Here is a 144179-nt window from a genome sequence, read left to right as displayed (position 1 = left end):
AGCAACTGCTCCATAAAATCATTCTTGTCTTCACAAATACCACTAGCCCTCACATCTCTCTGCTTAACCAATTTGGATTCCCTTGCCCATTCTTTATGGCCCTGGGGCAACATAAAACCTCATTGTTGTTGTATGTCAGAAACCAAAACAACACTACAAAAATATTTAAATTTTTAAAAAAAGTAAAAAAAAGAGAAAAGGATAAAGTTTTACAAAAGGAAAATAAATGAAAAACACTTTAAAAACTCATTGTTTCTTCAATAGCTGTAGTATAGCTTCAGATAAATGATTGAACCTCTGCTGGCCTCAGTATCCACTTTTATTCAGCTCATTAGCATCATTTTGGCTCTGTTTTTAGACTATCTAGGATTGGAAGGACTGTTTCACGGAAAAAAAAAACCAAACACATTGATCTAGCATAAGCAAAAAATAAATTAAAAAAAAAAGAACAAAGAAACAAAATAGAGCAACAGTCAGTGCTCCGTATCCACTGATTCCCCATCCACAGAGTCAACCATCTGAGAATCAAAAATACAAAAAAAAAAAAAATCCAAAAAGCGAAATTGAATTTGTTGCATGCTGCCAACTAGGGAGACCCATGTTTGATCCCTGGGTTGGGAATATCCCCTGGAGAAGGGAAGGGATACCCACTCCAGTATTCTTGCCTGGAGATTTCCATGGACAGAGGAACCTAGCAGGTTACATGGGGTTGCAAAGAGTCAGTTATGACTGAGAGATTAACACTTTCACTTTGCATTGTATTTACAACTATTTACGTAACATTTACGTATTAGGAGTTCTTAGTAATCTAGAGATGATTTAAAGTACAAGGAAGGATATGCAGCTTTACTGAGATATAACTAACACACCATAAGATGCCCATGAAAGTGTAGCATTCAGTGACTTAGTACATCCAGAGTCCTGCAGTCATCACCTCTGCTAATTCCAGAATATCTTTATCACTTCGAAAGGAAACCCCTATCCATGAGCAGTCGCTTTCCTTTGCCCCATTCCTTCCAGCCAGGGGTAACCACTAATCTACTTTGGTCTTTGGATTTGCCTATTCTGGAGATTTCATACAAATGGAATTATTTATACAAGATATGGGGCTTTCCAGGTGGCGCTAGTGGTAAAGAATCGGCCAGTCAATGCAGAAGACACAAGAGATTCAGATTCAATCACTGGGTCAGGAAGATCTCCTGGAGTAGGAAATGGCAACCCACTCCAGTATTCTTGCCTAGAAAATCCCTTGGACAGAGGAACCTGGAGAGTTGCAGTCCATGAGGTCGCAAAGAGTTGGACATGACTGAGCGCGTGTGTGCACGTGCGTACACACACACACACATACACACACATATTCAAGATAGTCTTTTGTGACAAGCTCACCTAGATGAATGCTTTTAAGTTTCACCTATGTTATAGCATGTGTTAGTACTGAATTCCTTTTTATGACCAAATAATATTCCATTGTATGCTTATATGATGCTATGCTTGATTTATCCATTTATCGATAGATGGACGTTTGAGTCATGCCCACTTTTTGTTTTTTATGCATGATAAATGTCATACACCATTTAAAATACTCTCATCATGTGTGAAAGTTCACATCCTCGCCAAGGCTTGTTATTTTCTTTTTGACTATAGCCATCTTAGTGGGTGTGAAGTGGTTCTCTTTGTGGTTTTGATTGCATTTCCCTTCAGGCTAAGGATGTTGAGCCTCTTCTCATGTGCTATTGACCATTTGTATATCTTCTTTGGAGAGCCATTTAATCAAATCCTTTGCTCACTTCTTAACTGGGTTGTCTTTTTATTCAGTGTTTTTAAAATCAAACCCCATTGACCAAAAGCCTTTAGGGGAACGGATCCATTGGGACAACACCAGTCTCAGATCCAGGCACATCTGGATTGTGAAAAGGATGATGCTTGGGGACACTGTAGTCTTGCCTGGAGATGGGAGAATAGACTGTAGGTAAGATCATTACTGTCTTTTCAGTCCAAGGGGACAAAAATATTTATTTGCCTTTGGAGACAAGAAAGTGTTTATCGTGGCTCAGACAGTAAATAATCTTTCTGCAATGCAGGAGACCCAGGTTCGGTCCCTGGGTGGGGAAGATCCCCTGGAGAAGGGAATGGCTACCCACTTCATTATTCTTGCCTGAAGAATTCCACAGACAGAGGAGACTGGCGGTTTACAAGTCCATGGGGCCACAAAGAATCGTACATGACTGAGTGATTAATACACATGTTGAAAGCATTAGAACACCTGAGAACACTGGATGCTGGGACACTGAGGTGGGAGTGGGCATGGCTTATAATAGGCTCTAAGGTACTATAACCCTACAGCAGTTCCCCAGACAGCCATGGGATCATAAGACATTCATCCTCAATCACTAAGTCCCATCCGACTCTTTGTGACCCATACCCTGCCAGGCTCCTCTGTCCATGGGATTTTCCAGGCAAGAATACTGGAATGGGTTGCCATTTCCTCCTCCAGGGGATCTTCCCGACCCAGGGATTGAACCCACACCTCCTGTGTCTTCTGCATTGGCAGGTGGTTTCATTACCACTGGGCCACAAGGGGACCAGCAGTCCATTAGCAGAAGAAGGAATGAGACCTTGTAGCCACAGGTGCCAATACACTTCCCGGGCCACCCTCTCACAGGGCCACCCAGCTCTTGTTTACTCATTCATTCATTCCTTTAACAAATATTTAGGAAACACTAACATACTGCCAGGCATTGGAGGGTTTTTCTTACTAACTTCACTCTCTCCTAGGATTAAATATCAATTCTTTCCTCTTCTTAGGGTCAGAATATGGAGAGTGTGCTAGGAAAATACAACAAAAGCAGAGTGGAACGGGCCCTTTGTGCATGCCTTAAGGAGTTCACCTGTCACTTGTCCTCAGCTTTCAATTTGGAGAATGTTTGGGGAGCAAATGCTGTACCAGTTTCTAGCTTTGGTTTCACCACCGATAACCTTTACTGGAATCCAGCATGCCATTTTATGAAAGGCAGACTTCACTGTCAACTTCACGGTGTCCAATGATAAGGGTGCTGAGGCATTTGAAAATGAGGAATAAAGTGCAACCAGCAATAAATGGATCAACACGTGGATTCTATGAGAGGATAGGGTCCTTTCCTTAGGTAGGAAGACATGCAGAGAGTGCATCTATTAATTAAAACATGGTGAAGGGGCTGCAAAAACATGAGGAAGGAATTGAGAAGAAGGAAATTACTGTGGTCAGAGGTGATTAGAAAAATATTCATAAAACCTGGGCTTGAGGGTGAGCAGGATTTTTCCAAAGTGAGTGGAGAAGATGAAAGTATGGGAATAACATGTGTGGATGAGAAAGCCCACGACAAGCGCAAAGGACTAGAGAAGGAATACAGACTCACAGAACAAGAGAGGGTTGGAGAAGAGCACTTGGGCCAGAGTTCCAATATTAGATGTTTGAGTATTAGCATTTGACCCAGGAAAATGCTACATATCATATCTGAGGCTTCTTTTAGGCAAAGATGGGCCACCGCCTTCTGCTCTTTCATTGTCAACCCCATCAGGCTCCACTCAAGGGCTTTTCTTCCAGCATCTCCTGTGCTAACAAAAGCAACAGTAACCCTTGTAATTATAGGTTAGTGTTGTTGTTAGATCACTACATCATGTCGAACTCTTTGGAACCCCATGGACCGTAGCCCACCAGGCTCCTCTGTCCTTGGGATTTCCCAGACAAGAATACTGGAGTGGGTTGTCATTTCCTTTTCCAGGGGATTTTCCCAACCCAAGGATGGAACCCGCATGTCTTGCATTGGCAGGTGGATTCTTTACCACTGAGACACCAGGAAAGCCTTTGTAATTGTTTGTTTTGTTTTAGTTACTGAGTTGTGTCTGACTCTTTGTGACCCCATGGACTATAGCCTGCCAGAATCCTCTGTCCATGGAACTCTCCAGGCAAGAATACTGGAGAGTGTTGCCAAGTCCTTCACCAGGGGATCTTTCGACCCAGGAATCGAACCATGATCTCTTGCACTGGCATGTGGACTATTTGCTACTGGGTCATGAGGGAAGCCCTTGTAATTGTATAGACCTCGGCAAAGTGCTATAGTTGAAAATTCACGAAGGTAGGGGCCTTTGCTGTCTCCATTCATCTCCTCGAACCTGACAGTGCTCACCACATAGGAGACACTCAGTAAACTTTAGCCAATTGATGAAAAAAGAAGAGAAGCAACTATACTATCTAATTTGAGCCTCTTAATAACCTTCTGGGGCAGGGAAACCCAATATTCTCACCCTGATTTCACAGGTGAGAGAAGTGAAGCCCAGAGTACTATATGGTTTGCCCCAGTTCCCTTAAATGCTATGTTACAGACTTTGTATCCAACATTGCAGTAAGCTGATAAGACCAGGAGCCAATGAACTAGAAGCCTGGCTTTGTCATTTAATTTCTCTGGATCCTAGCTTTTCTTGCCTGTTAAATAGGTGTGGAACTAAATTTCAGTGATTCCGATAGCACATGGAACTCTGCTCAATGTTCTGTGGCAGCCTGGATGGGAGGGGAGTTTGGGGGAGAATGGATACATGTATATGCATGGCTGAGTCCCTTTGCTGGTCACCTGAAACTATCGCAACATTGTCAATTGGCTATACCCCAAAACAAAATGTTTTTGGTGCTAAAAAATAAAAGTTAAATTAAAAATCACAAATTTCAATGATTCTGGGACAGTGGTCCCCAACCCTTTTGGCACCAGGGACCAGTTTTGTGGAAGACAATTTTTTATTGGGCTGGAGGGTGTAGGGGGATGGTTCTGGAATGATTCAAGGGCATCACATTTATTGTGCACTTTATTCTTATTTTTATTACATCAGCTCCACCTCAGATCATCAGGTATTAGATCCCAGAGGTTGGGGACTCCTGTTCTAAGATATACATGTACCCGCATAAACACACACGTATTTATTTAATCACATTTTAATGTCTTTGAGGTTGGAATATATCTTATCAACCATAATGTGCCATAGCATTTTTCTTCCTTGGTTTCTAGGAAATTTGGTAACCTCTTACCTGTCCTCCTGCTGAAATGTGAATATAAAAAAGCTTGCAAACTGGGAGCATGTACAAAAGAAGCAGCCACCAGTAAAATAGAGTTTGCCGCTGGCCTCCCTCAGTCCCTGGTCCCGGGGCATCTGAACTGCTCTGGAGAAGCCAGACCCCTGGTGGGTTCTACTTGGGTGGGGGTGGGGTGGAGTGGAGTGGTGGTTCTACTTGGGGTCCCCAAGCAGGCTCTGCAAGACAGGGGATTAAGTGGCATTAACCCAACAAGTGAATGCCGGCATCTCTGAGACACCTGGTTCAAATCTTCACTATTGGTTAAAGGAATTAGTAGTCTGAGAGTCTATGAATAGACAAAAGGAAAGGAAATGCAATCGTTTTCCACAAGCCCAAACACAGACCAGGCATTCATTGATTTCTTTTTTTCCCTGTTTGTGCATACCTGTGGTTCCATAGTGCTGAATTCCCAGAAAGAGCCCCTTTGACGCAGGGACTCTGCTCCAACAGAACCCCCTCCCAGCATAACCTCCTCCCCCTGTCACTCCACACCCTCCTTTGTTTGCAGCAGCCACTAGCCGGGCAGGTGGGCAGGCAGTGCACGAGGGATGGTTAGAGGGTGGGCGATGTTTCCTCGGAACCCGCAGCAGGTATTGAGAGCCACTGAACAGCTTCAGTCATTTACATTTGGCCACCATCACCCACATTCGTGAAAAACAAAGAAAAATTTTAAATGTTGGCATTTGAGGAGGGGGTGGGGGAGAATGAACTCTGGTTCAATCCCTAGGTTGGGAAGATCCCCTGAAGGAGGGTACGGCAACCTACTCCAGTATGCTTGTCTGGAGAATCCCATGGACAGAGGAGCCTGATGTGCTACGGTCCATGGACTGCAAAGAATCGGACATGTCTGAGTGACGTAGAACACCTGCACGCACCGGGGAGGAGGAAATGAGCAACAGAGTTGAGACTAGGGTGAGTTAAGTGAGATGCTTTGGGAGAAAAATCTCAGGAGGAATTCACTCTCACTGTTGAGCTTGTGAGTAGCCATCTATAAAGGCATTTTATTATTATTATTATTTATAACTTGTCTTCTCTTACTTGATTTAAAAGACAATTGCAAAAACAATAATTATTAACCTGTGTTGATGGATACCCACTGCATAAAGATGTCATGCCATCATGTCAACATATAAGGAGAGGATGGACAAAAGAAGCAAAGTATTTGTGTAATATTAAAATTAGGTTGGGATGTCCCTCATGGTCCAGTGTTTAGGAATCTGCCTTCCAAAGCAGGGGTACAAGTTTGATCCCTGGTTGGGAAATTAAGAGCCCACACACCTCAGACCATCCAACTGAGGTGCCTCTTGAGCTCAGGAGTTGTGAAAATAAGCCTTCATGCCAAAACTACTTGGGGAACCACACCTAGAGAAGCCCATGCCTCAGCTAAGACCCAGGGCAGCCAAAAATAATTTTTAATTAAAAAGAAATAAAATATATTAGTCTTCTTCAAAAGGAAAAAATTGTCCTTTAAAGGACACTATCAAAAAATGAAAAGATAACCACAGACTGAGAGAAAATATTTTCAAATCATATGTATCCTCGTGACAGACAGATAGATATATAGGTCTTGCGAATCAATAATAAAAGGACAAATAACCTACGTTTTAAACTGACAAAGGGTTTGAATATTTCTACACAAAAGAAATACAAATGACCAAAAAGAACATGCAAAAATCAACATCTTTAACCACTACAGAAATGCAAATAACAAGCACAATGAGATAGCATTTCACACTCTCTAGAATGGCTATAACAAAATGATGTACAATAGCAAGTGTTGATGAGGATGTAAAACTGGAAACCTCATACGTTTTTGGCACAATGGTAATATGGTACAGCCAGCTTTAAAAATTGTTTGTCAGTTCCTCAAAAATATAAACACAAATTTATCATATGATCCAAAATTCCACTCCTGGAGAAATGAAAACATATGCCCACACAAGAACTTGTATACAAATGTTCATAGCAGTATTACTCATAATCGACAAAAAGTGGAAATGGAGACACTCAAATGTCAATCAATCAAAGAATGGATAAACAAAATGTAATATATCCATACAGTGGAATATTTTTCAGCTAGGAACAGGAATGCAGTACTGATATACGATACATAGAGGAACTTTGAAAGTATGATTCTGAGTGAAAGAGCTAGATGCACCACATATTGTATGATTCCATTTGTCCACAGTGTCTAGAATAGACAGCTTTATAGAGACAGAAAGTAGATAATTGATCACCAGGGTCTGGGAGGAGAGGCGAGTGAGGAGTAACTGATAGTGAGCACAGGATTTTGCTTTGGGTTGATGAAAACAGACTAGAATCAGATAGTGGTGATGGTTGCACAACTGTGTACACTAAAAACCCCTTCATTGTACAAATTCACTCTTCAAATATCCTATGTATTTAAAATACCTTCTTTCTTTTTTGAAAGAATGTTGTATCAATGAAGTAAGACTCTTGATTACAAGTAACAGAAAACCCATTAACTTACTTAACCAATAAAAGATCCATAATTTGTCAACTCATAGAACAAAGTGCTAGGGCTTCAGGAGTGACTTATCTCAAGTGACTCTGGCAGGCCTTCTGCTCCTGTTGTGTTGGTTTCATTCTTAAGCCTTGATAGCAACAGCCTTGGGTTCAGGTATCTAGGGAAAATTTCCCTGCCTCTCTCAAAAATCCTAGAAAAGGAACTCCCTTGGCTGTCCAGTGGTCAAGAATTTGCTTTCCAATGCAGAGGACCGATCCCTGGTGGATAACCAAGATCCCACATGCCTCAGGGAAACTACGCCTGCATGTCACATTGAAAGATCCCTCAGGTCACAACTAAAAACTGACGCAGATAAAAATAAATAAATAAGATTTTTTAAAAATCTTAGCAAAAATCTCGTATGACTGATTGAGTCACATGTTCATCTCTAATCCAGCCACTTTGGCCAATGAAACATGTGATTGGCCAGCCTGTGTCATGCATGTCACCTGGGTACCAAGGAGGGGGCCCCACTAGGAGTTTCCCAACTAAGGGAGGAAATTCCCAATACCGTTAGCAAATGGAAGAAAAGAGATGAAATGGATACCGAGGAGCCACACAATAAGGATCTACTATGAACAGTTAGAAAAAAAAGTGCCAAAATAGGAAATCAGTCTGAGGGGAGCTCATAATCTCAGTGGGAAAGATCCCTTGGAGGGGGAAATGGGAACCCACTCCAGTATTCTTGCCTGGGAAAGCTCATGGATAGAGGAGTCTGGCGGGCTATAGTCTAATTTTCATAGAGCAAGTACTCCAAAACACATAGCCTCTCTCAGTTTTAGCTCTTTATCCTTAGACTCCAAATCCTGTTTCAGTTACCATCTACATTCAATACTTGTATTCACTATTCAAAACATGAAGATTAATCTTTTACCATAACATTCTATTAGCTCACCCTCGGTGCCGTGGATATTAAATTAAATGAAAACAATAGTCCTGTAAATTCTTATTTAAAAATTTTTAAGGTAGAGCACCTGAGTTAAATTTCCTTTGGGTGATTTTAATTTCTGATAATCCCATTCTCAAACATGTATATAGTAGATCATAAAAGCATAGGATTTTAGCTTTGGAATAAGAATCCTGTGTGTTAAGGCTTCAAGTATTTTCTCTTTTAAAAAAAAAAGCTCTCCTTTTTGAAAAAAAAAAAATCTGTGAGTATTTCCAAGTGACAATGAGATTCAGGATGAGGTCTGGACGTGCAAGGATGAGGCAGAGTGAACCCAGCGGGTCACGGTTTCTCAGCTCACGTGGTATTTTTAGAAGTCACTGAAGGGCCGAAGAAGCATGTAGCTGCTGCAGAGCAAGATTCCTGGGGTCCCAGATCAGGGGCTCCGGGGTCCCGCAGGGAGAAGGGCAGGCCAAAGATGAGGGTTCTTCCAGGAGAGGTGTGGGAGACCGTGTCCCAGGACTCTCATCTGGGACTCACCTACAGTGCCTCCCTGCTCAGCGGTCAAACTGTGGATTCCATCAGAGGAAATCCTCCCATCTGACCACAAGGCAACAGAAGCATTTTATCTCAACCCATCCCTGTTGAAGGAAAAACATGTTCATTTCCTGAACACTCTCCCCAGAACCATTTCAAGGACTTCTGTGTCCCATTCCAGCAACTGATAGAGCCAGGATTTCAACTCAGATCTCTTTGACTCAGAGATGACTTCCAAGCAGCTGAAAAGATGGGTAACAAGGAAGCATACAACAAGATAGCTTAGGATCCTTCTGGGGATAGGTTCAAGAGCTGGGAGGAGGCTTGTAAGACAGGACAAACACTGCTTCCAGGAAAATCTCAGAGTTGAAGACTTGTACAGACAGGCTGAGTGGCCAAGTAATCACCACTTTCTGAGAACTTTCCTTAGGAAACCCAGTGGGGGAAGGGGCCAAAATTTCCAAGGTTACAAAATGAATTTGTTAACAAGTCCAAGCTTGCTCTGCTCGCCACTCATCGAGTGACAGGCCAGTGAATCTGATAGACCAGGTGTTGAGGCAAGCAATACAACTTTATTCAGAAAGTTGAATAAATAACCATTTTGTTGGGGTCTGGATGCCAGGAGCTGTTTTGGATCAGAGATGGGGGTGGGGAGGTGAGGAAACAAAGTAAAAAGACTATTTACTCTTGCAAGTATCTCCTAGAATGGCGAGCCTCAAGCAGCCGGATGTGTTAATTTCATCCTTCCTGCCATCCTAGAGTGGACAGGGTTCTGAACAAAGGCACTTTAGCAGTCAGGCAGAGGGGCAGGATTCTCTGAGTCAGGCCATCAAGTGTGATTCCCTGATGGCTCAACAGTGAAGAAGCCACCGGCAAAGCTGGAGATGCAGGAGATGCAAGTTCAATCCCTGGCTCAGGAAGATCCCTTAGAGTAGGAAATGGCAACCTATTCCAGTATACTTGCCTGGGAAATGCCATGGACAGAGGAGCCTGGCTGGCTATAATCCATGGGGCTGCAAAGAGTCGGACATGACTTAGCACAAGCAGGCAATAATAACAAAAGCAAAGTCAAAGAAACACTTCTAGCATGGAGTCAGAATTGACTTCTCCATGCAACAATTTCAGTGAAAGGAACAGAAAACTCCTCCTAAAGTAACTGTAGTCGGTCAGTCCTGTCTGACAGGAAGGTAACTGGCTAAACGTGGTAAGTTTTACCTGTGATCAAGAAAATCGAGAAGACCCAGAACCTAGATGGCTCTATCCCACCCAATAGTTGCTCCCAGAGCCCCTCTCTCCCTCATCTGTACACAAAAGCACCTGCAAGAGATTGTCTATAGGGCCAGGAGTCCACGGAGACCCAGGCAGAGTTCTTGCCAATGACTTGCAAACCTGTTCTCTGAAGCAGGATCATTTTCAGGAGCCAGAATAAATCCTTCCCATGACAATGAGTAATTTTTATGGTCTTTCTACAGCCATCTAACTAATTGCATATCTCACATTTCATCATTTTGCCTCCCCCATTGGTACAAGAGTAGTAGTTAGCGATGACCTTGGCCTCTTCTTCCTCAGAACCTATTCAAAATTGTTAGAAGGGGAGAAAATGTAGCTGAAGGCTAGAGAGTGCTTTCTCCTGCTGTTTCCCCCTCCTGTGTGGTTTAATCAGCCATTATGGGTTAAGACTATGTGCATTCTCTGAGATGGAGACGGGAATGGCTACCCACTTCAGTATTCTTGCTTGGAGAATCCCCACGGACCAAAGAGCCTGGCGGGCTACAGTCCATAAGGTCACAAAGAGGTGGACATAACTGAGATGACTGGGCTCTATTGGAGGCACAGTTAGCCTTTCCCCACCCTCAACTCTGAGGTTGCCCTTTTCAAAATTCATTTCAGCAAGTTTTCATAAGCAGACCAGATTTTTTTAAGTTTTTATTTTATAATGTAGTATAACTGATTAACAATGCTGTGATGGTTTCAGGTGGACAATGATGGGACTCAGTCATACATATACAAGTACCCATCCTCCCCCAAACTCTACTGCCCTCCACATGGCCACATCAAAGTGAGCAGAGTTCCCTGGGCTATACAGTAGGTCCTTGTTGGTTAGCCACTTAAATATAGGAGTGTATAAATGTCCATCCCAAGCTCCCTATCTATCCCTTCCACCCTGGTGACCATAAGTTCCTTCTCTAAGTCTGTGAGTCTATTTCTGTTTTGTAAATAAGTTATTTTGTATTCTTTCTTTTTAGATTCTGCATATAAGGGATGTCACACTAAGTGGGCCAGGTTTGAAGGATGTAGAAATTCACAGACTTGGGAGTGAGATGGGAAGACACACTCATAAATAAATGCCTATTGGTGAGATGAATATAACTCAGAGACCATGGAGGTCAGTGGGGACCAAAAAGAGAAGGGCGTCTCTACTCTCCAAGTGGTCAAGGGAGATGATTTTGAGTTGAGTAGTGAAACTGAGTAGAAATTCTACAGGGAGAAAAAGCCATGGAACAGAGTATGCAAAGGTTTTCAATGGTTCTGTGAGATTAGGGGACAGCACTGAAAATGGTACTGCTAGTTGACAGGGAGCGGGAATGGGCAGTTAGCAGAGCACAGTTGCTGAAGACCTTATAGTCCATTCAGGGTAGTTAGGAGTTTAACCTGAAGTCAATGGGAGAATTTCAAGGTTTGTTTACTGTTGTTTTTTTTTTTTTTGTAATGAGGAAGCAACATGGTATTTTGGAAGACAACTGCCTGCAATGTGGAGGAGGGGCAAACCAGAAGGAGGTTGTTTCACGGATAAAGGTTGAAAAGATAGAGAAGAGGAACAAATCTCAGAGAAATGCAAGTGTGAGAGTCAACCAAATATAGTGGTTAATTCATTTGCGTGAAGGAGAGAAGAGGACGTGCCATGAGTGCCCGGGTGAAGAGTGGGAAAAGGAGATCTGAAGAAGGAGATATTAAAAATAAGTTCAGAAACGTGAAGTGGGAAGTGTTGATAAGACAACCTGCTTATTAAAAAAGTAATTAATTAAATGAGTTCACCTTTGTTCATTGCTGGTAGGAATGGAAAATGGTAGAACTGCTTGGAAGTTTGGCAGTTTCTTACAAAGCTTTACATACTCTTAAGAATGTGCTTCAGCTCATTTGGTGTTTACCCAAATGAGATGAGAACTTAGGTCCACGCTGAAAACCACTACTGCTACTGAAACCATCTGCAACTTCCCATGTCCTCATCTTTCAAAGTAAAACGCTGATCTAAGAGGTAATGATTGGGAAAGGTGAAGAGGTAGAAACGAAGAATAGCTGTTGGGCTGTGAAACTGGTAACAATTTAGCCTGTAATTCTGCCACAAAGCAGAATCACTGATTGCCCAGTTCCCTGAAAGATGTAGATAAAAGCCTGATACACCCCTCCAGATGAAAACTGCTGATTACAAGAGGGTAGACCCTAGGCTGGCTGAAACCAGATGGCTGATGATGCTAGAACTTCACCGTGATGTCAACCAATCTGAGAACTGTCCATGAGCAGATTACACCCTGTTCCTTGCAAGCTATGAAACTCCTCACTGCCCACTCCAGGGTGGGTCACAAAGTCTTGAGGACATTAGCCCACTGTGGCCCATTTACCTGGCAGTGTAATGAAAGCCACTCTTCCACTTCACCCAAAACCCTATCTCCACATTTCTATTCATCACTGGTGAACAAAGGCCGAGTTTTGGCAACACTACTAATCAGGGCTTGGTTTATCATATTATTGACTATCTAGACTTAACAAAGTGATGGAGAAAATGTTATTAATGAAAGCTAAATTAGGAGTGTATGGTGTGTATAACCATTATCTTGTGACTCACACACACAGAGATACAAACCCTGAGCATTTGAAAACTGTTTTCCAACTCAGCAAAGAAGTTTCTCATGTCATGGATGAACACGTGAGACTGTGGTGTGTCTTTGTTATTTCACTTTCATTTCATTCATTTAAAGATCGACTAGCATTCGTATCAGAACAATATGTTCGTCAGCTGCAATCATAGGTTGTCTACAGATACAAGAGTCTGGCAAACAACAATGAAAGCATTTCATGATCATCAGCTATGTAGAACTTACAGTAAAGAGTATTATATATTTTATTATGATATGTAAATTGTGTACTACCCATTCTTATATCAGTAAAAAGTATAATAAGCTCATGTATATGGTGAGCGTCCTTAGTTCTCACCCTCAGAGCACTTGTTCCTAAATGTCTACCGTCCTATCACTGGATTCAGAGGAGGGAGACTTTAGAAGAAGTGGAATGGGGACTTCCCTGGAGGTCCAGTGGTTAAGAATCTGCCTTGCAGGACAGGGAATGCATGTTCGATCCCTGGTCAGGGAACTAAGACCTCACATGCCGTGGGGCAGCTAAGCCCACACACCATGTACCACAACTAGAGAGTCCGTGCACCCCAATGAAAGATCCCACGTGTGGCAACTAAGACCCGACGCAGCCAACTAAACAAATAGTTTTATATGAAGAAAGAAAGGACCAGAGTGGTCAGGAAGGGCACACTTATGGAGGAGGTGGGACTTTGATGGGAGGGGAAATAGCATCATATTCCTGTTGTCAGTTAAGGCTCTACCCCTGGGCTACACCTCATCCCCCCACAATATAACAGCAGGAACAAAGGCACAGAAGTAGGGAAGGCTGGGTCTGAGCAGGAAGCAGTGAGGAGGCTGGGCTGCCGGCAGGAGCTAGATGATGCTGGAGCGGCTGGGAAGGACTCAGTTCTGAGAGTCGATGCAAGTGCGGCAGAGAAGCCGGCTTTGATTTAGCAGGCAATAGGGAATCCCCTCTGACTCCTTAGAAGGGGAGTGATGAGAAGGGAGCCGTGATTTAGGAGGACGGATGGAAGAGGGAAAACCTGGCCCTGTCCCCCTGGAAAGCAGAACAGAGACTGTAAAGGAATTCAGGACCTCAGGGATGAGGTAATGTAGCCCTCAGTCTCCTTCTCCACCTACTTTCTCTCCTCCTTCTCCCTGCCTAGCTCAGCCACGTCTCCCTCCCCTGGGCTTCCCCTGCAGACTCCTGTTTTCTCTGGGGCCTATGATTAATTCTCTCTTAAAAGTATCTGGGGGCATTACATAAATTCTGCTTCATTATGTGAAGCCTAGTTTAAAAACTTCCTTTTGTCTGGATCAATTATGAAATCATAAAGTCTGACCTGAACCTAAGCCTGCATCTTTTCTTTCTCAGAGAAAAGGGGTCAGCAATGATCAGAAAATCCAAAGGAGAAAATTCGCTCCTGTAGTTACGAGAGCCCAAGAAGTTAAGTAGCTAGATCAGCATTGTTGAACGTTCTTCAAGATCAATTGTATGGATTTCTTCTCTATTCCATGATTGTATGTTCCACGCTCACACACGTACACAAGATGACACATGCACACACACTCCTGGTATTTTACCAACATGTCAATTGGCTGTCTAGAGCATTACCATTCCTATAAGCTTGGACTACTGAGAAGAAGAATGCTCTAAAGTGGTGATAAAACAAAAAAATCAAACATCTACCATTTGTAATCTTCTGCAGGATGCTATTGTTATTGTTCATTCAGTAAGTCATGTCTGACTCTTTGTGAACCATGAACTGCAGCCCACCAGGCTCCCCTGTCCTTCACTCTCTCCTGGAATTTGCTCAAATTCACATCCACTGAGTTGGTGATATTGTCTAACCATCTTATCCTCAGCCACCCCTTCTCCTTTCGCCGTCAGTCTTTCCCAATATCAGGGTCTTTTCCAGTGAGTCAGCTCTTCACATCAGGTGGCCAAAGTATTGGACCTTCAGCTTCAACATCAGTCTTTCCTATGAAAGATGCTAGTTGCTTTTAAGAACATGGTGTGATGTCTACAGCGTAATCTTGTTCAGAAATCTCATTTGCTCTGCTTGCTTAGATGGTCCAATACCATCCGTCGTGCCATCTGAGGTGAGAGAAACATTTGGCTAGTAATTCCATGGTGCCATATTGGGCCAAACTTTAACTGAATGGTCTTTGGATCTTGAGGTTGGAGTGCTGGTGGTGTCAGTGAAGTACCCAAATCTACTTGGCGGCCTCCTCTCTGAATGCCTGTTGCCTAAGGACGTGGTTAGGCAGGTGCAGAAAAGAAGCTCTGACCACTGAAAAAGAAAAACTGTCCAAAGTGAGTAGAATATCTTTTTCCTTTAAAAATATGACTTATTGCAAAAAAAATTATATGCTCCAAGATTTTATTTTCCTTACACATTTTCTTGTCTGGGAGTCACCAGCATAGGCCCTTAAACACATTTTTTTTTCTGATGCCTACATGTACACACAATATTTCTATCCTGTCTTCAAAATACCAACCCTACAAAGATGTCTGCCCAAATTCCTCCAACACTTCTGCTTTCATGTCCCATTCCTCCTAGCTCCTGTTGACAACCCAATGGGCTTGCTTCCATAGTATTTCTCCTTACCAAGAACAAAAATAAAAAGTCATAAATGCCAGAAATTTCTAGGGGATAAGTCAACTCCTTCTCTTAAGTGATATTTATGCTGAGTCCTGCCTGCATCTAATAATTGCATGGTACCACATCTAGTGAGTGAAAAATCTGTGAACCCATGGGAGTTGGTAAGCCCTTCTCTTTTGCACTGAGCTAGGCACTTGAGAGATTCAAAAGTATGAGGTGTGTTTCTTGCTTTCAAAAGGAAAGGAACTAATGTGCAAAGGCATTCGAGAATCATCCAGTGCTACACTGGGTGGCCCTGACTGGAGGAGACACTGCAGTACTGTCAACAAGTGCTAAATTCAGGGTCAGGAATCGGGCTCTTTCCACCATCTCCCTTGTCCCTTCAACACACAGAACCCCAGACACTCTTTCAGAACTCCAGTGCAGCTCACTCCTTGGACCACACTAGAATTTTCTGAATTGGGAATTCAGTAAGATTCAATATTTGGGTGGGAACAAAGGAACGAGGGGCTGATGGGTGGATGGTGGGCATCCTGTTCCCATCCTGAGTTCAGTCGGGGCTCACCATCAGGTCAGCTGAAATGTGATGGCTTAATGGATGCCACACCCTTTGTTTACTGACATGGCAGCAGCATTCCTCACTCACAGAGCTCATGTGAGAATGGTCATTCCTAGAATCTTAGTATTTTGGTTTATCCTGTCTATAGATTCACATTGCACTTACTGAGTGCTAGGTGTCACTTCATGACCAGGGGACATAGTCCCTACCCCTAGGGAGCCACAGGTCAATTTCTCCAAAACTACACATTACAAAGGAGGAAACTAAAGGCCAGAGGGGATGAGTATTATAACATAACCAAGGCCATGATACTAATTGCTGGCAGAGTTAGAACCAGAGTGACTGTCAACATCTATACTCTGGGGCCCTGAATAGACCATGAACTTGGGTTCATTAGATCTGGGTCCCCCTCCTGGGTGCCCACACACCTCCACCTTCTCAGATCTTGTGCTTTGCGTCTGCCTCCAGGAGTGAGCCAGGTGAGCCCGCTGCCCCTGTGGACATCTGCTTCGTGAGCGCGAGAGTATTTCACGGAGATGTTTCCCCTGACAGGTTTATGGTGGGTGTTGGCTCAGTGCCTTGAAAACACTCATCATGTGATGAAACAAGAATGTCATCCTGCCGACTATCGATAAACCCCGCCACGCTTCCCCTCCCCCTACCCCACTCCCCCTGCCACGTCCCCTCACATCCCCAGATCACCTTGTTAGGAAGTGACACCCAGCGGGATTCATTGCTCCTGATCAGAAACGTGGCCAGAGCTTGTCTTACTGACGCTGAGGCTTTGTGGTAAAAGCTGGAATTTGCAAATGGTAGGATACATGTCTAAAGGGAAATCTGGGAGCATGTTTGAGTTCAGTCTAGAACACCCACAGAACGGCCACCAGAGAATTGTAACAGGCCCTAGAACAACAGATCTTCTGTCTTGCCTGAAAATGCACATCATCAACTTGAAAGAGGCCTGGTCTCTGTATTCCAACCCAGGTGACTCATCCTGGGACTTCCCTCTGTGGAGGCAGAGTAGGTTTCCCTGAAGAAACTGCATGTGGGCTTGAGTTCCTGGGATGCAGAGTGAAGTGGCTGCCCCTGAGCTGAATTCTCACCATAATCCCAAGAGATACTGGACAGGAGCTAAAGATTCCACAGAGGCATCCAGGAATACTGTTCCAGCCCCTCTATAAATATGACGTCCACCCCTTTCCACCCACTCACCTATTCCCCTTGTCCAGGACACTGGCCCTTCTAGAGAAGGAGAGAAGTGTAATTCTTGAGGAAGCAGGAAAAGGATAAAGAAGGAAAGTATTAAAATACAGGAAGGATAAAGTACAACATGGGAGAAGGGAGTTGAAACAAATTTCCAGTTTAATTTAAGTAAGTGATAGGGATGTATGCACAGCAAGGCGACTGTATTAATAATACTGTATTATATATTTGTACCTTGTTAAGAGAATAGACTCTAAAAGTCCCCAACACAGGAAAAAAAAATTGAGGGAACTACATATGGTGATGGATGTTAACTAGACCTATTGTGGTGATCACTTTGTACATAAAAGCAGTTATTGAATCATTATTGTACATCTGAAACTAATACAATGTTATGTTATATGTCAGTGAAAGTGTTCTTTGCTCAGTCGTGTCCGACTCTTTGTCACCCCATAGACTATAGCCCACCAGGCTCCTCTGTCCATTGGATTCTCCAGGCAAGACTACTGGAGTGGGTAGCCATTACCTCCACCAGGGAATCTTCCCAATCCAGGGATCGAATCCCCATCTCCAGCACTGCAGGCAGATTCTTTACCATCTGAGCCACCAGCGAAGCCCCATTATGTCAATCATATCTCAATAGGGACTTCCCCGGTGGTCCAGTGGTTAAGACTGTGCTCCCAATGCAGGGGACGCAGGTTCCATCCCTGGTCAGGGAACTAGATCCCACATGCCATGACTAAGAGTTCCCATGCCATGACTAAGACCTGGCAAAACAAATACATAAATCAAAATATTTAAAAAATCATACCTCAATACAAAATGAGACAAAAATTTTAAAAATTAAAAAAATATAAACATGGAGACCTCTCGGAAAATCATTGTATACAAATATTGCTGTTAAACCACATGCTGTTGCATGTGATAATCACTGTGCTTTTATTTTCTCATTATTGGGTAGTTGTAATAAGAAAGGATACTACTGTATACCTACATTTGTCTCTTACCTGTCTGCATTAGAGTTACTAAGTAATCAAATGTATTCTCACCTTCACCTTTTTATCAGCAGAGATGCTCTATGATATAAAAGCAAAAAATTATATTTCTTACAAATAAGAGGATATATAGCACAGGAACCATATTTTATACCTTGTAATAACCTATAATGGAAAAGAATCTTAATATATATAATATATGACATATATTATATAAACAATATACTATATTATTATATTGGGGCTTCCACAATGACTCAGTGAGTAAAGAATCCACCTTCAATGCAGAAAATACAGGAGATACAAGTTTGACCCCTAGGTTGGGAAGATCCCCTGGAGAAGGAAATGACAACCCACCCCAGTATTCTTGCCTGGGAAATCCCATGGATAGAGAAGCTTGGTGAGCTATAGTCCGAAAGGTCACAAAGAGTTGGACATGACTAAGCAACTAAGCACATTATTATATTAATAATGTACTATTTATCATTACAAATAACTATATTATTTGTAATATAAATATATAACATGTCATAAACTATATAAATATAATAAGATCATATTAATATACACAATATATACTATATATAATATATATAACTGAACCACTTTGCTGCACATCTGAAACATTATAAATCAATTCTACTTCAATAAAATAAACAGACAATAAAGCAATTCACACCCAGGAAAGAAAAAAAACAACAGTATCTGTCAGGAAGGGAGCAGTGAATGTCTTCGAGTGTGTGACAGAGGCTGAAGAAACAGTAAAGCCAGGAGACACCAAGATCATGAAATTGCCAATACTGTTCTGAGCTAGGACTCAAGCCACACTCCCTCCTCATGGAGCGAACGAGCATCCCATTCCAAAAAGTCTGACCTAACAGCCACAACAGCAATGGCAGAGTGGTATGAAAAAGACTATGAGCTGGAAAATAAAGGAGGAGGTCTGGACGCCCAGCTCCCCACTCTGTTTCCTTGGGCAACTTGCTTCACTTCTCAAGGTGTTAATCTAACACTTGGGGATAACAGTACAACTCCCATGATGAGTATGAAGCAAATAAAATGATAGACTTGGGAGGAGCATCATTCTCTGTAGAACACAGTCCAAGTTGCCATCACTGGTTATTTTCTGCCCTTTTCCATCTATTTGATGCCGTTGCTATAACTGTGGTTATGATCCATCTTCTGTTTAGATTCCACACTCTTTGGGGGGGGGCTTGCATTTCCCTTTCTCTACTGGGTGCTCACTGAAAGTTTCTGAATGAAGGAGTAGCGAATGAGCCATGGGCAGTCACTGATTCCTGTCCCCTGCCTGCCATCGCCAGGACCCAGGAGCCTGTGTCAGCTCAGATCTGGCTGACCGATCGGATGGGGTCATGCTGGGCTACAGTCCAGCAGAATGTCTTTGCTCTGACTGTCCATCTGTTCTGTCACCGGAGCCAGCACTAAACTTAGCCGAAGTGACTCATGAACACAGAGCCGTCCCAGGCCCCACAAGTATCTCAACAAGCCACAGGACTGCAGTCAGTATCTCTCCCCACCCCCTTATCCCTTCAGCAAGCTCGCTGGGCCAGTCCCTGGGATGCACAGCTGAGAGGCAGAGAGCCTGCAGGGGTGGCCCTCGAGGTGGACACTGCCCTCTTGCCATCCATGGGGCCCAAAGCAGAGGCTATTTCAAAACTCACTAAGCAAATGTTCAGTGGCTCCCTTGGAGAGCCATTCCTTAGGCGAATGGCATCCTTAGGGGGATTGTGGTGCTGATTCAGCCACAATGAGATGGAGGAGGCGGGGGAATCGGAGTACAGTGGAAACCGCTTAATACACATCATCCATTTGTCTGTTCAGTGGTTCAGTCCTGTGATTAGCACATCTTCTCAATGCTCCTCAGTGCCTGCAGGGCTTCAGGGCAAAATCTCAAATAAAGCGAGGCTACGACTGCTTAAGTGGGCAACCAGAGACGTCCAGGCACATTCGTTCTGACTTAATTCATTGTGCAGTGAATCAGAGCTTCAGCACTTCGTATGTTTGCATGAAGCATGCAGAAAGGGCTGGAGGTCGTGGTCTGTCCTGGGTGCAGGCAGTAAGGGGACACACTGCAGGCAGAGGATTTAAAATTAATCATAAAATGGATCAAAAGTCAATCTGCTTTTTATTATCGCCATGAACTAAGCAAACAAAAAGGCTCAGTGAGGCACTGTGCTATGTTTAAAATGGGTAACCAGCAAGGACCTACTGCATAGCACAGGGTACTCTGCTCAATATTATGTAACAACCTAAACGGGGAAAGAATTTGAAATAAAATAGATACGAGTATATGCATAACTGAATCACTTTGCTGTATACCTGAAACCACCACATCATTAATCAACTATACTCCAGGATAAAATAAAAACATTAAAAAGAAAAAAGGGGGGTTTCCCTGGCAGTCCACTGGGTAAGACTCCAGGTTTCCTTTGCAGGGGGCACGGGTTCAATTCCTAGTCTGGGAACTAAGGTCCCACATGCTGCGAGCGAGGCCCAGTCAAAAGAACAAAATAAATGGATAAAAGGAGATTAAAAAAAAATTCAGTGATAAGACAATCCTTCTTCCTGGAGTGGGTGTCTTCCTCCACACCCCACCTCTCCTCAAGACATCTCTGAACCACATTCTTCAAGAATTCATCCTTTCGTCAATGCACTCAGCCAGTCAGTGATTAAGGCAAACACTTTAGGAGCATCTACAAGAGAAAGACATTGTGCTTGATGCTGGGGACACAGGAAAGGCTGGGACACAGCGCCGGTTCCTGGTGGGCTCACAGGATGGGCAAGATGGTCAAGGTTATCAATGGCTGTGACAGAAAACATCCACGTCCCTGGACCCACTAGCCTTGGAGGGGAGAGTCAGTCTTCAGTTCAACATTAAAGTATTGTGTTTCATCAATTCTGAGTGACACATTTATTCACACGTTTAAGATGTCTGAAATCAGAATCCACCATACAGTTGAGGTTTCACCACTGTAATCGGCAGCATTTTTCCTTGCTAGCGGTGCATGGAGCTGTGGTCCTCCTGACATCATTCAGCTATTTACAATCAAGGTAGGATGGTAACAGGCTTCCCAGGTGGCACAGAGGTAAACAATCTGCCTGTCAATGCAAGAGATGCAGGTTCAATTAAACAATCCGCCTGTCAATGCAAGAGTTGCAGGTTTGATCCTTGGGTTGGGAAGATTCCCCTGGAGAAGGAAATGGCAATCCACTCCAGTATTCTTGCCTGGAGAATCCCATGGCCAGAGAAGCCTGCAGAGTTACAGTCCATGGGGTCACAGGACTGAGCATGCATGCACTAGGATGATAACACAGCCCAGCCCCAGGTTATGTGTCTGTGGGAATCCAGGCTTTGTCAAGTCCACTTCCTGAGGGTTTCTGGGACGCCCCCAGGGATCAGGAGACCAGCTTACCACCTCTGTCTGGGTTCTCTCTGTTCGTTCCATCCATCAGGGGGCTCAGTGTCGCTTCTCAGACTGCTACTCCTTCCTCCCAGCTTTGCCCTTCTTGCCCCAAGTGAGATCTGACTCAGGGGTTTAACAGACGTATCCAGAGGGCGAAGTAGAAATGGACAGCCTGACATTGGTATCAGTGACCACACCCGCTCAAGTGTATCCACCATCCCCTCCGGTCCTAGGCTGTGACTTCCCACCTTGGTCACCCCTTCTCTGCCCTCACTTCCCAGCCCGGGACCCCAAACTCCCAGAGAAGCAACATTTCAACAGTATGATCATGTCTGGTCCTCTGGACAATCCATGCTAAACAGTTCAGCTCACGGACATCATTTTTCCATTCCTGAATAGGATCTGGCCTATAACCGGAGATGTGTTAAGGAGTTTTTCTTAACACAATCACAGTCTTCCGGGACGTCCCTGGACCACTGTCCCAGGAGTTCCAGGAGTTCTGTTATGGCCTAGAGATTTGTTGCTGCTGTCTAGTCGCTAAGTTGTGTCCAACTCCCAGGTTCCTCTGTCCATGGGGATTCTCCAGGCAAGAATACCGGAGTGGATTTCCATGCCCTCCTCCAGGGGATCTTCCCGACCCTGGGATCAAACCTGTGTCTCCTGCATTGGCAGGTGGGATCTTTACCATTAGCGCCACCCGGGAACCCTCTTATGACTTCATTTAACTTTAATTGCCTCCTAAATGCCATGTCTCCAAATACAGCCCCATTGATGATTAAGACTAGGGATTCCTAAAACTTATTCATGACATAGACCCTTCTGGGAGTTTGATGAACCTCTGAACTCAGAAAAAAAAAACTTTAAAGGCGTACACTACATGGGATTTAACATTTTCAAGTGCATGCAACACATGGGTTTTATTGAGATACAGTTGTCAAAATAATTTTTAAAAACCAAATGTGTGATACAATAATAGATGTGCTTTTTTTTTTAAAATAACACATTAAATAACATGATCTACAGCCAGGTCTAAAAATTACTACAATTTTGAAGTAGTGAAGAATATAAAGCATCTTTCCAGATATCTGCAAAATCTGTAATATACATAAAAATATCTTATGGATGGCAATGTCACAGTTACTGCTAATTCTACCTTGGCTTTTTGCCTATTTCATAATTGAAGGAAACGCTAAATTTCAATTAGAGTTTAGTGAAAGCAAAGAATGTCATTTTTTACCAACTCAAGTTCACTGATCCCCTGAATTCCATCAGGGAAGATTATGAACTTCTACCCTAGAGGAGCAGGCACTAAATACTGGAAGCTGGACTTCCCTGGTGACGCAGTGGATAAGAATCCGCCTGTCAATGCAGGGTACACAGGTTTGATCCCTAGTCCAGGAAGATTTCACATGCAATTAAGCTCATGTGCCACAGCTACTGAGCCCCCGCTCTAGAGCCTGTGCTCCGCAACAAAAGAAGCCCCTGCTCACCACAACTAGAGAAAGCCTGCGCACAGCAATGAAGACCCAGCACAGCCAAAAGTTGATTAATTAATTAAAAAAAAAACTGGCAGCTTGAGGATGCTATTTCTCAATGCAAACTGCTACATGTATACATGCGATGATGGAAGTAAACATGAGCTGCCTGGCGTGCGAAGGAGCCTCTCTGCCCCTCCAGATCCACTCTCTGCCCTTCACTGTAGCATCACCTCTACAGCTTCACAGGTGGCGCTAGTGGTAAAGAATCCGCCTGCCAATGCAGGAGCCATAGCAGATGTGGGTTCCCCCTGGGTCAGGAAGATTCCCCGGAGAAGGAAATGGCAACCCATTCCAGTATCCGTGCCAGGAGAATTCCAAGGACAGAGGAGCTGGGCGGGTGACAGTCCATGGGTTCGCAAAGAGTCATATGACTGAGCGACTAAACCACCACCATCAGTGGGTACAGATGGCAAACTCAGGGGAGGCTGCAGGCCCTTGTGCAGGAGAGGAGCCGAGAGGCCCAGAGAGGGCAGAGCTGTCCCCTCTCCCCTCCTTATCTCTTGAAGCTGCCTGTGTGATTGAGAAACTGAGTCTAGGGATGAACTATGGCCCCTTCTTCTTGCTGATGGCAGCGACCTGCTTCTGTCCAATGCTTTAACTGGCTGTTGGAGAACCAGAGGGAAAGCTAGCAGACTGACCCTACTACCTCTGAGACCCTGTCCTGCAACTGTCCAGGCGAAGGTATGCTGTACTGTGTGGGGGACCAAGGGAAAACTCCACTGGCTAGCCGTCTTACCGTTGACTTGAAATTCCTAGCAGTGCAGGGAGGGGACAGAGAGATAAGGATGGAGAGACATCTCTTGCTACAGGCCCAGGGATCGGTACCAAACGGAAGCAGCCTGGCCTCCTGAAATAACTTCTAGGTGATTCCCTGCATCTCACACTTCCTCTGGGTCATCCATTCGACCAGTTCAGATGAATCTTCCCTAAAAACCCTTCCAACACACCACTGAATGGTTTAGATGCCTCCTCTTTATCAACCGTGAGAGGAGGCTTCTAATCCAACCTCTTTCCTTTTACAGAGGAAACTGAGGTTGAGAGATGGACAACATTGATTCAAGGTCGTGTGGGTGGTTAGGACAGAGGAAGTCCAGACTCTTCGGCCTAAGATACCAAATCTTTGAACTATTTCTGGCTTTCCATCCACCCCTCACTGCGTTCCAGCACACTAGGCTCTTTACTGTCCCGCTCACAACACGACATTGTCATCCTATAGGTCTTCTCTTTTTCGTCCTCTTATAGGCTGGTTAGCTAGATTAAAGTACAACTCCATGGGTAGATATTTCTACACTGGGAACAGAAGAAGCAGTGGAAATAGCCACCCCTGGGAATGGTCTGCACAGGCCCTTGGCAACGTGGGACCATCTCACCACATTTTGAATGTGTATGAACGGTGTCTTGGGGAAGTTCAGGATGGCCTCAGGAAAGAAAATGTCAAAATATAGGGGCAGAAAATGCATTTGACCAAAGACTAAAGGAAGTTGCTTGCTAACAGCCAGCAACAGGTGTAGGAACAAATATTTCCTTTGTAAGTCAAAAAAATTTTTCTGGGGTAACTGGGTTTAATAACAATGGTGTGTTTCAGCCTCCTGATGGGACTGGGGTTTTAGACTTTTTTAATGACCTTCAGTTGTTTTACACACACACACACACACACACACCCCACAGAGGACCAAAACAATAGTTACAATTCAGGGTTAACTCTTGGATGCTGCTAAGTCACTTCAGTTGTGTCCAACTCTGTACGACCCCATAGATGGCAGCCCACCAGGCTCCCCCATCCCTGGGATTCTCCAGGCAAGAACACTGAAGTGGGTTGCCATTTCCTTCTCCAATGCATGAAGTGAAAAATGAAAGTGAAGTCGCTCAGTCGTGTCCAACTCTTAGCGACCTCATGGACTGAAGCCTACCAGGCTCCTCCATCCATGGGATTTTCCAGGCAAGAGTACTAGAGTGGGGTGCCGTTGCCTTCTCCCAAGACTGGAAATCTAGAGTAAGCACGAAATGGAATATATTGAATATTGAGCAAGTATTTAATATTCTGAATACTCAAGACACTGCTATCTGTGCATTCATTGGCTGCAGCAGGACGGTCAGCAATTGAGGATTACTAGGCTTCTGTGAAAACTCAGTTGCTCCAGTCGTGTCTGACTCTTTACTACTGCATGGACTGTAACTCCCAGGCTCCTTTGTCTATGGGATTCTCCAGGCAAGAGTACTGGAATGGGTTGCCATGCCCTCCTCCAGGGGATCTTCCTGATCCAGGGATCAAACCCACGTCTCCTGCATTGGCAGGCAGATTCTTCACGAACTGAGCCACTTTGGAAGCCCTTACAGGGCTTATTGATTGGCAATAGAAGAGAGGAAGATTTTCTGTAATACAGAGATAAATTCATGCCTACCCTTGAAAAACTTCATACCTAGGACAGAAGTCAATTGACAGAGTGAATCCTGGATCCTACCTCTCCAGGAAGAATTGACCTTTGTGCCCCCAAGGAAGCTTGCATCCCTGTCACCCTTGCAGCTCCCGACCGTGTGTGTTTCTCTGCCCTGTCTTCCCCCTTTACAGAGCACGCAGGCACTCCTGGAGAGTGGACACTCTGGGCCTTGACCCCATCCTCTATGCTGTGCTTGATGTAGTAGAAACTTAGAAACTCCTTAAATATATGAATGAATGAGTGGGAAGAAACTTCAGTAACTCTTCTGATAAAATGATTATCTGGAACTGTGGTCTTTCTTACCTCAATTTTCTAACCATCTTTGAGATCATTTGCTTATTTATCTGTCTCTTTGTAACGGGAATAGGAACTGAGAAAAACTGTAACCAGTCTGCTTCTATCTGTTCACAGTTCATTGAAGCTATAGGGAGAGGTAAGTGCCGGTGGTCATATCGTCTTACGGTGATGAAATTACTGGTGAGTTTTAGGTTTATAATATGCCTCTTCCCTTCTTCCACTTATTTATTTATTATTATTATTGGCCATGCTGTATAGCCTGTGGAATCTTAGTTCCTTGACCAGGGACTGTACCCACGCCCCTGCAGGAGAAGCACAGAGTCTTAACCATTAGACCAACAAGGAAGTCCCTTCTTCCTTAATTTAGTAACAAATAATTATGTTTTCTATTGGGAACTGTCTCACACTGTACACATGACCAGATATTCAAGTAGGTTCATTTTGGTCAAAATTCCATCTAAAATTTCAGATACACAGAACGGCCACAGCCAGGTTTTTGCTTAGTCCTGTGAAATAAGAAGCGATATTCAGAAGAATATCTTTAGGGCTATAATAAGGCCTTTTACACTCATCAAATAAACTTTTAACCATTTTGGTATAATTTTAAGTTTTATTATTTGCTCTCATGGTCCATTAAATGATATAATCTAACTAAAGGAACCCAACACTGTGCGTGACATATGATAATTGCTCAAACAATGATTGTTGAAGCAAATAATGTGGGGTAAATGGCAGCATTTAAAGCTATAGATTAATGGATTTCAAATTAAGGAGCATCAGAATCACCTGGAGGGATTATTAAGAAGCCAACTGCTTGTTAATTAATTATGAAGCCCTGATGCTGAAGCTGAAGCTCCAATACTTTGGCCACCTGATGGGAAGAGTCAACTCATTGAAAAAGACCTTGATGATGGGAAAGATTGAAGGCAAAAGGAGAAGAGGGTGGCAGAGGATGAGATGGTTACATAGCATCACCTATTCAATGGACATGAACATGGGCAAACTCTGGGAGACAGTGAAGGATAGTCAAGGGGAGCTGCAGTCCATGGGTCAAAAAGAGCCGGACACAACTGAGTGACTGAACAGCAACAAAACTATCCCCAGGGTTTTTGATTTAGTAGGTTGAAGGCAGAGCCCAAGAGCTTGCATTTCCAACAAATTTACAAGTGATGTTGAAGCTACTGGTTTGGTGACCACACTTTTAAATCCACTGCTGTTGACTCTTCTGGACTATGTGAAAGACTGTCTACATTTGGCTTCTATGGTAGACACTCCTGCTGATTGCTTATCCAATATCCATTTCCTCTTTTACTTACAAACAGACTCAGATTTTATCCCAGGCAGCAATGCAAATGCTATCTTTCCGAGGTTCCCTGCTGCTAAATGCAACCAATAATACGGAAGCAGAAATTGCCTGAATGAACTTGTAGGAGTATATCTAAAAGCACTGCAATGTCTAAAAGCAGTGTCATCTAAAAGATGACACAAGCACTTTTGCCCTTCCCTCTTTTTTTCTTTAATGCAATGTGGACATGACAGATGGAGCTCCAGCAGCCATCTTGGACCATGAGGCAAACTTAACAGGGAAGCCATGTAGTACAAACATTCATGGAACAGATAATATAAACATTATGGAACGGGGCTTCCCTGATAGTTCAGTTGGTAACAAAATCCACCTGCAATGCGGGAGACCTGGATTTGATCCCCAGGTTGGGAAGATCCCCTGGAGAAGGGAAAGGCTACCCACTCCAGTATTTTGGCCTGGAGAATTCCATGGACTCTATAGTCCATGGGGGATGCAAAGGAGTTGGACACAACTGAGCGACTTTTACTTAAAGCACAGAATGAGCCAGAGTCTTAATGAAAAAGAGCAGCCACGTCAGCCGATTATTTGTTTAGCTCAGATTTCTCCTCTATGAAAGAAAAACATCTCTAAAATTTTAAACCATTGTTATTCTGGTTTTCCATTTTATCCAGCAAACCTAATCATATCACGTCTGACTCAACTTCCAATGAACTGTAGTGCTCTTTGTCCTCAAGCTTCTCAAATTACCCCCTTTTGATCCCGCCTCCTCCTCCTTCTCCTCCTTCTTATCTTCTCCAATTTCTCTTCTCTTTAACTTCCTTTTTTTTTTTTTGCCTTTAAACCATAGCTTATCTAAAGATCTGACCTCCCCACTCCTTTCTTTTCGACTCCATTCTTCTCCTCTTCTTTCCCTAGACTTGTTTTTGACAAACTAGCCAGTTTGATTGCTCTAATTAGAATCTCTTCTGAAGACTCTTGGATCTGAAACATCAACCTTGCAATTACAGAAAAAAGAGCTGCTATACATCCCCACTTCCATAGCCCAGTGGACTGACACAGTCACTATTTCCAAGACTGAACATCTGATCTTCCCTCCAAAATCACTGCTCCATTGCAACCCAACTGTCCTTCAGGGAGGCATTTGCCTGCTCTGAAATGATTGATGTCTTTCAAAGACTTCAGGATGCTTATTGAAGAGCACACCCCCTCTCAGTTTCACTGCAACAGGGAAGGGAGAAGTTAAGAGCAATAAATCACAAGCAAGGATGAAGGAACTGTATGGTCCACAGAGTGGGAGGTCACATCCTCTTCTTCGGGTTCATGGACCAGCGGGCTTCCTAGGCGGCGCAGTGGTAGAGAATTCTCCTGCCAATGCAGGAGATGCAACAGACATGGGTACAATCCCTGGGTCAGAAGATCCCCTGGAGTAGGAAATGGCAACCCACTCCAGTATTCTTGCTGGAGAATCCGATGGACAGAGGAGCCTGGTGGGCTACAGCCCATGGAGTCACTAAGAGTCGGCTAGGATTGAGAGGCTGAGTACACATATCCCTTGCTTGGCACCTACTGCCAACCCCCAGAGAACATACAGGTGAATTTCCTCTCTCCCCCCAGGAGCACAGAGACAGTCCTGTATAGGCAGGAACACACATTTACTGTTCTGGATCCAAAATTCTACTTTACCATGTTGCTATTAGTAGATCTTTTGGGTCTCAGTTTCCTTTTCTGAATAAAATCTGCATGGAAGACCCTAGTTTACTTTCTCACAGAGAGTGATGCTACCTAAGGACTATTTTATTTATGTTTCTTCCAGTTGGTTCACAGTCTGAGGCAAATACTTCTCGCCACCCAATAATCCATGAAGAGGGTATGGTTTATACCTGTTAGATGACCAGAGGATGGGGGTGGGGAGGGGAGGGAGTTCTGGACAATGCTTAAGGGTAGAGGGAGAAAAATGAGGGTAAAAGGTGGTTCTCTGCATTCTGATTTTTCCCTAGAAAGGATCTGAAACTAGTGTGCCGTCCCATGATGAGGATTAATGTTATTCGCAAGACTCTTGTCCGGTCTTCGTGAGAAATCTGTTTGTTTCATGTTGCTAGCAAGATACCAATCTTCACCTTCTTTTGAGGAGCCCCTTCCTCAACCTGTGTTTTACTATGAGACTTCAGCATATTCAGTGACAAGGAAGACTGTCTTGCCCAGATCACTTCTCTTGAATGCTCCAGCTTCATCTGTGATCATGGTAGGGGAAGGGGAGACCTCCTCTTCATCCATGCACATATATACACAGCTCTGGGCTTTAGGTGGTGGATTACAAACCTGTGAAGTAGCCTCCTGCATTGTTAATGAGCTTCCAGGTGACATGGAAGCGGCCCACCTCTGGTTGGTGCTCAGAGAGCATGGACAGAATGAGTTCCTCCACCATCTGATGGGGACCAGAGGCTGGAGGTTCTGCCTGGGCCATTCCAAGTTTCAATGAGCATGTATTTTCCCATGGTTACTATTACAGACTAGACTCTGTTCACACCCAGGGTAGTTTACAGAAAGCTGTTAAGCTGATTGAGCTTCCCTGTGGCTCAGATGGTAAAGAATCTGCCTGCAAAGCAGGAGACCCAGGTTCGATCCCTGGGTCAGAACGATCCCCTGGAGAAAGGAATGGCAACCCACTCCAGTATTCTTGCCTGGAGAAGCTCACAGACAGAGGAACCTGGGGCCTGGTGGGCTACAGTTCATGGGTCACAAAAAGTCAGACATGACTGAGTGACTAACACACACACACACACATTAAACTTATCATCATTCAGACAATTTCCAAGCATCTCCTAAGGGCCTGTCATGTGCCAGAATATTTAAAGTGATTTCTCGAGCAGTGTAGGCAGTGAGGGGTGTTCACAATGAGATGGGCAGTGTAGACTAGAGTGTTCAAGGAAGTCTTCCTAACACAGTGGGAATTGAGAGTTTGTCCAGAAGAGAGGCAAACTCCATTTCCCCAAAGTCATCAAGAGCCTGAACACTGAAAGCCCAGGCATATTTATCTTTTGTCACTTTCAGTCCTGAAACACCCTGTTGGATGTTTCTCTGGCTTCAGACTATGAAGGAGAGGCAGCTGGACGATGATGATGACAGTCTGTCCTAGCTGTGGACCCAGCTCTGTCCTGGCCAGCATGTCACTTCAGGACAGGTGCTTACACTCCTCCAACACACGTCAAGAGTCAAGCCCAGGGCTTCCCTGGTAGCTCACTGGTAAAGAATCTACCTGCCACTGCAGGAGACACAGGTTCCATCCCTGATCCGGGAAGAACCCACATGCTGCGGGACAACAGCCTGTGCGCCATGACTACTGAGCCTGTGCTGTAGACCCTGGGAGCTGCAACTCCTGAAGCCCAAGTGCCTAGAGAGAAGCCACTGCAATGAGAAGCCTGCACATAGCAACTAGAGATTAGCCCCTGCTCACCACAGCTAGAGGAAGACTAAGCATAGCAATGACAACCACACAGCCAAAAATGGAATAAGTAAATAATTTTTTTTTTAAAGCCAAACCCAAGGACCTATTGATTCCATCCCAAGATTTTATCCTAAGGCGTTTTTCCAGTCACATCACTTTTGACATTTTGGACCAGAAAGCATTAGCTGTGGAAAGATGCCTCATAAGTAGGAAGTTTAGCAGCATCCCTAGCCTCTAGCTGACAGTAACACACCTCCCAATAACTGATTGTTAAAGTCTTCAGGCCTTGCCGAATGTCTCACCCCCAGTTGAGAATTACTGTTACTGCAGTGAAAAGGAAAAAAAGAGGAATGAGGGATTTTATTTTTCTTTCCTGAGAACAAAGAAGATAACAGTGAGAAAGGCTGATCACTCCTAGCTTTTATGGAAGCCTGGCATGCTGCAGTCCATAGGACTGCAAAGAGTCAGACAAGACTGAACAACTGAACAACAATCAATGAAAGTGTTAGTCGCTCAGTCAGGTCCGACTCTTTGCAACCCCATGGACCATAGCCTGACAGCTCCTCTGTCCTTGGGATTCTCCGGGCAAGAGTACTGGAGTGGGTTGCCATTCCCTTCTCCAGGGGATCTTTCCGACTCAGGGATCCATGGAACCCAGATCTCCTGCACTTCTGGCAGATTCTTTACCATCTGAGCCACCAGGTAAAACACCTTGTAGCCTGTAACTAAGTTTGCTTTTCTGCCCCTAACTCTGCAGGAGCTACATTCTGCACCTATGATCCTTTGACTCTGTGTTAATCACCTCTTGTGTCTGGTGCTCACCTTTAACGCACTCTCTTTGCACACCAGCCCTTGTAGCTTTTTTCTCTTTTTGCATAACAGAAAGAAGGCCACAGTACAATTCATGGAAGACAGCGGACCCAACTATGGGCTACCAGACTGCCAGACCCAGTTTGCCCGGCTACCTGATGCCAGCCTATGACTGCTTTTGAAACAATGTAAGGGGAAGAAGAATACAAGATCCTGACACCTTTGTTTCTCATCACCGACCCCTGATTGAGAGCCTTCATCTTATAGAAGCCCTTAGACTCCTCATGGGAGGGGTCACAGTTCTGGAGGCATTAGCCTACTTTGTTTCTCCCCTCCGTCAACTGAGGATTAAAGCCACCTCTCTATTTCCTCCAAACTGTCTCTGTATTTTTTTATTCGGCTTCAGTGGGCAGAGAAAGCCAAGGTTTTGGCCGCAACACTGTCAAAGGACATCAAGTGAAAAATAGTCGCTTGACTAGGGAGGTCTGCAGTGACATTATTTATAATAGTAAAAAATATTTAAGCCATTTGCATCATCAGTATGAAAATGTTAGGAAATGGTGATACTTTCATTTGATGGCATATTAAGTAGTCATTACAGACAAATAAGTGAAATGGTATGTGTAGCCTATAAAATTACATTAAATATAAAAGCAGAATGTTAAATTATAAGCACATATTGCAGTTGAGTAAAAACCCTCTGAGTTAAAAAATCTGAGGATTAGAAAGAACCCTAAACACAGCCAAAGGACCCGCTTATGTATTTTTACTTTTTTTTGCCCATGCCACGAGGCATGTGGGATATTAGTTCCCAGACCAGGGATCAAACCCTTGCCCCCTGCATTGGAAACCTGGAGTCCTAACCACTGGACTACCAGAGAAGTCCATGACCTCCTTTTCTGGTTCTCAGATCCCTTTGGAGACACCCTTACCAGTGCGGCACAATGCCCTGCTTGAACACCCTGTGTTAGTTTCCGACAGCTGCTGCAAGAAGTCACCACAATCTCAGAAATTTTAAACAGCAGAAATGTATACGCTCACAGCCTGGTGCCGGAAGTCTGAAATCAAGGTGTTGGCCAGCAGATCCTCTCTCCCTCTGAGGGTATGTCCGTGTGAAGATGGAGGCAGAGATCCCAGGGATGCTGCATGAACCATGGAATTTCTAGAGCCACAGGAAGCCAGGAGAGGCAAGGAAGATTCTCCCCTAGAATCTGCAGAGAGAAAGTGTACTTCTAGCCTCCAGAGCCTCAGAAAGAGAATCTACTGAGCCTGTGGTCATACATATGATGGCCCTTAGGTTCCCTGATGGCTCAGATTGTAAAGAATCTGCCTGCAATGTGGGAAACCCGGGTTCTGTCCATGGGTCGGCAAGATCCCCTGGAGAAGAAAATGGAAATCTACTCCAGTATTTTTGCTTGGAGAATTCCATGGACAGAGGAGCCTGGAGGGCTACAGTCCCTGGAGTTGCAAAGAGTCAACACCACTGAGGGACTACCGCTTTCACTTTTACTTTCAAGATGCTCACTTAGAAAATCTGGCATGTTGGAGAATTTAGGTCTCACTAAAACCCATCAACATGTTGTCATAGAAAGGCACAGATTTGGGTTTCAGATAGACCCAGATTCGAATCTCACCCCTCCTGCTTTGCAGCTGAATGTCTTGGGCAGGTATACAGCCTCTGAAGTCACAAGGTCCTTAGCGGCAGAAAGCAGATGGTAAGACTTCCCCTCGGAGGTGTACATGCATGCATGTTCAGTCACGTCTGACTCTTTGCAACCCCACTGGACTGTAGAAAGAAAGTGCTCGTCTGTCCATGGGATTCTCCAGGCATGAATACTGGAATGGGCTGCCAGCCCTCCTCCAAGGAATCTTCCAGGAGCACCAAGTGAGATCAGGCCCCCGGGCTAGTTTTCTTCACCCTCCCCTTCAGCCACTTTTCTTCCCCTGCTCAGAAAGTACTGGTGGTTCTTTCCGGTGATCGGTAGAATTAAGCCCAAACTCCATGGTGTATGTTGAAGATCCTTCCTATTTTGGCTACTTCTCATCCATCTGCCAAATCAACTTCTCCCTAAAGACTCCACTCTTGGCATTAACTTGTCCCTAAAGAAGTCTTCTTGTAACCAGGCAGGATGAAGGCTTCTTGGGACAGAACTTCTCTCACATCCTCTGTTTTAACTCCTCTCTGAAGTGTTTGTTGCAAATTTCCTGAGTTGTTCAGCAGATGTGAAAACCCCCCAGCAAATGGATGATGTTAACTACTTGATGACCTAGAGCACACAGCTCCAGGCCTCCTGGAGCCCAAGGACCGATAATGTTCATCCGTGTGACACCACCCGGCTCCCTCACCATCAGCCCATCGGAGAACTGTGCAGTAGCTGATCACAAACCCTGCAGACCCCACCCCGCTCACCTGGCTTTTAAAAATGCTTTGCCAAAGCCTTTGGGGAACTTTGAGGCTTTTGGGGGCATGAACCACCTGTCTCTCTGCATGTTGTTTTTGTTTGGTCATTTGGTCGTGTCCAAACTCTTTTGCAACCCCATGGACTGTAGCCCACCAGGCTCCTCTGTCCTCGGGATTTCTCAGGCAAGAATACGGGACTCAGTTGACATTTTCTTCTCCAGGGGATCTTCCCGACCCAGAGAGCGAACCCTCAATCTCCTGTATTGCAGGTGGGTTCTTTACCATTGAGTCACTGGGTAATGACAGGGAAGTCTGGTTTGCTGCAGTTCATGGGGTCGCAAAGAGTCAGACATGACTTAGCGACTGAACAACACTGGGTAAACCTCTCTCTGCTCCAAACTCCAAAGTTTTGTTTGTTTGGTCTCGCTGTGTGTCAGGCACACAAACTTTCGTTACCATTTGCATAGCCCCCCAAATCCTCACATGATCTCCACCATGCCCCCCAGCCCCACCCACACTCTGCCTTCCTCAAGCATCCTTCCTGCACCCCTTCCTGTGTTTCTGGGGCAGGACCCTGAACCCCCCAGAATCAGCCACAGAACACTAAGCTAGAAGTGATAGAGAAGACCACAATGATATTTTTCTGGGTCCTCAACCTAATTCACTCCTTCTCAGCCTCCTCTCATCGCCCCTACCTTGCTTTCTCCAGGTATGAATTTCCCCCCTCCCCACCACACCACCTCACAGCTCATTCACACTGAGGTGTCAAACAGTGACCACAGCTTAAATTATTGCCTCCCATGGAGGGACTCAAAATCCTAAACCTAAGTAACGAATTTCATGCATCATCAAACGTGGAGATGCAAGATCCAAGGGGAGAGAGGAAGGCCTTTCTTAAATCACACTGCCTGCCTCCGCCCTGGGCTGGACCTGGTGCTGGGGTGTACGGGCTGCCAGGATGCCCCCCAACTCCACGCCGCCTCCATCTCTGCTGCTCCTTGTATCTGCCTTATTCTGAGATCTGAACATCATCAGGGCTTTCTCTCCACGACTCCCTTTCTCCGTCCCCACCCAGGCTTTTCCTTCCTCTTTCTTCCTGCTACTTCAAGTTCTAATTGCTCCCTGGGTGGAGGCGGGAGTAGGGGGGTGGACCATCCATCTTGTTCACAAGGTATTCAATTAGAGCAGACCTCAGCCGCCCACCTCCCTCCCCCATTCCCCACCCCCTCCCTCCCACCCTGCCCGCCCCCAGTGTCACCCTGCAGGAAGCAATATATAACACGCTCCATCCACTACTGGCTCTCCGCCATCTCAGCCTGCGTCCCCATTAACTCCGCCAAGGCAAATGAATAAATAAATCTCTAAGGGGGAAAGGGAGAGGAGGAAGAGCTTGGTTCAGAGCTAATGAAGGTCATTCCCAGCCAATTCTCCCACTCCCACTTCTGTGAAGGGAGCCCTGGACTGGGGACGGATGGGAGCTGACTGCTCAGACGAGAAGCCGGCGTGTGTGTCTGTCCACGGTGTACGTGCCCTGGCTCTATTCCAGGAGCTCAGGGTACCATCAGAGCTCTGCTGTCCCCGTGCACCTTACTCGTGGTCTTCAGACACCTCAAGAGCTTGGGGACAGAAAGGAGCAGTGCCTCCCGTCCAGCTCAGCCAATGAGTGAAACGACCCATGTGTACTTGACACAAAGTTGGCCTCTACACAATGGGCAGATAGACAGTGTTATCATCGTGTGAGGGATGGGAATCGTCTCGCCCAAGACCGGAGATGACGGGGAAGCCAGATTCACTGGTTCCTATTCTGATTTTTATTCATGGACAGTCATATTTCTCAGAATGGGAGACATATACCTCTGAAACTGCCTGGCTGTGTGCCGGGAGGCCCATGAAACCAACTATAAATGAGACACTTTTTCCTGGATGGTCAATTTCACTTGATTGTGGGTTATTTGAGACATCATTTAATATTAATAATATTAATCTCATTACATATATACATACATGTATATTATACATAAATACAAGTACATATTAATATTATGGAATAAAATTAATGCTCATATTAGCTTTCCTGAGACAACAAAAAGACAAAGTAATTTCAAGACTGTTTTCCCCATCGCATGGTCCCCCTGGGATAACCCTATCAATCTCCCGGGACTTAGGGTCAGTCCTGACCAGCAAAGCTTGAGCAGCTCTGCCCACATCAACTCTGGATTGATCTGGTGAACTGACTTTCATCCCAAAGAGCCCCTCACTGAGGAATTCACAAGGTGCATGTGTAACCTGCATGCAGCATGCTCACTCAGAGTGGGTCTGACCTCATTTTGTTGCCTTGCAGCCACTACCCTTGTTTCAAAATCTTTGCAAAGCCCACTCTGCTAATCACCTTAATTCATCATCTTCAGTTGGTCCTTCTCTCTGTCGCAGCAGCATGTACCATCATCCGCCAAATCCTCCAACCAGAAACCTGGGAGAGCCGTTCCTTCTTAAATCAGGACCCCATCCACCCTGCCATCTGCAATCCAGTCTGTCATTCAACCCCAAATGGGTCCCAGCCCACACCTTCCACCCTCACTCCCCACTCCCTCATCTAAACCACCATCCTTTCCCACCGGAACCACTGCAAACAATTTCTTTAAAATTTGTTTTTGGCTGTACTGAGTCTTGTTGCTGGGTGGACTTTTCTCCAGTTGCTGTGAGTGAAAGGTACTCTTCATTGCTGTGCATGAGCTTCTCATTATAGTGGCTTTTCCTATTGAGGAGGACGGGCTACAGATGCACGGGCTTCAGTAGTTGTGGCTCCTGGGTTCTAGAGCACGGGTTTAGTGGTTTTGCAGCATGTGGGATCTTCCCAGACCAGGAACCAAACCTGTGTCTCCTGCATTGGAAGGTGGATTCTTTACCACTGAGCTACCAGGGAAGGCCCGCAATAACTTTGAAACCTTCTTTCCTTTTTCTCTCTTATCATCCCCTCTCTCTTTTCCAGACATCAGCAATGAGGTCTTAGTAATATATAAGTAGATCATTTCTCTCCTGCTAGTGTTTTGGGTGAGCAAGGCAAAGCTCCAATCTCCTTAATACAGCCTCCAAGGCTCTCTCTGGCCTGACCTGGGCCATCTAGAACATCCTCATCTCCTATGGGTTTTCCCTACTCGTCAAGCTCCAGCTAAGCTGGTCCCCTCCCCAAGCCTTGAACATGCCAAGTTTCCTTCTGCCTCAAGCCTTTGCCAAGCTGATCCCTCTCCCTGGAGACTGCACAATCTCATCATGTTCCTGCTCATGTTTCATAACGCAGCTGAGAAGATACTTCTTCAGAGAAGTCTTCCCAGAGCACTCAGTCTAAAGTAAGTGCCTCTTCCCAATGTTTTGTCTTGTGGTATTTTCTTGGTAGTATATACATGTGTGCATGCCTGTTAAGTCACTCCAGTCACGTCCAACTCTTTGGGATGCCTGCCAGGCTCCTCTGTCCACGGAGTTCTCCAGGCAAGAATATTGGAATGGGTTGCCATGCCCTCCTCCAGAGAATCTTCCCAACCCAGGGATTGAACTTGTGTGTCTTTTGTCTCTTGCATGGGCAGGCAGGTTCTTCACCACTAGTGCCACCTGGGAAGCCTAGCGCTGACAGTACACAGTAGCATCTCTGTGGCTCTAGCATTCAGGATTTCCTTGATTTTCTAAGCTCTCTGTTGACTGCTGAGTCTTGAAGTTACACATTCAAGCAAGTCAATTCCTTTTAGCCACAGGCAACGGCCAATCAACCAACACAATCTGTGTGTGTGTATGTGTGTGTATAGGCATAAGATCGAAGTAGGAAAAACTAGGTCATCTCATTCATTCATCCATACAAGCATTTGCGGAACATCTGCAAGCATCAGATGCTAAGTCAGGCAGTTCCATCTTGAAACAAAAGCTTTGCGAACTTGCTAAAAATGTATATATACTAACAAGTATAAGTTGAAGGCCCTCACAAGACTATGCAAGTGAATGTGTTGTGAGGATACAACCACCTCCCCAGAGGTGGGAAAGACTGAAGGCAAAAAGAGAAAGGGGCAGCAGAGGATGAGATAGATAGCATCATCAACTCTATGGACATGAAGTTGAGCAAACTCCAGGAGATAGTGGAGGACAGAGGAGCCTCGCATGCTGCAGTCCATGGGGTCGCAAAGAGTCGGACTGAATAACGGCGGCAACAAGAGGGTGAAACAGGAACATTAACCCCAGAAGACAGTCTGGAAATGTTGTCATTTGAGGAGGAAGAGAAGGAAAAGGTCAGGCTGGGTATAACTTGGCTCCAGCGTCAATTTTCCCTCAAGTAGAAAAGCAGTTGGCTCAGTAAGCAGCAGAGTCTGCACTCTTCCCCTATAAATGGGCTACGATCTTTCGCCAAAGTGCAATTATGCATCGGACATTCTCTTACTATATTTATATGGGAAAGAAAGAAAGCAGTTCACAGCCTCCTGGGTTCTTTTTCTTGCTGCTCTCCATTTGTCTTTGTTGCTGGCATGTTATTTCACTGAAGAGGAATGTCCTATTTTTAAGAGGTGGAAGGCAGTATGTGGGGTGGAGGTTATACTAATAAATTTTGACATGGAAGAAAGAAAGGAGAGCTTCTCTTGTTATCTTATGATAAAGGGAAAACCAAGCCAAGAATCTGGCCACTCACCGTCATCCCCAAGGGACAGGAAGGTCCTCAGGAGGGAAGTGATGTCTTCAGAGTGTCCCTGAGCACGTGCCTGGCTGGTGATGTGAAGTGATCAGCAGTGCCCTGAATCCCTCTCACGTTCCTTATGGCCCTGTGCTCCTGGGAATGCCCCAGTCTCTCTGCAGTTGAATATGCCATCTCCCCTAGAATGTGGGGCTTCCATCCAAGCCCTGCCGGACAATGCCAATCGCAGATGCTTTCTTCCCTTTAATATACCTTTTCTGATTACCTGCTATGTTCCAAGAAGCTCTAAGTACTCAGAATTTAAAGCATTCCTAGATGAAGAAGAATTTGCTTGTTATAAGTGTATATTTTTACTAGGACTCACACTACAAAATGCCACAAACTGGGGGTTTCAAACAACAGACATTTGTTTTCTCACTGTTCTGGAGACTACAAGTCTAAGATCAGGGTGTCAGCAAAGTTGTTTTATGTTTTTTTGGTTTTTTTTTTTTACTGAGTCAAGTCTCCTCGGCTTGCAGACTGCCGTCTTCTCGTTGTGTCCTCACATGGCCTCTCCTCCACATGCGTGCTCTCCCAGTATCTGTCTGTGTGTCCAAATTTCCTCTTCTTGTAAGGACACTTGCCTCATTTTTAACTTAACTGTCACTTTAAAGGTCCTATCTTTAAATATAGTCACATTCTGAAGTCTTGGGATTCGGGGCTTCAATGTATGAATCTGGCTCATAATAGCAATTGTTGTTGTTTAGTTGCTAACTCATGTTCAACTCTTGGCAATCCCGTGGACTGCAGCACACCAGGCTTTCCTGTCCTACACTATCTCCCAGTTTGTGCAAACTCATGTCCACTGAGTCTGTGATGCCATCCAACCATCTCATCCTCTGCCACCCCCTTCTCCTTTAGTGCCCTTAGTCTTTCCCAGCATCAGGGTCTTTTCCAATGAGTCAGCTCTTCAGATCAAGTGACTGAAGTATTGGAGCTTCAGCTTCAGCATCAGTCTTTTCAGTGAATATTCAGGGTTGACCTCCCTTAGGGTTGACTGGTTGGATCTCCTTGCAGTCCAAGGGACTCTCAAGAGTCTTCTCCAGTACCACAGTTCAAATATATATAATGTATATACATACCTTATCTGAACTGTGACCTAAGGGGACCACAGAAGAAGAGCCACACCCAAATGATGGCCACCCTCAGGCAGAGCATCCCAAGTTGTTCATGGTGTGATGATTTACCAGGATGCTGGGGCCAGATATATGGTTCATTGGCCTATATGGGTACCAGGAATTCTTGCATTAATTAATTAATTATTTGGATTAAGGCCTATTTGCATCTTAGAATGTTTTTACTCTAATGATATCCTAATATTTCAGCTCAATCACTTGAAATAACTGTTCATGCAAATGAGATGGAAAGACCTATGACTGAGAGTCCATTAGTCATTCAGACATTTACCAGCCATCACTTACCTCACATGTGCTAGATTTGGGTACCACAGGGGGATGCAGAAGCACAGAAGGGGGAGAGAGGGGAGCAAGTAGGGGAGTTCACCTCTGTTGACTGCCAGGCCTTACCCTGGTAATTTGGTGTGTACTCCATTATTTATTTTTGAAACAAAGATGTTATTATTATCTCTGTAGGTCAAAGTATGGGTGACATGAGTTGCTCAAGTTGACACAGACTGCAATGGGCATTGTCATTGTCACTGTCATTCCGAAACAGGAGGGAATTAGGCAGGACACAATCTTTAAAAAAAAAAAAAATGACAGCCCAAGGACACAGCATAAACTGGTTAGAACCATCTAGGCCCAAGGTGGTGCAGTGTTTGACTTCCAGTGGGCCTTGAGCCTCATCATATGCTCTCATCAGCATAAGCTCAGGGACACATTCACAAGCACCATCACAATTCCAAATGTGTGTGTGCTCAGTCGTTCGGTTGTGGCCAACTTTTTGTGACTCCGTGTACTGTAGCCCACCAGGCTCCTCTGCCCATGGGGGTTCTCCAGGCAAGAATACTGGAGTAGGTTGCCATTTCCTCCTCCAGGGGATCTTCCCAGCCCACAGATTGAACCCAGGCCTCCCGCATTGAGGCAGGTTCTTTACCATCTGAGCCACAAGGGAAGCCCAAATACAAAGCCAACCATCGTATGCCAAAAAGAAGGCAGTGGCCCAATTCTTGGAAATCTTGGCCTTTACTCCAAAATAGTTGGAATAGTCCTCCCACTGATTAGCCTATGAAATTACCCAGCCCATAAAAATTAACTTCGCCATATTTTGAGGCCACTCTAACCTTCTGAGTTGGCCCCCGCTCTGTCTGTGGAGTGTGTTTCTCTCTGAATAAATCCACTTCTTATCTATCACTTTCTCTCTCACTGAATTCTTTCTGTGATGAGACATCAAGAACCTGAGGTTCATTAAGTCCTGAGACCAGGTGTCATCTCAGTTAAAAGACCATGGATTTCAAGTTCCAATCTGGCTTTTGCTTTTTTTCTTGAGTCCCAACTGCATGGATTCAAGTCTCGATCAGAGGTGCAGTTTCAATTCTAAAGCCCATGTCCAATGCATCACTCCTAGGTATTCTAGCAACAGTGCCAGGGGAAGTATTTCATAAGAAGAGGAAAGACAAGAGGGAAAAACCCTGCCGTGAAATGAAGCAGCAGTCTGGGTATCCGAGTGGGAGTGGACACTCATTGCAAATCTCATCATGGCCAGAGCCCAAAGCACACACAGAAATGTGCCTGAACACTGCTGCCTCTGTGGTCTTCCTAGGTCAGTATTACCGGCTGCTGCACACGCATATATTTTGCACATGTCTGCCACTATTTTTCAGAGGGATGTGCATGTTAAGATTATCAAAAATAAACATCCCTTTGAAAGAATGGTGGAATTTATGTCTTTCTGTCATCATGAATATTCTCAGTTAATGGATCCTAGACGAGCAGGCACTGTTCTGTGTAGGGTACGATGACATCTGTGTTTCTTGGCTTCAAATCAGGGTCCTCATTTTAGAACAGGTTATGTGTCAAAGAACTAGAGAAATTGTACATTTCCCTCTGGTGGAGATCTATCAGGGTCAGAGACCCTCCAAGCTGCCAGGCACTATGATAGGAACTCTGTACATTGTCTTACTTGAGCGTCATGGCAGCTCCGTGCCTATGTGCTCAGCCGTGCAGTCACGCCCGACTCTCTGTGACCCCCTGGACTGGACCCCAGCAGGTTCCTCTGTCCATGGGATTCTCCAGGCAAGAGTATTGGAGTAGGTTGCCATTGCCTGCCTCCAGGGGATCTTTCTGACCCTAGGATTGAAACTGTATCTCCTGTGGCTCCTGCATTGCAGGCAGATTCTTTACCCAGGAGCCATTAAGGAAGCCCAGTATTGTCATCCCTGTTTAACATATGAGAATATCAAAGCTCGGAGATTTCCAGGTCACAAATCTGTTAAGTTCTTATTTAAAGCTTTAACAAAAATTGCCTACTTATTTTTGGCTGCACTGAAATTTGTTGCTGCGTGCAGGTGGGCTCTAGAGTGCAGGCTGAGTTGTGCATGGACTTAGTTGCCCCACAGCATGTAGAAGCTTCTCAAATCACGGATCAAACCTGTGTCCCCTGCACTGGAAGGCAGATTGTCAACCAGTGGAACACCAGGGAAGTCCATAGCTGTTAAGCTCTTGAACTATAGTTTGGCTGTTATCGAACTTGATCAACAGAACCCAGCCCTTAACCACTGGCCTCTCACTCATATTTGATAAGCCAGGATTCTTCCTTCTTTCTTGATGCCATCTCAGATTCCAGACCAGGACTGCCTGCCGGAATTCAGCGTCATCTCCTTAGTGTGAAATAGACCCTCAAGCACATTCCCTGAGTGATAAAGCACTTGGCCTCTAAAAGCTCTTTTGAGCTGCTGCTAGAATGCTTTTAAACGGAACTATTCAATAAATTGGGAAATTTCAGGGGAGTTTATTTGTCATCCTAATGGGCTGGTGCTCTGGACATAATCATGTACAAGATAAACTATCCAGTGGAGAGAAAAGGAAATTCCTTGCACTCAGAGCCAGAAGGCACTGAGACGAAACGCTGCACAGAGACTCACGGGATGCTTTGCTATCAGCTGTGAGGGACTTTGGACCCTGAGCGTGTCTGCCAAGTCCATCTCCTCTCTACCTCCAACTTGTCTGACCAGTTTCCCTGGGACTGTTGTTGTTTAGTCACTAAGTCATGTCCATTCTTTTGCCCCATGAACTGTAACCAGGCTTCTATGTCCATGGGATTTCCCAGGCAAGAATCCTGGAGTGGGTTTTCATTTTCTTCTCTAAGGGATCTGCCTGACCCAGGGATGGAACCTGTGTCTCCTGCATTGCCAGGTAGGTTCTTTATACACTTCGCCACCAGGGAAGCCCCTTCCCTGGGCTTAGCTCCCTTGAAATGGAGCTAAATTCATTTGCTGCAACCCGTGGTTGCACCACCATCTTGGTTCTGTGTTCTTCTGAACTCTTGTCATCTGTGCTCTTGTCATCATGAACCACTCACTCTCAAGCCCATCACTGAACTCATACCTTTGCATCAAAATGCAGGATTTAATACTTTGTCCTTTCCCTTCCTTTTAAATTTGATATTGCTGGTTTTCACTCAGCATTAGAGGTCTCAAATTTTTTTAAAATATTATTTCTGCCATTGAAAACATTAACAAATATTTCCAAGACTGGAGTAACCCACAAATTTGGAAAGCTTGAACACTTATCTTCTTCCCAGTCTTTGATGGAAAGTATGAAACATGGACACAGTCTTCTGTTTATGTCTCATGGGACTTAACTGCAGGTTGATCTCAAGGACTTCCCTAGTGGCTCAGTGGTAAAGAATCTGCCTGCCAATGCAGGAGACATGGGTTTGAACCCTGGGTTGGGAAGATCCCCTGGAGAAGAAAATGGCAACCCACTCCAGTATTCTTGCCTGGGAAACCCCTAGGCAGAGGAGCCTGATGGTTACAGTTCATGGGGTTGCAAAGAGTCAGACATGACTTCGATACTAAACAACAACAGCTCAACCCATGGAGACAGCCTACTTCCTTGACGACCAGCCCAGCTTCCGTGCCACTCTTTCAGTGAAACTTTCTTAGATCCTAGAGACTATCCCCTTCCAGTCTAAGAACTGGGAGCCATCAATTTAATAATCTTTTCTAGAATGTTCAATTGCATCTATAGAGTCCTGAATCCTCTTTCTCATCTATTTTGAAAATAAAGACATTTGTCCATTTCAGTATCTATGAATACTGAACCTCAAATATTATAAACAACTAAGATCATAAATGCTCATTCACTTCAAATGTTAATATGTAGTTTAGCAAAGCCAGATTTGAATTCCAAGTGACTGAGTGTCCTCTTTGTGTCCCTTTGTCTCCTCCCCCATGGAGGCTGCAAAGAGATTTGGAATCTATTTCTCCTGTACACACACATGAACACCTCTCCTATTATCTGTTTATCAAGGAGAACAGAAAACGCTAGTTATTCACCCAAGACCCAAGATGAGAAATGGAAAAGATGTCCCATGAGGTCGGCTGGCCACACCATCAAGTCATGACGTGTTCCAAACACATCCATCATCTCAGAACCTGAATCTGATCAGTAAATTGAAAGGGAAGCTCAGGTCACTCAGTGGTAAAGAACTTGCCTGCCAATGCAGGAGATGAGAGAGATTTGGGTTTAATTCCTGGGTTGGGAAGATCCCCTGGGGAAGGAAATGGAGACCCGCTCCAGTATTCTTGCGTGGAGAATCCCATGCACAGAAGAACCTGGTGGGCTACAGTCCATGAGGTTGCAAAAAGGGTGGTAAAACTTCAGAACCCAGAGGAAATTTGAGGACTGTCTAACACAGTCCCTCATCTTTCGATAAAAGTGACCTTCACAGTGAGTGGTATAAATGAGGGAATAACCTATTGAGTATGTTCCTGGTGAAGATAAGCTTAAAAGTTCTGTCTTCTGACCTCTAATCTGAAGCTTTTTCCATGACATAGGATCACTTGTCTAAACTCTAAGAGGCTTTTCAGAGGAGACAGTTATCAATGGGACAACTGATTTTGGCAAAACAGAAGTGGAACTTTAAGTAAGTTTACGAAAGGACTCTGTGAGTAGGGTACCAGAAACAGTCAGACACGACGCTTGCAGAAATTCCTTAGAATGGTCCTTACACCTCCTCCCATCATCCTTTATAAGCCCCGGCCCCCATCTCCCTTTCATGAAACAGAGGCACAGGAAAAGTTCAAAAATTTTTCTAAACCTGTGGAACAGCTAAGGGATTTGAATATAAACAGAGTGGCTCTAGAATTAGTGTTCTTAACCATTAGGCAAAGCTCTCTCTCCTACTCACTGATGGTTCTTAGAGGTACACCAACCATGCTGTCCCCCTAAGAGGAGTAAATGTTCCTTCCAGGCAGAAAGTTACCTTCCTTACCCGACCCAGCTCATCTGATGCCCTGATAAGTGCCAGTTGCCCAGAGGAGCACAAATGGTCCCTCTCAATTTGTACTTTGTAATGGAGATCTCTTGGAGATGATGTCTTTGCATGAACTTGCCTCAACAAATAGTTTTTGAGTATGGGCCCCAGAAGGGAATCTATGAAAGATTTTCTCAACCTTGCCCTTGCCCTCATCAGCTGGGCATGTGATGGATAATAACACCCCATGCCTGAGATGTACAACACAAGATCACTTCCTCCAGCTTCATCCCTGACTGATGCATTGGATGCTGATCGAGGCAGAACCTCTTAATTCTGCGGTGACTGCATCCTAGGCGCTGAGCCAGGGGCCTCACATACGTTATCCTGCTTAATCGTCATCACAGATGAGGAAACGCTGGCTCGGAGAAGTAATTACATGTTAATGATCCTGCCCAGGTTCTCCAGCTAGAAAGTGGCTAAAAAAGCTGGGATTCAAAACAAGTTTGGTTCTAAAACTCTCGCTTTCCTTTTCCTTTTCTTTCCTCTTTTCTTTTTTCCTCTTCCTTCCTTCCGCCCTCTCTCTTTCCATCCTTTATTCTTTCTTTCCTTCCTCTCTTCCTTCCTTTCTTTCTCCCTTGAATTATCCTATGGTCTCTCACATATATTAGCCCTTTTAGGATGGAGATCATCCAGGATGGACTGATGAAGGGATATCACAGAAGCCGGATGGAGGCACATGTCAAATTCACCAAGCATTATTGAAATTTGAGTGGAATGAAGGCTGGACTAGCAACTGGAGATGTTACACAGTTTAAAACATCCCCTGTTGCTTAATATCTCTGTTCATAAAATTAGGGGAATCAGACAAAGTAATCTCTCAAGTGTGATGTGGCCATGAGGGTAGCAGAAGAGTGAGGGGTTAGAGTCAAGACAGTCTGTCTTTTCGTCCTTGGTCTAATCAGGTACCCAAAAAAAAAAAAGATGAGAAATGCAGACTGTAAGTTGCCATAAGTTCAATATTTCCCAAATGTCTGTCTTCTGCAAGCCACTTAATGATTTTCCCATATATGCATATCACTAAAGCTAACAGAAACTTACTTTTTCTTTAATTAATTAGTGTGTTTTACTTAAAGAGAGGGATTCCCTGATAGTTCAGCTGGTAAAAAGTCTGTCTGCAATGCAGGAAACCCTGGTTTGATTCCTGGGTCAGGAAGATCCGCTGGAGAAGGGATAGGCTACCCACTCCAGTTTTCTTGGGCTTCCCTGGTAGCTCAGCTGGTAAAGAAAGTGAAAGTGAAAGTTGCCCAGTTGTGTCCGACTCTTTGCGGCCCCATGCACTTTACAGTCCATGGAATTCTCCAGACCAGAATGCTGGAGTGGGTAGCCTTTCCCTTCTCCAGGGATCTTCCCAACCCGGGGATCGAACCCAGGTCTCCCAATTTGCAGGCGATTCTTTACCAGCTGAGCCACAAGGGAAGCCCAAGAAAACTGGAGTGGGTAGCCTATCCCTTCTCCAGCAGATCTTCCTGACCCAGGAATCGAACTGGTGTCCCCCGAGTTGCAGGAGGATTCTTTACCAACTGAGCTATTAGAGAAGCCAGCTGGTGAAGGGTAAAGGGTCACAAAGAGTCAGAGAAAACTGAGCAACTTTCACTTCACTTAAAGAGAATTTTTTTTTTCTTCAAAATAGTACTAAACTATGATAGTCATGCAGGAGCACCCCAATGATAAATACACGACTCGATAAATTTTTGAAAAGGGCTTCCCTCATAGTTCAGTCGGTAAAGAATCTGCCTGCAGTGCAGGAGACCCCAGTTTGATTCCTGGGTCGGGAAGATCCCCTGAAGAAGGAAATGGCAACCCACTCCAGTATTCTTGCCTGAGAATCCCATGGACAGAGGAGCCTGGCAAGTTACAGTCCATGGGGTCTCAAGAGTCTGATACAACTTAGTGACTATACCACCTAAACCACCACCAGTCATGTAATTTATCATCCAAAGCAAGAGATGATCAGCAATATTCCAGAAACCATCATTCTGCCTCTTTCTAAGCACTACATTTTTGTTTTTCTTCTTAAAGGCAATCACTAACTGCAAAATCCACAAATTAGTCTGGCTTCTTTCAGAAACTTATTGAAGATGAAATTAGATACTATGCAATCTTATATATATTTTGCTTGTCTGTTCAGCATTTTGGCAGTCAGATTTATCTGTTTGTTGCATGCAGCAGTAATTCATCCAATTTCATTTTCAATAGAGTATTTCCTACATTTGAGGGGCATTTAGATTGCTTCTAAAATATTGCTGCCACATTTTCACGCATGTTTTGGGGGCCATATTGCAACAAGTTTCTGAGGAGTTTATATTTTAGGGTAAAATTGCTGGGCCAAAGATAATCATGTGTTCAACTTCTGTAAATATTTAGATGATAGTTTTCTAAAATGATTATACCTACTTAGGTTGCATAGATTTTTACTAGCATTAGTTTTGGATATAAATGTTTTTATTCTATTGAAATGGTATTTTTTTTAGATTTCATTTTCTAATCATTTGCTGCTAATAAATAAATAAATGGATTTTTTTGTGTGTGTGGCATCCTTGTAACTTCTGATCTTAATAAACCTACTTTTGAATATAAATTATCTAGAGTTTCTTCTGAAATTTATACATGCACAATAATGTTGTCCATGAATAATGACAAGTTTATTTCTTCCTTTTCAACCCTTATATTTTATTTGTTTGTTTGTTTACCATCCTGAGTAGGATTTCCAACTAAGCAGACAATGTTGTCCTGTTTCAAAGTAAAAATCTTTCCATTTTTCACCATTAAATATGTTGTTTGCTGTTGGTTTGTAGGGGTGTGTGTGTATGTATGTATGTATAGATGCCTTTTTATCTTAGTCAAGAGATTTCCTACTATTCTTAGATTTCCAGGCTGTAGTCAGAGAAAATACTCTGGATAATTTTAAACCTCACAAACTTTTTGAGACTTACTTTATGAATCAGCATGTTGTTAATGCTGCGTGTGTGTACACGTGTGCTGTGCTTGGGAAAAATTGCGGGGTGCAGAGTTTTGATTATTTGTTGTCAATAAGTTTGAGTTTGTTGAACATGTTACACAAATCTTTTATAACTTTATTGATTTTTTTTGTCTATTTGATCTACCAACTATGGAGATAGATGTATTAAAATCTCTCACTATGATCATGGTTATGTCTATTTCTCCATTGTGTGTGTGCACGTGTGTATGTGTGTGTGTGTGTTATATTGTATATATAATATATACATGTTACTAAGTGCATGGAAATTTAGATTTTAGTGTATGGAAACTTAATGTTATAAAATGTCCCTCTTGATTTTCAATAGTGAGTCTTGACTTAGTCTTTTTTACCTTATATTAATACAGTTACATCATTTCATTTTGAAAATATTTTCATGGTCTTGCTTTCCCTGTGGCTCAGACAGTAAAGAATCTGCCTGCAATGCCGGAGACCCGAGTTCAACACCTGCCTGTGTCAGGAAGATTCCCCTGCAAACAGGAATTGGCTACCCACTTCAATATTTTTGTCTGGAGAATTCCATGGATAGAGGAGTCTAGTGGGCTCCAATCCATGGGGTCACAAACAGTCGGACACAACTGAACAACTAACACTTTCATGTAATTGCCATGTGATTTTTTTTTTAATATAAAAATTCAATTATTCTCCTTTAATAGAGGTAGTTGCTTTATTACAATATATTCATCCATAAATATATAAATACACATATTTGGGTTTAAGTCCCTATTGTTGTTTAGTCGCTAAGTCATGTCTGACTCTTTTGTGACCCCCTGGGCTGTAGCCCACCAGGCTCCTCTGTACATAGAATTTAACTTTCCAGACAAGAATACTGGAATGGGTTACCATTTCATTCTCTAGGGGATCGTCCCCACCCAGAGATTGAACCTGTGTCTCCTGCTTGGCAGGCAAATTCTTTACCACCTGAGCCACCTGGGAAGTCCGTTGAAAAATAGAATTGGTCTAATTAATCCTGTATGTTCAGAAAGAATTGATCTTAATGTCATCTAAATAGGAAAGTACCCACGTCACTTTTTTTAAGGATTTTTTTTTTTTATGTGAACCATTTTTAAAGTCTTCATTGAATTTGCTACAGTACTGCTTCTTCTTTACACTTTCATTCCTTGGTCCTGGGGCATGTGGGATCTTAGTTCCCTGACCAGGGATGGAATCTGCACTCCCCACCCCCCACCTCCTGCCACTGCATAGGAAATGCGAAGACTTAACCTCTGGATCAACAGGGAAGTTCCCTCCATTTCACTTTTGAAGCTGTCCTTTAACCTCTCCAAGATTAAAACTCTTTTCCACGTCCTTCTGAAAACTTGCCTTCTGCATGTTAAGTTAATTTTCTCTTGTCTTGCCAATAGTGCACAATGGGAACAAAATTAAGGTAATGAAATATTAGAATAAGTTAAAGTAAATAAAAAAGAAAAGGTTGGGAATTAAAGGGGGGAAAAGGGGGGCATTTCCAGAAGGAAAGCGGAAATTGTATCTATTTCCTGGGTGCTGTACAGACAGAGCCGGCAAAGAGCCATGTCCTAGAAGTCACGAGTGTGGGGTCCACACGCTCACTGACAAGTCTCATTCTCTGCATGCTGCTTGGCTGGTCCCTTCATTATCCTGAGTCTTAATAACTTTCTCTGTAAAACCAGTGATTTCACTAGAGGAATCTCAGACACCTTCCAACTCTGAAAGAATTTAAGCCGGTCATGCATTGATTCCACATTATAGGCAGTCTGTTTTCCAGTTTGAGACATACAGTGTGGACCAGTGATTCTAAATGTATCAATAAACCTCCTACCAGTAATAGTTCAATTTCCATCTTGACCATGGACTCCCTGCTAAACCCTGGGAAGATATACAGGGTTTGGGGTTTATCAACATCCATGTATTGGTTATTTCCAACTTTGTTGTGTATCTCTTTTATTAACCTTATTTTGAAGATGTTCATAAAGTCAGCAGGGTGAGATGGATACAGGTGGAAAGATAATCACTGTCATCATTTGCAAAGTTATTCTTTCTCTCTGCGCCACAGGGGCTAATGTCTATCTTTGGGACTCATTGTTGAAAACTGCTGGCAAGAGACCTTGGAAGCAGTGGGAGAAGGACCGGTGGAATTCTCTTATCCTTGTTTGGAGGCAGAGAGGCTGGACGTGGTGGAATAGTAAAATAGAAATCTGAAGCCTTATGGTGACTATCTTGGCAGCAGCTCCGGATTTGAAAGCTCATTCAAAGGCAGGTTTGGACTGCTGGCTGGCCTGCTGCGTCTGAGTGCTCAGTGGCGCTCAAGTCTCAGTCGAAGCTAAAGGACGAGACATTTGCATGAGTGTACATTTGTGACTGGATGGGATTCAAAAGAAACAGGTAACAATACATCAGTGGTCCACAATGTTCTAAAACAGCGTTCCACGGCTTTGGAGTATGCATTTGCAGACCTAAGACTTAGTAGAGATTCAAGGCTCAACTCTTTTCTCTGTATGTCTCTATGCTGCCAAGGCTAATAGTTTGGATTAGAGGCCATTTTTAAATCTTTGGAGCAAAGCCAACGGCCTGCCCCCTTGGAAGAATTTCTTAGCAACCCAGCACTGCATGGTTTTGTCCTGCCTGCTTGTGGGACTTCTCTTAACCAGGACTGGCATGTTGTTATCTAAGCTGTGTCCTGGCAAAGAGACCTGCTGAAGAGCTGGGAGGATGCTGAAATCGGTCTTCCTTCCATGAACCATGTCCTTGCTCTGGAAGGAGGGTCCACCATCTACAAAGGCTCTACAGAAGACTTGACCCTACTCTACCCCATCATCCATCTCCTTTCTTCTCTCGTTGTCCTAGAATGACCTTGAGGCCAGGAGAATTGATGCTACGAATATTACAACCCACTACTGCTGGTCTTAGCCCTGAACCAGAGGCAGGAGACCTCACTCCTATCTGAGCTCCTCTGGGTGATCTTAAACAATTTGCTTGTCCCCTCCTAGGCCTGCTTCCTCACCTGTAAAAACAGCACCCTCTCAAGGTTGGATGGAGTAGAGCTAATACGTGGTGAGCGTCCAAACCTCTATTCTGCAACTCTTTCACTGCCTAGGTATCCTTGGGAAAGTTATTCTCTACATCTGAACGCTTGAAATCAATAAAATGGAGATGATAACCATACCTACCTATACATTATTTAATAGTCAGAAAATCCTACAAGTTGGTGCTATTATTATCTCTACTTACCAGATTTTTTTAAAAATGAAGACTAGGAACGGATAAATAACTTGCCTAAGGTCACACAGGAGCTCAGACATGAACCAGGCTTTCTGCCTCCAGTTCTGGGAGATGGAGATATATATACATATATATACACACACACACTATAACATATGAATATATGGTAGAACATGTGCACATACGTATATATACATATATATGTATGTGTATATGTATCTATGTATACTGATATATACATTACAAATACACACCCATGGTGCTTAAAAAAGTACCTGGCATATAATGCTAATATTATCAATAATACCTGGCACCCATTAAGCACTCAATAAATGTTATCTATTATTAATATGGGCTTCCGAGGTGGTACTAGTGGTAAAAATTCCACCTGCCAATGCAGGAGATGTAAGAGCCACAGGTTCTATGCCTGGGTGGGGAAGATTCCCCTGGAGGAGGAAATGGCAACCCACTCCAATATTCTTGCCTGGGGAATCCCATGGACAAAGGAGCCTGGTGGGCTACAGTCCACAGGGTTGCAAAGAATCAGAAACGACTGGGCAAATAACACACACACACACACACACACACACACACACATTGTTAATATGATTAAGATGAAAATCTGTAAAGAAGTTTCCCACTTGCTACATTTAGGGTTCTCCAGGACCCCAGTTGGGATACTTTTTGTGGCTGGAGCATTACTTGCATTCTGAATGGAGTCCTGAGGCCAGCCTGCTCTCGGGGTGGGGACAGGACAGATCTGCCCACGAATGGACTGGTAAATATAGACAAGCTTCAGAGGGCGACCTCAGTGATGCGTCTGTATATATTTGTGTGCTTGGGGAGAGAGGTGGTGCCTACTTTAACTTGAACTCAGCTTTCCTTGGCCCCTAGGAACTGCTAACATCTCTTGAGTGCTTTGTGGGGAGTTTGAGCACAAGATCTTTAAAGGAAAGAACTTGGTGATTAATTTCCTGTCCTTAGTGTTTTTAGACTGCTGGTGGCCTTCCCAGGTGGCTCAGTGGGTAAAGAATCTGCCTGCAATGTGTGAGACACAGGAGACACAAGTTCAATCCCTGAATCAGGAAGATCCCCTGGAGAAGGAAACAGCAACCTACTCCAGTATTCTTGCCTGGAGAATCCCCATGGACAGAGGAGCTTGCCGGGCTACGGTCCATAGGGTTGCAAAGAGTCAGACATGACCCAAGCAACTGAGCATGCACACATGGAGGAAAGAAAATTTTTAAGGAGACGTGGACAATGGGAGGAAACTTCTTGGCTCCGCACCCCACATACTCCGCACAGTTAAAGCAGGTCTTTTGGGTGGTGAGAAAGATTGGTATTGGGGGCAGAAGAACAGATTAGGTGGCCTTTGTCAGTGCCCTTAGCCTGGATTCTGAGGAGGACCATACCAAAGGAGAGTGCTCATGAGACATTTCATTGTGTGTTGCTGTCATACTCATGGCTGGACCGGATGAGGCTCTTCATTAAGAGTAAGGAGACCTGGGATCCTGCCCTACTTTGCCTTAAGTCCCTGGGAAAGCTGCACCTTTGGATTGCTACAGATTCACCTCCTAGACTTTCCCCACCCCTGACTACTCAGTAAGGGCAGTGAATGAAGGAAAGGGTGTAGTCAGAGACTTGTCTAATCCTGAATCCATCCCAAGTTCCTAGCCAGAGGTAAATCCCCAAATGACTTCAACAACCCAGTGGAAGGGATTGTGCGATGGAAAAGGTTCTGGTTTTCTAGTTGACTTTTTCACCAAGAACTTGCATTTTGGGATTTCCCTGGTGGTCCAGCAGTTAAGACTGCAAGCTCCCAGTGCAGGGGATGGGGGTTCAGTCCCTGGTGGGGGAAACTAAGATCTCCATGGTGCAGCCAAAAGTGAAAAAAAAAAAAGAATGAACTTGCATCTTGTGCCCTTTTGCCAGCAAGCCACAGAAAGTGCAAAAGTCAAACTTCATCCTAAGCTGTAGTAATGGGTAGGAACTCTCCAGCCATGGGGAGTTGCACAGAGAAGTCACGTGGCTGTGGCTTGGAAACAGCCTCAGTCTCACTGTCACTCGAATTCCTGAAGATGGAGGAGAGCAGATGATATAAAACTCCCAAGTGTACCCCAATCAGCGTGTTTCTTTATTTTCTTATTTATATTCCCCAGGATACAAGAAAATGAGGCCAAGTCCCTTTTATATGAGGTAAAATCAAGGAGCTGAAAAGTTCAGTAAATTCTCTGGGCTCACAAAGCCAGTGATGAGGCTGTTTTCTCTCCAGCGTTCCTGTTCTCTGAATCTCCTTCTCACTGGGTTCCTGGATTGCACTGCCTTTTAGGATGGCCCAACATTCTTCCAGTAGTCATATATGGATGGTTTTACCAGTAGTCATGCATGGATGTGAGAGTTGGACCATAAAGAAGGCTGAGCGCTGAAGAAATGATGCTTTCGAGCTGTGGTGTTGGAGAAGACTCTGGAGAGTCCTTGGAGAGCAAGGAGATCAAACCAAGCAATCCTAAAGGAAGTCAGCCCTAAATATTCATTGGAAGGACTGACGCTGAAGCTGAAGCTCCAATACTTTGGCCACCTGAGGCAAAGAGTCAGCTCATTGGAAAAGACCCTGATGCTGGGAAAGAGTGAAGGCAAAAGGAGAAGCGGGCAGCAGAGGATGAGATGGTTGGAGAGTATCATTGACTCAATGGACATGAGTTTGAACCAACTCTGGGAGACAGTGAGAGACAGAGAGGCCTGGCCTGCTGCAGTCCCTGGGGTCACAAAGAGTTGGACATGACTGAGCGACTGAACAACAATATTCTTAAAGCATAAGTGGAAACCTAAGCTCCTCTTACAACCTTCCATGTCCCCCGAAGCATCTATTGGCTCTTTAGCATCCAGACCCTTCCCCAGATGAAGAAAGCCACAGTGAAAAGACCACCGGACTGGAGATTTGGAAATCGGACACGGACCCTGTCTATTCAACCCCAACCCAGGGAACGTTCCCCTGAGCCTCACAGCCCTGCTCCAACGAGCTCAATGTCTATACGATTGCATGCATCTGCACCTCTTGAACCATCCAGATGGACAGTTTTCACTCTCAGCATTTGGTGATATCTAAATATCCCTCGGAGGCCTCAAGAAACAGCTGGTTGGTGAGTGGACACAGCTCAGCAGATGAACAGTTACTTTCAACATCTGTAACTCTGAGCCTGGACCAAGAGATGCTGGCACACATGATTGGAGACGTGGAGGGTGGGGGGAGCCTAGCAAGTCTTTTATTGTCCGAAGATGGAATTAATGGGGGTGCCACAGCTATGTCGAATCCAGCTAATAAAACTTTATGAGTTCTTACCCATGAAATATTTTGTTTATGTCACATGGGTCTAATCGAATGTTTTTTTTTCCTCTGTCTTCACTTCCCCACCCCCACCCCCTTCCTTACCCCCTTTGTCTCCTGAGGCCTATGCCCTCTGGAAATGCATTAGTTACCTAGGAAACCTTAATGTCATTTTTTTTTATGAGTGGAGTTTGGTGCAACGTAAAGCTAATTTATAGGGTGGTGAGGAATTCATGTCATGACTGGTGAAATAGGAGACTTTATTATGATTTCTATATCCACCTGTGTGGTAGGAATACATACCTTCCCTCTATTATTCTGGGTATTTTCTTGAAACCTAATTATGAATCTGTATGCTATTTCACAAAATGAGTTGATCCATCATTGTTCAGTGTAACTCTATATTGTTCAATGTAAGCTCTAAAACATAATTAGCAACAACAACAAACGGAAAATATACTAGGCAAGTTGCTAAGAGTTAAAGGACACGATGGAATTTCCTTTAAAACAATGAGGTGGTTCTGCCTTAGAGAACAAATGAAAGAATGAATAAGATGAGATTTTAAAATCCTTCAACTATGTCTTCCAGGCTCATCGAGGTCCATATTAGGAAGCTCTAAAGATTCTAAATATGTCCACTACTTCATCCTGCTGATTTCTTTCTGTCTTTGTCCAAAGGGGAAAATAAATCCATGGAGTTACATTAATGAAATGTTTAAGACTGCTTACAAAGGACAGGACAGTCTTTCTAAAAGCTGACCAGTGGGATGGCAGGATTTCACCACAAGTGCCTTTAGATTGGGAGTCAAGGCTTCCGTGGTGCCAGGCACTGTGCTGAGAGTTTTAAATAAATAAATTCATTTGATCCTCATAACAGTCCTATGGACTTCTTTGGTGGCGCAGTTGGTAAAGAACCCTCCTGCAATGCAGGAAATTGCCTGTAATGCAGGAGACTCAGGTTTGATCCCTGGGTCAGGAACATCCTTGAGAGAGGGGAATGGCAATCCACTCCAGCTTTCTTGCTTGGGAAAGTGCATGGACTGAGAAGCCTGGTGGGCTACAGTCCATGGGTTCGCAAAGACTCAGACATGAGTGAGCGACTAAGCCACCACCACCAACACTCCTATGAGGCTGGCATTGAGAAGCTCAGAGTCTGTCCAAAGACACACAGCTTCGAAGTGATGAAGGTCACATGAAATCAGGATTGGGATGACTCCAGAAGTCTCTCTTTCAAAGAGCCCTACCTTCTGATCTGTTACCGGCTTTTACTGTTTCCCTGAGGAAAGTCACTGTCCAGTTGAAACCTCAGTTTCATCAACTATACAATGCAGAGTGAGGACACAGAGGCTCAGAGAACTTGACCTCTGGGATCCCTGCTCAGTCAGAGACCAGTGCTGATAAAGATGACAGAAATTTTAGGGAAGACCTGGTGACGCAGTCTCTGTGGACACTGCACTTTAAAAAAAAAAAAAAAGAGTAATGCGTCACACAGGAGTCCCTAGGGCTTTTGGGTGGGGCTACTAATGAGCGTGATATTCGTGATATTCTAGTGACTGTTAATAACTCTGTGGTTAGTGGTTAGGACCTGCGCAGTGATAGGTGGGCAGTCAGGAATCTCTGCGCACCAGGAGCCACGGGAGTACATGGTTTTCCTGTGACCCCTAAATTCCCAGTCCCTGGGCAAACACCTTTTGCCTTCACTTCATTGTGTCAGAAACATAGACTTTCAGGCTCCACTGGCAGAGCAGCAGTCTGAATGAGTGGGGGTGGGGAGAGACAGGCTAGGGCCCAAAAAAGGAACTGTGGCCACTCTGCCAAACTTCTCCACCATTCTCTCCAGTCACGGAAGATGCAAAGTGCAAATATTTGAAGATCGCTAAGATGTAGAGGCGCAACCTCTGAGCAGAAGGAAAAGCAAACAAACAAAACAAAACAAAAAAATGAGAGAAGGCAAATGTTCAAGACTAGCTAACTTTTCACGGGGAAAATCACCTCACTTGTCTTTGCCACGTTTGGTCACAGAGGAAAGGGTCCTCAGAGACCACTCGGCCCACCTCTCTCATTTCCTGGGTCAATATGTCACAATGAATTAACCTAACTGCAGGCAGCTAGGGCACAGGACCACACGCTGAGCATCAGTTTCCGCGCCCCCCCTCCCCACCGACCCACAGTCCAGTGAACTCAAACATCAACCCCCGAAATGCTGCTTTTTACAAGGCAAAGGTACGCTTCAGGCCAACCTTTCCATTCTGTTTCTGTTCAGTGTTTCAACCACAGCGTGGTGCTGTTGCAAAAGACAAGGGTGGGCGGCAGGCTAGCTCCAGAAATTTGCTTTAGGAACTGAGTTTTCAAACAGGTCTCCAAACAGATCCAGTCCCCCGCTCACACAAACCTACAAGCCACTTTCAGGAGGAGGGTCTTCCAAATGCAGTCAGGAGAAAAAGAAAGCTCAGCAACCTAAAAATACAGCCAACAGATGGACACCAAGGTCAAGAGTGCAACAGGGGCTCCACTTGGAGAGAGAGATCCAAAAAGACCTAGTCTGAATGGACTCCGGCAAGACCCAGCGCTGCATGGGGGCAGGAACTGCCCAGCTTACCTCCCAACTCTGCTCTTTGCTTTAACAATCTGCAACCACTCGGATCAGTCTCTATTCCGAAAAATGGATTTGCTCAGAAGTCACAATGTACCACAGTTCTGAGTCCATAAGATAGGCGACAGTCTTTTAGTTTATCTTTAAAGAAATATACCTGTGTACTTCTTTTTCTGGCCACTCTGTTTCCTGATTACCTTGTCCCTCTCTCGGGAGTCAGAGGAAAGACTCCAGCACCGGTATTTGAAGCGGAAAAGAGAACAAATAGCTCTCAAGTACAGAAGTCAAGGAAAAGGCAGCTTGCTGGCTCAGGGGAGATTGTCTGAAGCGGGCCTTCCGCAAAGGAAAGGGCCAGGGGTCCTCCATTTGAGAGACGGCTCAGTGGTAAAGAATCCCGCCTGCCAAAGCAGAAAGGTAGTTTGGATACCCGGATGGGGGAAGATGCCCTGGAGAAGGAAATGACAACCCATTCCACTACTCTTGCCTGGAGAGTCCCATGGACAGAGCAGCCTGGTGGGCTCCATACAGTCCATGGGGTCGCAAGGGGAGTGAGACCCGACTTAGCGACTAAAGAACAGCAGCAAAGTGCATCCTTCTTACCCAGCCTCTGCCTGCTTCCGTCCTCTTCCTCTCTCCTCCCTCAGTCCCTCCCTCCCTTCCTGCCCCCTCCTCCCCAAGGCACCACGCATATTTGGCAAGATTAAGGTGTCACCGCTCATATTACAAGGCGTGTTGATTGCAGGCAAAGACAGACCCACCAGCTCAGGACAAAACCCCCCTCGAGTTGGGAAAAGGCACAAACTTTTCCCGAGGTCGCCTAGGTCCTGGCAAAACGAGGCAGTCAGCCAGCGCCGGGCATCTGCAGAACAAATCGGTTTTAAACTCAAGCTGCCTAGTCTTTTTCTTTTTTTCTTTCTGATTTTTTTTTTTTTTTTTTTTTTCCAAATTTAAGTTTGCCCCCTTCTCCCTTCCCCTCCTCCCTCCAGACTGCGGGCGACCGAGGAGCTGCAAGCAGAACAGCCAGGACTTGTTTTTAACCCATTCCTCGCTGCAGCGGGAGCTAATCACCTCTCTTCTGGCCATCTTCGGGGTCACGGACGACCTGGAGCTCCAGCGAAGAGCCCAGAGAACTTGGCCAGTGGAACTGGATCTGGGACCCGAATCCCGCCTTTGACTGCGCGGCAGCCGGGGTGGGGGTGGGGGGTGCAAGTGCGGGAAGTGGGGGAGGGCAAGGGGGCGGGCCAGAGCCGAGCGAGAAAACCCGGACCCGGCAGCGCACGCCCAGTGCAAACCTTCATGGTGCCGCGCGCCGGCTGGAGGGGACAGCTCGGCAGCCTAGTCTGCCCCAGAGGAGGACCCGAACCTATTGGCGCGAGGGAGGCACTGAAGCGAGACCCTCCCCTACCCAGGGACCGCGCGAGGTGACGCCCCTGGGTCTCAGTGGGCGCTTCCGGCCGTTTTCGATGTGGCAGCCTCCAGCAGCCAGCAAAATGATGAGGCAGGTACAATCTATCTAGTACGCAGACCCCAGGCTCCCCATCCCTTCCCACCTCCCCTCGGACCGGCGGCCTCACTCCGCGGCGGGTTCGGCCTGATTTGGTAGGTGCAGTGCACTTCATACTTCTTGGTGTCTGACCAAATGCTCCAACAAGTCAAAGGAATTCGGATATATATATATGAACCTGGACCCAAGCGGGAACGTGGCGTGTGCTGCCTAAGGCAGGGCGCGGGGAGAAGTGATGCCTACTGACTCCCCTCCTCCAATGTCGCGCGAGTCCAGAGGTCCTGGCAAGAGATGGGGTGAGGGGTCGAGGAGATGGCACAGAGGAAGAAGTGGGGGGACATGGAGATAAGGATCCCCACGCCACGACCTCCACGACTGGAGGGCGAAACACTGAGACTCCGGGTTAACTCATTGACCCTTAAGTGACATTTCCCAGCCCCCCAACACTTCTCTTGATGGCGAATGGGCCAAAGCAAGATGACTTAAGTTGGTAAATTTAGAGACCGAGCTCGCCGCTAGCGGGGTCTAATGGACTGCTAAAATTATCTCTAAATAAGAGATTTTTGCCCCCTGTCCTTCCATTCCTCGAATAATCGCCGGGTGGGGAAGTGGACGTCACTGCTTTCGGAGTGCTTAGAAAAGTCGGTCTGGCGCTGGCCTTCCCGCGCGGTCCCCGCCTGCAGACCGGTGGGTGCTGAAAAGGCGCAAGGCTGCAGGGGCAGACCCTCGTTTGGATGGAAGGGGCTTAGGAGGAGCTGAAGGCTTCGTGGAGTGGGAGCCTCCGATTCATCACCCCTCCCTTCCAAGCTCAGGCTCGCACAAACACACACAGGCGCACACACAATCGCCCGTTCCTGGGTCCCCTGACTCCCACCCCACACCTCTCTGACTTGATCCCCCTGCACCGACGGCTGCGCCCTAGGAGCTGGTCCCGGAGCGGCGAGCACCCTGGGGAGCGGTACCCGGGGCACGCTCTGGTGGCGGGGAGGGTGTAGGACCCACCGGTGGACTTGGTAGCGGGTGGGAAGAGGTCTGGAACCGGAAGGTTCTGAGGGGTTTGCACATTAGACCCCCAGCCGACTTGGGGAAAAGAGCAAGAAAGAGCCTTCCACTTTGTAAAGAAAAAACCTTAAATAAAAAGCAAAAAAAGATCAAAAAGAATTTTTTCAAGAAAAGGAACAAATAAGACAGGCTGACGGCATGAACGTGTAAAGTGCAGTGAAAAGTTGAATATCTCGTTTTTGTTTTTTTCCTGGATCTCTAAAAGGGAGATCGAGGGGGCAAACCGAAGCATACATTCCTTGGAAGTCGGGGGTATTTTTCTTTAAGAGCGGCTATGGGAAATGACCCGGTCCCCTCACTGGCCCCCGACCCCAGCCGGAGGGGCGCTGGGGCGCAGGCGTGCGCGGCGGGCGGCGCGCGGGGGCGGGCGGCGCGGCGCCGAAGGGGTTAAGGCGCTGAGCGCGGAGCCATCTGGCCGGGTTGGCTGGTTATAACCGCGCAGATTATGTTCGCGGGACTCAGAGTTGAAGGCTCCTCTCCCTACCGAGCAGCTCCGCGCGCGGCCCCCGAGAGAGCCCGGCGCAACTACTTTCTTCCCTCGCTTTTCTTTCTCCTGCTCTTTTTGTCCCCTGCTGGGGGGTGGCGGCGGCGGAGTGGGGGAGACTTTGGATGACCGAGCTCGCGTCCACCTTTCTCTTCATGTCGACGTCCCTGGAAACAGTCACACGGATGCCATGGTTACTTCTGCCACGGTAAGGGGAGGCGGGCGCGCTGGGTGGGCAGGTTCGGGGGCCCGGGGGCCCAGTAGGGGGATGGACTGGGGGCCCCGCGGGGGCCCCGGCTCCGCACCCCGCCCCCACCCCATCGTGCTGCGCTCCCGCACTTTCCCTGGCTCTTGTCTTCCCGAAGTTTACGCCGGGATCTGCCCAGGCCATGGAGAGATCACAGCTACCCCTGCGCGCGCACAGACATATACACACTCACATACACACACACACACACACACTCACTCACTCACTCTTCCCCACCTCGTCTCTCCCGTCCCTCGGCTGCCGCGGGAGAAACCACCCAATATCTGGGAAAGTGATCAGGTTTAAGGGACCAGGATTGGAAATGGGGGGCGGAGGCGAGGGGAAAGGGAGACGACGGAAGGGCAAGGAAGGGCTTCGGCAGAGCCGCCAGCCCCTCATCATCACATCCGTCTGTTCGCGCAGAGGAGCTCCCCGCGCACCCCGTAACAAAGAGGGTGGCAGGCGGATCCGGGGAGGCGAGGGAGCTGCCGCCGCTCCCCGCACGCGCCCCCGGCGCCGGGTTCGCCGCGGCGCAGGGCTCTCGACTCTCCTCCCCCTCTGGGGCCCGGCGGGACTGGGGGAGGGGATGTGGAGCTCCGGACCTGGAGAGACTTCCCAGTTTGGGGAGTTGAGACTCCTCGCGGCGCGGCTACCTGCCGGAGTCCCCCTACCTCCGCTCAGAGCTTCCTGGGAAAGCTCAGAGCACCCCGGGGCTCGTGCAGGCCGGTGGCCACCCCACCCTGGGTCTCTGCGCCGCCGATGTCGGAGCTGCGTGCGCGGCCCGCGCCTCTGAGTCCCCGGCGGGGAGCGGCGGGCGCGGGGGGCCTGGCAATCACTGGGGAGTCCCTCCGGTTCCTCCGGGCCAGCTCTAGGAATCGGAGGTGCGGGGAGGCTGGGAGGCCGGGGGCGCGACGCATATAGGTCGGACTTCAGAGCCCCCCACCCCCCACCCCGCCAAGGACCAAAGTGCTCCGTGGCCCGAGAGCTCCAAGTCACACTCAGAAGGAAATTTGGGAAGTTTGGGAGTTGAAGGTTCTGGGTGGGAAAAGGAGGGGCTGGGTGGGGGAGGGGACTGTCCTGGTGGCTTTCGGGCGCGAGGAGGAGACCCTGCTTCTTTGGGGGAGTTGGGCGGCTGCGTTCCTCAAAGGCACCGAGACTCGCGCGCCGAACCGGGTGGCGGCTGCTGACTAGTTAGGATCCCAGGATCCCTCTCGCTGGATCCCTGGCTGGGAGCTTCCAGGTGCAGGAAACTCCGAACTAGGCCTCCTGGTCTAGACCTCTGGCGGCAGGTTCAGAGGTCGGAGTGCAGGCGGCTGCCCGAAGGCAGCCAGAGCGCAGGGCTCCGAGCTGGAGAGCTGGCGACTGAGCGCTTAGGTCTTGTTTATGTGCGCGACGAGCAGGGGGCGGGAGCTCGAGGGTGGGGTGGGGTGGGGGCGGGCTAAAAGGGGTGGGTGTCACCCCAGGACTCAGCCGCTTACCGACTGTGCTGGGAGACCTGCTTTTTACTGAAGAGATACCCCTCCCACCCTGCAGAACCTAGAGCCGAGTCTCAACCCACCTTTCCAAACGTCAGGATGGAGAAAGTTGTAACGCGAGGGAACTTTGCGGTCGGTTCTGTTTTCCCAGCGCTCAAAAATTCTCCGATGTCCTCCGCCTGCCCCCACTTAACGCCCCCCCTACACAAAGAAGGTGGGAGGGGGGTGTAGGATTCAGGGGAGAAAATCCAAAGGCCTCTGCATTGGCCTTTAACGCTCAGACCTGGGTATGGCGTTAGAAGAGGGGAAGATGGTAAGAAAGGGGGCTCTGAATAGTGTTGGGGGACAGGAGGAAGTCTGCGGAGCTGCAGTAGGAGCGCGCGCGGGTTTGTGCAGCTGTGGACTGTCTTGTAGCTCTAAGTGGAGGGTTTGGCTCTGGGCTAACAGGATCTGTGTCCTGTGGAGGGCCATCGGGGACCCCTGGGCGCTGTTTGGTCAGGGAAGGAGGTTGCTGGAAAATCAGAGTGCTGGCACTCCCTCTGCTGAGTGTGCAGGTGGAGATATTTGTTTCTGAGGGTCTCTTTTATGGGCGCACGGCTGCCAAACAGCAGGTGAGAGCATGTGGGCACATAGGTGTACTAATGAGAAATCTGTGCCTGCTAAGGGTGTCAGAGCAGGAGAGGTACGGTGTGTTTCAGCAGATGGCTTGTGCGTGCCTGCGCAGACACACGGGGTGGGTGTGGCGTGGGAGGGCGGCCGTGGGGGGTGGGACGTGTGTGGAAGGTTGGGCTAGGCGCTTTCCGATTACCAAAGGGACGGGTTGGGGGGGGGGGGCGGTTATTATCTGCAAAGATCAGAGTGTGAACTTTGTGAATGAGTCCTGGGGAATTTGGCTGGAATGGCACTGGGGTCTGTGGGGAACAGGAAAGTGTGGGTTCAGACACTTATTCTAGAGAGATGAGGCATCTGCAGAAAAAGATGCTGGAGTGGTTTTCGCTTTCTCCTCCTCTGCATCCCCTACCCAAGAGAGGAGAGGACTGGAGAAGGCTTAAGGTGAGGGATGCACTTTTAAGGGGAGAAGTCTTCTGTGTGTTGGCGCGGGTGGGGATGTGCGTGCAAGATTGGAGTGAGCGGAGAAATGTGCTTTGCATGCCTAGTGGTGGGGATGCATGTTGTATGATGGTTATAATGGGTTTTTCAATTTAATAAAGGAATTCACCATCACCAATTATTATTGATCATCAATTAAAATGTGTGAAATGCCTGCTGGAGGCTCAGCCCATTCCTGGGCTCTGGGGCATGGCATGGTGCCCTAGAAAAATTCTTCCCAGGGCTCAGCCAACTCCTGCAGTTTTGCCAGGAGGAACCAGGAGAGCTCGGTGCTAGAGGTTTTTTTAAGAACTGTAATTCAGTTTCAAGAGATGTTTATGGATCTTGGAGGCCAAAGGGAAGCTGACTTGAAATATATCTGTGGTTTTGTAGAAAGATAGGGATGATGGATAGTTTTGTGTGTTAAGGAGGGAGCTGAGGGCTGTTACTGTTTCTTGCAGTGAGTGTAGGCTGGGAATGGGAGGGGGCAGCAAGCCGGGTCAGAATGCAGGTCCTGATACACCTGAGGGTGGAGTTTCTGAGAGCACAGCAGGGATGAAGCTTCTGGTGTAGGGCTGCATAAGGGTGAGGCAGTGATCCAGCAGAAGATGCAAGGAAGATGCAGCTTGGGAGTGTTAGTCTTGGATGACTTCTGAGCTGAGTGGAAAGCTGATGTGTGTGCACGTGTATGTGCACACACACACTGCAGAGTTGGAGTGAAGAACCTGGGAGGAGGCTAGCCTGAAGGACCAGAGGGGTGTATGTTCTGGCTCTGGTTGGGGTGGTGGGATGTATGTTTTTGCAGGAATTCTTTGGGGCAGAGGAAGGATGCAAATTGTCTTGGACGCTCAAATGTGTATCGTGTGGGTCAAAGTTTGAAAGGTACAGTTAAAAGAAGGGTTGCAGGCTTTTGGAAGTGTTTGGGAAGGGAGGGGAATGTGATGTTGGCTGGGTTCATACCAGCAGGAGATGGGGAGGTAACTGGGATGGAGCAGGGGGAGGGGTGTGCTCTGGCTGCATACCTGCTGACCTAGAACCTCCTTTTTAAGGCCTGTTGCTTAAAGAGCATAAACAAGCCTCTTGTATTTGACTCAAGACATTTTTGAATTCCTGAAATGACAGGTGTGCCATTTTGAGGTTCTACCTTATCTGTAGAGGAAATTCCTCTTTGGAAGAGGGTTGATACAGGGTCTGAGCCTTGGGCAGAGGCTCTCGCAGAGGTGAGAGGATAGTGTGGTGGAGATGGAAGGCTTCCCATTGGGAATGCCTTGGTTCCAATCCAGTTCTGCCACTTTGGAGCAGGGTGATTTCAGGAATCTTCTCTAATCTCTCTGATCCTTTCTTATTTCTCTTTGTGTAAAATGATATTGTCTGCTATGACTCAATGAGAGGAAAGTTCACTCTGCTCCCACCTGTCCCCCCAGTCAAACCTTGGTGTGTTTAGCAGTACAGAGCCTTACTCGGAGATGACATGAGTTTGAATACAGGCGCTAGCATGGATGTGAACCATTGCAAAGACGGGTCCTGAACCTCTTTCTCTTTACAGTACATGTTATGTCCACTGATGATCTGCTGTTCATCCACTGTGCAAACAGAACTTTTGTGGCCGCCTCAGTTTACTCATCCGTAAAATGGAGATAGCCAAGCCTAGAAGATTATTGATGGAGGGCTGTATTCCTGAAAGGTCTTTGGAGGATTCAGAAGAAAGGTGGTCCACAAATCAGCGTTACTAATGATCTGAGACAGACGTTTTCCTTTGCTGCGGACCATGACGCCAAAAGAAATGCGATTTTGAGAACAGAGAAAGTAGTTATTGTTTTTTGGCATTTTAGAATTAAAGAGGAGCAAAGTCCAGGCATCCTGGGTTGCCATGAAGGGCTGTTTTTCTCTGGGCTGTGGATCTGTGATATGGCAGATACCCAGTGCAGCAGGTTGGCATGGCCCACTTTCCCCAGAGACAAAAATGGAGACCAAAGAGGGGCCAGAAAACCCCCTCAAGCCTCCGAGTCCTCCCAGAAGTCAGCACACGCTGTCAACTGCTGGCGCAGAGTCAGGCTCCCATCCTTGAGTTCAGTGGCCATAAATAGTCAGGAGCTAAGCTATTTCCATGAGGCACTAAACCAATTCCGTTGCTTTTCTTGGCGAGATTGGGCCAATTAAGTTGATTGGAAGAGGTCACTGCTGATGGTGCTCACATTCCCCAGGCGGGACAGGCCAGCAGAGTTTAATTACATAACATTTCCCATCTCTGCAGCTCCCCTCCCCAGTGGATCAGATGTGCAGGCCTCCCCCTCGGCCCCTCCATCCAGGAGGGCTAATGGAGCAGGCAGTTTCTGCTCCAGGCTTCTCCAGACCCTTCCCCAAGCAGTTACAGTGCTCCCTCCCTAACTGCAAGGAATGTAAATCCACGTGTTGGCTGGAATGAACCCACCACCCTGCTTCCCAACCTTCCCCAGCTGCTGTTTTACTCTTTAATGAGGCAGGCAGTTTCTGGCGGTGGGGACGTTGAGCTAGTGATCGTTGCTAGGGTTTTTGATTTAGCGTTCTTTAAAACTGGGTCTGTTCGAGAAGGACCAGATCAACTGGAGACCAGCTTAAGACCCGAGGCGGGCTGATGATAAGGGCTGTGGATGTACTTTGTGCGTGGATAGGCATGAGCAGAAAGAGAGGAGGATGGGGCTGTGTGTGGGATGGGGGCATGGGGTCATAGGAGGAGCCCTGGGTGGGCAGGAGGCATTCCTAGAGCTTGTGATGTAGGTGGTAGGTGTATGATGCCTGGCTCAGATTGAATGGGCATTGTATTGTGTCTTACAGAAGAGCCAGGTTGTGGAAGAACCTGCAAACAGCTTTTTTTTTTTTTCCCCAGATCATTTGTATCTGGGGATGGAGGATGTGTGAGCTTTTAGGAAGTATGAGGTCAGTGCAGATGGAGCCTCATTCTTGCCTGAACAAATTTCTATTAAGATCAAGGCTGGACAATGGAAGTCTTCCAGAAAACTCGCTTTAGAACCTATGAAAGCGCATGTAGATGGACCAAGATCTTAAAAGTCTTTTCTTATTGTTCTGATAGTTTTCCATACATCAGTCTTGCCTTCTACCTAAAAACACCAAGGGATTAAGTGTGCACCCACCCCTGGGTGGTGAGAATGCATGGGCTGTTTTGTGTCCACATCTGTGTCGTGGTCCTTCTCAAGCAGTCTTAACTGGAAACCCCCAGAGGACTAACCTCTGACTGGCTGTATGGTTTTCCTGAAGAAGGATCTTGAAGTGAAATTTGGTGTGGTCTGTTGTGATGACTCACTTTTCAGCAGCATCTCCAGAAAAGGTGTCTGTTGAGTCCCAGGCCTCCTGTGGGTTTGTTTAGTCAGGGATTTTTGAAAGGATTGAGGTTCTTGCTCATCCAAGACCATACTGATCTCAAAAGACTCTCAGGCCAAGGTCATCTTAAGCAGTCCAGGGCAGCAGAAAGCCTGCTGACTTGGAAGTAGGAGACCAGTTTGCCTCCAGTCACTAGTCAGCTGTTGCTTTGTGACCCAGGCCTGGATGTACCCATTGTCAATGGAGAACTTGAACTAGAGGATCTCAAAGTCCATCCCAGCTGCATCATCAGAGGATTTTACAGTAGCTTCAATCTCTTCCTTCATTGGTGCTAATGTGCTTTGGTTAGAGTGCATCTTGGCATATCCTCAATGAGCTCCCGTGTTTTTTTTTTTTAATCTTTGGGGAATAGCTGAGTCAAAGGCAGAACGGCATGCAGAGAAGTTGCCATAGCATTTTGTTTTAGCCAAGAACGTTCTCAAAGCTGGCTCTGCCTGCACAGTGTGGACAGAACTGGAAGGGGTGGGGTTTGGCTTTCTGGTAGACCATTGGAAAAGTCCCTGATGCTGGGAGGGATTGGGGGGAGGAGAAGGGGATGACAGAGGATGAGATGGCTGGATGGCATCACCGACTCAATGGACATGAGTTTGAGTAAGCTCTGGAAGTTGGTGGTGGACAGGGATGCCTGGCGTGCTGCGATTCATGGGGTTGCAAAGAGTCGGACACGACTGAGCGACTGAACTGAACTGAGACCTGATGCTACTCATCCAGCATCCATGTGAATGCCTGTTAGAATCAGTGTCTCTGACTATGAGAAGTACCCACTTTGAAAATGATTGATGAGGGCGATAGTTAATGTTTGAGTACTTGCTGGACACCAGGGGTTACTGCAAATATCGCATGGTGTTATCTCAGAGCCCAGAATAATCTCTTTTGCAGGTGGGGAAACTGAGGTTATGTGAGGTTAAGGGGTCTGCTTAAGGTCTTCATGTGCTGACTTTGTAGCCTGAAACCCGTGGCCATTCCAAGTCTGTCACCTGCCATTCAGATTCTGTTTCTGCATTCCATGATGTCATCCAGGTGGGGGTTGCTTGATCCCCCTGCAAAGCCTGTCACCCCATAGGGTAGCCTGCTCCACGGGAAGGTTCGTTTTCACCTGCAAGACAAATGTTGAGGCTTTCTGGCCACCTGCTGGAAAGCATGCGTCAGGTCTGAGCTCCTTTCGCCCTCCCGCTGCACTTCCCATCCTGCTGACAAGGGAATCTGCCCTTCCAGAATGGGGGTATTGATTTAAGCCACAATTGCCTCCTTGTAAACTCTATAAGTTTGGAGTCAGACATCTGGTTTTGATCTGCTCACCCACGAGAGGTGGTGGGTCCCAGCCTCCTTGAGACCAGTGATGAGGGTTACACAAAGTCAGAGTGAAAGAGGATAAAAAACAACGTGAGGGCTCTTCAGAATTTGGAGACCCCTAGTCCTTGAAAGGCCGGGGAACCCACTCCATGTATACTGGGACCAAACATAGATTTCTTGCTGAGAGGTTGAAGGCAGGAGTTGCTGCCAAAGACTGGGGTCCCCAGGCTCTGCTTGATGGAAAGCAGAGCAGTTGTAGGGTCCCCCATCCCGGGCACTTGTTTGCTGCATGCCCTTCTCTGGGCAGTCACAAAAGTAGGGAAGCCAAAGAGGTTCTCAGGGTGCATATTGCCATCCCTGGAGGGTGTGACTTCAGGCTCTTGTCTTTTCTCCGTCCACTGACTTTCCCATCTCCATCACCACACGCACATTTTCAAAGTGATGAATGGGAATGACTTTGTTCTGTTGCTGAAAGGTATTTGCAATGTGCTTGTAAATATACAACAATCACCTAATGCCTGTGCAGTTGTGGGTGCTCAAAAGGTTTGTGTTCGCTCTTTTTAAGATGACGTTCCATGTGTAGAGGGATGCTTTCTTCTTTGTAATAGCCCTATTATTATCATTTTTATGATAGAGAGCTGGGTCTTGCACCCCCTCCCCCACACCGTGTTCTCTCTGTTTTTAGGTCTGAACCCCTGGCATTTAAAAATATCCTCCCCCTCTGGCTCCAGATCGCCCCTTAGGGAATAAAGTTCAAGTTCCTAGTCTGGGATTATTTCCATTCTGTGTCTCGTGGACCTCGTCCTGATGGGGCTCGTCCATCCCGTGCTTTCACTGGGTCCAAGAGGGAAAATACAGCTCTGGGAACCACTTGTTTCCCAACATATGTGTCCTGGGATAGGAAGGACCCCAGCCCTCCTGACACCCACCTTGTTCCTCCTTGAACAGCTCATCTCACCTCTTACTGCGCAAAGCTCCATCACATCCGACTCTCACATCTGACTCTCTGTGACTGCATGGACTGTAGCCCACCAGGCTCCTCTGTCTGTTGGATTTCCCAGGCTAGAATACTCAAGTAGGGTGCCATTTCCTCCTCCAGGGCACCTCTCCTTGAGAAGGACTCAAACTAGCCATGCGACCTTGAGCAAACCATGCTCCCTCCATGGGCCTCTGTTTCCTCTTGCGGAAAAAGGAGTTGGATTCACTGGAAGGTCAAAAGGCCCTTGCCCAGCATGACAGTTCACACGTTCCACATCTCTGCTGCTCCCCAAGCCTCCCCGTGGCCCCTGCCTGGGGATTTCCGGGTATCCCTGGTGCTCTTGGAGGACTTAACGTGCAGTGATGTGGAGGGGGTGGAGGAAATGAAGTTATGTGATGCCAGATAAGTTCTTGAACATATGGAGGAGTGCATGTTTATAAAGTGCTGAAGAAGCAAGCTTGCCAGATTTGTGGCAGGTCTTGGATTGGGAGTTAGAAGCATCAGGAGAGGTTTATGTGGGATAAAATATCTCCTTGGGCAGCTGATTCTGGTGAGTGAAATCGGAAAGACCCTGAACCATGAGCAGAGACCCCAGACTTCGCCTCTGACAGTTTGGGGAGTCTCTGCTCTACATCAGGTCCCACCTTCCTCCTGTGCTCCGTGGAGACTGAAGGGCTCCCGGAGGCTTAGATGATCTTCTAAACCTTTCCTGGCACATCACTAATTATGGGAACTGAGGTTTAGTAGAAAGACCTGGATGGATGGATTAATGTGGAGTATGACTTCAATGTAGAAGGAAATGTCCTCAGATCACAAGAAGATATGGGTGGCAGAAATATACCTCTGTTCTTGAATTTGCGATGGCCGTGGAGGGTGATTCTGTGTGTATGTTGGACTTAGAAGGCTCTCCCTTCCCCACCAGGGATATTGAAAGCATCCTTCAACCTTTCATTTTTCGAGCTACTAATACTTTCACTCTGGGACATCTCTGGTGGCTCAGACCTTGTAAAGAATCTGCCTGCAATGCAGGAGACCTGAGTTCAATCCCTGGGTTGGAAAGATCCCCTGGAGAAGGGAATGGGGAATACCATGGAGCCTGGTGGGCTACAGTCCATGGGGTCGCAGAGTCAGACATGACTGAGCGACTAACACGAACACTTTTCACATCTTCAATTCACCATTCCGTTCTCGTGGCATCCTTCCTACATCCCTGTCTTCTCACTAGAAAATGAGCACTGCCGAGAAAAGGATCTCATCTTTTCATCTCTGTGTCCCCAACCCCTTGACATGTGTTGGGTGAGTGAATGCATGACGGGTCATCAGTGAGGCCAGCGGTGAGAGGCCAGGCTCAGAGAGGTGACGTGCCTTTCCACGGGTCCAGAGTCGTGTCCTCTGTGTCCCATTTTGACCTGTCCCAAGGCTGAGATTGGGAAGCTCACTCCCTGCCCACCAGGATAGGCTGTTCTTGCTCTCTTCAGAGAAGGCCCTCTGCAAATATGGGTTTTCATGATAGAAGAATTGGGTGTCGCTGCACATGAGTTAAGGGGCTTCCCAGGTGGCTCAGCCATAAAGAACCAGCCTGCCAATGCAGGAGACTCAGGTTCAGTCCCTAGGTTGAGAAGATCCCCTGGAGAAAGAAATGGCAACGCACTCTAGTATTCTTTCCTGGAGAATTCCATGGACAGAGGAGCCTGGTGCGCTACAGTCCCTGGGATCACAGAGTCAGAATTTGCGACTAAACAACAACGTCTCTAGACTTAACGAAAACACGTGTTCAAAGATCATTCATGGCAGAAATCAACGCAGTATTGTAAAGCAATTATCCTCCAATTAAAAGTAAACTTTTAAAAAAAGGTTACTCATTGAACAGCCTGTTGTTGGCTGACAAGTCTCAGGATGTGTGCTCGATGCTGGAGAAGCTACAGAGATGAACACTGCAGCTCTGAGTTCCAGAGTCTGGGAGCTGCTGAGGGCAATGGACCACGTACCATATACTAAACATATTTTGGCTTATATCACTGGGCTCCAGGGAGGGGCAGGCTGAGCATGGACGTTCAAATACAGGGCTCCTGGCTGGAATGTTTGCTGATGTGAATAATGATAGGGAATCCTCTTGAGCAGCAGTAAGCTGGAGGATCCATGAGGGTCTTCTCTTCTGCTGCAGGACAGTGGTCTTCTCTTCCCTGAGTTCCCCGGGCCAGACCAAGCCTCAGGTGAGGGATGCTGAGAGCCGGTTGTGATGGGAGCTCTTGGTTCTTCCCAGGGAGAGCTTGCGGAAGGTGCGTGTTGTATGGGCGTTGGGTCTGGGTGGATGAATAGGTGTGTGTGCTCATGAGTGTGCCTTCCAGCAGTCGCCCTGCTCTTGGCTGTCGTTGGCTCAGGCAGGGGAAGTGCGTCGGCCTGAAGCTCTTCAGAGCCTCTTCTCGAGGCTGTGCTGGGGCCTGTCGGTGACCACTGTTGACACAGGCACAGACTGCCACCTACTGTCCACTCCTGTCCTCTAGGAGTCCCTCCTGCTCAGTGAGTGCCTCGGCACTTTTCTTTTTTTTTCGCATCCTGTTTTTAATCGGTCCAGATACCAGCAGAAAGAGAACAGACATCAGGTCCTTATTAAGTGACTTCTTTTGGAATTTAGAAGGGGGTTTTTAAAAAACATAACACATCTGTTGGATATTTTTCTTATCTGCTTAACAGAAATATTATTTGAAGGGGGCCTCATGCCTCTTCTTAATGACCCTGTTGGGTACCTGGGTGCCCTGTAGATTCCCAAGAGGAGAAAGGCTAGGTCCTGCCTTCAAGAGCCTTGCAGTCTAGTTGGGAATCGGGACAGACCTGCGAAGAAATAAACCACCGGGTGGGGCAAGATATGTTTGCTACTTGGCACGTGAGTGGCCGGGACCTCGGAGGCTTTGGGGGTTTGGGGGAATGAGGAGTCCTTGTAGGCAGGGTGATGGGGGAAAACAAATGTAGACAACTAGAGCAGGTCTGCTTTTAGCAAGCCCAGGGTTTGGTGAGTGACTCCTGAGATTGCTGCCAACAGGCTCTGAGCTGGGATCGGGGATCTGGCAGCTTCCTGTGACTCCGAGTTGTCAGTTTGGATGACACCCGGCATCACATCCTGAGTTTGCACACAGTGGGAGATGGCTCCTTGTCTCCAACTTGTCAAGGACCAGGAGAGCCAGAGTCCCTCTTGCATCCGCTGCAGGGAGGATGTCTCAAGGTGTGGTCCTGTTCTGACAGCCCCACACACGGCGGGAGGGTGAGAACTCTCCCAGAGTCACGGCGGGTGCTGTATAGTACGAGGAGGTGATCGACTTTCAAGAGGTTTCTGCCCACTGCTTCTCTCCTGGACCATCCTTCCAAAAACATATCTGCAAAGTGCTTGAGTCGAGGAGTTCTTCCAAAAGAAACTACATTAGTTTTCTCGTGTAGGTCATAGCTCAGATATAAGATTCTTTCATGTTAGAATTCATTCTACAATTGCCTTTATGGAGTTGTTTTCAAAGTATCTAAGACCTATTTTTCCCTTCTTTTTTCTATTTTCAATTTTATTTATTTACATATTCTATCACATAAAAGGATACAGAAATCCATTAGTTTTTAGCTAAATCAGAATTACCATTTTTCAGATTTTAAAAGGTCACCCATTTGTATAGACTTATAGAGAAAAAATAATTGTGACTTTCTTTGAATTACTCAGCTGACTATTTATATAGTCATATCACATTTTAGCAAATAGAAACTATTCAGACTTGGCAGTAATTTTAAAAATTTCCAACAAGATTAACTATTTTTCTGCTCAATAAAATGCCAAGTGATATTTCTAGTTGGGGACAGTCCAGTGGAAAAAAACACTGGAGCAATATAAAGTATCTAAGACTTTTGATGGCTATCGATTAAAGTGGGGGGAAAGTTGCTTTTCATAACTCACTCTCCCATCCTTTCTCTTTTTCCTTTTTTCTTAGCATGCCAGTGATCATCCAGGAAACCTTCAGTGTATTTATTCCATGTTCTTGTCTCCCGGTGCGTCTGTGTGTGTGAGAGAGAGAGAGGACAGAGAGAAAGATATTTTAGATTGTGGTCTATTAGCAAGTCTAGGAAATCAAGTTGGATTGGGGTTGAGTTACTAGTAGGGAGACCTCAGCTTGTCACTCTAATCCTCTGGCGTTTCCCACTAACGTTCTGGCTCTCTATGAATCGGGACTCTCTCATCCCAGCCCCCAAGCAGTGTTTACATCTGCTTTGGGGACCGCTGTATTACGTTACCGTCTGTCTGCAGAAAGTCTTCTGGGTTCTTGGGGAACCTCTCGACAGAGGCACAGTCAAGGATGGAGCTTTAGCGTGGGTCTGAGTTTTGACTGTGAAGGGAGAAAAGGGGGGAGGCTTTAGCAGTTGGAGAAGAATTCCCGTTGTTTATCATGTGTTTTCCATGGCACAGTGGTGTCTGTGACTCTTACTTGAAGAGAGAGAGTGAGCAGAGACTGAGATAGAAGTTGAAAGGGAGATTCTTCCAAGAGCAGCCAATAGTGAGGGAGAGGCTTGCTTGGTTCCCAGCCGTGAATGTGGGAGGTTTTCTGATGGTCTGAGGTGTGATTTGTAATTGTGGGTGAAAGTAGGAGGAGAGGGGAGAGTTCCAGGTGAGGAGGCAGGTGGAAAGAGGCCCCAGGTGAGGGAAAAAGATGGAAGTGAAAGTGCTCAGTCGTGTCCAGCTCTTTGCAACCCATGGACTGTAGTCTGCCAGGGTCCTCAGTTCATGGGATTCTCCAGGCAAGAATACTGGAATGGATTGCCATTCCCTTCTCTAGGGGATCTTCCCATCCCAGGAATTGAGCCTGGGTCTCCTGCATTGCAAGTGGATTCTTTACCATCTGAGCCACAGGTGAGGGAAACCAGGGACTAAAAGAGCTGAAAGCAGTCCGGGTCCTAGGACATACCGGAACAGCACGGGGCGATGTGTCAAGGGAGGGAGGGGGTAGGAGGCAGTGCCAGCACTGAGCTTCCTCCCGACCCCAAGGGCGATGGAGCCAGTGGAGGCGGCCCAAGGGAAGGTAGAGTTAGCCTTTTGTTTTAAAAAAAGATCACTCTGGTGCAATATGGGAGATGGCTCTTCATAAAGAGTTGTTCAGTGGAAGAAGACTGTTGATTGGATTGATGGAAGAATGAATGAATGAGTGAATACATGAATGAAAGGCAGAGGGAACATCAAGCCAGACTTGACCACTGGTCACTTTGACCACTGCTGGCTCCTGGGGAGATGAAGAGCTGGGGGTAGAGGTCATGGATCAGCGTGGCTCTGACTCTGGGGAAATGGGGACCAGTACGATAACAATGCTGAGAGGTCAGTGGGCCATGGGAGGTTCTCCCGACCTTTTTTGGTTTTTTTACATTTCTGTCCTAATTGATATCATTCCAGATCAGGGAAGAAAGTGATTTTTTGAGTGATACCCCAGAAAATCTGAAACTGTAATAGCAACTTTCTCTGGAGGAGGTTACTGGCCCTGCAGAACTTTTCATAGACTTGGAGGAGCAGTTGGACATATGATGCAGTTTCTGGGGTGTCTAGAGAGTCCTAGATTCTGGACATCAGATCCATCTATTGATGTTTCCTATGGATTAGTGTGTGTGTGCGTGTGTGTGTATTTCAATCTCCTAAATACCCAATTCCACAGAGCCTCTTTTGCTTACAGTGGATCCGTATAGAGAATCACTTGAGATCACATTGGTTAGCACAGAGAAGGAAAGTATTTATGACAGTGACCTAGACAGACACTCAGCGTGCCAACCAGTGACTTGGCCTGCGATAATGCAGGGATGCCCCTTGGTGAAGGCGAGGGAACCAAACAGACTCTCCTGTGTTACCTTGAAAGACTTTGCTCAACAAAGACTCTCCCTTGGGCTTACTGTCCTGTTCTTACCTCACACTTTGCTCTTTTATAACTTTGACCCATTCAAGTTGAATGTCTAGGAACAGGACAGAGGCATCTGTATTTTTAAAAGCTCATCAGGAGAACTGACTCATTGGAGAAGACCCTGATGCTGGGAAGGATTGAAGGCAGGAGGAGAAGGGGATGACAGAGGGCGAGTTGGTTGGATGGCATCACCAACTCGATGGACAGAAGTTTGAGCATGCTCTGGGAGTTGGTGATGGGCAGGAAAGCCTGGTGTGCTGTAATCTACGGGGTTGCAAAGAGTCGGACGTGAGTGAGTGACTGAACTGAACTGAACTGGAAGGTTTCAATGAGCAGCCAAGGTTGAGAACCACTAGCTCTGAGTAGGACTCCTTCTGCCCTGTCCTTGCCCCTCTGAGGCTTCACTGTGGCATCTGTCCCATTCAGTGAGGTCCCCATTAATCCATTACAAGTTGAAAATATAGTAGTTTGAAAATGCACTGGATAATATACCTCAACTATCAAATATCACAGCTTAGCCCCCTCTACCTGAAGTGTGCTCAAAACACTTCCATCAGCTTGCGTGCATGCATGTATGTTCAGTCGCTCAGTCATGTCTGACTGTGACCCCATGGACTGTAAGCTTCTCTGTCTGTGGGATTTTCCAGGCAAGAATACTGGAGTGGGTTGCCATGCCCTTCTCCAGGGCATCTTCCCCAACCCATGGATTGAACCTGGGTCTTCTGTCTTGCAGGCGGATTCTGTACCACAGAACCACCAGGGAAACCCCATTGAACACTCCACTGCAAGTGAAAAGTTGGATAGATGGCTGGGTAGAGAATGGCTGAAAGTATATCGTGATCGAGGGGTAGCATCATGAGAGAGGATCTATGCATACTACCAGCCTGGGAAAAAAAGATCAAAATTCAAAAATGTGGTTTCTACTGAATGTATATCACTTTCACGTCCTCTTAAAGTCCAAAAATTCTAAGTTGAACTGTCCTAAGTCAGGAGTTGTCTGTTGTCTCATTGAGGGATGATCAGCTCATTTGAGCTGAGTTCTCCTGCTCCCTGCTTATCCGACATCCACCTCAGAATGTGAAGCTCAGAAGGGCAGATCACAGGGGCCCAGCCGATTCCAAAGTGCCCCCAACCTTATCTTCTGAAGGGGATGTTGAGGGTGAGGTGGGGGAGCAGAGAGAGAGAGAAGAGTCTGGCATTCCTAGCACCCAAGAGTTGCCCAGATACCTTTGTGCTCATCATCTGGTTAATTCCCCCAACTGCCCCCTCAGAGGCAGCTCTCACCCCACGCTGGAGGGCGTGCAGTGTCCACAGTAATTCCAGAGTGCAGAATGGTTTGTGGTCACTGAATGGTCAGATTTCCTGCCCTGCTTCTCCCTGGGAACTTGCACACCAGTCAGAGGCCCCACTCTTGGTAGAATTACGGAGCAGGACTAGAGATTCCAGCATCAGTGGTTCAGCGAGAAAGTTAGCACCTCTCTCCCCTCTTGGGTCTGTGGGATCCACCCACATGCCAGGCTTAGGATAATGGTGCTTCCGTTAGGTCCACCCTGAGGACCAGCTTTAACCCATGGGCCTCCTGGTCAGAAGGCAGTAGTTCTCTTGCCATTTTCCTATGAGGAAAGATGTGAGGAGGGCAAGAGAGTGGAGGGTCAGAGAAGGAAGCTGAAATTCAAGAAATGAAAGGCCAAATGAGGTTACAGTTCCAAAGACATATTCCTGAATTGTAAGGTGGACCATGTGGAGTGGTAGCCATCCTGAAGTTTCTCGTTTGCAAGAAGCGCTACCTGTGTCTCCTGGCAGGCAAGCTGGGGCTGGATGTCCAGCACCCACGACTAAATGCATGCTTCTCTAAGCCTCTGGCTTTGAGGTTCTCCAGTCCAGACCGCTGAGCTCTGGGTGTAAAATCATTGTGGATGGTGACTGCAGCCATGAAATTTGAAAGCTATGACAAACCTAGACAGTGTGTTGAAAAACAAAGGCATCATCACTTTGCCGGCAAAGTCCGTCTAGTCAAAGCTTTGGTTTTTCCAGTAGTCATGTACACATTTGAGAGTTGGACCATAAAAAGGCTGAGTGCTGAAGGATTGATGCTTTTGAACTGTGGTGCTGGAGAAGACTGTTGAGAATCTCTTGGACAGCAAGGAGGTCCAACCAGTCAGCCCTAAAGGAAATCAGTCCTAAATATTCATTGGAAGGACTGATGCTCAAGCTGAAGCTCCAGTACGTTGGCCACCTGATGCAAAGAGCCGACTTATTGGAAAAGACCCTGATGCTGGGAAAGACAGAAGGCAGAAGGAGAATAGAGTGGCAGAGGATGAGATGGTTGGATGGCATCACCGATTCAGTGGACATGAAGTTGGGCAAACTCTGGGAGATAGTGGAGGACAGAGGAGCCTGGCGTGCTGCCATCCATGGGGTCACAAAGAGTCGGACACAACTTAGTGAGTGAACTTGAGTGTAGTTGGGACCTTTGATGGAGTGAGCTGCACCAACCAGGTGTTGGGCCTGGGGTGGTGGTTCCTGGGAGGTTGCTAGCTGGCAGTGGAGGGGTCGGGATCTGCAGCAGAGGGTGAAGAAGGTGTAGGCAGGTGGGGGACCTCGGTCTACATGAGGCACTGCTAGGGAATTGCTTATCAGAGACAGAGACAAGCCCTGCAAAAAGAGAAAAAAAAAAACAATGGAAGCAGAAACCCACAGGGCTCTCTATGTCTATCCTGCGGGTGGAACTGAAGTCATTCTTGGCAATGGGTAGCTTCCACTGCCACCACTGCCCACCCCCACCCCGCAGCACACACACCCCACCCCGCAGCACACACACCCCACCCCGCATCTTACAATCATCACCCTCGGCAATGGCTTTCTGTTTTTAAATCCAGGGACAGTAATGTTTCAAAGAGGAGGCAAGATATGAGCTGAAACATTTATATCTGGGTTCTTTTTAAGAAATTTTATTGAAATACAGTTGACTAATAATGCTGTTAGTTTCAGGTATATGGCAAAGTGATTCAGTTGTACATATGGTACCTTGTTGATATAGTCAATAAGTTGTGTCTGTGAACTGTAGCCCGCCAGTCTCCTCTGTCCATGGAATTCTTCAGGCAAGAATACTGGAGTGGGTTGTCATTTCCTTCTTCAGGGAATCTCCCTAACCCAGGGATCGAACCCAGGTCTCCTGCATTGGCAGGCGGATTCATTCTTTACCACTGAGCCACCTGGGAAGCCCCAGAGGTCATGGCGAAGGAATGCAAACTTCATGACAGTGAACTATATGGAGAACTGATACTTAAGCAAGAGAATCCAGGTTCTAGTCACTAATAGTCACAACCTCTTGGAGCCTTGGTGGTATTCTCTTTTGTAAACTAGAATTATAAGCCCTAGGGATTTAGCATATTAAGATAAAGTTTCAGATGAGATAATGCATAGGAAAGTGCTTTGCAAGCTGTAAATTCCTTTACAAATACATGTTGTGGTTGAAACTGGTGTATTCTGATGTTAATAACATATTGTTCTTTTTGGTAGGCAGCTTTCCTCCAAGTCAGCCTGAGAAAATATTCCTTAAAAGAAATGCTGCAGCACTGAAAGTTGGGGAGAGAGCCTTCAAGGGGCACCATAAGAAATGGGAAGAAACGTTACTGCTGTGTCTTGGAAGCATCAATGTTATTCCTTGACAACTTTCTGATGATGTCATCTGGGGTGTAAGTTCAGTGAAAGTGAACGTGTTAGTCACAGTTGTGTCTGACTGTTTGCGATCCCATGGACTGTAGCCCACCAGCCTCCTCTGTCCATGGAATTCTCCAGGTGAGAATACTGGAGCAGGTTGCCATTCCATTCTCCAGGGAAGGTTCTTTACTATCTGAGCCACAAGGGAAGCCTATTATCTCAGCATGCTAACATTCGGGAGGGGCGGATGGAACTGCCCATTGGAAGCAGACAAGCATTAGGCAGTCGCGATGTGGTCCAGGAAACTTGAGTTCACATCAGTGTGGGTTCTTCATCCCTTCTGCAAGGCCATTCCCTGAGTCTGTCCCTAGCTGCTTCTTATCATCCTCTCTCCACACCATTATCTCTGCATCCTTGAGACAGAACTTCCCTTCCAGCAGCATCATGGGTCTAGTCTCAGAGCTTATTGATGACTTACCCTACCTATTTGTTTATTATTTCCTCATTATGAAAACTCCCTTGAGACATCCCTGTTCTCCCTTTGTGTAGGTTCTGCCTTGTATCTGTGAGATTATGAAATATTCAAGGTCCTTTTCTCTTTGCCCACTTAGCTGCCTCCAGGGGATTGAGTTTTTCCGGTAGTAGAGTTTGCTATTTCTTTTCATGGTGCCGGCTTTCCTCAGAGAGTGGTTGGTTACTCTTATTGCTGAGCTATCTTATATGACAGATTCTTCTACATTCATTGCATGTGGATTCAGTGCTTGGTATCAGCTTCTAGATTCTCTGTGGCTGTTTGAACGTGTGCCTTCTTTTAGAGATTCCTTAACAGTTCCTTATCAATGAAAATCTCCCTTCTTTTTTCCAAGCCTAGACAGTTATAAATGTATTTTTAATGTGATTTCTGTTGTTGTATGGACTTGATACGATGACACCTGGACCACACCTCAACTGCCCCATGCTTGTCCACTTCCAACAGGCAGTTCCATCTGCCCCTCCCAAATGGCAGAATGCTGAGATTACAGGCTTCCTTGGTGGCTCAGATGGTAAAGAATCTGCCCGCAAGACAGGAAGATTGCAGTGGGTATGCAGTCTGCTGTCTCGAAATAGGAATCCCTTCAAAGTTCTTAAGAATCTTAAGTGGAATGTTTAAGCCAAGGTGGAGATAACAGTGATAAAACTCTGACTGCTTTGCACAGAGCTTTTTGTAGATAGACAAAGCTGTTGTGTTAGCTGTGCATTATTATAATTAAAATAGAACATCAGCTGGAACTTCCCTAGTGGTCCAATGGTTAAGAATCCCACCTTCTAATGCAGGGGATGTGGGTTTGATCACAGAGGTTTGATCCCTGATTGGGGAACTAAGATCCCACATGCTGCAGGGCAACTGAGTCCGTGCGCCCCAATCAGAGAGAAGCCCGTAAGCTACAACTAAGACCCGATACAGCCAAAAATAAGTAAATGAATAAATTTTTTTAAATAAGATAGAACATCAACTTAGTTTTAAAACCCATCTCCAATTCTTAGCTATGAGTTCTTGACAATATTGCTAATATTGTCAGTTTCCTTAAGTGTTAAAGGCTATTACTTTCTTGAAAAGACTAAATAAATTATAGTAGGTAGACTCAGAAAGTCTGGAACATAGTCAAGGTTCAATACGTGTTAGCTGTTTTTATCATGATGTTATTAATTAACCCAAAGGGGAAAATGACCAAATACAGTGCCATCTTAGGGAATCTATGGACAGGAAACTACACACCTTTCTGCAAGAAACACAATTTCATTGGTGAAATTCTTCTCTTACTGTCCTTTCATCTAATTGTTAGATTCATTTTTGAGTTAACTTTACCTATTTAACTCCTTTTCATGAACAGCACTGATTTTTAAGAATATTTTCTTTATTATCACACAAAATGAAAGTTGGAAGTTCCAAAGCAATATAGAAACTGGGTTGCCTCTTACTCTTGTCTTTGTCTCCTACATTATCTGGGATTTTTGTGGATGAGCAACTTTGTGGCTCATAGAAATAGGGTGAAGAAATAGAGTGAATGCACCCACACTACCCAACAGGTGTATGATTGAATAAGGTTTGTGGGAGACTCTCCATCCCCCATCAAGTACAGTCCGTGATACACTTGACCCCATGACCCACTCTCCCTTCCCCCCATGTTAGGCTTGAGTGTCCTGCCTCCATTCATGTTATCCTCAAAGCTCAGGGCCTCTCTCCTGACAGTCTGCCTGATTGACCGTTACAACTGCTCACTCAGGAAACCTTCCTGAAGGCCAGAGCTCCTGATGGTACACCTCTGGTACATCATTTGCTACATTATAGATGCTCTTGGATCTGTCTCCCCCATGAGTCTGTCCGCCCTTTGTAGGTTAGGGCCTTATTATAATTATGTGTGCGTGCTTGCTAAGTCACTTCAGTCGTGTCTGACCCTTTCTGACGCTATGGACTGTAGCCTGCCAGGCTCCTCTGTCCATGGGATTCTCCAGGAGTGGGTTGCCATGCCCTCCTCCAGGGAAATTTCCTGACCCAGGGAATGAACACACATCTCTTATGTCTCCTGCATTGGCAGGCAGGTTCTTTACCACTGACACCACCTGAGAAGCCCACTATAATTATATCCACCAGCAATTAATACAACTCATAAGAAATGTTGGTTACACTAAACTGAACTACAGCAGCACCAGGGGGTCCCAGAAATTGGCAAGACTTCTTCAGCACTGATGAATCTGTTTTGGTTGAGGGTATCTTTGTGGTTGTCTTTAAAAGCTTTCTTTTTTCCATGGGAAATTTAAACTGGATAACTTAGAAAAAGCAACCGCTTCATTCCTGGCCAGGGCTATAAAGTCTTGGCTCTGGTGGCAGGTGATTCCTACATTAGTGTCCAAAAAAAGTCTTCTATCCAGAAATATTTAGTAACCTCCTGCTATGTGCTGGAACATGGTTCTAGGTGCAGGAGACAGAGCTCAGTGTGAGAAAGGCCAATCTCCTGTTCTCAAAGAGCTTAGATAGCTTAGATTCCGTGGAAACAATCTTTGAATGCAGAAATGAATAAGCAGATAGATGAAAAGGAAGGAAGGAGGAAAGAAAGAAAGGCAGAAAGAAAGAATTTCCCTATGGGGATTCGTGTCAGGATGGATAATAAAACCAAGTGATGTGATACACAGTGGGAGAGGGTATTTTATTTTATTTTACTTTCCAGGCTGTGAGCCATGCAGGAACTTAGTTTCCTGACCAGGAATTGAACCTATGCCCTTTGCTGTGGAAGCATGGAGTCCTAACCACTGGACCAGTAGAGAATTCACAGGAGATATTTTATATCTCTATGTTCAAGACACAGCAGGAGGCTTGAGAGGCTGGGACAGAGAGTGAGAGAAGCCTGCTGGATCCTGTAGGGTTTCCTGGACCAGTACAGAGTTTATTTGCATCATGAGCTGAGGTGTGTAGTTAGAAACCACACCCCCTCCAAATACGGTGGGAAGCCAGAGTCTTTTCCCCTGCAAGAATGTTGGGAAGTCACTGGAGGCTTTGGAGCAGGAAATAATGTCATCTGCTTAACATTTGTAGACGGTTGCTTGGCCTGCTTTATGGGGGACAGGCTTCAGAGGCAGTGTGATGGTGGGCGATTGAGGATGGCAGCCTGACTTGGGTGGTCTCGAGAGGCATGTTCAGGAACCAGAAGATTTGGGATCTGATTTGGAAGTAAGGCTGGAAGGACCCGATGGCCGAGTGAGAGAAGAGAATGTGAAAGAAAGAAAACTGTCAATGGAAGAAGGAAAAATTCTAAGTCTGGGCATGGAGACGCACCATCAACTGTTTTGGGTCCCTAAGACTCCCAGAAAAGCTGACTTTCCAGCCTGAGCATTGTGTGTGTGTTGTGGCAAGGTTCACGAGAGACAAAAACAGAACATTCACTATGCTTCATTTATTTAATCCGAAAGATGAACTCTGCTGGGTTATCTGTTAGGCATAAACTCTGGTGCTGAGAAGCCCACTCATCCAGCCGCTCGCTCCTGAGTGCCTGGTGTGGTGAGACGTTGTGTCCTTGCTGGTGGGAAGTAACAAAAAATGCCTGGTTCCTCACCTCCGTGAATTCACAGTGTGTAGCTGGGGAGGTGAGACATCCTTGGACAAACATATCTCATGCTAGAAATGGTTAAGGTCATGGGACTGTTACGCACAGAAGGCAGTTGGAGTTCCAAAGACTGCTGGTGGGTGATGAGGAGACCCCTGGATCAGGAAAGAGAACTAGGAGGGTAGCTCTGGATGAGGTTTCCCAGGTGGCTCCGTGGTGAAGAATATGCCTGCTGATGCAGGAGATGCCAGAGACGCAGGTTTGATCCCTGGGTTGGGAAGATCCTCTGGAATAGGACTTGGCAACCTAATCCAGTATTCTTGCCTGGAAAACCCCATGGACAGAAGAGCCTGGCGGGCTACAGTCCATGGGGCGGCAAAGAGTCGGACATGACTGAGCATGCGCTCACACTGGATAGCGCAGATGGAGGCATAGAGGTGGGAAAGGCATGGAGTGTTTGGGGCTTGACTGATGCCTGGAAGGGAAGATATATCTATGCAGTACTAGAAGCTGCATCTCAGAGCAGCATCCTCCTTCCCTTTCCCCACTGCCCAGGGCATCGTGGTTTGGGGGAAAGGCCTTGTTATGTCCCCACATGGCTCTTCTTCCCCTTTGCCATTTTTGGTTTGCATTATTTCCCCCTTGGAGTGTTCTTTGAACTTTCTGGAAGCCCCTCTTGGGGGTCTCCATATCTGTTCCTGGTTTAACCCTCTGCTCCATCTCCTGGTCTCTGCTCTAGAGGTAGTAGCATTTGAGATGCTGCCTTCCAGAAGTGTTTCTGTGACTCTGCATCAGGTACCTGTTTCGGTGTTTTGTTGAGCTCCCATTACTGGGGAAAAGAGGGACTCCTTTGGGTGTAGGAGTGGAGCTTAGGAGGAAAACCTAACACTTCCAGCTCCTGAACATACAGGACTCTGCCAAACCTGGCTTTACACGGACGAGGAAAAGCCTCACAAGTGATCTTCTCTGGTGTCAAGTGCAGACAAACCCTTGAGCCCCTCTGCGGGATGCCCAGAAATAAACCACTGGTTTATGAAACCGCAGGATAATCCATCTGATTAAAGCCCTGAAATCTGTTACATCGAACATGCTTGCGTATGCACTGGCAGACATGTGCTCATTCAAACTCTCAAGTCTATCTCTTCACGCCCTTTTCTAGCCTCCGAGGACTTCTCTCCTCCCCAGGGGGCTGGAGTCCAAGGCTTATAAAGTGTGATTTCTGGAAAGCTATTCTTTTTGCCTAGCTGAGATGTCATCTCTTTCCATCTTCCCCTGGGGGCTCACTGGCCTTTGGACAATGGTTGGGGCATGGATCGGACATGCCCTTGATTGGTTAGTGTTTTATCCCAAAAGCCTGGGTGGGAGGCTATGCTGTAGTCTGTCACCTGGCTTTGGGAGAACCATACTTTACTTGAGCCTTTCATTATCCCGCGGCTCCCAAATGGCCGTGGGGATTGTGGACTTAGAGGAGCCGCCAAGCACCTTTCAAGGACAATTGGCTATGGCAGTAGTTTGGCCACCTGGTGCGAAGAGCTGACTCATCGGAAACGACCCTGATGCTGGAAAACATTGAAGGCAAAAGTAGAAGAGGGCATCAGAGGATGAGATGGTTAGATAGCATCACCGACTCAATGGACATGAATTCGAGCAAACTCCTGGAGATAGTGGAGGACAGAAGAGCCTGACCTGCTGCAGTCTGTGGGGTCACAAAGAGTCAGACATGACTTAGCTACTGAACCACAGCAACAACAATCCTTAAGAAATATGAGAGTAGGAGAAACTGCCCAGTTCTTATGTCTTTCTTAAACTCCATCCTAAAGTAAGAGAAAATCAAAGAGCAGGTGTTAACCTTATCAAAAGAAACGAGCAGGGATTCTTCTCATTTCTAAATGAGGCTGGATATACCCCAAGATGAGGAAGATTTTGCTCTTTGTTTTTAGCCACGAGGAAACCCAAGACCACAGTGTTGTTGGTTTAATTTTCCCTCATCACATGGAGTTGAACCCTCTTCAACTTTGCAATTTCTGAATGGTCACAACCCTGTCTCATAATATCCTTGTGTCATCACTAGAGTAGTAGAGTAGCCCTGACTCTTTTAATCTCAAAAGAATGCTGACTGTTAATATTTATTGAAGTGGGAACCACGCTCAGTACTATATGTGTAATCTCAGGAAGTCTCCCAGCTATTTGAGGAAATAGCTTATTCCCATTTTGCAGACAAGGCAACTGTGGCTTGGATGGGTTTTTCTACATTGCTTCCAAGATCAATTGAGAAACTGTATATTTCAGGCGTTTTTCTATTGTATGTTCTTATTCTCCTTATAAACAAATTCTGTTGGCGGGGAGTGGGAAGCTTTTTTGTACCCTGGCTGTGCTACAGTAACTCTGGCACCTGAGATGCCCCTGCCACAGGGTACTTGCCCAAGTTAGCATCTGGAGAATGACCCCGTAAGTTATTATGTAAGGTTTAAGGGTTAAGGAAGTGTGGTGGCCAAGCTTGGAATCACTCTTTGCTGATTGCAGAGGCTGTGTTCCTCACCACTGCCCCACACTGCCCCCTTGTTTATTTATAAATGATTCCCCTTCTCCCACTCTATGCCTCTTTTCAGTGCTTCTCACCGTTCTTGCTGGAATTGAAGGGCATGGTTGTTATTTATGTCACACTGTCTGGTGTCCTCCCACGCCTCCCCTGAACATGGTCCTGCTTCATCCCCTCTTAGTTCAGCAGACTTAGCTCACTTATCTGGTCATTTTGTCTAACCCGAAATGCAGAACGTTTGCCTCCTTACTCCAAGAGTTTGGGCTTTTCCTAGGTTAAGATCAGCACTAAGGAAGCACCATGTGACGGACTGGGGTTACTCAAAGGCTCCCCTTTCCTGGTCACTGGGAAATGGAAAAGATGACAGCTGAAATTCTGGGGGTCCTTTCAAAAGTAGTTATAACATACAGCATGACTGTACAGTCATGAAATAAATAGCTGTTCTAAGTGTGTCCATCGTGGAGAATTAACAAAATACCAGAATCAATAGAGGAAGACAGTTACCGGAAATCCCATCAATATTTTTGGAGAATTCCATGGACGGAGGAGCCTGGTAGGCTACAATCCACGGGGTCGCAGAGAGTTGGACACGACTGAGCAACTTCACTTCTTCAGGCTACTTCATAGCCTCTGATGTTCTTTCTGTGTGTGTGTGTGTTTTCACGTGTACCTGTGTGTCTCTATGTGTGCTCTCGTTTTTATTTTATTTATTTTGTCTGTGCTGCGTCTGTTGCGGTGCATGGACTGTCTGGTTGTGTCACGGGCATTCAGTAGTTGCAGCGTGTGGACTTGGTTGCCCCATGGCATGTGGGATCTTACTTCCCCTACCAGGGATTGAACTAGCATACCCTGGATTGCAAGGCAGATTCTTATCCATTGGACCACCAGGGGAGTCTCTGTTTCCCATTTTAAAATAAGGAGACTAAGCCCAGCACATCATATTGATGAATAATTTTTAACTGAAATTTTCCACATAGTATTGCTTCATATGTCTGGCTCCATGTCTTTAAGTTTTCTTGCGTAAGATCCCTTTCCTGCATAATATTCCATCATGTACCACCCTTTAACTGTGTCTTGATAGTGGAGCACTTGCATTGTGGCCACTGTCTTTATACTACAGTTAACCATCCTTTTACATAAATGTTTATGCACAGATGTGGTTACTTTCTTAGAGGAGATTTCTAGAAGGTGGCTTTCAGCAAAGTGCATGTCTAGCATGTTCAGTGGGAAAGCTCTTGGGTGTGGGAGCTAGGCCAGCGTGGCCTTGAGTCCCTGTTCCTCCACTTACTAGTGGGGTGACCTTGAGTCAGTTATCTGGGATCCTCAGACCCCTGTGCTAGCGCTGGTGCCCAGTCGTGTCTGACTCTTTGTGACCCCCTGGATTGTAGCCCGCCAGGCTCTCCTGTCCATGGGATTCTCCAGGCAAGAATACTAGAGTGGGTTGCCATTTCCTACTCCAGGGGATCTTCCCAACCCAGGGATAGAACGAACCTGCGTCTCCTGCTTCAGCAGATGGATTCTTTACCGCCAAGTCACTGGGAAGCCCAGATTCCTGTGACATGGGAATAAAATCTAACTCGTAAACTGTATGGGAATGAAATGATCAAACCATGCGGAATGCTTTAAACAGTGCGTGGCACATGGGAAACTTTTAATAAAAGGCAGCTTTAAGGAAATACATTTTCAAGTGGATAAATCAATAACAGATTACTATGATTCTTATCTGTATTCGTGTTGTTTTGACATCTAAGGTCTGCTACACGGGCGGCAGCACTCTGGTGTATGTGGACTTTCTGGCCGTATGTTTCCTCCAGTCCAGACCAGCCTTCTCCCTCTTTCCTGTCCTCCTGATCCTCCCCTCTCCCCTTCCCTGAGACATTGCTGTTTTACAGAGCGTGGCTTTTTCTCAGGCTCCGTGCTCTTGCCATGGACGCTTGCTTTGCTCTCATCCCTCTCAGACTTTCCCTCCTTGTCAGTTTATTAATTCCACTCAGGATGACTTGGAGCACGGCCTCAGCTTTTCCAATTGGCTTGATCCATTTGCTGCAGCATCAAACCATTCTCTCTGACTTCGAAATGTCTTTAATCTATGGTGAGCTGGTATTTGTGCTCCTAACAGATGTTTGGGGTGCTTGCAGGATTGTCTTCTCCCATTGCCCTGGCCTCCTGCCCCTTCAAGCTGCCCTATTTGTTTGGGATCTTCACCCGGCTGACCACAGATCAGGGCAATCTATCTGGAAGGTCTCCTTTGCCGGGCAACACCAGGAGTAGCGTGATGACTGTGACTTTCTGGGGAGCCTGCTTACGGGGAGGAAGTAGGGTCCTGCAGGATATGGTTTGAGTTTCTAGACGTGGTTCAGGAGCTTGGGGATCTTTGATCCCCAAGATAGATGACACATAACAAGCTCCATGGCTCATTAACAAAATTCATCCTTCCATCATCGCAGTAGACACCGGGTGAGACCTAGGATGTGTGTGGCAGATAGCCTAGGGAAGACCATGAGGGTGGGGAAGCTTGTGAATTCCCTGGGGTTTCCGCCATGACCTGGATGGGTGAAAACAACAGGAATTTGTTGTCTCACCTTTCAGGACACCAGAGGTCCAAGATCGAGGTGTTGGCAGGGCTGAGCTCCATCAGAGCACTCTAGGGAAGAAATCGTCCAATGCCTTTCTGCTGGCTGCTGGTAGCTTGAGGTGTTACTTGGCTTGTAGACGAATCTCTATAACCTGCCACCTTTACACAGCACCCTCCCCAAGTGCTTTCACATGGTCTTCCCTCTGCGCCTGTCTGTCCTGGCCTAAATTTCCGCTTTTGATAAGAACACCACTCACACAGGATTGGGACTCACCCTAATGACCTTATTTTAACTTGATCATCTCTGTAAAGATTTGATGTCCAACTCAGATCACGTTCTGAGGTCCTAGAGGCATTAGAACATCAACATACCTTTTTGGGGGAGATTTGATTCAGCCCAGCACAGGAGGAAAGACATGGGGTCTGTTACGCCTCCCCATCCCACCCAGGCAATTCAGGCTGTGTGCCGATATTCGGTCACCTCATTTCAGGGTTGAGATGAGCAGGGCCAAGAGCCCTGAGTGATGTCTCCGCCCAAGGAGGATGGTGTCCTGCCCACTTGCCTCAGTCCTGCCTGCCTCTCTCCTAGCACAGTGGGAGTTTCTGGGATCCTGGGATCCAGAGAGAAAGCAGCCCAGCTGGAAGTCAGCTGATTGGGAAGGGATAGAAGGGGTGGCAGTCCGGGAGGGCGGTGTGTGGAAGGGGTGGCGGGATCAGGAAGGAACGTGATGGACCCCCAAGGTGGCAGGAGGTTGCAGAGGGCTCCTCAACCCACCCTGCCCCTGGCTGTGCACCGGTGGTTGGGTGCTTAACATCTCCAAACCTCAGCTCCTCCGTGCCTGAGGCTGGGAGGGTGATGATTGCCCTCTAAGACCCCTTTCCCACCAAAACAGAATTAAGCGAGCTCCCAATGTGTGGAGCACAGAGGAGCTCAGGGGCCCGGCCCCTTGCAGGGAGCACAGCCCCTCTTCCTGTGGAAACATCTTCCTCGGGGCTGCCCTGCCCAGGGTCACCCAGCACACATCTGGCGCCCCGCCTACCCAGCTTTAAATGGCTCCCGCCTCCACCTCCCGACTCCCATCTCTTCCCACATGGAAGCTGGCTACTCCTTTTCACGATCCCCATTATTCTAGCTGCACACATCTGTCTTCCATCGTTGTCAGCCCAGGAAGCTATGCCAAGCTTCTTGAACACAGCCCGAGCCTGCTGGGCTGGACCCGTGGTGGAGCCAGGCTCGGACACACGGAGTGCTGCCCTCGCAGTGACATGACCTTTGGGTCTTGATCACCCACAATCACCTTAACACCATACACACACAGAGACTCACAAAATGCACACGTACACACTCCCCCATATTTAAAGGAGCCCTGAGCCTTGTTCATGCCATCTGGTTTAGCCTGCTTGCAGCCTGAACAGTGGAGGCCCAAGTCTACATCCTGTTTAAGGAGATGATGAGGAAGGGGAGGGTGGGCATGGCTCAAGAGGGGAAGTCTCCGTCAGAGCCCACCCCAGCTAATTTGGGAGCACTCTGCTGACAGATGCGGAAAGACAGGAGGCTTGAGATCAGGAGTCAGGCATGAAGCTGGAGATCACAGTGACCCACCTCAGGCCACATAAGGCTCATTGTTGTAGAGGTCAGTGGAGGAAAAGAGGGTGGCCTAGGGCAGGCAAGCTATTTGCTTATCAATGACCAATGATAACTTCCTTCAAGCATCCTGGGAATTCCACAGTCACTGGGTGGGCTCAGGTCTTTAGGTAGCGCTGCCTTTTTCTTAGCAGTGTAGCCGTGGACATTTGCACAGGACGGTTCTCAAGAGGGTGAGATGCACTGCAGGCATTATAACTGCCAATCGCCTCTTCCGGGTCAGTCACCATGACAACCAGGAATACCTGCCCCCCTTTCACAATGGCTTGTAGAGGGGCAGTGCATGCGTGTGCGCGTGCTGTCGCTTCAGTTGTGTCAGACTCTTTGCCACCCCATGGACTGTAGCCCACCAAGCTCCTCTGTCCATGGGGTTCTCTAGGCAAGAATACTGGAGTGGGTTGCCATGCCCTCCTCCAGAGGATCTTCCCAACCCAGGGATCAAACCTGCATCTCTTAAGTCTCCTGCATTGGCAGATGGGTTCTTTACCACCACTTGGGAAGCCCTTTAGAGGGGCAGTACCAGCCCTTTTTGAGAATCCCCTAGACCCACATTGGTTAAACAAGTCAAGAACGAATGAAGATATTCTTCTTTTGTGATTTTGCAACAAACTCATTCTAGAGATGTACAGGGAGCCTTGACCTCTCCAGCCCCGGGTGGAGCCTGGCCAGCATCATTGAATCCACATCTCCCTGCTGCAGGGATGAAGGGCACCCAGCTGCCCCAGGCGGGGCTGTGCAGGCAGTTCAGAGAGCTCACACGCTGAGCAGAGCTGGTCCTTCTGCTTCGTCATTGGTCTGGGAGCTCTGGGAGCCCATCCCCACCCTTCCCTCTTGGAGTGGCGATTCAGGGTCCAGGCCCCAGCATTGTTGTGCTAATTAAGCGTCTGGCTGTAGGAAGAGAGGATTGTGTGCGATTCCCTTTCAGCAGCTCCTCACAGATGGGTTGATGGGGACCAGATTCAGTTTCTGACATTCACCAGGAGTTTTACCAGGCTTCCTGGAACAGACCGGGAAACAGAGTGAGTTCCTTTAGGTCAAGTGATTTGAGCCCAAGTTCCTCCCCCGAGTCCTCAAATGACTCTGTTAGTAGCTGAATGTTTTGGGCATCCCTGAGGCTGCTGATCTGAGGGATGGGTGCAGTGGGGAAAACTGGGGGACGCGGGCGGCAGAACCGAGCTGCCTTCCATCCCTGCCACCCACAGATCTCCACTGCCTGAGCTTGTTGCTGTTTAATCGCGAAGTGGTGTCCAATTCTTTTGCCACCCCACGGGCTGCCCATAGGATTTCCCGAGCAAGAATACTGGAGTGGGTTAGCCATTTCCTTCTCCAGGGGATCTTCCCGACCCAGGAATCGAACCCACCGCTCCTGCCACATCTCTTGCATTGCAGGCTGGTTCTTTACCGCTGAAGCCCAGAAAGCTGTTTGTTGTTTAGTTGCTGAGTGGTGTCCAGCTCTGCCCAGGTTTGCTCACCTGCAAAATGGGAAGAGTGACCATCTTGCTGCCTTCGCTCCACTGGCATGGAATGGGGGCCAGGAGGCAGTATTAGTAATAAGAACGTGTTCTGAACTTCAGTGAGAAAACGCGCTGCACACATCCGTGGTTTAATAGGATTTGATGTAGGCACAGTCAGAAGGTGGAAACTGACCTAATCCAGCCGTGAGTGTCATTGTCAGGAAGACCCATCGGTCTGTGAACCAGAGGCTCACCAAGTGCTGTCCCTCTCGCCATCCTGGGAGGTCTCCCTTCCTTGACCCTCTGTCCTCCTCACGACCAGACTTCACTCATGAGACACCATCTCTGCAGTGTCCCTGCACGGCTCAGGTGCCTTGCAGCCCAGCCCCCACCACCCACACGCCCCAGAGCCTCCTCCGCCCACGGCCTCATCACTGAAGCCATTGAGGCCAGCCTCCTTCTGCTGAGCTTCTGAGCACCCTTACCTCGTTGTCATCTTCCTGAAATTCTCTCTTGTCTGGCTCTCCCACGCGGTCCGGCTCTCTGCCCTGCCTCCGACAATCTTCCCACTGTTCTGAGTGGCTGGCTTCTCCTCTGCCTTGGACTCTGCCGTCTCCATGCTCTCCTTTCCAATGTCAGGTATTCCAGTGGTGTCATATCCCAAGCATACAGGGACTGTATCATGAGTTGCAGACCCGTCTTCCCCGCTGCCCGGTAAATACCCCACCCAGATGTCTTGTGGGCACCGAAAGTGCTGTGTGTCCGACTCCACACGGGGCTCGCTCTGGGCCACAAACTGCTCTGCTGCCAGAGGGTGTGCCCCGTGGTCCCCCACCTTAGACAGGGACACCACCTGCTGCCCCGTTTGGTCGCACAGAACCTGGGCACTCTCCTCAGTTTGCCCCACTGCTGGTCCCCACGATCAGGCAACCCCCATGTCATCGGAATTCTAACCTCAGAGGTGGCTCTTGAGTTCATTTAAGCCTTTCATCTCTACCACCACAACCCTGATCAAAACCACCTTCATCTCTCACCCTCACTCAGGTCATTTTTCCCACCTGAAATGTTGTCACATTTTCCCTTGACATGACCTGCATCCTCTCTGTATTTCCTTCTCTCCCGCTCCAATCCTCTCCCCTCCCCCCTCCCTCTCCACCTCTCTCTCCTCCAGCCTTCCTGGATTGTGCAATGGTTTCTGAGGACATGCCACGTACTGTTTTGCCTCTGAGCCTCAGGACTTGAGCTTTGGTTCCTACCACCTGGAACAGTCTCTCCACCCACCGCCCCATTGCTCTTGCTCTGGTGTCAACTTCAGCATCCCTTCCTCTGGGAGGTTGTCCCTAATCGCCGGTTTTTCACAAGGGCTCCCTGCTCCCAAAGCACCCTTGACTTTCCCTAACACCCCAGGTTTCTTATTCTGACTCCTGGTTCCACACTGTTCTTCCTAGACCCGAGGGCAGGAAATCTTCATAGCATCATTTGCATCCATGCCAAACCCAGGGCCTGACTTCAAATGAACAGTCAATACGCAGTTGTCAAAAGAAGGATGAGTGAGTGAAGGGTGTTTGCCCAGCAGAAACCTGGAAGGGGATCAGAGAGCAGGCCCAAGATTTAAGGCACCAACTTCCTCAGGCTGGCATTAGGAATTCCCAGCATAGGGGACTAACCCCATTCACTCTGGGAACAGTACCTGCATGCACACAGTCAGGGAAGAAACTGAATGAGGTTTAATCCCTTCCCACAAGGAGCTTATTCCTTTTTGTGAAAGACTTAAGCTCTGAAATGACTTTGGCAGTAGTCGGACTGGTTCCTTCTTTCTCTGTGGCCAGTGATGTAGCAAAAGGAACGTACAGTACACACACACGCACACACACACAGATACATATGGGTGTTGTGCCTGCACACGTCGACATGCCCAAACCCTTCCTCTCTTTGATGAAACGGTGCTCATTTTTCTGATTGGGCTCTTGGCATTCTCAGGAGCATCCCATCAGCCTGAGAGCTGGGAAGCAGGTGTGGCCTGTGAGGCTCTTGCTTGGGTTTTTAGTTCGATTTATGCCCCCCGACTCCTCGTCTGGTGAGCACTGCTCTTATCTCTCTGAAATTAGCACTTGATTTAGTGCCTCCCAGGTGGGACACTGGTAAAGAATCCACCTGCCAATGCAGGAGACGCAGGTTCGATTCCCGAGTCGGGAAGATCCTCTGGAGAAGGAAATGGCAACCCACTCCAGTATTCTTGCCTGGGAAATCCCATGGACAAGAGGAGCCTGGCGGGCTATAGGCCATGGAGTCCCAAAGAGTCGGACATGACTGAGCACATAATCACATTTGCTCCCCCCCAGGCTGGCTTTATCCTTTATGTGCTTAGAATTCATCTTCGCTTCCTCTTTTGGATTCTCAGTTGGAATGAAGTCAGAGGATGGAGACTGATCACGCCCTTCCTCCTTGACCCCTGTAAAATTTCTTGGAGGCTCCCCAGAGGCAGCCAGTTCCTGCTGGTGGAGGAGCATCTGACAAGAGACCCTGGGAAGCCCCCAGGCCTGTTCAGGATGCGCCTGTTCTTCACTCTCCGAGACTTTTGCTGTTATCCCCTGGCTCGAGTGACACAAGGCGCTGGTTCCTGCCTTTCACACCCCAGCAAGCGGCTATTTCCCAGAGGTCTTAGAAGTGATTCCATCCTCTTTGGGGCTGTTTCGTATTTCAATTATCTTCAGAGAGGAGCATATGTCTGGGATCTTTGCCTGGCTGTGAAATTTCATTTCCATTTCTTTACACCTGCAGTTGCAACATGAGTAGAAAACAGAGCCCTGCTGATGTCCCAGACCCAGGTTATCAAGATGCTTTAGCTGTTGTTTCCCAGAAGGGGCTGGGGCCCTAGAGCAGATTTCATCAGCTAGGGCTTTGTGGGGCCATCTTTTTTTTTTCTTTCTCTTTTTTGTGTGTGCATGGTAAGTTGCTCAGTCATGTCTATCTCTTTGCAATCCTGTGAATTGTAGCCCGTCAGGCTCCTCTGTCCAAGGGATTCTCCAGGCAAGAATACTGGAATGGGTTGCCGTGCCCTCCTCCAGGGGTTCTTGCTGACCCAAGGATGGAACTGGAGTCTCTACGTCTCCTGCATTGGCCAGCAGATTCTTTACCACTAGCGCCACCTGGGAAGCCCCTCTCTCTTTTATTTCTCAGCCTCTAGTTCTTTCTCCTTTGCAGGCATGAGCTCTTAGTTTCCATCTTTAAGGCTGACACTGAAAGATATTTGTTGTTCCAGATGCTCATTTCAATTTGCAGTTTGTCCTGAGGGGCCGACTTATCCTCTGACTTTTTCCCTTTTCCTGATCCCACCTGTCACTCCCCTCTTGGGACCTCCCAAAAGCAAGAACTTGTCTCCGCTGTGTTCTTCTGTCCCCACAAAGCTGATGATCCAAGGGATTTCTTCAGCCTTGTGTGTTCCTTTCTTCCTCCCCATGGGCCAGGGCCTGGCACAAAGCAGATGCACATTTAGTGGTCACAACCTGGGCCCCCTTCACAGGGGCGACAAGAGAGGGCACGGTGAATTCTAGTGCCCCAATTCGGGTTTAACCTCATTCTCCCCTCTTTCTCCAGTAAATTGGATCAGAACCAACAGCCCTGTAGGAGTACATTTCTTTGCCTCAAAACCAGGCCCCGGAGACTGTTTGATTCTTTGGCAGAGAGGCATAGGCTTAATTAATTTTTCTCTTTCTCCCTTTGAACCTCTTGGAATACACACACATACTCTCATTCATGCACAATTGGGTGTAGAAGAATTTTAATGGCAGGTGCTGTTAGCAGTTCTTTTCCTCCTGATGCAGACCAGGGTTTTTCCATCTGGATTTTTTAGCAGGACCTAAGAATATTGACTTTCTAACCACTTGGATTTGGGTGGGGTGAGCAGAAGGGGAAGGGGGGAGAAGGTTCAAGGGGGAAATACGCTTATATATAAATCACATGTGAAGGCAGTTTTGAAGTCATTATTGCTTCAGGATGTGTGAACCATAATTATTTTTTAAGGTCTTGATTTGCCCAATGAGCATTTCCCAGGGTTGCCGCTCCAAGCATGACGTCTTTGCTGTCAGGGGGTCCGGCCGGGTCTGATAGGAGTTTAATCGCTTTAAAAGGGGCCCCTGGTGGGATCTGGTTTCTCCCAGTTCTCAGCTGCGGTCAGTTCTGCCTGCGGCGTGATATCCACATGACTTCAGCGATTAAGACAATGGCCCTAAAATGAAGAAGAGACGTTTCCCCCTTCTCTTTTCCTCCTGATGGTTTTTTAACGGTTAGCTGCACAAGGCAGTAAATCATCCTAGGCTGTGTGGCTATTGGTGGTTAAACTTGCCCTCTGCCCTCATCATCTCCGTGCTCAAAACAGACCCTGCTCTTTTGCCTAAACTCTGAAAGCCGCTTTTCCACTGCGCACATCCAGCCTCTTGGCCCCCGAGACTGACCCTGCTTTCTCACCACCCCCTCCCCCTTCTCCATCTGCACACCCACCACCCAGCCTCCATCCCTCCTGTCCTGGCAGCTGCAGCCCTGCATCAGTAACAGTCGTCCTGGGGAATAGTTGTCAAGGGTCATGCAAAACATCCCCCCTCTGTGTGCTGAGAATGTTTTCCATCCCCAAAGGGCCTTTCTGGATAATGAGGAAGGTCGAACTGGGGCAGCATACAGGAAGAAGCCCAGGAAAGGGAAATCTGTGTCCTTAAGCCATGCTCATCCAAGACTTATCTGGGGGGTTGGCCATGTAAAAAGAGAAATGTGGAGAGTTGAGAAAAGAATATTGAGAGAATAGTGGAAATGATTGAGGGGTGTGTGTGCAGAAACATTTTAAAGGCTGTGGTGGAGAATTAGATTTGTGACAAAACTTTGGAACAGGGTAACCTGTTCTTCCACTGAAGTGTGCTTTAGTGCGATGGTAGCAAATTCAGCACATGTGCTACCATTCTATGCTTTGCCCATAGCAGGCATCACTAGTCAACCACAGCACTCCTTCCCACTGTCACTTCTTTGTATGTAGTAGACATCATTAATCAATCATAATGCTCCTTCCCACTGTCACTTCTTTTCACATAATAGACATCACTAATCAATCATAACACTCCTTCCCACTGTTACTTCTTTGCTCACAGCAGACATCACTAATCAAGACATCACTAATCAATCACAGCACTCCTTCCCACGGTCACTTCTTTGCACATAGCAGACATCATTATCAATCATAACACTCATTGTCACTTCTTTGCTCACAGCAGACAACACTAATCAATCACAGCACTCCTTTCCACTGTCACATCTTGGCACATAGTAGACATCCCTAATCAATCATAACATTCATTCCCACTGAGCTTCACAAGGCCCTTTAATCCTCAGCACAGATCTTCAGGGAGCCATATATCAATCAGATGGATATGGAACTTAGATTGAAACCCATTTGGAATCTCTATTTTGTTGGAAAGAATAGTAGGCTTAGAGTCAGAATACCTGAATTCTAGTCTCCAACCTACTAGTCATTGATGCCTAATTATTCATAATGATTATCTAAATTCAATTTCTTCCTGTCTGGTAAGAGAACAATGGTTATCACAGAGGTTTGAAGTAAGTGTTAAGTAAAGTGAAAGTGTTAATCGCTCAGTCGCATCTGACTCTTTGCAATACCATGGGCTATAACCTACCTGTTACAGTCCATGGAACTTTCCAGGCAGGAATGCTGGAGAGGGTAGCCATTCCCTTCTCCAGGGGATCTTCCCTGCCCAGGGATCAAATCTGGGTCTCCTGCATTACAGGCAGATTCTTTACCGTCTGAGCCACCAGGGAAACCATGAGTTATGAGTAAGGTAACGTGTAACATAGCATTTGTGGTTGTCTAGGACAGAGCCTGCTGCATTGTAACAGCTTGGCAAGGGATGACCAAATACACATTTGCAGTGGCACACCCCGCCCACGTGTATAACAGTAAATGGTTCTTCTCTCACCCTTGCTGCTACTTTTAATGTCCTCAGTGAAGGCAGATGGAGACCAGCTGGGGCTGTTTCTGCCTCATTTTAACTTCATGGTGTTAAGACTCTTGTTAAATCTCCCTTTCACAAACTAAAAAAATGGTCCCTTGCTACCCTGAGAAGACACGGAGTTCACACCCGCATGTCGGGACCTGACACCCTGCGTGTGTAGCCGTGTGCAGATACCAGGCCTGCATTAGACTTTAGCTGGGCGGGGCAACTTCACCATGACTAAGGAGAGCCCCACCAGAGATCTTGGTTGAGATGTTTGTATAGCTCCTTGTCCTAGAGGTCCAGCTGGTGGTGATAACAGAGATCTGGGGACCCATGGAGGCGGCGAGACAGGGTTTTTTGGAAGAGGTTTCACTGTACTTCACCCATTCCAAGATCAAGAGACTGAGGAGTGGGGTGTGGGGTGTCCCAAGAGCCACCTTCTCCAGCGTGTCGTCACATTGGCATTGGACGCTACCTTCAGACTGGGGAGGCGTTCTTTTCAGAGCAGCAGCCTCAGGGGACATTCTTTGAGCAAGCCGAACCCCTGGGGTCATAAATTCACACATCCTGAGATGTCAATGACTTCCAAATGCCTTTCTCATTATATATATATATTACACGTAGTGCATTTTACTTCCTGTTCTACTGATCTGCAGTGAAAATAGATCTCTTCCATGTGGCTTCAAATTCTCTTCGGACTTTTCCTTGTTTATCTTTCCACTCAAATGTGGGCAGTTCATACCAAAGATTAATCAAAGTCCTTGTGTCCTTTCTTTTTTTCTTGGAATGAAAGGGGCAGAACCCAGATCAATGCCTCAGAGGAAGATTCATTGTAATTCAACAAATAGGTATTGACTACCTGCTTGTGTGCTAGACAATATGGGAGGCATTGAAAAGGGTAAAACATAGTCCTTGCCTTTATACAGCTTAAAAACTCATGAGGGCTGAAGAAATACACAAAGAAAAGGCAAAACAGAAGATCATGAAAATGCCCTGGGAGTGCGGAGGAGGCAGATCCCCAAAGACTTCGTGGAGGTGGTGGCAAATGTAGCCCCTTGAGATCAATCCTGCATCAGCTGTAGATGAATGGGCTGGGATGGGGCAAGGATGGGGCAGTAGAAGTGACAGTAGAACTGAGGAGCCACCAGAGTGAGGATGTGGAGATAAGAGCCCTGAAGGGTGCAGGCTGTAGTGAGGATAGCTTTATGTAAGAAGCATGGCCTGAGAAACAGGACTCTTTATCTTGCAGAGGTTGGGTTTCAGAAGCAGAAGTCTTGTGCGTTTGTAAGGCACTAGGACAAGTCCCATGTGGGACCTTGGCAGGTCTGCAGATACTTGAATAATCGCAGTCCTGGCTCAGTCTACTTTCCATTATGCCACACTGCTGCCAAAGCTGAAGCTCCTGATGCGAAGAGCCGACTCATTGGAAAAGACCCTGATGCTGGGAAAGACTGAAGGCAGAAGGAGAAGAGGGCGACAGAGGAGGAGATGGTTAGATAGCATCACCAACTCAATGGACTTGAATTTGAGCAAACTCTAGGAGACAGCAGAGGACAGAGGAACCTGGCGTGCTACTAGTCCATGGGGTTGCAAAGAGTCAGACACGACTGAGTGACTGAACAGCAACAGTCACGACAACATCTGCTATGAGGACTTGTCAGGCCACTGCCTTTCTCTGGGCTTCAGTTTCTACACTCAAAATCAGGAAGGTTTTGTTTGTGTTGTTGTTTGCCTACAGAAAACTTTTTCATTTTGATGTAAGTTTGAATGAGAAGGTATGTCCATTGGATTTCATTAAGGGAAAACAGAAGATTGCAATGAATTCCTGAGAGACATGGCACATTGATTTCTTTGGGTCATCCACTTTTCAGGGGGAAAAGGAAATTTTATACGTAAATGACCAGATTTCGTATCCAAAAAATATTATTATATTATTTCTTCAGTACTATTTTAAGCCTTTTTATTGGAGTAAAGTTGGTTTACAATGTTGTGTTAGTTTCTACTGTATAACAAAGTGAGTCAGCTGTGTGTATGTGTGTTAGTTGCTCAATCACGTCCAAGTCTTTGCAGCCCCATGGACTATAACCTGCCAAGCTCCTCTGTGCATGGAATATTCCAGGTGAGAATACTGGAGTGAGTTGCTGTTTCCTTCTCCAGGGAATGTTCCCAACCGAGGGATCGAACCCAGGTCTCTTGCATTGCAGGCAGATTCTTTACCATCTGAGCTATACATACACATGTATTCCCTCTTTTTTAGGTTCCCTTCTGATTTAGGTCACCACAGAGCACTGAGCAGAGTTCCCTGTGCTTTGCAGTAAGTTTTCATTAGTCATCTGTTTTATGGATTAACCAATTCTAGGTCTGACATCTATGATTTTGTGATGATAATGGAAAGGTGCTGGGAGCATCTTTCCTTCCTTCCTTCCTTCACTCCTTCATCTATCTCTCCTCTTTTAGATGGGAGTGGAAACAAAGTGACATCCATTTCTGCAAGGAAGTCAGGAGTCCAGTTCTGGGCTCGGTCTGTTTCCTGCTCTGATACAGGTAGTCAGCATGGATGCTTCTTCCCAACATGAGATCCCCCAGGCTCCTTATTGCAGACCCATCAACTTGGAACTTCCACTTCGTTCAGCAGACTCTTTCTGACTACGTCCCTGGTCCAGCGTTGTGTGGGGTTGAGTAGGGTAGAGACTCCTGCCGCTCTCGAGGCAGACGCGTCAACCTGGAGGGAACAGTGGGCCCCAGACCTCGTGCTTATCAGAGCCATCATGGAGGAGTTTTTGAATACATTCATTCATGATGTTGCCTCGACAAGCCTGGAGTAGATTAACTGCTCCCAGATGACTTTGACCCTGGCCCACGTTTAGGGAACTCCAGTCAGAGGAAGATGCTCAGCCATCACTATTCAGAATGACTGTTGTTGGTGGTGGTCAATTGCCTTGTGTCTGACTGTGTGACTGCATGGACTGCACTGCGCCAGGCCTCCCTGTCCCTTACCATCGCCCAGAGTTTGCCCAAGTTCACGTCCTTTGAATCGGTGATGCCATCCAGCCATCTCATCCTCTGTCACCCTCTTCTCCTTCTGCCTTCAATCTTTCTCATCATCAGGATCTTTTCTAATGAGTTGGCTTTTCGCATCACGTGGCCAGAGAATTGGAGCTTCAGCATCAGTCCTTTCAATGAATATTCAGGGTTGATTTTCTTTAGGATTGACTAGTTTGATCTCCTTGCTATCCAAAGGACTCTCAGGAGTCTTCTCCAGTGCTACATTTAGAAAGCATCAATTCTTCAGTGCTCAGCTTTCTTTATGGTCCAACTCTCACATTCATACATGACTACTGGAAAGACCATAGCTTTGACTAGACAGACCTTTATTGGCAAAGTGATATCTTTGCTTTTTAATATACTGCCTAGGTTTGTCATAGCTTTCCCTTCAAGAAGCAATTGTCTTCTAATTTCATGGCTGCAGTCACCATCTGCAGTGATTTTGGAGCCTAAGAAGAGGAAATTTGTCATTACTGTAATTGTATTTATTTGGATGTATTGAGTATTTGTTGTTTTTTTCCTCTATGTGCTTGATATAGACTTCAGTATCCCAGAGATGGGAGATAAAGGGGGACCCCCTAAGCTGTAATATTATGAGACTTCCACTTCTGAGCATGTGCACAGTGGATGACCTCATTAGCAGGCAGGTCATCCACATGATGTGATGCCCTCATTCATGATTCCTACCTGCACCGTTCTCTTTAGTTTTCATTTAAAACTCGCGTTGTATCAGCTGAGATTGAAAAGAGCTTCCTAAGGTGGACAGATCAGGTGTTTAGCTCTCTTTTCTTTTGGATATGGAGACCAAGGCTCCGAGAGAGGAATCCATATTTTCAAGTTCACAGAAGTAGCAAGTGGAAGACCCAAGATGCAAAGCTCAACTCTTCTGTGAGTTCATTGCCACTCCCCCATCCCCACCGAGAAGCGTCCTCATCCCCCGGAGCCCTGGGACCTTGGAGCTGGGAGAGGCCAGCACGGGCTGGGAAGGTTGGGGAGAGCTTCATGGAGAGCTGATTCAAGGTGGCAGAGGACCACAGCTGGAGCCCGTCCCAGGAGCAGGACGGCTGCCACCGCTTTGATCTGGGATAATCCTGTCTGCTGAGAATGGCAGCTCCTTACACCTGCCTTGTAAGGCAGTAATGCCATGACAACGTATGTTTATGTTATTTCATCTGCACGGAATTCATGTGAGGCAGAAAGAAGGCAGAGCTGATCACTCCATTTACCAGTGGGAGAATTTAAGTTGAAGGTAGGAATTTTCCTCGGTGAACGGAAAGACTCTATCCCACGCCTGCCATGTGCCAGGCATCGTGCCCTCTCTAAGTATGTCATGCGATGCCTCATTGATTCCCCTAACTGCTCTGTGGAGTAGGCATCGTCAGCCTGATTTTACGGTTGGAAAAACTGAGGCTTACAGAAAGTGTGTGATTTACTCAGAGACAGATGGGGGAAACGGCAGAGCTAGACTCTGAGCGTGGGTCTGTCTGAACTCCCAGACCACTCTCTTGCCCCAAAGCCTACTCTGCACTGATCACCGAGTGGAACTGCTCTGAGTCCCCAGTCACTGGCCCCAGTAAGCTGCTCTCTCAAGGGAACCCTCAAGAGAGCAGCTCCATCAAATGCCCGCTGTGTTGTTCACACCGGCGTCCCTGCTTACCTGTACATTAGGAACCGTGCATCAGGTGGGGCTGCTCAAGAAGCCTTGCCCCAAGAAACTTCCCTGTTGAGATGACTCAAGTTGCTGAAGACCATCTAACTTGTAAGTGGCAGGGCTGGGACTAAAAGGCAGGTCCCTGACTCAACAGTCCGTCCTCCGAATGTGGCTCAGTCTCCCTGAAGGATGTTGAGCATCCCAGGCTGTCTTCCGGCCAGGGTAGCCAGAGGGTTACCTGGGTATATCCTGATATTATCCTGGGTATTATCCTGGGTCATGCCCCAGTCTCCAGACTGAGCTGCTCTAGCCCACTCTGGGGAGGGGTTGATGCTAGAACTTTTTAAGCATGTTCTTCTGACTGTCTAGCCTAGCTCTGTCATGCTGCAGCCAGAGGTGAGATGCATATGGTGAGGCCAGCTCCAGGTATTCTTCCCCGCAGCCCCTCCTGTGCCTCAAAACCCACCCTGCAAGGATGACACCTAAAGAATGCACTGCCAGCCCCAGGGACGTCTTTGCAACAACTTCTGGTTCCCTCGTAATTCTGACAAATTCTCCTTTTGATCAAGACTTTCTTAGCCATCCGTTCATTCCAGAAGTGACGTGTGTGCACACATACATGCTCAAGGGGGATCTGGGAGAAGGGATGAGAGGAGAAACAGGAGCTCTAAGTCCACTCAGATGCGGTGGAGAGACCTATCCAGAGAGTGCTGACTGCTCACCGGAATGTTATTTGCCTTTTTTTGGTTTCCTTTGTAGAATCTCTTGTTCAAACTTGTACGTGGAAATTCCTCCACTTCAAAATGAGCAGAGGAGAATGGCTGCAGGTTGGGATTTCCTTGGAGGACTGGCAGCCTTCTGTCCGCCCTGGGACAGAACAGGGGAACTTGAATTCTTTGTACTTGTTCAAGTCCATGGGAAGAGTGGGGGCAGGGAAGGAGCAGCAGGACCAGACCACCCCTGCACTTTTCCTCTGTGTCCTTGAGCAGGGCTGCAGGAGCAGGGGGAACCAGGCTCCTCTCTATGGAGCATTGGGAAGGGCTAGCCTGGATTTGGGTTCTGTGACCTGCATCAGATCTTGTCTTCTGTCCTTCCTCGTGATGGGAATGGCAGCATCACAGCCAAGGAGAAGACTGTTGTTCTACAAATGTCAGCATCCTCATGCCTTGGAAGAGGCAGCCTTTCATGTGCTGGTGGGTCTCCTCCGCATGTAACTCGTCTGTTCTTACACTGTATTCCCTTGAGTGTCTTTTATGATTTAATCGATCTATAGAGGGTTGCAAGATTTCAAGGTTGTCACAAGAGCAGCACAAAATTTGGGGGAAAAAACTAAAAAAAAAGAAAGATCTAATTGGGGTCATAGACCCCAGTTTATACTCCACCATAAACTTGGGCAGCTGGCAACGCCTTGACCTTGTTTTTTTTCATCTGTAAAATGGTTGTTTTTTTTTTCCCCATCTGTAAAATGAAGTCTGGGGGCTTAAATGATTTCCAAGTTCCTCTGAGAACGAAGTCTTTCTCTTAAGGATTTGTTCTTAAATGTCACCATCCCATTTTTAAAGCATATGTTTGGGGTGATTCCCCAGGTGAGCATGATCCTGTGTTGTATCCAAGGGAGTTTGTCCTTCGGTCTGACTGTGGTCACCTGTCATGATTGACTGGGGCCTTGGCTTCTTTGGAAGGTAGAATTTTGAATCCTCCGAGGGGCTGGCCCGATGCCAGACCCTTACCCCCTCCTGCCTCTTACCCCCCTCCCCCAAATGTTCTGACGAAAAAGATTCTTTTGAAGCTTCCTGCTAGACCTGTCCATTAATCTTGCTTCTTTCAAACCTCCACGTGATGAATGTCCATCCTTGAATTCCGACAGTTCGAGATGAGGTATGTTTCACTGTTCAATCACCAAATTGGAGTGAATTTATTTCCCAGCACACGAGGCCACGGAGGGACAGACGGCTGGTCCTTGTTGGCTGTTTCCAGCCCCCGCCTCGCTCACCGCCCAGATTTCCTTTGTCCACCACCCTCTCCGCAGCCTCCATCGTGCCAGGTACCCCATACCCCATGAAAGTGGAGAAAATGCCTCTTTCCTTCCCACTCTTCCAAACTCTGCCAGCTCCTTCCACCCCTGCCCACCTCCCCAACCCTCCCCCCCCCCCAACACGATTTTCCTCTGATGAGATTTCCTCTCAGAGGGAATATTTTGGTCCTATTCTCTGTTCCCAAACAAATTCCCCTGGTTCTTTCAATCTGGTTTCAATCAACATAATCACAGTCTGTTCGGTGATATCAACTCTGCCTTGATTTGTTCATGTAATTCACGCTCTGGCCTCCACCCCTCGGGCTGTTTTATATACACACACTCAAATGCCTATATGTGTGTATATATTACATGTAATGTATGGATATCATGTATTGAAAGAAGGATACGCTTTCCATCATGCCTGTAATTTCTTTTCATCTTCCTCCAAGTCAGTATCTTAATGCACGTCACCTCCACTGGGCTCATTGTGAGAACCCTTGGGGCTCTCTTTATTTTTTTAAGAACAGCTATGTAAATCTGGGTCACAAAGGAGTTATAAACTGCAGGCAGACTTCTTTTATCTCCCAGTGTAAATCCCATGCACCTAATGGAGTTGTGCAGAGTGAGGTGGGCGATTTGTCTGTTTGACACATGCCTTACCCATGCCGTGGAGCATTTTCTCCTTGGTCTTTGTTCATTTTCTAAGTCCTTTGTTTTATCTGGAGGAAGAGAGATGAAGCAGCCCTGGGAAGCCCACAGGTAGGAGGTCAAGGCTGGCAGATCAGTGATAGAATCTCAGTAACCCCACCACACGGACGACTATTGTTTAATTGCTCAGTCCTGTCTTGACTCTGCGACTCCACGGGCTGTAGCCGGCCAGGCTCCTCAGTTCGTGGAATTCTCCAGGCAAGAATATTGGAGTGGGTTGCCATTTCCTATTCCAGGGGATCTTCCCGACCCAGGGATCGAACCTGCTTCTCCTGCATTGGTAGGTGGATTCTTTCCCCTTGAGCCCCCAGGGAAGCCCACACTGAATTTTACTAGCCAGTAATTACACTGCCCTGTTTGTGCCAGGATACAGCAAAGCAGGACACTTGTCCAGGTCATGGTAAAACCCTTCCCCTCACCCAAAACAAAACCTATTGAGTCATTAATCTTAGAGAAGAAGGTGGAGGTCCCCTAGAAAAGAGAAGTCAGCTGAAATACTGAATTGATGTTGTAAATCCATAACAGACAGTTCTGGCAAGTCGTAGATTTCCTGGCCAGAGCAGGCACTTAAGAGAGAAATATTTTCTTGAATTCTGAAAATTTCACATTACCTTTTAGAGCCACAGTTCAGAGGACTCAGAGTTGCCTTCTCAGACAGCAGGCTGGGAGGGGAGGGACCCAGTTTAGGAGGGGAGGGGCTGGAGTGGACAGAGTCCTGGGGAGAGAGGAAGGACTCACCATGGTGGGGTCAGCAATGTTCCCGGGTGCAGTGGTTCTCTTACAGCATACAGGGCAAGGAGAATCTCACGCCTCTTCACCGGGTTATGCAAGAACCTAGAATTAGATGGGATTTTACAACTAGTCTAGAACTAACCCTGGCCAGCAAGGCAAAATATGGAAACACTGGCCGCCCTGCCTTGATGGTCACAAATCTTATTGAATGCGTGCCTCTTTCACATTCCAGAATAATATAAAAATAATTTTGGCACCTTGCATTTAATTTTTCTCTCAATTTTGAGATAATTTTAGACCCGTGTCATCCATTATGTTTTTAATTATCCCTGTCTTTGATTTATTGAGATCCTCGGCAGTTAAAGAGCTTCCCAGATGGCGCTAGTGGTAAAGAACCTGCCTGCCAATGCAGAAGATGCAAGAGATACCTGTTCAGTCCCTGAGTTGGAAAGATCCACTAGGGAAGGACATGGCAACCCACTCCAGTATTCCTGCCTGAAAAATCCCATGGACAGAGGAGCTTGGCAGGCTGTGATCCATAGGGTTGCAGAGAGTCAGACACAACTGAAGTGACTTAACATCCGTGCATGCCAGTATTTAAAAACCAGAATGAGAAGAACCTCATTCCCCTTTGGCATTGTCAATGATTCACAAGTTCATTTTCAGGAAGACTAAGTCATAGAGTTTTCACGGGAAGAATCAAAGGGTTGGGATGGTGCCCCTCCTCTGAATCAGGGATAGGTCAGTGCAGTTCAGTTCGGTCACTCAGTCATGTCTGACTCTGCGACCCCATGGACTGCAGCACACCAGACCTCTCTGTCCATCACCAACTCCCAGGGTTTACTCAAACTCATGTCCATTGAGTCAGTGATGCCATCCAACCATCTCATCCTCTGATGTCCCCTTCTCCTCCCGCCTTCAATCTTTCCCAGCATCAGGGTCTTTTCACATGAGCCAGTTCTTTGCATCAGGTGGCCAAAGTATTGGAGTTTCAGCTTTGGCATCAGTCCTTCCAATGAATATTCAGGATTGATTTCCTTTAGGATGAATGGTTGGATCTCCTTGCTGTCCAAGGGACTCTCAAGAGTTTTCTCCAACACCACAGTTCAAAAGCATCAATTCTTTGGCGCTCAGCTTTCTTTATAGTCCAACTCTCATATCCATACATAATTACTGATTGGGGACAGGACCTCTTTCTTACTTCTGCCGAGAGCGGGAAACTGGATGAAGGGCCATAGGTTCCAAGCAGTTGTGACAGCATGCCCAGCTTCTAAGTCTGGTGCATCCTAGTTTTGTGGCAGGAAAGCGTACCCTCAGCCTGAAGTTTAATTCCTGAATCCTCTGCCACAGTCTGGATGCCGAGGTGGAAGTGAGGACATCCGTGTTTCCCAGGCGTTCTTCTTGGTGCTTGAGTGACCACGTGTGCAGGTACCTACATCACCCACCCACCCTCCCTTGGCTGCAGGGCAGGGGCTATGCCCTCCTCTTTCCTTCCCTCCCTTGAGAGCATGCCTTGCTTTCTCCAGGGTCCCTGATATGATGACTGGAGAAGGGGGTCCCAGGACCAGAGATGCCGTTTCCACACCATCCTTCCTTCCCCTGCCTCTGCCCACTCCGACTGGTCCAGCAGGGCCGCGAGATCAGAAGCCTTGTCTTCCCTTCCTCTGCAAAGTCCCGGGCACCCTGTGGGCATGCCACTCAGCCCGGAGGCTTCTTCCCCTGCAGCTCTGGCTGTGAGATGAGCGTGTCGCCCAGATGACTTCCGATAACGGCTGTTATTTTGAAATGCACAGTGCCTGTCTCCCGCCGCTGGTGTTCACAGAAGCTGGGCATGTTGTCAACACCTGCTCTTAGCTGCTTCCCGTCCCCACCCTTCCTTCTGGCAGCGCAGACTGCAGTTCATTTCCTCTATCATGGGCTCCTCTCCTCCCCGTGACTACGCATTGGATATTTAAATAGTTTATTCATCCACCAGTGTAGTCTGTGTGAAGACTCACGGACTTGAAAACACTAAAACTCCCTCTGGTTTTTATAGACTGTTTCACGGGCTATTAATGTGGAGCAGACGGCCTCTGCAAACAGCCATTTACAAGGGTTCCGGACACCTGGATTCATCCACTAGGGAGTGAACTTAAATGAGTCGCCTTTCTCTTTGGGCCTCCTCATCCATCACACTATGTGAGTTTGGGAAACTTGTACAATAGTGTATGGAAATTAGTTGGTCATCCTGAAACACAGAGATGTGATCTTGTGGGCACTCTGTACCCATCAAGAACATGCCCAGGCTCTTCCCTGGTGCTCCAGTGGTTAAGAATCCGCCTCTCAATGTGGGGGACAAGAGTTCAATCCCTGATCAGGGAACTAAGATCCCACATGCCAGGGGTCAACTACATCCACTCACCTCAACTCGAGAAAGCCCACATACTCCAACAAAGACCCAGCACAGCCAAAAAAAAAAAAAGACCCAAAGAAACAAAAATCTATACCCAAAAGATTTGGGAAAGACAGCAGGGGATGGGTATGGTGTATGGAGTGGAGACAGCTAATGAGAGCTGTCGCCCTTCCCAGACGCCTTTCAGAAGGGTCAGCTTTGGTGTCAGCTGCTTATTACATGATCTCCTTGTGTGGCTGGACTGCTCAGGAGCTCTTCTTGGGAATATGGAAGGGGGTCTGGTGGGGGCCAGTGAAGAAGAGCAGGAAGTCTGCATGAAGAGGCCTTGGAGAGAAGGGGAGAGCTTTGCATGAGACTTGGATTTGTTCCCCTAGAGTGGGGGTCCCAGGCCTCTGGGATCTGGTGCCTGATGATCTGAGGTGAGTGCAGGCGTGCCCAGTCGCTTACGTCATGTCCGACTCTTTGCGACCCCATGGACTGTAGCCCACCAGGCTCCTCTGTCCATGGGATTCTCCAGGCAAGAACACTGGAGTGGGTTGCCATTCCCTTCTCCAACAGACTTTCCCAACCCAAGGATCCAACTCAGGTCTCCTGCACTGCAGGCAGATTCTTTACCATCTGAGCCATCAGGGAAGCCATCGATCTGAGGTGGAGCTGATGAAATAGTAGAAATAAAGTGAACAATAAAGGTAATGTGCTTGAATCATCCTGAAACCATCCCTTCCGTGGAACATTGTCTTCCATGAAACCAGTGCCTGGTGCCAAAAACCTTGGGGATTGCCGCTCCATAGAATTAAAAATTGGACCTCTTTGGTGGGAGAGTCTCTGCTTTCTAGGGAAGGAAAAAGTGGATGTTAGCGTCTTGTGGATTGTGTCTTGGTAAATGGTAGGAAGCTCAAGAGAGATGAGGGACCCCACCCCCCCAATGTGATGCATGGATCCTGCAAATCTGGTGCAGGAATGCATTGTGTACAAGACAGAAAACTGATTTGGGGGCCTGGACTTCTGTCTGTGTATTGTCAGTGTTCACCTGGTTTCATTTTGATAAATGTGATCTTTGAGATCTGGTCCAGAAAGCATCACCTGGCAAGAGGGATGTGATTTAGCTAAGAGTCAGGTTGCCATCTATGTGGAATCAGGCACTAAAGAGGGAATAACTTGAAATTAGTTTTTAATATCATGTAACAGTTTAGAATCCCGGGACTATGTGGATGAAAAGAGGGCTCAGGGTTGGTGTGGTGGGGAAATAGGACCAGGCATGGCGTGTGTGTAAGTATTGTTGTCGTTCAGTCGCGAAGTTGTGTCTGCCTCTTTGCAACCCCACGGACCATAGCCCTCCAGCCTCCTCTGTCCATGGGGTTTTCCAGGCAAGAATACTGGAGTGAGTTGCCATTTCCTTCTCTAGGAGATCTTCCTGACCCAGGGATTGAACCCACGTCTCCTGCATTGGCAGGCGGGTTCCGTACCACTGAGCCACCAGGGAAGCCCAGGCGTGAGTATTGAGTTGGCCAAAAAGTTCATTCAGGTTTTTTCCATAGCATCTTACAGAAAAATCCAAAGGAACTTTTTGGCCAACGGAATATTTAGGAAAAAGATTAAGTGCCAGTGGGTGGAGATGGAGGTCTGGCTCGGTCACTGAGTGGCTTTTTGCCACTGGACAAATCATTTCGTCTTCCCAAGATTCAGTTTTCTTAAACATAAAGTAAATATTGGCCCTTATATCTCATGGAGCTACCATAATGATCAATTCAAAAATACACAGAACAATGTATATGTTAGGAATTTCTACAGTGACGCTGGAAGCCACAACTGCCGCCACCCTCACTTTTCCGCTTCAGTGGTTACTTATTTTCTGTCCTTTCTGGTCCGTTCATCTGCCCCTGTCGTTTGAACCTGCCTGGGATGGGGGAGGGGAAGTGCTGATCTTCCACGATGCCCAGCGACTGGGCAGGTTTTCAAGGCTTCACCTTCATTGCTGGTCTGTTTTCTCATCTGCACCTGTCTTTTCCCTGCTGGTCCCCGGTTCCTGGGATGCTGAGGGGGAAAGTCACAACAGGGGGAAGTGGTGGGATCAGAGACCAGGAGCTAGTCTCAGAAGAGGCTTTTTGTTATATGGAGTAAAGTAAGTCAGAAAGAGAAAAACAAGGATCATATATTAATGCATATATATATATATATATACATAGAGAGAGAGAGAGAGGGAGAGAATCTAGAAAAATGGTACTGATAAAGCTTTTTTCAGGGAAGGAAGGGAGACGCAGACATAGAGAACAGACTTGTGAACACAGTGGGGGAAGGGAGAGGGTGGGATGAATTGAGCAAATAGCGTTGAAGTACATACACTATCACAAGTGGAATAGATAGCTAGTGGGAAGTTGCTATATAACACAGGGAGCCCAGTCTGGTGCCCTGTGATGACCTACAGGGTTAGGATGGTGGAAGGGGAGGGAGGCTCAAGAGGGAGGTGACATATGTTTAATTATGGCTGATTTGCGTTGTTGTACAACCGAAGCCAACATGACAGCGTAAAGCAATTTTCCTCCAATTAAAAAATAAAAATATATTAAGTGGGAGTGATATTAAAAAAAAAAAGAAGTAGGCTTTTGCTTTCTGTTCTAGAAGATCAGGGATCAGTGACCTCAGATTTCCATGCTGACGCCTGTGTTAATTTACCCCCAGACCTGTTATTCAGTGAATTTTGAAAGGGTTAAAAAAAAATTCTCCAGTGTTATTTGTCTTTGGGTGGGGAGAGCGCTGTGTCTGAAGTCCACTTGTCAGCTCTGTGTATTCCTGGGAGGATTCAGCAGAGATCCTGGCCCATTTGGTTCAGATACAGCCTCCCCTCGCCCTCAAAGCTCTTGCTGAAGACGTGACCCCGAACCTTCTTTCTGTCACCCAGTCAAGCCTTCTTCCTCTTTACCTTTTACCTGCTCAGCTCTTCCCAGATGCTTGTCCGTCTCCTGGGAGTAAGTTCTTTCTGATCCGCACACGGCACCCTGCAGGCCACGTTGTTCCAGAGTCTGTGTTAGGCACTGAGGCTGCAGGGCTGAGGGAGATGGGCCCTGCCCTCCGGCGCATGCAAGCCGGTGGTCATCTCGAGCCACTCAGGACACCTGGCCTGGCGGGAGGGTTCCGTGCCTGGCCTGGAAGATTCCACATGCTGCGCGGCAGCTGAGCCTGTATTCCATGACGACTGAGCCCACAAGCCCGGAGCCTGTGCACAACGAGAAGCCACTGCAATGAGAAGCCTGCACGCCACAACTAGAGAAAGCCCGTGCATAGCAGCCAAGACCCAGCGCATTCAAAAATAATAAACAAATAAATTATTTTTAAAAAAAGAGAATGTGCTGAAGGGTAGTTTGAGGAGGTGGTATACGATCAAGGTCAGAGGACCAGCTAGTTAAAGGGAAGGGGCGGGATACTGTGCTGGGGAGTCATCATGGACCCTTAAAGAGGTGAGAGCACTTGGTGAGTTTGTAGAATCTCGACCCCTCCTGTTAAGAGTGGTACCCAAGGCTGGACCAGGAAGGGCCCAGTGCCAGTTGGAGGAGGTTGGGCTTCACCATGAAGGCTTTCTTGATAGAAGAGAACAGACATTTCTCCATCTCGGGAGTGACCCAGTCAGGCTCTACTTTAGAAAGACTTTTCAGGTTCAGTGTGGAAAGGAAATGAGAAGTAGTCTGGGAAAAGGTGGAAGCAGGGTCTCAGAAACCAACTAAGAGCACACAGGAGTAACTCCAGCGAGAGAGAGAGCGTGGACTGCAGGGAAAAGAGGTGTGGATTGTCATGAGGCAGAATCAACTGAAATGGAAGATTAGTGTGTTATGAGTCAGGAAGCTCCCTTGGAGGAGGGCATGGCAACTCACTCCAGGATTCTTACCTCAAGAATCCCATGACAGGAGAGCCTGACGGGTTACAGTCCATGAGGTCGCTAAGAGTCAGACACAACTGAAATGACTTAGCATGTTTGCATGTGCTAAGGGGGGTGGTGTAGGGAAGACAAGCATCGTCTTTGGTGAATGCTGATACCCTTACTTACTCTAGAGCATGCAGAGGCACTGGAGGAGGAAGAGGAGGGCTGGGGGTGGGGTGATGGTGACTTCAGCTTGGGATACATTGCCCTTCAGATGCCCTTGAAACAGTCAAGTAGGGATGTTCAAGAGGAGGTTGGATCTATGGGTTTGGAGTTTAGGAGGGAAGTCTGTGCTGGGGCTGTGAACATGGACGTGACCCCCCACACGAACAGGTGCGCAGCCCAAGGTACATAGGAGAGCCAAAGACAGGATTTGGGGAAACGACACTGGCAGAGTGCAAAGGTGAACACCAGTAACAATTGGAAACCGTGGGAGATTCACAGAGGCTGGAGGAGGCGGGTCGGGAGGCTACTGGAGGAGGAGCTGCAAGACTTCTGCCTGATTTTCAAGCGAGGGGCCCAGGGCTGTTCTGGGAGGGCGCTGGAGGTGAGGATGGATGAAGGGGACCCTGCCCGAGGCCATGGCAGGTGGAGGGGGTGGAGGTAACTGGTCCAGGTGCTTCTAAATGCAGCTGGGCTGGGGCCAGCTTAGGGGAGAACTATGTTCGTTTCCTTGTTTAAGTTGGCAACGTGAGCATTATGGACACACCTCGTTTTATGGTGCTGTACTTTATCGCCCTTCCCAGACCTTTTTTTATTTTTTTTTTAACAAATGGAAGGTTTGTGGTAACCCTACTTCAAGCAAGTCCATCAATGCCGTTTTTTTCAATTGCATTTGCTCACTTTGTGTCATTGTGTCACGTTTGGGTCATTCTGTCTTCTTATTTGTGATGGTGATCTGTGAAGAGTGATCTTTGATGTGACGGAAGGCTCAGATGATAGCATTTTTTAGCAAAAAGGTATTTTCTAATTAAAGCATGTACACTTTTTGTTGTTTGGATTTTTTTAATTGGGATATAGTTAGTTGCTTTACAGTGTTGTAAGACAAAGTGAATCAGCTGCATGGATACATATATCCCCTCCCTCTTGAGCCCCCCTGCCCATCCCCCCATCCCACCCCTCTAGGTCATTTCAGAGCATCAAGCTGAGCACCCTGTGCTAGCAGCTTCCCGCTAGCTTTCTAATTAATACCTGGTAGCGAATATACATCAATGCTGCTCTCTCAGTTCATCCCACTCTCCCCTTCCACCTCTGTGTCCACAAGTGTGTTCTCTATGTCTGCACCTCTATTCCTGCCCTGCAAATGGGTTCATCTGTCCCATTTTTTAGATTATATATAAGTCTACTTCATCTAGATTTTCTAGATGAAGTAGGCAGGAGCATTGTGTCTAGAATGTGTTTTGTTTTTTTTTTCATAGACACAATACTACTGCCTACTACATGGACTTAACAGTATAGTGTAAACATAACTTTTATATGCACTGGGTAGGCAAAAAATTGGTGTAACTTTCTTTACTGTGATATTTGTTTTGTTGCAAGTGATCTGGAACTGAACAGACAGTGTCTCTGTGCTCGGCTTGTGTCTTCTGAGGAAAGGAAATCTGCAGAGAGGCTGGCTGAAGATAAGGCTGGGAAGCAGGCCCTGATGGAAGCAGGATTCTGAGGGAAACGGAGAGAGTGGGACCAGTGATGTTACTGAAGAGGCCATTAGAGAGGAAATGTGACAAGGACCACTCAGACCCTCAGAGGAAATTGTGGCTGGACTCAGGGTGAGCATGGGTCCTGGTTGACCCAGGGAAGGCCTGCAGTGCCATGATTACCCCAAGCAAATGATGAATTGTGTCCCTTTTCACTTGAGAAAGTTGACTGGTTGAGTAAAGCATCTGGTCACTTCAGCTGTGTGCATTCAGGGAGACGAAAAGTGAAAGTGAAAGTCGCTCAGTCGTGTCCGACTCTTTGTGACCCCGGTGGACCCTATAGTCCCTGGAATTCTCCAGGCCAGGATACAGGGAGACATGGGGGGTGCAAAGTGAGGGGTTCCTATCTGGGGGACCCTTTTTTAAAAATTTCTCTGAAGTAGGAGACAAGCTTTTCTGTGCTCAAGACTTCAGAATATAAATTCACTTTTTAAATTAATTTTTTGGGGTATAGTTGCTTTGCAATGTCATGTCAGTGTCTGCTATGCAGCAAAGTGAATCAGTTCTATGTACACACATATCCACTCTTTTTTGGATTTCCTTTCCATTTAGGTCACCACAGAGCACCAAGTAGGGTTCCCTGAGCTACACAGCAGGTTCTCATTAGTTATCTATTTTATACACGGCATCAACAGTGTATCTCTGTCAATCCAGATCTCCCGATTCATCCTATCCCACCGTCCCCCCTTGGTATCCATATATGCGTTCTCTATGTCTGTGTCTCTATTTCTGCTCTGCAGATAAGTCCATCTGTACATTCTTCCAGATTCCACGTGTAAATGATATTATACAATATTTGTCTTTCTCTTTCTGACTTTCTTCACTCTGTGTAATAGGCTGTAGGTTCATCTTCCTCGTTAGAACTGACTCAAATGGGTTCCTTTTCGTGGCTGAGTAATACTCCGTTGTATGGATGAACCACATCTCCTTGATCCATTCCTCTGCCGACGGACATTCAGGTTGTTTCCATGTCCTGACTGTTGTCAGTAGGGCTGCACTGAGCTTTGGGGCACGTGCATCCTTTCAAATTCTGGTATATCTGGATAAATGCAGTTTTGAAAGAGCTGTTGTGAGGAACAGAAGAAAGACCTGATGTAGGAAGAACAGCAACAAACCTGATCTATAGCAAGGGCTAAGCTGAACCTGAGAACGTAAATTCACTCAGCACCAGAGAGTGCCCAAGCCGCCCTTCCCCTTTCCCGGCAGCCTAAATGACGGCTGGAGAAAGAGATGCTTGACTGACCTGAGGTTGAGGGTGTGCAGGGTAGATGTGACCAGGGAGGGAGTAGGAGAGGGACCAAAGCAGAGGAACATGGGGAAAACTCAGACCCACGGTCAGCTCTGTGCAGGAAGACGTGTATTGAAGCATTATTTATGAGAAGGCGTGTGTGCGAAGTTGCTTCAGTCATGTCCAACTCTTTGTGACCCCATAGACTGTAGCCCTCCAGGCTCCTCTGTCCATGGGATTCTCTGGGCAGGAATACTGGGGTGGGTTGCCATGCCCTCCTGCAGGGGATCTTCCCGACACAGAGATCGAACCCAATCTCTTGTATCTAGCCTGTGTGGCAGGCAGGTTCTTCACCACTAACGCCACCTGGGAAGTCCCATTTATGAGAATGCATGCATCCTTAGTTGCTTCAGTCATGTCCAACTCTTTGCAACCCCATAGACTGTAGCCCACCAGACTCCACTGCCCGTGGAATTTCCCAGGCGAGAATACCGGAGTGGGTTACCATTTCCTTCTCCATGGGTTTATGAGAATGGAGACTTGGAGATTATAAGCTTCCTACATAGAGGGTATAATCTAGTGAATGGTGTCATATTCCTTGAATGGAATATTATGCAGCCATCAAAACTTTGTTTAGTTAGAATTTTAATATGATGATAGAATGCTTAGATTATAAAATTAAGTAAGAAAGCCGAAGAACAATGTACGTTCAATAGTCTCAACTTTGTGTTGTGTAGAAAAACTTTGCATGTGTTTAGAAAAGAGTGGTTTGAATGTTCTATCATGATATTTGTGGGAAATGATAGGTTTCTGTATGTATTTTTATATTTTTAGAATGTTCTCCAATAGGCTCTTATGACTTTTATAACATGGGAAAAGAATCTCTCTAGGGAAATTTATTCAAGGAAAAAATTCTTTAAACATAGGAAGAGTGTATGCAATCATGGATTAATTTGGTCTCTGCTTTCTCTTTTTCTCTTTGACGGGAAACATCACCCAGAAAATGGGGTGGTGTTTGAGAAGTGGGTTGTGGTGTCAGACATACCTGACTTTAAATCCCAGCTCTAGTTTGTAGAGTGGTCTGTGGTGTGATCTCAGGCAAATTGTTTTCTCTGGGGCCCTGTTTCTTTATTTAGGGCTTCCCAGGTGGCTCAGTGGTAGAGAATCTGCCTTCCAATGATGGAGACACAAGAGATACAGGTTTGATCCCTGGGTCAGGAAGATCCCCTGGAGGAGGGCATGGCAACAAACCCACTCCAGTATTTTTGCCTGGAAAATTCCATGGATTAGGAGCCTGGTGGGCTACAGTCCATGGGGTCACAAAGACTCAGACATGAATGAGCCCAGCACAGTTTCTTTATTTACCAAATAGAGAGAATAATGCATGCCCTCAGTCTCTTTACAATTCCTAAACCCACCAAGCTCTAAAAACCCAGAGACCTTTCTTAAGGTTTCAGCAGATACATTTGGCTGCAAAATATGACCTGAATTGACATCATCTTTATTTCCTTTAAGTGAGTATTTATAATTTTGCAACAGAAATACCACCTTGTTTAATCACGGGTGCTGTCACAGACCCATTGAGAGTGTTAGGTAATATACAGTAATATACAAGGTTCCAGATAAGACACTGCTGACTATGGGCCCTGCCTCGGGGTTATCACAGAGTTAAATCAGATTGTACAGAATTCATCTTAATGCAGTTTGAGGCAGGAGACAATGTTCAGTGAGGCTAACTATCATATTTATTGATATAATTATTCTTGAGCCTTCACTTTGTACATAATGTGTGATTTCTGCTTGCTTTCTTTTCCTCGCATTCCTTTCATTATTGGGATCTTTGAGAAGACAGAAGTGTCATTTATTTGGGGCAATTATTCAGTCACTAAGTTGTGTCCAACTCTTTGCGAGCCTATAGACTGCAGCATGCCAGGTTTCTCTGTCCTTCATTATCTCCCAGAGTTTGCTCAAACTCACACCCATTAAGTCAGTGATGCCATCCAACCATCTCATCCTCTGTCACCCCCTTTTCCTCCCGCCCCCAATCTTTCCCACCATCAGGGTCTTTTCCAACGTGTCAGCTCTTCACATCAGGTGGGCAAAGTGTTGGGGCTTCAGTTTCAGCATCAGTCCTTCCAGTGAATATTCAGGGTTGATTTTCTTTAGGATTGACTGGTTTGATCTCCTTGTTGTCCAAAGGATTGTCAAAAGTCTTCTCCAACACCACAGTTCGAAAGCATCAATTCTTCGGCACTCAGCCTTCTTTGTGGTCCAACTCTCACATCCATATGTGACTACTGGAAAAACCATGGCTTTGACTAGACAGACCTTTGTCAGCAAAGTGATGGCTCTGCTTTTTAATACACTGTCTAGGTTTGTCATAGTTTTTCTTTGGGGCACTTAGGTTGACATTGTTTAAAGCACAGGAGTGGAAGATATGGGAACTTACAGCAGAAAATTCTCCTGCCTCTTTTCTTCCAAGTTTCTAATTTCCTAAAGAGTAAGCCATGGAGAATTATGCATGTTAACAGGGCACCCAGATAGTTGAAGATCTAATCAAAGAATAAGTCTTATTCCCTTGGTGAAGAATTATATTTCAAAGCACACGTGTTCATTGTGGAATCGTAGCATATTTACAGCATACTTGCTCTACATTTAAAGATGCACTTTGCTTCAAGCTAAAAGTAGTGAAATATATGTGTGTGTGTATACATATTTGATGAGAAAGTAGTTATTTACTGCTTTCCATAGGAATTCACAATATGATTTTTTTTGTTGCAAACCCTTGTAGTATCTTTAACATATAATTCAATTCACAGAAATGTGATTTGCACTCAACCTTTTCAGAGGCGCAAGTAGGGTACAAACTGAGGTCATTCCTTCCTGTTCTTGGATGAGTCCTTGTTTCATAAATTCTGTCAGTGTGGCACTAGCCAACTGTGTTATTAACATCACCAAGGGGAATTCAAACGTATCATGTTGTAGGATCAAAAGTTCCACATTCTGAATCAGCGCCAGTATGTTTCCAGACCCTTCAGTTTGACCAGAGTCTGCAGCCATTTCCCTCTCCTCACCGTCTGACTCACCCACTTCAGGGTAGAGGTCACTCTCTGCTCCCACCCATCGCCGTGACCGCATCAGTGTCCCCAACAGTTGTGGAGTGTTTTGCCTTCATGTTTTGCCTTCCAGAGCCTCGGGTCTGGAAAGAAGTGTTTTGCAATCCTCTCTATTAAATCCAGTTAAGCTGGTCATTTCGACTGCATGCCTGGAAACTCACTAGAACATTCTTTCTAGTAAACCAAAATAGATCTTCCCAAAGTAGAAGGCCTGTAATGCTTTGCAGATTGGTCCAGAGGCAGCAGAGCTGATGCCTTGGCCAGGAGTGACCTCCTGTCATAAAGCCCTAACCTTCTCCCACTCCAGCTCATCAGGTCCTCTGTGGCCTTTATACTGTGTGTCCAGCACAGGGTTAGGACTCACATTCCTGCACATTCTTGGGTTCCAACTTCCCCTCTCTGTTAATCCGTTCATTAGCACCAAATCGCAGGGTTCCTTGCCAAGCCCATCAAGCATAATTGGAACTTCTGAAGTCAGATCCCCCAATTACGTTCGTTCGGGTGTCTCATTAGCCTTGTGTGTCATCCCAGCCCATCCTCAGACATGTTTTCCTTCACGATTGTTGTCATTTTCTTAATGCAGGTATTGTTGAGAAAGATTGTTTTTAACAAACACTTTTGCTTAGCCAGTTGTTTGATCTCCAGAGTACAATAAATCCTCAGTGAAACGGAGCCGGGAATGGGGGAAGAGGGGGACTGAGGGAGGCTTAGAGAAAAGTAGGTGGAGAACTTGAGCCAAGGACCAGCCCCGCCCACCTCCCCCCACACAATGATGCTCCTGCGCTTAGAGATGGCCCGACTTGGGAAATGATCCCCTTTGTGTAAATGGGTGCATCCAAGGTGCAGTGAGCCTAGAGCAAAGTACAGTGTGCGTTTTGTAGCTCCAGGGATTCTCTTCAAGTTAACTGAGAAATGGAGGACCTCGGACTTCCCTGGTGGTCCAGTGGTTAAGAATCCTTCTTGCCAATGCAGGGTACATGAGTTCGGTCCCTGATCTGGGAAGATTCCACATGCCACAGGGCAGCTAAGCCCATGCGCCACAGCCACTGAGCCTGCCCTCTAGAGCCTGTGCTCTGATACCAGAGGAGCCTGCACGCTGCAACTAGAGAGTAACCCCTGCTGGCTGCAACCAGAGAAAGCCCGGTGTGCGGCGACAAAGACCCGGCATAGCCAAAAATAAGTTAGTTTTTTTAAAAAAACATGGAGGTTTTCTACTTCCTGGACAACTATAGGAGTGTGCTCTGTCTTCTGGACAAGACTTTGAGAATAGAGAGGGTTATCTTTTCTAGAGTTGTAGGATCAGGAGTCAGAGAACAGGTTTCTGGTTCCGGCTCTGATGGCTTTGAACTCATTGCTTACCTCCTCTTATGCCCTAAATTTCTCAGCTTTAAAATAGCAATGTGTGCTAAGTCGCTTCAGTCGTGTCTGATTCTCTGCAACCACATGGACTGTAACCCGCCAGGCTCCTCTGTCCTTGGGATTCTCCAGGAGAATGGGCTGTCATGCCCTCTTCCAGGGGATCTTCCCCACCCAGAAATCGAATCCTCCTCTCTCATGTCTCCTGCCTCGGCAGGAGAGTTCTTTACCACTGGCATCACTAGGGAATCCCATTAAAATAGCAATACCCTCTCTTAATAATTTTCCTAACTTCATCTCTACCCAAAAAGCTACACACAGTGGGATGTAAGTTATGAACTGCAGTCCTTGGCGTATATATATAGTCCGTACTCCATGTAGCATCCTTTCTTCTTTAAGAGAACAGGTGGCCCTGCCATGTCCCCAGTTTCTCTGCCTGCCCCCTTTGTCTGTTTTGGAACACCTTCAGCTTCTTGATGGATGCTTTACCCACTTCTCCTGGGTGTGTTGGTTAGATGAAGGGGTCGCCTCACTGCCTGCCTCACGGCAGCCTCTGCTTGCTTTCCTGAGCACCCATGGAGACCTGGAGCCTTTAACTGTAATTGTGCTTTTGAGGAAGAGTCGCTCCACACAGTTCTGTCCCTGGACCTATTCAAGGTCATCTTCAGCCCTTCCGACTCAACCTCTTCAGAGCAGCAGAAACCTATCTTCTTGGGTCTTTTGGGAAATCCAGCAAAACTAATGTGAAGTGTGCATTGCATTTTTCAAGAGTCAAGCTTAGTCCACATAAGATGCAGAGGAGGGGGGCAGGGGCGTGAGGTAGAGGTCAAGGGAGGAGAGAGGGAAGGTCTGCGAGTGTCTCCCCCACCAAAGCATTGGAAGTTGTGTTGGAAAAATCTTCAGCCTTTATTTACTACGGTGGGTAGCCACAGGAGGAGGGACGGGTGGGAGAGAGAGGAGAACAATAGGGCCTGTGTGCCTTGTCTCAGCCAGCAACGTGGTGAGCTGGGTCAGCGTGGCTCAGTTAGCCCTGGCCCTTTAAAGGAGGGTCTCCTGCAGCTGTTGGTGGTGGTGGGCTGGGGCCAAGGCAGGCGCGCCCCTGGGCACTGGGAGGCAAAGTGGCAGGAACTCCCTGGTTCCACGGGCTCCAATTCGATGGAAACCCTCACTGCTTCTTGTGCTATCGAGGGAGAGGCTTGAGGGGAGACCACAGAGGAGGTGACCGGGAAAGGGAGCGTGCGTCTCCTGCCGAGAGTGACCGACATATGGAACATGTTATCCTGAAGGGTTACAGGCTGGGGGAAAGCTCCTAGGCTTTTCCAGGGTGGGATGGGGGAGGGGCCGCCTTCCTAAACTCAAGGAGGTTTCTGAACAAAAGGAATTTGAGAAGGGTTGGAGGAATAATGAGAAATGCAAACTTGACCCAGAGTTTCTCTTTTCTGTCTCCCAGGCTTCTCCTCGGCCTGTCCTTACTTGTTTCTAATTCCTGGGGAACCCCAGAGAGCCCCTGAGGCCATGTGCCTTCCTCTTTACATGCAGGGGGTCAGTAGGACCCAAGAGCCATCTCCCACCCTCTGTGTCCACGGGGACCAGACAGAGAGCAGGGAGCCCAGAGCCTGGTCTCAGCCCCCAAGGGTGGGCAGAGCACAGGTCCTGCAAAGATTTTATCCTGATTCCCTCACTTTATGGAAGGGCCCCCTGGCTCTGCATCACCCCTTTGCAGTCAGAGCCTCAGCTGCCTGACCGTTCGCCTGTTCAGTGGGGATTGCCCTGTTCTTCATGGTTCAGGTTATGATCCTAGAGCTCTGGTTTAGATCCATCCTCCAGGAACGTTCTCAGACACTTCTGAGCAAACAATGAAGTGTCATCAGTGACAATTAAAAGGTGACGCCTAAAAGGTGACACCTCTTGTCTGCTGTACTTTTTCCATCATCTTTCACTGTGTAACAAACCACCCAGAGCTTGACAGCATAAAAAAAAAAACAACTCACCATTGTATCATTTGTTATGATGTCATGGGTCAGGGATTTGATTAGAGCTGAGTTGGGAGAATCTTCTGTGTCAGGTGGCCTTGACAGGTTGGCTGATGGCTTGGCATGGACCACCGAGGCCAGTCCACCTGCAAGATGATTGAGTTCCTTGACGAAACTGGCTGGAAGACCATGGTAGAGGAGGGTGGGTCTCTAGCATGGGTGGTCTCCTTAACTGTCAGTGACCCCCATGGTGACTTGGGGCCCCAATAACAGGCAGAAGCCACTTGGCCACTTACAACCTAGCCTTGGAAGTCAGGAAACCAGAAGGATGGAAACGGATGGAAGAGCCATCAGGTTGGAGGTGAAGTCATCCAGAGTGCTGGCAGGGCCAGAGATGGCAGGGAAACAGCATGAAATTCCAAATCTCTTGAGCCATGTGGATGTCACTAGACAATGGTACTGATGCTACATAGATCTATGTAGAAAAAGGGAAGAGTTCTGTGTTATAGGCTACCTCTTGGGCTGAGTGAGGCTGCAAGGGCTCCAGCCATCTCACAGTGTAGCATTATGCTGCACTGATCCCAATTCCCCTGTGCCTCCCAAACGAAGTTTGTCGGCAAATGCCTTGTCGGCAGTTTTCCCTCTGAGTGTCCTTATATTTACTTTTCTGGTTTGTTCCAGATGGGCAGCACAGCTCTGGGCCTCTGGAGAGCTGGCTCTGGTTCTGACTCCTTCACTAATTTGTCACCGCATATGGGGCAGGTTGTTTTTCTGCTGTAACCTTCACATTATGTGAGATTCTGGTAGATGCCAGTGCTTGGCTCGGTAGCTTTAAAAGGACATGGAGAAGCAGGAAGGACCAGAAAATGAGGCCAGTACTGAGGTTGATTTGACTGCTGAAGAAATGGCTCAGGGTTGGCAGAAGGTCCTAGAAACACAGGGTATTAGAAGCTTTGAAAAACTCTTTAGTTCAAGAATTCTTCACCTAGGATCTGTGGGTCTCTGGATTAGCTTTGGGGAGCCTGTCAACTGCCTGGAATTTTTTATGCAAGCTGTCTCCTGTGTGTGCACATGTATTTTTTTAGGGGACAGTTTCTTTCATTTTTTGTCACATTCTAAAAAGGTCAAAAATGGCTGAGGACCACTTTAGTCCACCAGCATTCTGTTATGTGATTCTTAACCAGGAGGGATAAGGCCTCCCCAGATGGTATTTGGGAAAGTGTGAGAGCTTTTTTTTGGGGTTGTCACCACGTCTGAGGGACATGATTGACATTTAGTAGGTGGGGGGCAGAGCTTCATGGGTGAGAGACAGAACCGAACAATGAAGAACTAACTGTCCTGCCCAAAATACCAGCATCAGCCCTGTGGGAAAAGCTTGTTAGGAATTGAGACCCTGGGATGAGCCATGACTATGGGCTCCTCAGTGGCCACAAAGCTGGTCAGTGGCAGAGTTGTTTTTTATTCACAAAGAGTGCCAAGCAAGGGTCCATATATATATATATATATATATATATATATATATATATATATAATTTTTTTTTTTTTTTTTTTTTTAGATTTTTTTTGATGTGGTCCGTTTTTAAAGTCTTGATTGAATTTGTTACAATACTGCTTCTGCTTTGTGGTTTGATTTTCCGGCCTCAAAGCATGTGGGATCTCAGCTTCCCAGCCAGGGTCTGAACCCATACCCCCTGCACTGGAAGGTGATGTCTTCACCGCTGGGCCAGCAGGGAAGACCTGAGTCCACAGTATTTCACTTCTCCTTGTCGATATGCTAAAATCTATGGAAACCAAATAATCAGAAATCTGTGTTATCTTCCAAAATCCAGCAATTAAAAAAAAAACAACAACCCTGGGTTGTTGGTTTTCTTTACCATCCATTAAGGATGGGGGAAAGGAATGGGTAATATTTGGGGAAACTAAAAGCACAAATAAGTGAGCCCACCTGCCTGGCATTGCACAGATATGCTTCTCAGTCACTGTGAATTGGTGATGCCCAGCCTTAGGCAGGGTAATGACCCCTTGCATTTCAGAGGACCTGTCTTGGAGGTCTCTTTCTCTGAATAAGGAAAGAAGTATTAGGGTACCAGCATGGGGCTCCCCACCTTGCTCCCTGAAAGCAGGTGGCAGGTGCCTTAGCCTCTGTGGAATGAGTTGGGAGGTGGTCTGCCGTATTGGCTAAAAACACAGCCTGAGGGTCACCCAGGGCTCTGCATCCTGGCTCTGCCTCTCGGTTGATGTGTGATCTCAGAAACAACAATTTAATCTGTCTGTACCTCAGTTTCCTGACCTGACAAGTGAGGTTGATCATTGTATCTGTGAAGATGAATTAAGATAATCCATGTAGTGTCTCTCAAAGTCCCCAGCATATGGTGGGGCTCAGTAAATATTAGCTATTATTATCAGCAATTATGAGGACTGTGTCCGTTCTGAAAGACAGCTTTGGGTCCAGAGTGTTGGTGCCAAAATTGCTTTCAGAGGGCAAGTTCTGGATTGGTTTCTGGTTTTGCCCAGCTGCCCAGAACCTGAGTCGGTCAACAGTTTGGGTCTGGATCATAACGTTTACAGAGAAGGCAGTGGCACCCCCACTCCAGTATTCTTGCCTGGAAAATCCCACGGACGAAAGTTCCTGGTAGGTTGCAGTCCATGGGGTCGCTAAGAGTCAGACACGACTGAGCGACCTCACTTTTACTTTTCACTTTCATGCATTGGAGATGGAAATGGCTACACACTCCAGTGTTCTTGCCTGGAGAATCCCAGGGATGGGGGAGCCTGGTGGACTGCCGTCTATGAGGTCTCATAGAGTCGGACATGATTGAAGCGATTTAGCAGCAGCAGCATAACGTTTATGAAATGCCTGCCACACACCTGGGTTTGGCTGGAAGATGGATTTTCTTCCTGTGTGTTCATCCCAGCCTCCCTTAACAAGTGGGCACAGAGAGCCTCAGGAAGCCTCCATGCAGGCGCCTCTCCTGTCCTGGTTTCTGGACCTGGCAGGGAGTTCAGGTGAATGATGGTGGCCGGGCGAGCCGTGGAAGGGACACCCAGCAGCGTGGAAGGAGACCTTGGCCCTCCGAGTCCCCAGACAGCGTGGTTTCCTAGAAGAGACATCCAGACCAAAGACAGACGAGGACCATGTGCCAGTCCTTCATCCTCCTGAACGGAAGGTGGCTGTGGGCCGGGGTTTATATTTGATACAAGCCGCATGGCCAAGCCTACCCTCTGACCACAGTCACTGTGGCCAAGTCCTCGTGGGGCCAAACCATCATGGTTTGGGTTGACCCCAGCCTTGCTGCCGCTACTCTGGCGGTGCGGTCATAGGTCTGGGCCTTCCAAGCCAGCTGTGGTCTTGGTTTGGAAGAGGCATCCTGAGGGCGAAGGGGAGTCCTGCCTTGGCATTTCCTTTCGCTCCCCGCTCTCAGGATGAAGCCGACTTCCTTAATCCTGCCATTTTGAGACCCACCCTTGGCTGGTTAGACAAAGTAGATAATTGATCATCATCATGATTATAATGATTAAAGACTGATAGTCATAAGCTTTCCAATACAGCTAACTTACAACTGGGTGTGTTATGCATATGCTTGACACAGAAACCCAGCTCAGACGCAAGGCGAACGTCTAGAAAAGGAAGTTTCACTTGCTTGGGGTGATTACTCTCTGATGCTAAGAGTTTCACGCCAGCCGTACCCCCAACTCTCTGTGTTACGGAAGCAATCGCCCCTTGTGTGTTTCCTCACTTGGAAAAATGGAGTTAACCCAGATGCAGAAAATGAAACTGAAATCAAGATGTCTCAGCATATGAAAGGATACAGGAATTTGGAAATAACTCGACTGTAACCTATTCTATCTTGGGAAGCTACAGTATGTGCACACACACACACAAGCCCATGCACGCACATTTCTGAGCACAGTGGCAGATGAGCATTAGTGCCCAGAGCAAAGAAAACAGAATTTACTACAATCACCATTGTGACCAGTAGCTGGATTGATTCAGACGTTCAATGTGCACATCTTTCCGTGTTCACGCTCCGGCCACTGAAATGAGAGTTGGTAGGACGGAAAGGATAAAGTGAATCTAGGCTTCCTGCGGCTTGTGTCGGCATCCCAGGCTCCTTTCAGATCTCTCTGCCAAGACGGGGCCAAGCCAGAGGGTTCCCTGCCCGGGAGTAACCATGCTGCCTTCCTCTCAGCGCGCAGTGCACTTTGTTTTGACATGTGCCATACCTTCCGTCTCTCACGGCCTTGGGGCCCAAGCAGGGGGTGCTTTGAATGATGTAAAATTCCTCTTCCAGTAGCTGTGCTGAAGCAATTCCCAGCTCTCGACTGACTTCCAGCTCAGGGCGTTTCACTTGGTTTTGGGGGAGGTTGGTTCCTCATCCCGTTCAGGGGTCTCCAGTCTTCACTTACGGGCTTCCCTGGTGGTTTAGTGGGTAAAGAATCTGCCTGCAATGCAGGAGACCCAGGTTCAGTCCCTGGGTGTGGAAGATCTCTTGGAGAAGGAAACAGAAACCCACTCCAGTATTCTTGCCTGCAAAATCCCATAGATAGAGGAGCCTGGCAGGCTATAGTCCATGGGGGTGCAAAGAGTCAGACACGACTTAGCAACTAAACCACTACAAGTCCTCACTTTCTGGCCTCCAAGAGGGACCAGTTTCAGCAATTCCTTTCTGAGGGAGGTGTCAGCCTTCTCAGGTCTCTATTTCGTCCTCCCTCATCCCAGAACCCTCCTTCCCTGTTGACCGCATGTCTCATTTCCACCGGGAAGCCAGTATCCCCTGAAAGCCAAGGAGCTTGTCTTCCTTTAGATACTGGCCAAGGGTTGTCTGTGTCAGTGGGTTTCTGAACCTGGGTTCAGAAAGTTTCAGTAAGAGGAGCTGTGCAGAGTGCATGCTTAAAGTCACTCAGCGACCCCACAGACTGTAGCCCACCAGGCTCCTCTGTCCATGGGATTCTCCAGGCAAGAACACTGGAGCAGGTTGCCATTTCTGCCCCCAGGTGTGCAGAATGAGGCGCTTTTAAGGAACAGGGTGGGAATCCATCTCCCTGCCTCTGCTGTTGCCCTGTATTGAGGCTGTGTGATGCACACCTACCCAGGTATCAAGGGTCTCACATGTAGTCTCACCAAATACAGCAGAGTGGTGAGTCTTTTTGGTTTTGGGGGGAATTTAGACCATGCCCGCCAGCATCTTCGCTGAGAGTCGTGAACTGTTCTCTGGCCTCAGCTCCATTTCTTACCCTCTCTAGAGTTCAATTTATGTATTTTTGCCCGATGGCTCAGCAAGCAAAGAATCTGCCTGCAATGCAGGAGACACAGGATATGCGGGTTCGATCCCTGGGTCAGGAAGACCCTCTGGAGGAGGGCACAGCGACCCACTCCAACATTCTTGCCTAGAGAATCCCATGAACAGAGGAGCCTGGCGGGTTGCAGTCCATAGAGTCACCAAGAGTCGGACATTACTGAAAACGCACACGAGTGCTTCCTAAGACAGGGAGTGGTCAGAGTGGCCACCCTTGGAGATGTGCTAAGAGTGAGCGAGGTGGGTCTGAGGGACACACATGGAGCCTTTGGGGAAATGGGGCCCCGGACACCCGCCCGGCCTGTACTCCGTGAGTTCATTTCTCATCCGATCCTCCCAGCCACCCCAAGTCGCTCCTTCCCTCCATCCTTCCACAAGTGTTTCCCTCTCTGTTGGTTTTGGATTCATCTCGCCCCCAGCGAGTTAACCTAAGTGTTTCCAGGCTAATCTCATCCCGCTCCTTCCAGGTCGCCGGCCCCTCGGGGGGCTGGGGAGTAATTGGTTTGTCCTCACCCGTGTTTGTAGCGCCTTCCCCCTACGCGTCATCTGTGCATTTTAATTAATCTGCCACTTTTTCCTCTCTCTTGCTTCCGGATCATTAATAAAGAGATTAAGCCAAACCAGACTGATCCCCAGCGGAGGCTCCGCTGGGACCCCTCTCTCCCAGCTCCCAGCTGGGGTCAGGGGTCAGAACACCTTCCTGTGGTCCCAGCCGACTCATTTTAAGGCCTTGGGACCCGTGTTCAGAACAAAGCCAATTTGAATTAATTTTGCAATTAAAATAGGGGAACGAACCTAGCCGGGCCTTTTATATAAAGGCCTTAGTTTAATATTTCCACCACATTCCTTTCCCTTTTGTCATTCGGCTTTAAATCTCTCGCCTTCCCACCTCTCTCCTCTTCCACTCGCTGAACAAGATATGAGGATTATCTGGCAGGATGTGGTCTTTGGGGCCCTTGGCATTCGTCAGAGACCAGGTCATCGCTGCAGCAAGTCTCCAGGGAATGAGGTCCTTCTGGCCGCAGCTGGCCAGTGTGCTGGTTCACCCCAGCCAGGAAGCACTCTCATCCCAGACAGATGTGGCTGCCCTGGATGTAATGAAACCTCTTGAATTCACATATACAACACTTGGCACATTAAAAAGCATTTCCACCTTTGATCTCATGCCTCCTGCCCAAGGAAAGCCAGAACAGAGCCTCTGGGCCTTCTGTGTAAGTCACATCCCGAGTTCCAGCACTGGGACCAAACCCAGGGTCTGAGGTGGTACATTCATGCCCCACGATGCAAAGCATGCGACAGCCACCTGCAAGAGAGACCGGAGGAGACCCGGTTTTGTTTCATTCCCTGGGGAACACTTTGCTAGGGAGTCTGGCAGGAGGAAACAGGAGTGGTGGCCTCAAACCCCTGGAAACTGCGGAGAGCTGCCTGGAAGCTTCTTGGAGAGGTGATCAGCTTGCCAGGTTGAGTTGTCCTGACTCCAGGCTTGGAACTTGAGTATCCTCTGGAAGGTGTGCGAGCCAGGACAGACAGACAGACAACAGACAGCACAGGGCCTCTGCCACAGAGCCAGACGGCCATCCCATCTGGGCTCTGCTGCCTGTTAGCTAATTATTAAACGTCCGCATGCCTTGGTTTTTCCCCATCATTAGTACCTACCTCCGAGGGGTTATTACCAAGATGAAAGATGCGGTGTCAGTACCCCACCCGGAGCGTTTTTGTGTTTGGTGTTCCCAACGTCCAGGCTACAGATTCACTCACCACAGCTGCAACAGGTGCACTAGTGGTAAGGAACCTGCCTGCCAATGCAGGAGTTTGTAAGAGACGCGGGTTCAGTCCCTGGGTCGGGAACATCCCTTGCAGAAAGGCATGGCAACCCACTCCAGTATTCTTGCCTGGAAAATCCCATGGACAGAGGAGTCTGGTGAGCTACAGTCTATGGGATCACGAAGAGTCGGACATGACTGAGCAACGCACGCATACACAGGTGCAAAAAGCAAGGTCTCCAGGTTTGTGACCGGGAGGTGGCGCGCCATGCCAGGGAAACCCAACAGCGATGGCCACTGTCTGCCACGTGTGGCCTGAAAGACCTGGGTTTCTGTGGCCTCGGACCCTGTACCTCTGTCCTCAGCAACTTCTCTTCCATTTCAGCTGCTTCTTGCAGACCCCAAGCCACTCTGTGTGTGTTGTACACTGAGCCAGAAAGGAGGAATCAGAAATTGCTCTCTTTTGAGTATTTTGAGGGATGGTGAAACCTTGTAGGAATGTTGCTCCGGGGACTGGGAAAACACCATATGTGGGAAAGCATTTCTGAGCGAGGAAAATAGCATCTGCGAGTTGGTCGGGATCTTGGAAAAGTCTGAGCGGGGGAAAGGGGCATTGGGGAGAGTGCAGGAAGGGGGCTTGCTGGGGTCTTTAACAGGTCTTTTTCCAATTATAGCCGAGAAGAGCCTGGGGACCCTGGCCTGCTGCAGAGCCAGGCCTGTATTTTCTTTGGGAGAAGAAGGCAGAGTTGATTGGCTTCCAAACCAGGCTTGGCAGAAGCCCAAACAGCATCCCAGGCCAGGAAGCCGTGTCTTGGTAGGTCTTGCCTGCTGTCGATGCTCATTCAGTAAACAGACCTGGAGACTCCATGACAGAGCAGCCCTGGGCCAGACAACAAGGCCTGGGGTGTGAGAAGGGTGTGGCCGTGTCATCCCAGAGGTGACATGCAGATGAGGATAACACAGTAGGATCATTGCTTGAACGGGGGTCTCTGTACCCTGCAGTCACCACTCGCAAAGGAGCGTAGAAGTCTCTCTGAACCGAAACCTTCACTGATGCGCCTTGCCGGGTACTGTCTTCCCTCTCCACACCCCATGCCAGGGAGCTAGACCTCTGATACCCAGTGTGTGTGCGTGGAGGGCAAGGATGCAGCATCTCTGCTGCCACCGATAACTCAGGTTCACATTGATCCAGCATGTCCAGTGGATCACTCTGTGCCGGGCACGGTGCTGAGAACTTTCCTAGCAATGTCGTGATCCACCCCGACAGTGACCTTGATCATGCTTGAGCCTTGCGACCTCTGTTGCACTTAAGAACCAAATCTTGAGCTTCCCTAGTGGTCCAGTGGTTAAGAATCTGCCTGCCAACGCAGGGAACACGGGTTCAATCCCTGGTCCGGGAAGATCCCACAAGCTTTGGGGCAGCTAAGCCCATGTGCTACAACTACTGAGCCTGTGCTCTGGAGCCCAGGAGCCACAGCTGCTGGACCCTTGTGTCCTAGAGCCAGTGCTCCACACCAAGAGAAGCCACTGCAGCGAGAAGCTGGAGCATCTTAACAAAGAGTAGCCTCAGCTGACTGCAACTAGGGGAAGCCTGAGCAGCGATGAAGGCCCAGCGTAGCCAAAAATAAATTAATTAAATTAAAATTTAAAATAATTTTTTAAAAAAAGAGCCAAATCTCCCCTGTCCATCTCTGCGTCATGTAGCTGTGTGATCCTTACGCGGCTCACTTTACACCACACCGGGTCTCATCATCCTTAATGGTGAACATGAGATGGTTATCTACCGCCCCTTCCGCCTTCAACATCTGTGTTAGGGTGCGTTTTACTAGCAACATTCTTGGGCTTGCTCTGTGCAAAAAAGCTGAAAGCAGATTATCAAAGTGAAGTCTGCAGGAAGCCTGCTGGGTTTTAATGCAGCCTTGCAAATAATCTAGAAACACTTACCAACCTGCAGCTGATTCCAAAGTATCATGACAAGGTTTTTGGACTTGATGGCAAGAGACAGTCTAGACCCAGAAATGCCTTGAACCTATGCCGAGGGGCATTTGGGAGTTTTTATATCATTCATTTTGTTCATCTGTCCTCCCCCCATCTACCTCCACCAATGCTGGCCAGATGTTTCTGCAGAATTTGTGTGTTTGGAACCCCAGGGCGTGGCAGGGTTTGCCTTGGGGCTCCCAGAGGTAGATGGGATGGTAGAAACAATGCAGTCTCCATAAGTCTCTGTAGAAAATCGAAAAGCAATAAATCAACTGCACGTCAGTCTGCTTTGTACGATCTGATCACGGGGTTGAGCAGTTTGCAGTGTTGGTGATGAAATCTTCCTCCCTGACGACTCTGACCTCCCCCCCCCCCCAGCCCTGTTGCCAAGGAGAGCAAAGAAAATGGTCTCAGGGGCTTTTCTCATGGTCCACAACCCCAGGCCCTCCCAACCAGGTTGCACTAAAGTCACAGCTCCTGTTCACAGCCCTGCTCACATCACCCTGCCTTATGGTACCCTGTGGCCTTTGCGCATCTCTCTTGACAAACAATGACTTTCCACTCCTTTGTTATTGTTGTTGTTGTTCAGTCATTAAGTCATGTCCGACTCTTTGTGACCCTATTGACTGCAGCACACCAAGCTTCCCTGTCCTTCATTGTTTCCCGGAGTCTGCTCAAACTCATGTCTGTAGAGTCGGTGATGCCATCCAACTATCTCATCCTCTGTCGTCCCCTTCTCCTCCTGTCTTCGATCTTTCCCAGCATCAGGGTCTTTTCCAGTGAGTCAGCTCTTCACATCAGGTGGCCAAAGTATTGGAGCTTCAGCATCAGTCCTTCCAATGAATATTCAGTGTTGATTTCCTTTAGGATTGACTGGTTTGATCTCCTTGCAGTCCAAAGGACTCTCAAGAGTCTTCTCCAACCTCGACTGTTCGGAAGCATCAGTTCTCCAGCGCTCAGCATTCTTTATGATCCACCTCTCACATCTGTACATGACTACTGGAAAAACCATAGCTTTGACTATACGGACCTTTGGCGGCAAAGTGATGTGTCTGCTTTTTAGTACACTGTCTGGTTTTGCCCTAGTTTTTCTTCCGAGGAGCAAGCACCTTTTATTTTCATGGCTGCTGTCACCATCCACAGTGATTTTGGAGCCCAAGAAAATAAGTCTGTCACTGTTTCCATTTTCCCCCCATCTATTACGTTAACACAGTTTCATCAAGCCAAACCATCTTAGTTCCTACAGCCACGGCGTTGCACAGGGGCCCACACTCAGAAAGGGGACCTTGAGCTCAAAGTGTAACACTCTGTGGTTACCATCTTGAAATTCTGCAGAATTTTATCTTTGTGGGTTTTGTAAGTGAAGCCTCATGGAGCCGTGGAACATGTGCCTGGGGGTTTGGAGCGTGGCTTCTAACATGGTCACACCTCCTGCCACCACTCTGCCTCTGAGAAATGTTTGCTCTTGGCCCTGCAGCCTTGGGAGCTGGTTCTGCCTTCAGCCACCCTCAGTCCATCTCTGATCCACTGCACCCACTTTGTATTCACTGTGGTGTGGACTCAGGGGAGAGGCAGACACAGACAGGAAGGAGGGGGCCCCTGGCCTTGGAGGACAGAGTCTAGTGAGTAAACTGCGTCGTGCCCAGAGGGCTGTGCAAGTGCCACCATGCCATGGGCATGCAGAGGGGATTGGGCTGCTGTTAGCAGGGGAGCCTGATGGAAAAGATAGCTTCTGAACTGGGTGCTGAAGAGTGAGCAACATTTCAGCAGAAGAGGAGGCGATGAGAGTGTGCAAAGGGAAGGGCCACATGGGTTGTAAAGCTTATTTAAGTGACTGCTGAACAGTGAGCCGGACTGGGGGTGGGGCATGGAGCCCAATCATGATGTCTGAGACCGAACGCTGGTCTCGGACTGCGGAGACCCCCCCCCCGCCCCCCACTTCCTGTGTCTCTCCTCCTCTTTAAACTGCAGTTTGGGGTTTCCTCATCTATAAAATGAAGTGAAAAGTGAAAGTGTTATTCGCTCAGTCATGTCTGACTCTTTGCAACCCCATGGACTGTAGCTGCCAGGCTCCTGAGTCCATGGGATTCTCCAGGCAAGAATGCTAAAATAGGTTGCCATACCCTTCTCCAGGGGATCTTCCTGATCCAGGGATCGAATCCCGCTTTCATGCTTTATAGGTAGATTCTTTACCATCTGAGCCACCAGAGAAGCCCATATAAAATAAAGGAGTTAGAGTAAATGCCTTTTTGCTTCTAACACCCTTTGGTTCCATACGCAGGCCACTCCCCATAAAGCAGCCCAATCCATCAAGGCTCTTCCTTCCAACTCACTCTTGCAGTGACCTTACCAATGGACTCTTATTCCACCTGGGACCTCCCTCCACTCACCTCACTTGTTCAGTATCTGTCTGAGCAGGTAGCCTGCATATTCTTAGTTGATGGATATGGTGCTTGGGCAGGTGGGTGGGGGGGCAGGGTGCGGTTCATAAATTGTTTCTTTTTTTTTCCCCCAATTATTTTTATTAGTTGGAGGCTAATTACTTTACAATATTGTAGTGGTTTTTGCCATACATTGACATGAATCAGCCATGGATTCACATGTGTTTCCCATGCTGAACCCCCCTCCCACCTCCCTCCCCATCCCATCCCTCTGGGTCATCCCAGTGCACCAGCCCCGAGCACTTGTCTCATGAATCCAACCTGGACTGGCGATCTGTTTCACACTTAATAATATACATGTTTCGATGCTGTTCTCTCAGATCATCCCACCCTCACCTTCTCCCATAGAGTCCAAAAGTCTGTTCTATACATTAAATTGTTTCTTGATAGCCTCTCCATCCCAAATTATTTCATGGCATCTGTCTTTTTTAGTTCTAGTTGCATGGATGCCATATTTTTTGTGTTGTTCAAGTTTCATTCTGTTGGGCCTGCAAGATTGAAGGGGAAAATCACTTTTATCTGGAGTTGGGATGGGGAGATTAGTTATTCCATGGGAACCATTTTCCCAGGTTTATGCTGTTCCTGGGGGGCCATCTCTAGGTGGGGGCAGCAAAGCTAGAATCCTTCGCTCAGCCTTGACCTTGAAAGAATCAGTTGTCCAGAGATTGGTTCCCATGGAAGGAAGATGCTCCCCTTATCAGAGAAACAGGCTGGGAGCCAGGAGGAGGAAGCTGGAGGAAAGTGACAGCAGCGTTGCTGGCCTCTGGGGACACCAGAGCAGCTCTTCAGGCAAAATGGGGAAAGAGGCCACATCTGTGAGTCCTGGGAGCGAGTTAGCTTGGGCGGGCTCAGACGCAGATTCTGAGCCATGGTAAGCAGGACGGATTTTCTCCTCTTTTTTATAATTGGTATTTTTATTTATTTATTTGGCTGGTCAGGGTTACAGCACACAGGGTCTTCTAGTTATGGCATGCAGAATCTTTAGTTGTGACATGTAAACTTCTAGTTGTGGCTTGTGGGATCTAGTTCCCTGCCCAGGGATCGAACCCGGGCCCCCTGCATCAGGAGTGCAGAATCTTAGCCACTGGACCAGCAGGGAAGTCCCAGGACTGATTTTCTGTGTCTTGTGCCACCTTTGTTTATTTCCCTTCTCTTCTTCCCCTGGGTTTTGTAGTCTTTCTGGAAATACCCAAGGTGAGCCAAGGGAAGGATTTGATTTTCCATGCTTAGAGCTTTAAAGAGGAAACGACAGAGCCCCGGGGACGATGCGGCGGCTGCAATGGTGGTGACAGCACGAGCACTCGTGGCGGGTGGGGCGAAGCGCAGGGCGCTGGGGAGGGTCTGAGGAGCGGGAGGAGCGGCCACGCCTCCCGCACCAGAACCCTCTCCTTCCAGGGCTGTGCTTCCAGGGCTGTGCTCTAGGGAGGGAGTGACCAGCATGAAGGTATGTGGAGATCAGCCCTCTAATTCCACACAGACTCGGCAGAAACCCCAAGTGGAGGCTCCACTATGGCAACAGAATGAAAGCGTTGATGAACAAGATGCCACTGAACCAAGGAGACGGCAGAGTTAGAAATAGAACCGTTGAAAGAGGAGCGTTTGATAGTGGGAAACTTAAACCATCAGACAAGAGAAATCGACAGGGACGCTTGCGCTTCCGGGCAAGCGCCCATTCATTTGAGCTGAGACTCCACCTTCTGCAGGCAGTGCTTCGGGGAGTCTGCTGTCTTGGGAAGGGGGCATCTGGGGATCAGGTGGGCACGTTGGCAAGCATGCTCATCAGAGAGCTCGGCAGAGAACCCTGACACTCAGGCCGTCTCACAGATCACAGGGGCAGGAGGACTGCTCTGCCAGGCTGGCCAACGATGACCCCTCTCTGATGCTGCAGATTGAGGGCAGCTGGCCCAACCCCAGCCTCAGGGTATTCACTCCTTCCAGAGACCCCAGGGGCCGCAGCGAAGTGGGCAAAAGAACTCTGATTCTTGACACAATTGCAAGGCTGCTGCTGCTGCTATTTTTAAATTAGAAACATAGTGTATGCCCCTTTAGAATTTTCAGGTTCCGTTTCTTCATGAGATGGCGCGAGATGTGGTCTTTCCAGGCTCAAGGGACATTTAAAGAAACGGCAGGATGTCACGCTCACCCAGCAGAAGACTGCAGATGGTAGACCTCAGGTGCATAGGTGACAGGTACTGTCCATCTGAGAAAGATCCAGCCTGAATGCCCAGAGGTGACCTCCTCTGCCGCTCTCCTCGGGAGAGACCTGACTCTTCCAGGCTGTAGCCCTTCAGTGATTTTCTTTGTGTTTGTGAGACAGATTATTTTGCCCTCTCTTCTCTCTTACCCACAACACACACACACACCCCTCTTTCCGTCTCACCCAGCCACACTGCTGGAAGAAGGATTGTTGGGTGAAGGCACTTGGACATCTAGGAGAGAAAGAGGGGAAGGGGAGAGGAATAGACAGCCTGTCTCTGGCCATCACAGAGGCTTTTTGATGCTCTCCTTGTATGGTGGTACTCAGCTCTGTCCTGCCTCACAGGGATCCCCAGGCTCAGGTATCTGGTCCAGAAATGACACAGATGCAGCCGCCACCACCTGCTATTAACACCCGTGTTTCCTTTTCAGATCTTACAGGTGAACAAGGTGATGTCCATCTTGTTTTATGTGATGTTTCTCGCTTATCTCCGTGGCGTCCAAGGGAACAGCATGGATCAAAGGAGTCTGCCGGAAGACTCACTCAATTCCCTGATTATCAAGCTGATCCAGGCAGATATTTTAAAAAACAAGCTCTCCAAGCAGATGGTGGACGTTAAGGAGAACTACCAGAGCACCCTGCCCAAAGCGGAGGCCCCGCCCCGAGAGCCCCCCAAGTCGGAATTCCAGCCGGTGACGGCCATGGGCCCCGAACTGCTGCGGCACCAGAGACGCTACAACTCGCCCCGGGTCCTGCTGAGTGACAGCATCCCCCTGGAGCCCCCGCCCCTGTACCTCATGGAGGATTACGTGGGCAGCCCCGTGGTGGCCAACAGAACGGCGCGGAGGAAGAGGTACGCGGAGCACAAGAGCCACCGGGGCGAGTACTCCGTGTGTGACAGCGAGAGCCTGTGGGTGACCGACAAGTCGTCGGCCATTGACATTCGGGGACACCAGGTCACGGTGCTGGGGGAGATCAAGACCGGCAACTCCCCCGTCAAACAATATTTCTATGAGACGAGATGTAAGGAGGCCAGGCCTGTCAAGAACGGTTGCAGAGGAATTGATGATAAACACTGGAACTCGCAGTGCAAAACCTCCCAGACCTACGTCCGCGCGCTGACGTCAGAAAACAACAAACTGGTCGGCTGGCGGTGGATACGGATAGACACATCCTGTGTGTGTGCCTTGTCGAGAAAGATCGGCAGAACATAACTTGGCATCTCTCCCCATATATAAATTATTACTTTAAATTATATGATATGCATGTAGCATATAAATGTTTATATTGTTTTTATATATTATAAGTTGACCTTTATTTATTAAACTTCGGCAACCCTTACAGTATATAAGCTTTTTTCTCAATAAAATCCGTGTGCTTGGCTTCCCTCAGGCCTTCTCCCATCTGTTAAACCTGATTCTGTAACCCGGCTCCCAGGAGCTGCCCTGTAAAGTCTGTGTACACCACTATTTTACATTCAGTATTGTCAAAGGCCGTGACTGTCGTTTTAGTAAACTTGTTGAAATCGGCTGATGTCAGAGTTGTGTGTAGACACAGTTCCATGCCCCCTTTCAGGATACATCATAATTGATTCGTTAATTAAAAGAACTGGTACCACTTCCGCCGCAGGGATGCTCATCGGCTCTTAATTCTGGCGGGCCAGCTCACTGTCCAAGAACCTCCTCGCCTTCCTCTGCTGTCAGTTTTTGCCAATTAGAATTATGATCTACTCTGATGTTATGGTCCCAGAACAATAACAACGAATCTGGCAGTTTTCATTTTGGAAGTTTCTTTTCAGCACATTTGTTGTTTGGGGGTTTGAGATTGTTAAGGGTTGAATTTCTTTTTTTTTTTTTTTTCCCTTGGCTTCGATTTTTGTTTTGCTCTGTGTAAAAGTGGTTTGCATCTTCTGAGGCACATAGGAAAATGTTTTTTTAACTATTTGTAACAGAAATAATTGTAGAGTTACCGAGGAGCAGCAGTGGAACGTGAGTCATCTGCACACAGAAGAGAAATGTGGTCCTGATAGATTCTCCAGGAGTTTCTTCTGCCTCCCCATCCTCTGCTGACTCCTCCTGCAGCCCCACGGGGAACTGATGATAAAGGCTGGTGCTGCAGGAGGGAGTCAGACCTGGGCTCAAATTCCAGCTCCTCCCCATGACTGCAGGGCTTTAAAGGCAGCCTGAGCCCAGGTTTCCTGGAGTCAGAGTCAGATGTGGGGATTGCCTACCCCACAGGCTGCCATGGTTAGGCCCCATAACCACGGTAGGCATCCCAGAGTCCCAGCATGGTGTAGATATTCAAGAATAGAAGTTCCTTACCCTTCCCTCCTCTCCTTCTCCTTACTTAGGTATTGTGCTCCTCTGTATGGTTTTGATTTTAGGGTTTCATTTTGTTCTCCCCACCCCAGCTTGATTGAGATATAATTGACATGTAACACTGTGTAAGTTCAAGGTTTGCAATGTGATGATTTGACACATGTACATATTGTGAAATGTTTACCACCGTAAGGTTACTTGGCACACCTTTCACCTCATGTAACTGCCATTGTTGTTACTGTGGAAACATTTAAAATCTACTCATCACTCCTTCCAGGTGTACGGTACAGTATTGTCATTGTGGTCACCAAGCTGTACGTTTGATCCCCCAAATCTTCTTCCTCTTACAATTTGAAATTTGTGCTCTCCTCCTCTTCCCCATCCCCAAACCCTGGCAACAGAAATTCTGCTCTTTGCTTCTGTGAGTTCAGCTTTGTTGTTGTTGTTTAGTTCAGTCGTGTCTAACTCATTTTCGACTCCATGGATTGTAGCCCACCCGGCTTCTCTGTTCATGGGATTTCCCAGGCCACAATACCAGAATGGGTTGCCTTTCCCTTCTGCAGGGGATCTTGCCGACCTAGGGATGGAACCCAGGTCCTCTGCATTGCAGGTGGATTCTTTACCACTGAGCCACCAGCTTTTTTAGTCTACTGTACTTGAGCTCTGTATCATTTTTGGTTGACTCATCACTTTGGATGTAAAAACCCCAACGGGAGGGAACTTTCCAGGTGCCTACTAATCCCAGGAGTGTCCACAGTAGCCCAAGGGGTCATTTGGCGATGATCACACCTGTCCTGCCAAGGCAGACACTAGTGGTAATCTTCAGGCACTGTTCCCCTGGGAAAACTGGGACCCCCACCCCCCCACCCCCCCACCTCCCCCAGACGATGAACTGGGCAGCAGTTCATCCCTTGGGATCTGGAGCCTCAGGACTCCAGTCTCCCATCTGGGCAGAGTTGCAAGGTACCCACCAACCCACTATGGACCCTGCATTCCTCTCCTGAAACGCTGTCTGGTCACTTCCCTGGTTTGGCCTGCCTTCCACTAAGGTCTGTGTGTACCCTCTACCTGAAGCAGCCTGCACCCCGAGATCTGGCTATTACACATACCAAATTGAGTCTGTGTCCTTTATGGAACAAGAACCTCTTGCAACAGGCTCAGCAAACAGCAGTGACTTTGATGAAGAGCATTATCAGCCCAAACTTGATTCTGGATGCTCAAAACCTGAGGGCAGAAAGTGAAGAACTGACTACATTCCCACCCACCACGGGCTGGGCACTCTCAGACTCTGCCACCCCCATGAGTTGTCACAAACGTGTGGAGGTGGCAGTTGTCCTCTTGTGTTTACAGGTGATGAAACCGAGGCCTGAGGATTTAATCTGCCTGAGGATTTGCCCTGAGCAGGTAAGTGGCAGAGGGAAGACGGAAGTCCCTGTTTGAGAGATGACACAGCCCTGTTTCCTTATCACTGGTCCCCCCCGCCCAATGCAGCCTTGCATTTCTGAATGAAGAGCACAGTCCTAGGGAAATGGAAAGCTTGTTCTCTGCATGGAAACCTGTGGAAGCTCTTGCTTCAGGAGCCTATGTCAAGAACACAGTAAGCCTGCCCATAGAATTATTATAGTTGCTGTTTAGAGGCTGTCATGTCCAACTCTTTTTGACCCCATGGACTGTAGCCCACCAGGCTCCTTTGTCCATGAGATTGCCCATGCAAGAACACCAGAGTGGGTTGCCATTTCCTTCTCCAGGAGATCTTCCTGACCCAGGGATCGAACCTGCATCTCTTGCATTTCCTGCATTGGCAGTTGGAGTCTTCACCAGGGAATCCCACCAACAGGATCCTGCCAAACTTGTAATTGGCCCATCTCGGTTCTCAGGTTGGAGTTAAGGAGCTCTTAGGTTCCTATTCTGGAATGTCTACTGCACATGGGTTTAGGGCCTGTCTGGCTGCCTGGGAAGGCGGGCTTGGGTGACAAGGACCCTGGAGTCATCTGAGAAGGCATGGTCCCTAAATAACAGGGCTGAGTTCCCCTGGCCCTGCCTTGAAGGGAAGGAGCTTGCCTCAATGTCAAGAGCGTGTCTGGAGCAGCCTGCTTCCAGGTTGAGCGCACTCAAGGGCGAGAGTGAAGCTGAGGGTGATGAAAACCAGCCTCAGAGAAACTCCAGCTTCAGACCATGTGGGGCTCTACCCTCCTCATGCTGGAGGACACAGTTCCCTCTCGGCAACTGTCCCAGCATCAGAGGACATCCAAGGTCAGCCAAGGCCAATGTGTTAGATTCACAGGCAGATTCCTTCATAAGGTCTGCAGGAGACCTTGTACACCCAACACACACCTCATGCCACTGTCATGGCTGAACTCTCCTCTGAGACAGGAGGCCATGGAGGGCAGGGGTCTGGCTCCTGGAGATGCCCTTGGTGTCCGTCATCCTCCCCTGGCACTTGATTTCTGGCTGGAACTTTGTTAAGCAGAGAGGTGTGTTGCAGGGTGAGGCGCCTGACTGGGTGACAGGTTCTAGCCTGGCTTTGTTGTCAGTGACTGGCTGCATGACCTTGGCTAACTCACCCATCCCAAGGGCATTTCAGCATCTTGAGCTCCTACTGCAGAGACGGCCAGTGTCCAGGCTGTCAGTCCTCTCTTCCTTGACAGATGCTCAAAAACTCTGTTGGCCACTGGTGGAGGCTTCTCTGTACACTTGCATAAGGTCCCCCTCCCCCTCATGCTGTGTGAACTTGACTAAGTTACTTAACCTCTCTGAGCCTTTGTTCCTTTGTCTTGAAAATGGGAGTGCCTATATCATTAGATCGTTTTGCAACATCATGGAAGCAGCCGGTTCCTGGCCTGTCAGAAGCCCCCTAAGAGTGACACCCTGGTGATTAGGCTTGGGGAGACTTTTAGGAGCCCTCACTCTGGAATTCTAGGAGGAATTTTCCAACTTCACAGTGGGCGCTTGGTCTTAATTAAGAGTCTAAATCACCCAACCCCTCGGAGGCACTCACCAGGTTCGTGTTCACCTGCTTCCCTTCCACAGGTCTCTTGATCTCTTTTCAGCAGAAATACAGGCAGCACAAGTGATTTTCTGCAGAGTCGGCGGGGGGCGGGGAGGGGGCAGGTTGGGGAGGGTGTTCCTTCTTGAAAATTTATGGGACAGCTTTGTTTTCGTCTTGTGAGTCTGTCTGTCTGCCTGCCTCATGTCCAACAATGCTTCCTCCACGTTGGTGATCAGGGTTTGGCTTTTTTTAAGAACTTGGTTGTTTTTCTCTCCCCCATCCATGCGTGAGCCTGTGTGTTTGTTTACATCTGCTTTTTAGTTCATTGAGTCTGTGTGGAAACCCTCCACTGAGGCTCAGAGAAACCATCTGCGTGATATGTTTATCACCTCCAAACACGTGTGTGGGAATGAGCCCGTGTCCTCAGCTCCTGGCTACCTGGAGACTTGTCTGACTTCACCAGGAAGACGCCTCCCCTGGCCTTCCTGCTCAGATGGCCCTGGCCAGGCAGAGCCTCCTGGGTTGCCCTACCAATAGCCTCAGCAGGCATCCTCGGAGGCCTGATGGGCAGCCGACTGTCTGGAGCCCCCAGCCCACCCCCACGACGCTGCTCAAGGGTCCTGAAAGTGCTGTTTGCCCAAACCCAGACGGAGCTGCAACCCCAAAGACTGATTCTCTCCCCAAGAAGCTTCTTCAGCCTAAACCCCTACCTCCAAGTCCCCACCCCCAGATCTAAGGAGACCCAAACCCTTTACACCCATCTTCTCAAGTTACTCCTCCACGGGCTGCTCTTGCGGCACCCGTGTTTTCGTGACAGGATGAAAGGCAAGCGCCTCTGGGTTGACCAGAAACCCCGGGCTTTTGTCTAGTTCAGATGGAGGGTGGCCTGGCTTGGACAAGCAGAACCACAGGGAGGTCACAGGCACTCTCAAGGGCCGCGGGTTTGTTTCTTCCTGCCCTGGGCCTTGTATATATGGCACAAAAGGCCAACAGACCAAGCACGGATGGTCTGAGGTGGGGGCCAGGGGCAGGGAGGGCCCAGGAGATGGAGAGGCCAAGGCGCACACATATCAAGAGAATTTTCTAGAAGCTGGCTACCACTGAGGCGTCTGGCTGAGTTGGATTGATGCAGGACTCAGTAATGACATTGCGTGTACAGTTACAGAAACCTCGGTGGCAAGAAAACATAAAAGTTTATTAGGAAACGGTGAAGCACAGTTTAATGGGTTAGACGGCTTTTCACACGGATATACAGGGAGGTGGGTGGACGTGCATGCGTGTGTTTGCATGTATCCGTGTTTGTGTGTGTGTGTGTAGCGGCTTTGATTTCTCAACCATTGATGTATTGCATTTTTTTAAGGAAAGGTAATGCTTGAAAAGAATGTTCCGGAACATGAGTTTAACCTTTAGGAGACTGAGCTGGTAGCCAGCTGGGGAGCATATGGAACAAACATTCTTGGGACTAGGAAACAGGCGGGTTGGGATTGAGGATTTACAGGCAGAACAGGCATCAGGCAGTTTCCAGCAGCCTAAACAGAAGGGGCTGAAGCTGTGTGCTTTCTGATTGGGCAGGGAAGTGCCGGTGGCTGGTGCAGGCTGGTGAAGGGCTGAAAGGAAAGGTCAGCCTGAAGAATGAATAATCACAGTAGTGGTGGTCACGTACCGGCTGCTTCTTCCCTGTAAGGCTCTATGCGTACACTCCAGGAGTTTTAACTCTTTTGTGCCGTTGAGGACACAGGTTAAGGAAATTCAGATAACCTAACCAGAGATGGTACGGCTGGTAAGGGGACATGCCCAGAGGGGAACCTGAGAGGTCTGGAAGCACTTGCTCTGAAGACCGTGATGGGGAGGGCGCTGAGTACCTTAGGAGACCTTGACCTGAATTTCAATGTGAGTGAGATGAATGGCAGGCGTGTGGCACAAGGAACAATTAACACGTCAACACAACAGGGATTTCCAGCAATTGTTCTACCTGAAGGAGACGCCAGACTCACCAGCACTGTGGCTCACAGCAGAGGGGACTTGAACTGGATCTAGAATCTTCATGCCCAACCCCCACAAACCATCCATCCCCGACCTGGTAACTTATCAATCACCATACTAGCTGGAAAGTGATTGTACCTTTTCCCTGAAGGATAAAAAGCAGCATGGCTGCAATATTTGGATCTTTTGCACAAGGATAGGAGATAGGAATTTCAAATTGAGACAGAATTTTTTACCCTCCCTTACAATCTTTTATCCATTCAATGCATTTTTTTTAATCCTTTTGAACACCTTTTAGGCAGCAGGCAGCTTCCCTGATAGCTCAGTTGATAAAGAATCCACCTGCAATGCAGGAGACCCAGGTTGGATTCCTGGGTTGGGAAGATCCGTTGAAGAAGGGATAGGCTACCCACTCCAGTATTCGTGGGCTTCCCTGGTGGCTCAACTGGTAAAGAATCCGCCTGCAATGCAAGAGACCTGGGTTCGATCCCTGGATTGGGAAGATCCCCTGGAGAAGGGAAAGGCTACCCACTCCAGTATTCTGGCCTGGAGAAAAGAGTCAGACACAACTGAGTGACTTTCACTTCACTCACCAGGCGGCAGGCACCCTGTTCAACTGTGTGGATTCAGCAAAAGAGATGTCATCTCTCCTGAAAGAACAGTGAATAAAAAGGATGAGACCCTCAAGTATAACCACTGTGAGTATCCTTGATAATATTCACGTCTTCTCCATGAGCACCTGCTCACAAAGAGTTGGTGCTTTTTGGAGGGGGGGCTTCCCTGGTGGCTCAGATGGTGAAGACTCTGCCTGCAGTGCAGAGACCCAGGTTCAATCCCTGGATCTCTAGAGGTCCCCACGATCCCCTGGAGAAGGGAATGGCAACCCACTCCAGTATTCTTGCCTGGAGAATCCCATGGACAGAGGAGCCATTCATGTCCTCTCCATGAGCACCTGCTCACAAGGAGTTGGTACTGTTTTAAAACAACTCTAATTGTCTGATAGAAATTCACTCCCTACATTGAAGTCATACTACGATAAAACAGCTGTAACAAGATTGTCGACAAAAGGGACTCCAGGAACCCGGAAAATGAGCAACTAAATGCTTCTGGGAAGAGTGAGGGAAGGCTTCCCTGAGGAGGCAACTCTGGGAAGTGACAGTTTGACAAAGAAGATTGTGTGTCACCCGAAGGGCCTGTCACCTGAGTCTCTGACTGATTAGGTCTTAGTGGGACCTGGGAATCTGCATTTCTAACAAGTTCCCAGAAGATGCTGCTGCACACTTTGAGAATCACTGGTTTATTAAGTAATGAGGAATCAACAAGAGTGTTTTTTTCCTCTAATTTTTGAGGCTATGATTTTGGTGGTAGGCTAACTGATGGATGGACCTGGGGCAAATTGAGGGAGAGCTGGAAAATCAGCGATAAATTATACACAGGAGAACAGAGTAGGATGAGGCAGAGGGAGCAAGGAGGAACTTGGGATGAGAGGAGGATTTTCCAGGTGGCATCGATTGGATTTGGTACCCAGTTGGATGTTGAAGATGAGAGAGGAAGGCATACGGAAATGATCACTACATTCTGGAGGCACAATGATTCTAGATCCAATTCAAAGACTGCAAGATGTGTGGGTTTGAAGATGGGGATGATTGATAGGGAGTTTGAGGTCAGGATAACCAATAGACAACTCATTGTCAAGACAGAAGCATGCCTGAAAAGATCAAAGTACAGCTGTTATTCATCTAGAAATAATCCAGCACAGGTAAGCCTCTCAGTTTACAAGCAGGTCTAGCTGAAGCCCCATAGAAGTAAATCAGGGTGTGGAATTTGTATCCCTGTAGGGAACTGTGGTCAGACCTCCACTTCAGATGACCCAAAGGATGGTAACAGTATGCTGAGGTCCAGGGCATCTGTGTCTTCACACCAGCATGACTTCAGGGGAGTGTGAAGCTGTAAGCTTGCAATGCACCTGTATGTATGTTTGTCAGGTTACATTTGAAGGACAAATCAGATGTTAGGAAGCCAAACTCTAAAGATTCTGTTACAAAATGACATAGTGTGGATCTGTTTTCCAGGCTAGAACCTTTCTTTGCTGTTGCCTTGGCTCCTTGAAACTTTATTTGTCAATCGGGAAAATAAAAGATCGTTCTCTCTTAGGAAAATCCTAGAAGGAGCCAAGCTGTATTCTGCTCCTGGGCTTCCATGGGTGTCATTCCCTCTGCTTGGGAGCTGGTCCTCTGTCCCCTGCTCCCTTCATCTGATCGCCTCCTGCTTGGTTTACAAATTCCTCTGTTTATAAATCCATTCCCCAGGTCATTCACCCTCTTTCCTTGGGGGGACCTTCCTGACACCTCCTCCTGAGTTCACTAGAGTCTAGCCTTCCCCATCTTTTCATGTGGTCCTGTCACCCGGCATTTATACCACATGACACAGATGAAATGGCAGCTGTCTGGGTGTTGGCGTGAGTCTTTGTTTGCTATGTCGCCACATTTGACTTTGATCTCCCTAGGGAGCAATCATGCTGATTTTGTCAGAGTCATATCCCTAATGCTGGATGCTGAGCTCACAGTAGGCAGTCAGAGAATATTTTTACACAAATGGATGAATGAATCGCCGTAATAAACTGGGACTGCAACAGGGAGAATTTGGGTCATACCTAAGGGAGAATGATGCTTTTGAACTGTGGTGCTGGAGAAGACTCTTGAGAGTCCCCTGGACTGCAAGATCAAACTTTAGGATTAAAGGAAATCAGTCCTGAACATACATTGGAAGGACTGATGCTGAAGCTGAAGCTCCAATATTTTGGCCACCTGATGTGTAGGACTGA

At 47.4% G+C, this 144179-nt stretch overlaps 1 protein-coding gene and 1 non-coding gene across 2 annotated transcripts; one reads left to right on the top strand and one right to left on the bottom strand.

Annotated features, from left to right (window-relative positions):
* Positions 1-60229: 60229 nt before the first annotated feature.
* NTF3 (neurotrophin 3) lies at positions 60230-135564 on the top strand. Its single transcript, XM_065923380.1, has 2 exons — positions 60230-60446; positions 134497-135564. The coding sequence occupies exons 1-2, from the start codon at positions 60429-60431 to the stop codon at positions 135277-135279; spliced, it is 801 nt and encodes a 266-aa protein (XP_065779452.1). The 5' UTR covers positions 60230-60428; the 3' UTR covers positions 135280-135564.
* TRNAR-CCU (transfer RNA arginine (anticodon CCU)) lies at positions 132895-132967 on the bottom strand. The gene has a single exon. It is a non-coding gene; the product is annotated as a tRNA-Arg (tRNA).
* Positions 135565-144179: the final 8615 nt, after the last annotated feature.

The sequence above is a fragment of the Muntiacus reevesi genome, chromosome 1 (genome assembly GCF_963930625.1).
Source record: "Muntiacus reevesi chromosome 1, mMunRee1.1, whole genome shotgun sequence".
Lineage (NCBI taxonomy): Eukaryota > Metazoa > Chordata > Mammalia > Artiodactyla > Cervidae > Muntiacus > Muntiacus reevesi.
The sequence above is the reverse complement of the archived record's forward strand: the minus strand, read 5'-3'. Positions and strand labels throughout refer to the sequence as shown.